This window comes from Aegilops tauschii, chromosome 1, assembly GCF_002575655.3.
Source record: "Aegilops tauschii subsp. strangulata cultivar AL8/78 chromosome 1, Aet v6.0, whole genome shotgun sequence".
In the NCBI taxonomy this organism is placed as follows: Eukaryota; Viridiplantae; Streptophyta; class Magnoliopsida; order Poales; family Poaceae; genus Aegilops; species Aegilops tauschii.
This window is the reverse complement of record NC_053035.3, coordinates 459,730,072-459,874,250: the sequence shown is the minus strand read 5'-3', so window position 1 is coordinate 459,874,250 and position 144,179 is coordinate 459,730,072. Positions and strand designations below refer to the sequence as shown.

General features: G+C 46.8%; 1 pseudogene; it reads right to left on the bottom strand.

Moving 5' to 3' along the window:
• Nucleotides 1-46,767: 46,767 nt before the first annotated feature.
• On the bottom strand, nt 46,768-93,654 carry LOC109746203 (probable cytokinin riboside 5'-monophosphate phosphoribohydrolase LOGL7; annotated as a pseudogene).
• Between the last annotated feature and the right edge of the window lie 50,525 nt (nt 93,655-144,179).

The window sequence follows — 144,179 nt, the reverse complement described above, 5'->3', positions numbered from 1 at the left end:
CATACTTTGATTCGGCGGTATTGTTGGATGAAGCGGCCCAGACCGACATTACGCGTGCGCTTACGCGAGACTGGTTCTACCGACGTGCTTCACACACAGGTGGCTGGCGGGTGTCAGTTTCTCCAACTTTAGTTGAATTGAGTGTGGCTATGCCTGGTCCTTGTTGAAGGTTAAAACATCACATACTTGACGAAAAATCGTTGTGGTTTTGATGCGTAGGTAAGAACGGTTCTTGCTCAGCCCGTAGCAGCCACGTAAAACTTGCAACAACAAAGTAGAGGACGTCTAACTTGTTTTTGCAGGGCATGTTGTGATGTGATATGGTCAAGACGTGATGAGATATAAATTTTTGTATGAGATGATCATGTTTTGTTAAAGTTATCGGCAACTGGCAGGAGCCTTATGATTTTCTCTTTATTGCCTAAGATGCAAGTGCCATGTAATTGCTTTACTTTATCGCTATGTGATAGCAATAGTTGCAAAAGCAATAGCTGGTGAGACGACCATGTGACGAGACGTTGATAAAAGATCAAGATGATGAAGATCATGGTGTCATGCCGGTAACAATGGAGATCATGACAGTACTTTGGAGATGGAGATCAAAAGCACAAGATGATGATGGCCATATCATGTCACATATTTTGATTGCATGTGATGTTTATCTTTTATACATCTTATTTTGCTTAGTTAGGCGGCAGCTTTATAAGATGATCCCTCACTAAATTTCAAAGTATAAGTGTTCTCCCTAAGTATGCACCGTTGCGACAGTTCTTCGTGCCGAGACACCACGTGATGATCGGGTGTCGTAAGCTCTACGTTCACATACAACGGGTGCAAGCCAGTTTTGCACACGCAGAATACTCGGGTTAAACTTGACGAGCCTAGCATATGCAGACATGGCCTTGGAACACTGAGACCGAAAGGTCGAGCGTGAATCATATAGTAGATATGATCAACATAGTGATGTTCACCATTGCAAACTACTCCATCTCACGTGATGATCGGACATGGTTTAGTTAATTTGGATCACGTGATCACTTAGATGATTAGAGGGATGTCTATCTAAGTGGGAGTTCTTAAGTAATATGCTTAATTGAACTTCAATTTATCATGAACTTAGTCCTGGTAGTATTAGCATATCTATGTTCAATAGCTCGCGATGTAGCTCCCTGTTTTATTTTTGATATGCTCCTAGAGAAAACTAAGTTGAAAGATGATAGTAGCAATGTTACGGACTTGGTCCATGATATGAGGATTTTCCTCATTGCAACATAGAAGAATTATGTCCTTGATGCACCGCTAGGTGACTGACCTATTGAAGGAGCAGATGGAGACGTTATGAACGTTTTGACAAAGCTCGGTATGATGACTACTTAATAGTTTAGTGCACCATGCTTTACGGCTTAGAACCGGGACTTCAAAAACGTTTTGAACGCCACGGAGCATATGAGATGTTCCAAGAGCTGAAATTGGTATTTCAGACTGATGCCCGTGTTAAGAGGTATGAGACCTCTGACAAGTACTTTGCCTACAAGATGGAGGAGAATAGCTCAACCAGTGAGCATGTGCTCAGATTGTCTGGGTACTACAATTGCTTGAATCAAGTGGGAGTTAATCTTCCAGATAAGATAGTAATTGACGAAGTTCTCTAGTCATTATCACCAAGTTACTATAACTTCGTGATGAACTATAATATGCACGGGATGACGAAAACAATTCCCAAGCTCTTCATGATGCTAAAATCGGCGAAGGTAGAAATCAAGAAAAACATCAAGTGTTCATGGTTGACAAGATCACTAGTTTCAAAAAAAGGGCAAAGGGAAGAAGGGGAACTTCAAGAAGAACGGCAAGCAAGTTGCTGCTCAAGTGAAGAAGCCCAAGTCTGGACCTAAACCTAAGACTGAGTGCTTCTACTGCAAAGGAAATGGTCACTGGAAGTGGAACTACCCTAGATACTTGGTGGATAAGAAGGATGGCAAAGTGAACAAAGCTATATTTGATATACATGTTATTGATGTGTACTTTACTAGTGTTTATAGCAACCCCTCTGTATTTGATACTGGTTCAGTTGCTAAGAGTAGTATCTCGAAACAGGAGTTACAGAATGAACTAAGACTAGTTAAGGCCGAAGTGACGATGTGTGTTGGAAGTGGTTCCAAGATTGATATGATCATCATCGCATACTCCCTATACTTTCGGGATTAGTGTTGAAACCTAAATAAATGTTATTTGGTGTTTGCGTTGAGCATAAATATGATTTGATCATGTTTATTGCAATACAGTTATTCATTTAAAGTAAGAGAATAATTTTTGTTCTGTTTACATGAATAAAACCTTCGATGGTCATACACCCAATGAAAATGGTTTGTTGGATCTCGATCGTAGTGATACACATGTTCATAATATTGAAGCCAAAATATGCAAAGTTAATAATGATAGTGCAACTTATTTGTGGCACTGCTGTTTAGGTCATATTGGTGTAAAGCGCATGAAGAAACTCCATGCTGATGGGCTTTTGGAATCACTTGATTATGAATCATTTGATGCTTGTGAACCATGCCTCATGGGCAAGATGACTAAAACTCCCTTCTCCGGATCAAAGGAGCAAGCTACTAACTTATTGGAAATAATACATACTGATGTATGCAGTCCAATGAGTGTTAAGGCTCGCGGCAAGTATCGTTATTTTCTTACCTTCACATATGATTTGAGCAGATATGGTTATCTACTTGATGAAACACAAGTCTGAAACATTTGAAAAGTTCAAAGAATTTCAGAGTGAAGTGGAGAATCATGTAACAAGAAAATAAAAGTTTCTACGATATGATCGCAGAGGTAAAATATTTGAGTTACGAGTTTGGTCTTCATTTGAAACAATGCAGAATAGTTTCGCAACTCACGCCACCCGGAACACCACAGCGTAATGGTGTGTCCGAACGTCGTAACCGTACTTTATTAGATATGGTGCGATCTATGATGTCTCTTACCGATCTACCACTATCATTTTGGGGTTATGCATTAGAGACAGCTACATTCACATTAAATAGGGCACCATCTAAATCTGTGGAGATGACATCGTATGAACTGTGTTTTGGCGAGAAACCTAGGCTGTCGTTTCTTAAAGTTTGGGACTGCGATGCTTATGTGAAAAAGTTTCAACATGATAAGCTCGAACCCAAATAGGAGAAGTAAATCTTCATAGGATACCCAAAAAGAAACTATTGGGCACACCTTCTATCACAGATCCAAAGGCAAGACATTTGTTGCTAAAGTATGGATCCTTTCTAGAGAAGGAGTTTCTCTCGAAAGAAGTGAGTGGGAGGAAAGTAGAACTTGATGAGGTAATTGTACCTTCTCCCGAATTGGAAAATAGTTCATCACAGAAATCAGTTCCAGTGATGCCTACACCAATTAGTGAGGAAGATTAATGATGATGATCATGAAACTTCAGATCAAGTTACTACCGAACCTCGTAGTGTTGGGGAATGTAGTAATTTCAACAAAATTCCTACGCACACACAGGATCATGGTGATGCATAGCAAAGAGAGGGGAGAGTGTGTCCACATACCTCGTAGACCGAAAGTGGAAGCGTTAGCACAACGCGGTTGTTGTAGTCGCACGTCTTCACGATCCGACCGATCAAGTACCGAACGCACGGCACCTCCGAGTTCAGCACACGTTCAACTCGATGACGTCCCTCGAACTCCGATCCAGCCGAGCTTTGAGGGAGAGTTTCGTCAGCACGACGTTGTGGTGACGATGATGATTTTCTACCGACGCAGGGCTTCGCCTAAGCACCGCTACGATATTATCGAGGTGGATTATGGTGGAGGGGGGCACCGCACACGGCTAAGAGATCCAAGAGATCAATTGTTGTGTCTATGGGGTGCCCCTAGCCACGTATATAAAGGAGTGGAGGAGGGGAGGGGCCGACCCTCTCTATGGCGCGCCCTAGGGGAGTCCTACTCCCACCGGGAGTAGGATTCCCCCTTTTCCTAGTAGAACTAGGAGCCCTTCCAAGTAGTAGGAGTAGGAGATAAGGAAAAGGAAAAGAGAAGAGAAGGAACGAGGGGGCGCCGCCCCTCCCCCTAGTCCAATTCGGACTAAGCCTTGGGGGGCGCGCAGCTCCTCTCTCTCTTTCCCCTAAAGCCCAATAAGGCCCATATACTCCCCGGCGAATTCCCCTAACTCTCCGGTACTCCGAAAAATACCCGAATCACTCAGAACCTTTTCGATGTCCGAATATAGTCGTCCAATATATCGATATTTACGTCTCGACCATTTCGAGACTCCTCGTCATGTCTCCGATCTCATCCAGGACTCCGAACTACCTTCGGTACATCAAAACACAAAACTCATAATACCGATCGTCACCGAACTTTAAGCGTGCGGACCCTACGGGTTCGAGAACTATGTAGACATGACCGAGACACGTCTCCGTTCAATAACCAATAGCGGAACCTGGATGCTCATATTGGCTCCCACATATTCTACGAAGATCTTTATCGGTCAAATCGCATAACAACATACGTTGTTCCCTTTGTCATCGGTATGTTACTTGCCCGAGATTCGATCGTTGGTATCTCAATACCTAGTTCAATCTCGTTACTGGAAAGTCTCTTTACTCGTTCCGTAATACATCATCCCGTAACTAACTCATTAGTTACAATGCTTGCAAGACTTATAGTGATGTGCATTACCGAGTGGGCCCAGAGACACGTCTCCAACAATCGGAGTGACAAATCCTAATCTCGAAATACGCCAACCCAACAAGTACCTTCGGAAACACTTGTAGAGCACCTTTATAATCACCCAGTTACGTTGTGACGTTTGGTAGTGTTGGGGAACGTAGTAATTTCAAAAAAATTCCTACGCACACGCAAGATCATGGTGATGCATAGCAACGAGAGGGGAGAGTGTTGTCCACGTACCCTCGTAGACCGACATCGGAAGCGTTATCACAACGCGGTTGATGTAGTCGTACGTCTTCACGATCCGACCGATCAAGTACCGAACGTACGGCACCTCCGAGTTCTACACACATTCAGCTCGATGACGTCCCTCGAACTCCGATCCAGCCGAGTGTTGAGGGAGAGTTTCGTCAGCACGACGGCGTGGTGACGATGATGATGTTCCACCGACGCAGGGCTTCGCCTAAGCTCCGCAACGGTATTATCGAGGTGTAATATGGTGGAGGGGGGCACCGCACACGGCTAAGAGATCTCAAGGATCAATTGTTGTGTCTCTGGGGTGCCCCCCTGCCCCTGTATATAAAGGAGCAAGGGGGAGGCAGCCGGCCAAGGGGAGAGGCGCGCCATAGGAGGGAGTCCTAGGACTCCTCCTTTCCTTGTGGGAGTAGGAGAAGGGAAGGGGGAAGGAGAAAGAAGGAAGGGTGCGCCCCCCTTCCCTAGTCCAATTCGGACCAGACCATGGGGAGGGGTGCGGCCACCTTTTGAGGCCTTTCTCTCCTTTCCCGTATGGCCCATTAAGGCCCAATACGAATTCCCGTAACTCTCCGGTACTCCGAAAAATACCCGAATCACTCGGAACCTTTCCGAAGTCCGAATATAGTCGTCCAATATATCGATCTTTACGTCTCGTCCATTTCGAGACTCCTCGTCATATCCCCGATCTCATCCGGGACTCCGAACTCCTTCGGTACATCAAAACTCAATAAAACTGTCATCGTAACGTTAAGCGTGCGGACCCTACGGGTTCGAGAACTATGTAGACATGACCGAGACACATCTCCGGTCAATAACCAATAGCGGGACCTGGATGCCCATATTGGCTCCCACATATTCTACGAAGATCTTTATCGGTCAGATCGCATAACAACATACATTGTTCCCTTTGTCACCGGTATGTTACTTGCCCGAGATTTGATCGTCGGTATCTCGATACCTAGTTCAATCTCGTTACCGGCAAGTCTCTTTACTCGTTCCGTAACACATCATCCCACAACTAACTCATTAGTCACAATGCTTGCAAGGTTTATAGTGATGTGCATTACCGAGTGGGCCCAGAGATACCTCTCCGACAATTGGAGTGACAAATCCTAATCTCGAAATACGCCAACCCAACAAGTACCTTTGGAGACACCTGTAGAGCACCTTTATAATCACCCATTTACGTTGTGACGTTTGGTAGCACACAAAGTGTTCCTCCGGTAAACGGGAGTTGCATAATCTCATAGTCATAGGAACATGTATAAGTCATGAAGAAAGCAATAGCAACATACTAAACGATCGGATGCTAAGCTAACGGAATGGGTCAAGTCAATCACGTCATTCTCCTAATGAGGTGATCCCGTTAATCAAATGACAACTCATGTCTATGGCTAGGAAACATAACCATCTTTGATTAACGAGCTAGTCAAGTAGAGGCATACTAGTGACACTCTGTTTGTCTATGTATTCACACATGTATTATGTTTCCGGTTAATACAATTCTAGCATGAATAATAAACATTTATCTTGATATAAGGAAATATATAATACTTTTATTATTGCCTCTAGGGCATATTTCCTTCAGGTAGCACACAAAGTGTTCCTCTGGTAAACGGGAGTTGCATAATCTCATAGTCATAGGAACATGTATAAGTCATGAAGAAAGTAATAGCAACATACTAAACGATCAAGTGCTAAGCTAACGGAATGGGTCAAGTCAATCACATCATTCTCCTAATGATGTGAACTCGTTAATCAAATGACAACTCATGTCTATGGCTAGGAAACATAACCATCTTTGATCAACGAGCTAGTCAAGTAGAGGCATACTAGTGACACTCCGTTTGTCTATGTATTCACACATGTATCATGTTTCCGGTTAATACAATTCTAGCATGAATAATAAACATTTATCATGATATGAGGAAATAAATAATAACTTTATTATTGCCTATAGGGCATATTTCCTTCACGTAGGTCAAGCAGAGTACGGTCCGCACCAGACTGGTACGGTAATCCTGTTCTGGAGGTCATGTTACTTGACCATGACGAACCTACGATCTATGAGGAAGCGATGATGAGCCCAGATTCCGCGAGATGTCTTGAGGCCATGAAATCTGAGATAGGATCCATGTATGAAAGCAAAGTATGGACTTTGGTGAAATTGCCCGATGATCGGCAAGCCATTGAGAATAAATGGATCTTCAAGAGGAAGATGGACGCTGATGCTAGTGTTACTATCTACAAAGCTCGACTTGTCGCGAAACGTTTTCGACAAGTTCAAGGTGTTGACTACAATGAGATTTTCTCACTCGTAGCGATGCTTAAGTCTGTCCAAATTATGTTAGCAATTGCCGCATTTTATGAAATCTGGCAAATGGATAACAAAACTGCATTTTTAATGGATCTATTAAAGAAGAGTTGTATATGATGCAACCAGAAGGTTTTGTCAATCCTAAAGGTGCTAACAAAATGTGCAAGCTCCAGCGATCCATCTATGGACTGGTGCAAGCATCTCGGAGTTGGAATATACGCTTTGATAAGTTGATTAAAGCATATAGTTTTATACATACTTGCGGTGAAGCCTGTATTTACAAGAAAGTGAGTGGGAGCACTACAGCCTTTCTGATAAGTATATGTGTGTGATATATTGTTCCTCGAAAATGATGTAGAATTTTCTGAAAATCATAAAGGAGTGTTTGAAAGGAGTTTTTCAAAGAAAGACCTCGGTGAAGCTGCTTACATATTGAGCATCAAGATCTATAGAGATAGATCAAGACGCTTGATAAGTTTTTCCAATGTGTACATACCTTGACAAGTTTTTGAAGTAGTTCAAAATGGAACAGTCAAAGAAGGAGTTCTTGCCTGTGTTGCTAGGTGTGAAATTGAGTAAAGACTCAAAACCCGACCACGACAGAAAATAGAAAGAGAATGAAAAGTCATTTCATATGCCTCAGTCATAGGTTCTATAAAGTATGCCATGCTATATACCAGACCTATTGTATACCCTGCCCTGATTTTGGCAAGGGAGTACAATTCTGATCTAGGAGTAGATCACTAGACAGCGGTCAAAATTATCCTTAGAGGACTAAGGAAATATTTCTCGGTTACGAAGGTGATAAAGAGTTCATCATAAAGAGTTACGTCGATGCAAGTTTTGACACTGATCTAGATGACTCTGAGTCTCGATCTGGATACATGTTGAAAGTGGGAGCATTTAGCTAGAGTAGCTCCATCCAGAGCATTGTAGACATAGAATATTTGCAAAATACATACGGCTCTGAATGTGGCAGACCCGTTGACTAAACTTCTCTCACAAGCAAAACATGATCACACCTTAGTACTCTATGGGTGTTAATCACATAGCGATGTGAACTAGATTATTAACTCTGGTAAACCCTTTGGGTATTGGTCACATGACGATGTGAACTATGGGTGTTAATCACATGGTGATGTGAACTATTGGTGTTAAATCACATGGCGATGTGAACTAGATTATTGACTCTAGTGCAAGTGGGAGACTGAAGGAAATATGCCCTAGAGGCAATAATAAAGTTATTATTTATTTCCTTATTTCATGATAAATGTTTATTATTCATGCTAGAATTGTATTAACCGGAAACTTAATACATGTGTGAATACATAGACAAACAGAGTGTCACTAGTATGCCTCTACTTGACTAGCTCGTTGATCAAAGATGGTTAAGTTTCCTAGCCATGGACATGAGTTGTCATTTGATGAACGGGATCACATCATTAGAAAATGATGTGATTGACATGACCCATCCGTTAGCTTAGCACTATGATCGTTTAGTTTGTTGCTATTGCTTGCTTCATAACTTATACATGTTCCTATGACTATGAGATTCTGCAACTTCTGAATACGGGAGGAACACTTTGTGTGCTACCAAATGTCACAACGTAATTGGGTGATCATAAAGGTGCTCTACAGGTGTCTCCGATGGTACTTGTTGAGTTGGCGTATTTCGAGATTAGGATTTGTCACTCTGATTGTCAGAGAGGTATCTCTGGGCCCTCTCGGTAATGCACATCACTATAAGCCTTGCAAGCAATGTGACTAATGTGTTAGTTGCGGGATGATGTACTACAGAACGAGTAAAAAGACTTGCCGGTAACGAGATTGAACTAGGTATTGAGATACCGACGATCGAATCGCGGGCAAGTAACATACCGATGACAAAGCGAACAGCGTATGTTGTTATGCGGTTTGACCGATAAAGATCTTTGTAGAATATGTGGGAGCCAATATGAGCATCCAGGTTCCGCTATTGGTTATTGACTCGAGATGTGTCTCGGTCATGTCTACATAGTTCTCGAACCCGTAGGGTCCACACGCTTAATGTTTGATGACGATTTGTATTAAAGAGTTATGTGATTTGATGACCGAAGATAGTTCGGAGTCCCGGATGAGATCATGGACATGACAAGGAGTCTCAAAATGGTCGAAACGTAAAGATCGATATATTGGAAGGCTATATTCGGACATCAGAAAGGTTCCGAGTGATTCGGGTATTTCTCGGAGTACCGGAGAGTTACGGGAATTCGCCGGCAGAAGTATTGGGCCTTATTGGGCCATACAGGAATAGAGGAGGCATGCCAAAGGGAATGAGGCGCCCCCCATGGGTCCGAATTGGACTAGGGGAAAGGGGGCGGCGCCAACCTTGCCCTTTCCTACTCCCTCTCTCTTTCCCTCTTTCTTCTCTCCTACTCCGGAAAGGAAAAGGGGAATCCTACTAGGACTTGGGAGTCCTAGTAGGACTACCCACACTTGGCGCGCCCCCTCTAGGGCCGGCCTCCTCCTCCTCCCTCCTTTATATACGTGGGCAAGGGACACCCCAAAGGCACAACAAAGTTGATTTCTTAGCTGTGTGCGGTACCCCCCTCCACAGTTACACATCTCGGTCATATCGTTGCAGTGCTTAGGCGAAGCCCTGCGTCGGTAACTTCATCATCACCGTCACCACGCCCTCAACTGGATCAAGAGTACGAGGGACGTCATCGAGCTAAACGTGTGCTGAACACGGAGGTGCCGTGCGTTCGGTACTTGGATCGGTCGGATCGTGAAGACGTACGACTACATTAACCGCGTTGTCATAACGCTTCCACTTACGGTCTACGAGGGTACGTGGACAACACTCTCCCGCTCGTTGCTATGCATCACCATGATCTTGCGTGTGCGTAGGATTTTTTTTGAAATTACTATGTTCCCCAACAACAGGTTCCAAACTCTCTGCCGATGGTGATCCTTTCTCTGATCCTTCTCTTTATCGTAGTCTTACCGGTGCACTTCAGTATCTTACTGTCACTCGTCCTGAAATTTATTTTGCTGTCCAACAAGCTTGTTTATACATGCATGATCCTCGTATTCCACACTACAATCATGTCAAACATATTCTTCAGTATCTCAAAGGCACACTAGACTTAGGTCTTCATATCAACAAATCCTCTCCCACCTCCTTGACAGCTTACTCTGATGCAGACTGGGCTGGTTGTCAAGATACTCGTAGGTCCACATCCGAATTTTGTGTTTTTGTTGGTAACAACTTGGTTTCTTGGTCTTCAAAAAGGCAGGTTACGATCTCCCGCTCGTCTGCTGAAGCTGAGTACCGCGTTGTGGCTCATGCGGTTGCTGATACGGTTTGGTTACGCCAGTTGCTGTCGGAGTTGCACCGTCCTATTGATCAAGCTACCATTGTTTACTGTGATAATATTTCAGTTGTCTACATGTCAGGGAATCCGGTTCAACATCGTCGCACCAAGCATATTGAGATCGACATTCATTTTGTTCGAGAGAAGGTGGCTCTCGGTCAAGTTCGCGTTCTCCACGTGCCTACTTCTGCTCAGTTTGCTGATATCTTTACTAAAGGCCTGGCGACTACTCTGTTTCAAGACATTCGTTTCAGTCTCAACGTCGTCGAGCCTACCGTTGACACTGCGGGGGGATGTCAGAATACAACTTGTATTAGGATTGAGACTCCTACTCGGTTTGTAATAAGGCTAGGTCAGGTGCGGCTTAACTCTTATATATACTTGTTGTACCGGCACAATATTGTATCAACAATTATTCAATACAATTCTACACATGGCACTTGCTTTTGTAACTGCTTTTGTTTCCTCGTTGGCAGTCTGCAAGCAAAGGCACACTAGACTACTATGAGAATAAATATGTGAGCATAACACCATAAGAAGCAGAAACAGAAATGAGAAAATTATGGAAAATGTCTAACAGCTCCAGGTGCCCCTACACCCTCATGAACAGTAAATTGATATAAAATTGAAAAAAAAATCCGAAACTTTCAGGGATCAAAGATTATCAAAGGGTTGATGTTCCTGCAAAGTTTCAGCAACAAATAACCTTCATGGAGCCCTCACAAAAAAAACAAAATCACTGCTCAAAAATGTACATAAACTTTGAACAATGATTTTTTTTTTGAGTGTTCTTTGAATGTTATTTTTAGCTAAAACTTTGTAAGATCATCAAAAGTTTCATGATGTTCGATGTCCCAAAGTTTCAGACTTCTTTGAATTTGTTTAGAATTTACTATTCATAGAGGGTGTAGGGGCACCCGGGTGCTGAACATCCTATCTCGAAAATTATACCTGGAGTTTAGTCAAGAGACTCGTCACCTTAGCAATTAGGATCTCAATTCCATCAACCTGTGTATGCATGAAAGCATAATGTCTGTCATTAATCTGAAGTGCAAGAATTAATGGAGAAATAACATCAGAAACTAGTAGAGAGTTTCCTAGCTAAACAGCATGCACCTTCTTCAAGAAGCCTTTTAAAGTTATCAGAGGCGTCGGGCTGATGCATTCCCATTTCAACATCCCCCTCATCTCTTGAGGAATCCCGTCGGGGAAGCTCAAAGGAATCCTGCAAAATCGGAATGTTTAGAAGAACATATAACCTGCAGGAAGGCTAGCTTGATTGTTATGAATTTGACCTGACAAACCAATAAGTGTGCTGCTTTTATCAGTTAAAAAGACTAAACTGATAGGATTGGTGCTGAAGTAAAGCATTGACATTGTAACTACTAGTACCAAAGAGCACTAAGCAGCATATATATTGCTAGCAGAAGAGATAAACTGCCAAAAAAGAGTATTTTGAGCTGTCACTTTCAAAGTCAAAGCACTTGCGTCCCAGTTTTGTAACGCAGCCACCATGTAATGTAATGCTAAAAGAAGATTCTTAAGTCCTGCAGAACAGGAATTCCCAACCCGCTAATTTGACTGTTCAAACAACTGATTATCATTATTTGTTTTAAACCTAACAGTCAATGGCATTTTTAGCATGATTTACTCCAGTGCTTGATAATAAGCACAAAGCTGGGACAGAATCAGGACAAGGGTTGCTTCACTAGGAGGGAGCGAGGGAGCTCGAAGTCGGCTCCTAGCTGCCAAAAGAGGAATTGAAGCCCAGATCTGGAGCTTGTGTGCTGGGCGTCGGCAAAGCAATTGAGGGTTCACAGATGAAAGGAGGAACATCAGTTGCAGCCGCCGTGAGAACCGTCCGCGCTCCGTGGGTAACAGAGTTTTTCTTAGTCTCTACTGTAGTGGTAATTTTGTTTAAAAGTAGAAACCCATGCAACAGACATGGTTTCATGACTGTGATAACAAGTAATGGATAAATGAAGTCTACTGCTTCATCGGTCTTGCCAAATAAAATTTATCTTTCGCTCAATCTGCAGCGGAAGCTATACATTCTGCTTGCCCAATTTTTTTTTCTCTATCTAGTACGAGCACAGTAGGGAAAATAATAATATGAACATGGTTCATATCAGCCGGACTTCACAGTTTCAGATTCCAAAATTGAGGTTGATGATGATAGGATATAAGGGTCTGTTGGAGCAGCCCAAAGATAATGTTTGATTTGCCCAAAGATCAACACACACATATATAGTGGAGAAGAAGAACACACAGAGGCTTTTCTGGCACCGCACACTTGTGCCCTTTTCTCTTGTTCAACTTAACACAATGAACTGGATTACAACGGCTTAAGTAGCCGGACTCGCACATCCCTACCACACAGCCGCTAACTAACTGACTAGAATGCACACACGCACTAACAGCCCTGACCCATTCCTATGACATGCCACACGACTCGGCCACTCGACCCATCCGGCCGGCCAGATGCATGCAGTGCCACAAGAGGAGTCCACTAACTCAACGTTCGTCCACCTTCTCTTAACAAACTCGCTCACACCTAGAGCTAGTCTCACTCTGGACATATGCACGTTCTTATCAATTTTATCCTCACGTCTAGCTAGTTACGTGCACTTATTCCTAGCTGAACCAAACTATAAGCTTGCATGTACACACATGGCCGCTTCTCTACACGTGCATATTGCAACAGCTTCCGGTGCTTGACTCAACTACATGAAAGAATCTAAACCTAGCACTAATAACAAGATTAGTTCGAAGAGGGTCTATATGGACCTGGATGTGGATCTGAAGGTTCCTCGACCATCTAGAACCTGATACCTCTCCATGAGTGTTACACTGTGTGAAGGTGCAATTCCTGATGCTTCCAATCCCCTAGTATGCCCTAGCTCACTTTGTATTATCACGGACATGGATAACCAGAGTGTCAAAAACAAGTGGGAGTCCCCTCGCATAATGAGCAAGCGTAACATGTCATCTATATTCTTCGGCTGGCTTATATAACCATCTCGTGTAAGATTGGTGTGTGAAAGTTTAATTTACTACCCACCTTTTGGTCCATGCTTTTATTGTTGTACCGTGTGTACTAGGACTTCAGTTGTGGCAATAATTTACATTTCACTCGGTTCATTACAAAGGTCAGTTATTATGTGATGACCAATGCCATTACTAGCCGCATGAAAGTTGCACGATAGACATCTTTAATCTTCTTTAATTACCTCAAAAGCAATCCTATACTGAAAGAAATAGTATTGATAATTGACGGTTCTATATATATATGCTGCTTCTTCATCTACCCTCTGTTCATATTCTCCCTTTTTGAGCAAGAACCCTCTATTTCCATCATTCTATGAGATGACTAAACTACAGCCAAAAAGGCTGCAAGTGAATAAAAATAGTAGCTTTATGTGTCTAATTCATCTTGCTCCGTATCATAGTTCAATTCACAATAAGTGGATTTGTTTACTTAAGTATACGCAGCAGCAGCGCAAACATGCGTTGGTCCACGCGGTGGACGGAGTAACCGGACATACATTTAGTAATGTTCCTCTACAGCTCAACAATCTGACGTTACTCCATGTTCGCCACGCGTGATGCTTATGTGCACCACCGTGCACTTGTCCTAGCAGGCCGTTCTGGGAGATTCAGGAGGAGTGAACACAAAGAGAATGTAAATTAATTAGTTCACCTGTTGGAGGCGTGATTTTGCTTCATTGCGAACAGTGCAACCACCTCCTTCCCTTTTTTTGAGCTAAAGAGCAGAGAACTTCTCGTGACAGCTTGTTTATATAAGTATGTACCACTTCGTCCATTGGTCCAATGGCGACATCGTCGACGCAAATCCTAAGCAGAGCCATTGACACAGAATGAGGAGTCATTGTCTGCTGAACAAGATTGCCAAGGCGTTCAGACCTTGACCCATCCCATATAGATAGACATGTCTTCATCACGTTCAGACCTCGATCCCTCCCCAAGTCCTCTCATGGCTACATCTAGCATCACGCTCAGACCTTGATCCATCCCCAAGTCCTCTCATAGATAGACCTTGATCGAGATAGATAGACCTAGATGGCCGAACCCCATGACCTGATGAACTTAACGTTCAGACAAGGACGTGGCTAGACATCAGTTAGCTGAGTAGACAACGTACCCCCTCGCGTCGCTCCCGCGAGCGACCGAAGAGGCGAACCCTAGCCGCCGGGGCTAGTCCTCCTCCTCCAGCTCCATATAGAGTGAGGGAGGGTCACACGTGACCACGGTGGAAGTATCATTCCTGATGCTGGCTTTGCATGTATTAACAGGCAAAAGAACACACTTACAAGCTGGATATCAACCATGATCAAGCAACAAAAGAAAGAAACAAAGAGGGACACAGACAAAAAAGGCCAGACAGTGGCCAAGAAAATAGGAGCTATCGGTTTGTAAATGGGGGTTGCATGCATTTCGCGTCGGCAAAGGCACCATTGCTCAGTTCCTAATTAGGGGTGCAGAGCGGTGTTCCGCGAAGTCCCGTAAAAGTGCCCAGCTAGTACAAATTACTCTATACGCAGTCTGATCCAGCTAAAAAACCGATTTTTCTCGTTTTGAACTGGAAGCGGAGCGGGTCGGGCGCCGCCCTGCATCCCTACCCGAATGCTTGAAACCATCGCCCCTAAAGGCATGCCGGCTGAAGAGCTCACCGGAGTTTATGTAAATGGCAGTGCCGAGCCCAGGCATGTGACCTAGGCGCAGGTTTGGTAGATTCGCTCTAGCTATGGAAGTGCCATTCCTTATGCCTCTAAATCCTAGCATGCCATTTTATTGGTATGTGCATTGAGATGCATATAACAACAAAATGGTGTTGTACAAAGTAGTTGGAAGTCCTCTCGTATTGAGCATAGCGTGAGATCGATGCTTCTTCGGCCTGCTTATATTACCTTTTATTTAGAGAGAACGAGTGCCAATTTAATATGCCACCTATTTTTTGATTATTTGCATTTATTATTGTACTACGTATGAATTTAGCTGTGGAAACACCATGCCTTGTTGTGTGGTTCGTGTGCATGCAGTCGTGGAATTCATGGGCACCGTGCGCTAGGGCGATGCCGTGCGGTCGGGAGCCCATAGAAACGACCTATCAATAGAGAACATGGAGATCAATTTTGCAATTGCCATAGCTGCTGACCTTTGTTGATGAACTATGGCTAATTGGCAGTCTCTTTGCTGATCTGCCGCAATGAAGGAGTGCAGCCCACTTTGGTGACTTCCGGTTCCAAAAGAAAATCTACCTACTTCCCAGAAATACTAGATGAGTCGAAGCAAGGATGAATACCAAAATCACATCGCTCACAGTGTCATTGTTTCCCTAACCAAAAAAGAGAAGCTTCAAATTTTTTTAGAAAAGAAGGAGGACCCCCGGCCTCTGCATCTGGACGATGCATACGGCCACTTTATTAATTATACTCACAAGACCTTACAAAGTCATACAACAGTAAGACTAAAGCCACCGTCTAAGCAACAACTGTCGCTACTCCTATCCAATTGATGAAGGGGCGCTGATAGTCTGGGCCTAATACCAAACAGACATCGCAACCAAACCTAAACATCTAAGACCTGAGGTCCCAACCAGGACGCCTGCCGGGTATGGGGCACCTACCAGTCCGGCGCACTCCTCAACCAGGACGCCTGCCGGGTATGAGGCCGCCGTAGCCACCTGCCATCAATCCATCTTCAGTGCTGTACTGCTGCACCACCTTGCCCGGCCTCTCTACCATCGACGCCACCACGACGCCTGATAACGTCACCCTCCTGCGCGAGTCCCTCGCCACACATCGGGCGCCGAGTCTCCACTGCGCCGCGCCGCCGAGAAACGCCATCATTAATGTGCAGGATGAATCACCGCTCCAGCAATTATTTTGTCCACTGGTCCCTCGAGCCCGTGTACACCTCCAAGAATGATGCCACAAGAGGGAAACAACACAATAATGCCGCCGTCATCCGATCCACTGATCTAGGGTTTCCCCCGGAGGTAGCAGATAGTGGCCTGGAACTTCTCAACAGCGATGCCTTCAACAAGGGAACGACACCGAATAGTGCCGCCATCGCCGGCCTCGGCAGCAGCCGCGAGCAGGTCTTCACCCAGATCTGTTCCAATGGCCTCCATCAAGCGTCTTGTGCACGGATCGTCCACCACCGGCCGCCGCGTCACCCGTCGCGAGTCCACAGCCGCCGACACATCCTCCACCGTCTGAGGCCGTCGCCCCGGGATCCAGCCCTCACTGGCCGCCGGAACGAAGCCACCGATCCCCATCGAGGGCGGCCAACGGGGGCGGAGAAGCTAGATCCGGCCAAGCCCGGCCAGGATCCGGCCTCTCCCCGCGCTGAAACCACTCCCGTGGCCCTGCATCTCGCCCGCGCCCGAGGCGACGCAAGCAGCGCATGCGCGCGCAACGCCGCGGAGAGGGGAAACGCCTCGCCGCCACCTTCCATGGGGCGCGCGCGGACTTCGCCGGCGGTCCCTCCAGCGGCGGCGAAGCGAGGGAGGGGGCGAGGGGGACCTGGCGGCGGCGGTGCTAGGGTTCCCCCGTATCGCCCGGGGGCGACCAGGTGTTTATCCTCCAAGAGAAGTTTCAAATGAGTACATATCACATCAGCAGTGACTCATTAGTCACATGTGACACGCCCCTGCTACTACTACTTTTATGCGTGCAGCCCTGTCAAATTACACCTTACACTACAAAAGAAATCCCACAATTTTGTCTATGGAATTCGTATTTGAAAAATGTAGAAGAAAAAAATTCAAAAAAGTGCAGGTGGACATGACAAGCACATCGATAATTGAGCGCATTGAAAAATCATCTCTCAATTGTGAAGTTGAACTTTGTTTGCACTTATGAACACGGAAGAATACACGAGAATTCATTGATCATAACTTCATGAGTAAAACACATTGGTTTTGGGAGACAGATGCATGCTTCTCTTAATCCATTCGCCAGTGTTGCTCTTGCGTACCCATGTATCTGAGATCTGGCAACTCGTCACCGGGGGTTCCTCCTAGTGTGGCTGGGTGTATTTGCTAGACACACATACACACACACAAACAAACAAACAAACAAACAAACAAACAAACAAGAGCACATGAAATCTAATTTGGAAATGCCACGAGAATTTTAAGATGGGTTTTGTCGCAGAGTTATCTAATCACATCCATCTTTGTAAGAAATCCAGTGTTGGCCGACGCGAAATGATTAGCTTGCAACAGTCCATATTTAGACACGCCTTGGAAGCAGAACTTGGTGCGTGCATGGAAGGACTTTCCTTAGCCTTCTCATGTACTAAGATGGATTCTTCGGTAGCAATCAAGATGATTCAAGCTCGTGACATTGATAGATCACTCTTCTCGTCCTTGGTGAAGAAGATCAAGTACCTCATGGTCTTCGTAGGATAGTATTACTCACATTAGTCGTTTTCAGAAGAGAGTTACCGACTCTTTGGCGAACTTTGCTCGTGTAGAGGATAGAACCAGGACCTGGTTGATGTTTGGTCCGCCTGAAGCTATTGTGTTAAACAACACTGATTGTAATCTTGTGTGATGTGAGTAATACAAGTTTTACCCACAAAATAAACAGTCCAGATTTAGGAATCTGTCTGTCACGCTAACAACAGACTGTAGTAACCATCTGGGCACCTGTTGTGGCTAGTCAGGGCAGGGAGGAAGGTTTTGGTGGTGGGGACATGGGAAGGAAGATGAGGGTGAGGCATGTGGAGTATAGTCTGCGTTTTCTTGTGTATTGTCAGCTTATGCTTCATTTCATCCAAGTTGTATGGGCGCATATGGATGCAAAGCTTACTGGAGCATCTCAACTGTGATGGATCTCAGTGAAGGTATCATTCTCGATGCCTCTAAATCCTAGTGCTGCCTAGCTCCCTTGGTATGTGCATGTGGACATGTGAGTCCTCTCGCATAGTGGCCATAACATGAGAGACATGTCCTTCAAGTGGCTTATATTAAGTTCTATTGTGAGAGTTGTGTGTCACACTATACTTTGGTACATACCTTTTGATTCTACATTTGTTGTTGCACCATGTACAACTTTAGCTGTCATGATAAATTTTTATTTTACTGACTCGTACAAAGTTTAGGTGTTTTATGATGGCTCATGCAAATGCCTTCCTTAGGCAAAATGCATATAAACTTCTTGAATTTTCTTTATTATTACAAAGTGATATAAAAATGATATATTATAGAAACATTACTTTCTCGACCAAGTGCATGATATTAGTTAGTTTGGTAAATGTCAGGATAATGGAGTAATCATTTTTTTTACAGTGAATTCCATTTTTCATCCCCTGGTTTGCATTTGTGACAACAACAACAACAACATTATTTATGAGAATTTATCCGAGTAACCTAATTAGCAGGAATTTCTACATTTAACCACATTCAAGTTTTGCGCCCTCCACCTTAGGCACACATCTTAGGTAGTTGTAGTGTGGCACCTGGCTTGCTAAGTGACATTCTGCCATGGTTATTAAATGACCACCCATAGTGGCAGAGAAATGTAGGCCTGCACGGTCTAACTGCGGCCACATGGTGTTGATTGATCAATGGACGAGGGGATGATATTGAGCGGGACGAGTCAAGCGACATGGCTTATGGATTCAAGGCTACGTTCTTGATCTACCTTAGCCTTCTTTGGAGGACAACCAAGACGAGTCGGTTTTAGGGGATGTGGAGGCATTGGACTATGAGGACCACTATGTTGTTATTTGGTCATGTTCATGCGAATGGTGTCAATGCATGGTTGTTGGTGTCTAAACTTAGGATTGTTTCCTATGCCACCGGAATACGCACGCCTAGCTTTGTCATTTTGTCTAATGTATGTGATCCATGATTATTCTTGAACTCATGAGAGAATACATGAGAAAGAAACACAAATTGGAAAGAAATTAGCATATAGCTACACCATGTCTTAGGTTCATCGTCAGTTCACCACATGTCAGCGACATCCCGAGACTGTTGTCGTGGGTCAGATAATCGTTGGCCCAAGCTATATCTCCCAGAAACAACAAGGAGCTCCAGGAGACATGGCTGAGCCTAGTATTACCAGAGAGTCTGGCCTCTAATGTTGGAACCACACACATAGGCACATTTTATAGGATGTTCGTTGAGCTGAATGGCATGATACTCACAGTACAACAGTCAATCCCTTCCAATCCTCTACCCCAATTTACACCCAATGGTCATGCCATGTGTCAATGACATAAAGATATTTTTATTACGAATTATTTTGGCGTAGAAGAGTCTAAACTCATTCTATTATCCAAAACCCTAAATTAGAGGCTTGAACCAAAAGTATTTATTTTTACAAAACAGTAGTTCATTAAAATTATTACCGAGGTATAATATATATACATATATGTATATAAGACCTCTATTTCCATCAAAATATAATAAATAAATTAAAAGTATTTATGCCATCTTTAAAATACTTTAAGTAAATGCCAGAAATGTTATTTAATTAAGGAAAATGTTTTATTACTTCTAAAATCAAGAGAAAATTAGGAGAGATTTGTTTGGTCATTATGATCAATATATGTGAGTCTCACAACATGGTCATGAGCTAGCCCATCTTACCCAAAAAAGCATCAAACACCTCCTGAACATTTGTGGTATACAACGGTTGGCCAACAAAGCATACGAATGTCATCATGGAGGTTGCTTCATAAGAGTTCTCCATTTGCTTTAAACTACTCCACAATAGCTTTCATTGTATTGTGGGGTCAGTCGTGGCCAATTCGATGTGGCATGTCATGGCTGCCAACATGTGATCTCGAGCTATCATAGTGGGTCCAAAACTTATATACGATAAAATGTAGATATATTTTTACTAAATGAGTAATTTGGTAGAATTCTCATAAAATGACAATAGCTTTCAGATGGCCAACTAAGAAATAAAAAGTGAAATACACTCGCTATATTTTTTTTGACTATTTACTGTAGAGCAACAGCCCCACAGTCCTTTTATTCCAGAAATTTTTGCCCAGGCTTGTTTAAATCCGCTCTCACCGGGAGTCGAACCCAGGACCTGGGGTGCTACTAAGGTCGTTGCAACCACTAGGCTACATGCCTGTTAACACTAGATAATAGGTCATGTCTTCTCAGTTATTGAAAACTATGAAACTATCCCACTACTAGAGAAAACCTTATACACAGAACCTTAGCAGTAGCGCTGGATAAAATGACGTGGTACTGCTGCTTAGTAGTAGCACGTGGCAGGAAAAGGCGCTACGGCTATCCTCATAGCAATAGCGCATGTTAGCAAAACACGTTACTGCTAAGTTTGAACTAGGCGCACATGGCGAGCCCCACTTAGCAGCAGCGCGGACCGATATCCAACGCTATTGCTATGCTCCGTAATATTAGGGCTTGTCCCCAACCCGTGCTGCTACTAACCCTAGCTTATCGTCTTCCCCGCGCGACCGACCCTTTCACTCTCCCTCTCATCCGCTCTTCTCACTCTCCCTCTCCACTCTCTCGTCGCCGACGCATTGCCGCCGCCGTCCTCCTCCTCGGTATGCCCCCTCCTCCTTCCACCGCCCTCCTATCTCCTCCTCCGGCCGCGCCCTCCTCACTCCTTCCTCCACCTCTGGTCGCCCTCCTCCCTTCTCCCACTTCCCTCCTCCTCTCTCCTCTCTCCCCCCTCTTCCCACTGGCCCTCACTCCTCCCTCCTCCTCCTCCTCCTCACTCCTCCTTCCTCCCACCTCCCTCTGTATAGAAATTTTGAGTAAAAAAATAGGTATACAAAGTTTTAGTAATAAAAATTAGTTAGAATTTGATTGTAGAATAGGTAGGTAGTATTTTACTATTTTTTTTCATATATATGAACCCTGGGTGTTCATATATATGAGCCCATTTCATCATTAGAGCACTAAACTAGTTATATGTAATTAACCTTAGGTGTTCATATATATGGGTGGATGATTTTTTTGTAATGCTTGGATAGATAGATGGATAGACAGATGGATTAAACTAGTTTTTCTAGTAATGCTTTGGACAGATACATGGATGGATGGATAGTTGTTAGGGTTAGAACTAGGTTTTACAATTTTTTAGTAAATGTAGGTCTTTTGAATCAGCATAATAATGTTTAGTTCATATCTTACAGGGTTTCACTAAGTACTAAAATGAGGATAATAATGTTTTTGTTTATATTTTGTTTTTGTAGAAATCAAGGAGTGTTGCATCATCCCCGCCGTCGTCCCCATCACCGACCCCCTCCGACCTCGAGGTGAGACCAGCCAAATCCCGATGTTGATGATGATGTAGATGTTTTCATAGAATAGAAAATTTTCAATGTAGGTCTTCCAAATATGATGGAGATTTAGACATGTGATATGTAGTATTGTGTAGTACTAGTGCTTGCCCAAGTGGCCTATGTTTGCAGGGAACACGTCATAGTGGCCTATGTTTTGCCGGAGTGTTGATTAATTTCCATTCCGGCAAATTTCAGGCACTCGATATATGTCCTTTTTAGAAAAGGTCATGCCGGATTTTTCCATGGATTTTGGCATGACTTGTGCTAGATGTTGGGGAACGTAGCGTGCAATTTTAAAAAATTTCCTACGCTCGCGCAAGATCTATCTAGGAGATGTATAGCAACGAGAGGGGGAGAGTGTGTCTACGTACCCTCTCGTAGACCGAAAGCGGAAGCATTTGACAACACGATTGATGTAGTTGAACTTCTTCTCGTTCCGACCGAACGTACGACACCTCCGAGTTCTACACACGTTCAGCTCGATGACGTCCCTCGAACTCTTGATCCAACAAAGTGTCAAGGAAGTAGATGAGTTCCGTCAGTACGACAGCGTGGTGACGGTGATGCTGAAGTGATCCACGCAGGGCTTCGCCTAAGCACTACGAGAATATGACCAGGGGTGTAATCTGTGGAGGGAGGCGCCGCACATGGCTAATAGATGTTGGTGTGTGTTCTAGGCGCCTCCCCCTCACTCATATATATAGGTGGGAGGGAGAGGGAGCAGCCAAGGGGGGCGCCCCAAGTAGGAGGAATCCTACTTGGCGGCCTCCTCCAATTCGCCCCCCCTTCCGTATTAACCGGAGGGGAAAGGAAAGAGAGAGGGGGAGGGAAGGAAGGGGAGGCCGAATCCTCCCCTTTCCTTCTCCCTTCTCCCCTTTCCTTCTCCTCCTATTTCGTCTGATATGGGGCTAACCAGCCCCTTGTGGGCTGGTCTGTCCCTCTCTTGGCCCATAAGGCCCATATCTTTGCCGGGGGTGCCCGGTACCCCTTCCGGTGACCCGATATGTACCCGATACCCTCTGGAACACTTCCGGTGTCCGAATACTATTGTCCTATATATCAATCTTTACCTCTCGGCCATTTCGAGACTCCTCGTCATGTCCTTGATCTCATCCGGCACTCCAAACAACATTCGGTCACCAAATCACATAACTCATATAATACAAAATTGTCATCGAACGTTAAGCGTGCAGACCCTACGGGTTCGAGAACTATATAGACATGACCGAGACACCTCTCCGGTCAATAACCAATACCGGAACCTGGATGATTGGCTCCTACATATTCTACGAAGATCTTTATCGGTCGAACCGTTATGACAACATACGTTATTCCCTTTGTCATCGGTATGTTACTTGACTGAGATTCAATCGTCAGTATCTTCATACCTAGTTCAATCTCGTTACCGGCAAGTCTTTTTACTCGTTCCGTAATACAACATCCTGCAACTAACTCATTAGTTACTTTTCTTGCAAGGCTTCTTATGATGTGCATTACCGAGAGGGCCCAGAGATACCTCTCCGTTACTCGGAGTGACAAGTCCTAATATCGATCTATGCCAACCCAACAAACACCTTCGGAGATACCTGTAGAGCATATTTATAATCACCCAGTTACATTGTGACATTCGATAGCACACGAGGTATTCCACCGATATTCGGGAGTTGCATAATCTCATAGTCGAAGTAATATATATTTGACATGAAGAAAGCAATAGCAATAAAACTGAACGTTCAATATGCTAAGCTAATGGATGAGTCTTGTCCATCACATCATTCTCCTAATGATGTGATCTCGTTCATCAAATGACAACACATGTCTATGGTTAGGAAACTTAACCATCTTTGATTAACGAGCTAGTCTAGTAGAGGCTTACTAGGGACACGGTGTTTTGTCTATGTATCCACACATGTATCAAGTTTCCGGTTTATACAACTCTAACATGAATAATAAACATTTACCATGATATAAGGAAATATAAAATAACAACTTTATTATTGCCTCTAGGGCATATTTCCTTCAGTCTCCCACTTGGACTAGAGTCAATAATCTAGTTCACAATGCCATGTGATTTAACAGCAATAGTTCACATCGCTATGTGACCAACACCCGAAGGGTTTACTAGAGTCAATAATCTAGTTCACAACGCCATGTTATTAACACCCAGAGAGTACTAAGGTGTGATCATGTTTTTCTTCTGAGAGAGGTTTACTCAATGGGTCTGCCACATTCAGATCCGTATGTATTTTGCAAATTTCTATGTCCGCAATGCTCTGCATGGAGCTACTCTAACTAATTGCTCCCACTTTCAATATGTATCACTATTGTACCCCTTGCTAAACTCATGGCAAGGTACACAATAGGTCTGGTACACAACATGGCATACTTTATAGAACCTATGGCTGAGGCATAGGGAATGACTTTCATTCTCTCTATATCTTCTGCCTTGGTCGGGTCTTGAGTCTTACTCAACTTCACACCTTGCAACACAGGCAAGAACCCTTTCTTTGATTGATCCATTTTGAACTTCTTCAAAATCTTGTCAAGGTATGTGCTTTGTGAAAGTCCTATTAAGCGTCTCGATCCATCCCTATAGATCTTGATGCCCAATATTTAAGTAGCTTCACTGAGGTCTTTCACTGAAAAATTCTTATTCAATTATCCTTTTTATGCTATTCATAAATTCTATATCATTTCCAATCAATAATATGCCATCCACATATAATATCAGAAATGCTACAGAGCTCCCACTCACTTTCTTGTAAATACAGGCTTCACCATAAGTCTGTATAAAACCATATGCTTTGATCACCTTATCAAAGCATATATTCCAACTCCGAGATGCTTGCACCAGTCTATAGATGGATCGTTGGAGTTTGCAGACTTTGTTAGCACCATTGTTCAAGAATTCACCCGATTAATCAGTTAATTGGTCAGTAAATTGCTACTCATAGCATGGCCGAATCGAATAGCGCCTATTCACCGCGTTAACTTGTTAGGCCGATTAATTGGCCAATTAGACCGATTAATCTGTTGTCAGGCCGATTAATCCCTGGTGGCCCATTAACGGGTGGGCAAACAAAGCCCAAATTTTTGGCTTGTAACCCCTTCCAGCCCCATCCCGCTCCCTAATAGTTAGGATTAATAATTTTACCTCCTCTCTATGCTTTTTATATGTGTACGATAATATGTTTTGTTATATTACATAGCCGGGAGCATGAGAGTATGTTATAATATATATATATATATATATATATAAACTAAATATATATTGGCAGGTTCCTATTCAATCTACCGATTAATGGTCGACTGATTAATCCAGCTAATAGGCCGATTCACCGATTAATCGTTGCTCCTAAACCGACCGAGTAGCTACCAGTTAACGATTTCTTGAACATTGGTTAGCACCTTTAGGATCGACAAAACCTTTTGGTTGCATCATATACAACTCTTCTTTAAGAAATTCATTAAGGAATGCAGTTTTGACATCTATTTGCCAGATTTCATAAAATGCGGCAATTACTAACATCATTTGGACAGACTAAAGCGCATTGCTATGAGTGAGAAAATGTCATCGTAGTCCACACTTTGAACTTGTCGAAAATCTTTCACGACAAGTCGAGCTTTGTAGATAGTAACACTACCATCAGTGTCCGTCTTCCTCTTGAAGATCCATTTATTCTCAATGGCTTGTCGATCATCGGGCAAGTCCACCAAAGTCCACACTTTGTTCTCATACATGGTTCCTATCTCAGATTTCATGGCCTCAAGCCATCTGTCGGAATCTGGGCTCATCATAGCTTCATAGTTCACATGTTCGCCATGGTCTAATAACATGACTTCCAAGACAGGATTACCGTACCACTCTGGTGCGGAACGTGCTCTGTTCGACCTACGAGGTTCGGTACTAACTTGATCTAAAGTTTCATGATCATTATCATTAGCTTCCTCTCTAGTTGGTGTAGGCATCACGGGAACGGTTTTCTGTGATGAGCTACTTTCCAATTCGAGAGAAGATACAATTATCTCATCAAGTTCTACTTTCCTCCCACTCACTTCTTTCGAAAGAAACTCCTTCTCTATAAAGGATCCATTATTAGCAACAAAGATCTTGCCTTCGGATCTGTGGTAGAAGGTGTACCCAACAGTTTCTTTTGGGTATCCTATGAAGAGGCACTTCTCCGATTTGGGTTCGAGCTTATCAGGCTGAAGCTTTTTCACATAAGCATCGCAACCCCAAACTTTAAGAAACGATAGCTTAGGTTTCTTGACAAACCATAGTTCATACGGTGTCGTCTCAACGGATTTAGACGGTGCCCTATTTAACGTGAATGCAACTGTCTCTAATGCATAACCCCAAAACGATAGTGGTAAATCGGTAAGAGACATCATAAAGTGCACCATATCTAATAAAGTATGGTTACGATGTTCGGACACACCATTATGCTGTGGTGTTCCAGGTGGCATGAGTTGTGAAACTATTCCACATTGTTTTAAATGAAGGCCAAACTCGTAATTCAAATATTCGTCTCCGCGATCAGATCATAGAAACTTTATTTTCTTGTTACGATGATTCTTCACTTCACTCTGGAATTCTTTAAACTTTTCAAATGTTTCAGACTTGTGTTTCATTAAGTAGATATACCCATATCTGCTCAAATAATTTGTGAAGGTCAGAAAATGACGATACCCGCCGCGAGCCTCAACACTCATCGGACCGCATACATCGGTATGTATTATTTCCAGTAAGTCATTAGCTTGTCCATTGTTCTGGAAAACAGAGTTTTAGTCATCTTGCCCATGAGGCATGGTTCGCAAGTATCAAATGATTCATAATGAAGTGATTCCGAAAGTCCATCTGCATGGAGTTTCTTTATGCGCTTTACACCAATATGACCTAAACGGCAGTGCCACAAATATGTTGCACTATCATTATCAACTTTGCATCTTTTGGCATTAATATTATGAATATGTGTATCACTATGATCGAGATTCAATAAATCGTTCACCTTGGGTGTATGACCACATAAGGTTTTATTCATGTAAACAGAACAACCATTATTCTCTGACTTAAATGAATAACCATATTGCAATAAACATGATCTAATCATATTCATGCTTAACGCAAACACCAAATAACATTTGTTTTAGGTTCAACACTAATCAAAGGTAGAGGGAGTGTGCGATGGTGATCGTATCAACCTTGGAATCACTTTCAACACACATCGTCACCTCACCCTCAACTAGTCTCTGTTCATTTTGCAAGTCCTGTTTTGAGTTACTAATCTTAGCAACTGAACCGGTATCAAATACCCTGATGTTACTATGAACACTAGTAAAGTACACATCAATAACATGTATATCAAATATACCTTTGTTCACTTTGCCATCCTTCTTATCCGCCAAGTATTTGGGGTAGTTTCGCTTCTAGTGACCCTTCCCTTTGCAGTGAAGCACTCAATTTCAGGCTTAGGTCTAGCTTTGGGCTTGTTCACGGGAGTGGCAACTTGCTTGTCATTCTTCTTGAAGTTCCCTTTATTTTCCTTTGCCCTTTTTCTTGAAACTAGTGTCTTGTTTATCATCAACACTTTCATGCTCTTTCTTGATTTCTACCTTCGCTGATTTCAGCATCGCGAAGAACTCGGGAATATTTTCCGTTATCCCTTGCACATTACAGTTCATCACAAAGTTATAGTAGCTTGGTGATAGTGACTAGAGAACCCTCTCAATCACTATCTTATCTAGAAGATTAACTCCCACTTGATTCAAGTGATTGTAGTACCCAGATATTCTGAGCACATGCTCACTGGTTGAGCTATTCTCCTCCATCTTGTAGGCAAAGTACTTGTCAGAGGTCTCATACCTTTCCACACGGGCACGAGTCTGAAATACCAATCTCAGCTCTTGCAACATCTCATATGCTTCGTGGCGTTCAAAACGTTTTTGAAGTCCCGGTTCTAAGCCGTAAAGCATGGCGCACTAAACTATCAAGTAGTCATCATATCGAGCTTGCAAAACGTTCATAACGTCTGTATCTGCTCCTGCAACAGGTTTGTCACCTAGCGGTGCATCAAGAACATAATTCTTCTGTGCAGCAATGAGGATAATCCTCAGATCATGGACCCAGTCCGCATCATTGCTACTATCATCTTTCCACTGAGTTTTCTCTAGGAACATATCAAAAAAAATAAGGGAGCTAAATCGCGAGCTATTGATCTACAACATAGATATGCAAATACTATCAGGACTAAGTTCATGATAAATTAAGTTCAATTCATCAAATTACTTAAGAACTCCCACTTAGATAGACATCCCTCAAGTCATCTAAATGATACGTGATCCAAATCAACTAAACCATGTCCGATCATCACGTGAGATGGAGTAGTCATCAATGGTGAACATCTCTATGTTGATCATACCTACTATATGATTCACGTTAGACCTTTCGATATCCGGTGTTCCCAGGCCATGTTTGTAGATGACAGGCTCATCATGTTTAACCCAAGTATTCCGCGTGTGCAACACTGTCTTGCACCCATTGTATGTGAACGTAGAGCCTATCACACCGATCATCACGTGGTGTCTCAGCACGACGAACTGTTGCAACGGTGCATACTCAGTGAGAACACTTATACCTTGAAATTTAGTTAAGGGATCATCTTATAATGCTACCGCCGTACTAAGCAAAATAAGATGCATAAAAGATAAACATCGCATGAAATCAAAATATGTGACATGATATGGCCATCATCATCTTGTGCCTTTGATCTCCATCTCCAAAGCACCATCACGATCTCCATCGTCACTGGCTTGACACCTTGATCTCCATCGTAGCCTCGTGGTCGTCTTACCAACTATTGATTCCACAACTATCGCTAACTCATACTGATAAACTAAAGCAATTACATGGTGTTTGCATTTCATACAATAAAGAGACAACCATAAGGCTCCTACCGGTTGCCAGTAACTTTTACAAAACATGATCATCTCATACAATAACGTATATCACATCATGTCTTGACCATATCACATCACAACATGCCCTGCAAAAACAAGTTAGATGTCCTCTACTTTATTGTTGCAAGTTTTATGTGGCTGCTACGGGCTTCTAGCAAGAACTGTTCTTACCTACGCATCAAAACTGAAGGAAATATGCCCTAGAGGCAATAATAAAGTTATTATTTATTTCCTCATATCATGATAAATGTTTATTATTCATGCTAGAATTGTATTAACCGGAAACATGATACATGTGTGAATACATAGACAAACAGTGTGTCACTAGTATGCCTCTACTTGACTAGCTCGTTAATCAAAGATGGTTATGTTTCCTAGCCATAGACATGAGTTGTCATTTGATTAACGGGATCACATCATTAGGAGAATGATGTGATTGACTTGACCCATTCCGTTAGCTTAGCACTCGATCGTTTAATATGTTGCTATTGCTTTCTTCATGACTTATACATGTTCCTATGACTATGAGATTATGCAACTCCCGTTTACCGGAGGAACACTTTGTGTGCTACCAAACGTCACAACGTAACTGGGTGATTATAAAGGTGCTCTACAGGTGTCTCCGAAGGTACTTGTTGGGTTGGCGTATTTCGAGATTAGGATTTGTCACTCCGATTGTCGGAGAGGTATCTCTGGGCCCTCTCGGTAATGCACATCACTTAACCCTTGCAAGCATTGCAACTAATGAGTTTGTTGCGAGATGATGTATTACAGAACGAGTAAAGAGACTTGCCGGTAACGAGATTGAACTAGGTATTAAGATACCGACGATCGAATCTCGGGCAAGTAACATACCGATGACAAAGGGAACAACGTATGTTGTTATGCGGTCTGACCGATAAAGATCTTCGTAGAATATGTGGGAGCCAATATGAGCATCCAGGTTCCGCTATTGGTTATTGACCGGAGACGTGTCTCGGTCATGTCTACATAGTTCTCGAACCCGTAGGGTCCGCACGCTTAACATTACGATGACAGTTATATTATGAGTTTATATGTTTTGATGTACCGAAGGTTTTTTCGGAGTCCCGGATGTGATCACGGACATGACGAGGAGTCTCGAAATGGTCGAGACATAAAGATTGATATATTGGACGACTATATTCGGACACCGGAAATGTTCCGGGTGATTTCGGAGAAAACCGGAGTGCCGGAGGGTTACCGGAACCCCCCGGGAGAAGTAATGGGCCTTATGGGCCTTAGTGGAGAGAGAGAGGGGCAGCCAGGAGGGGCCGCACGCCCTCTCCCCCTCTGGTCCGAATTGGACTAGGAGAGGGGCGGCGCCCCCCTTTCCTTCTCCCTCTCCCCCTTCCTCTCCCCCTCCTAGTAGGAGTAGGAAAGAGGGTGTCCTACTCCTACTAGGAGGAGGACTCCTCCTCCTGGCGTGCCAACAAGGGCCGGCCGGCCTCCCCCTTGCTCCTTTATATACGGGGGCAGGGGGCACCTCAGAGACACAACAATTGATCTATTGATCTCTTAGCCGTGTGCGGTGCCCCCCTCCACCATATTACACCTCGATAATATCGTAGCGGTGCTTAGGCGAAGCCCTGCATCGGTAGAACATCATCATCGTCACCGCGCCGTCGTGCTGACGAAACTCTCCCTCAACACTCGGCTGGATCGGAGGTCGAGGGACGTCATCGAGCTGAACGTGTGCTGAACTCGGAGGTGCCGTACGTTCGGTACTTGATCGGTCGGATCGTGAAGACGTATGACTACATCAACCGCGTTGTGTTAACGCTTCCGCTTTCAGTCTACGAGGGTACGTGGACAACACTCTCCCCTCTCGTTGCTATGCATCACCATGATCTTGCGTGTGCGTAGGAAATTTTTTAAAATTACTACGTTACCCAACAAAAACCACAACGGTGATTTATCAAGTTTGTTGTTTTAACCTTCAACAAGGACCGGCCGCAGTCAAATTCAATTCAACTAAAGTTGGAGAAACAGACACCTGCCAGCCACCTTTATGTAGAACTAGTTGCATGTCTGTCGGTGGAACCGGTCTCATGAACGGGGTCATGTAAGGTTGGTCCGGGCCGCTTCATCCAACAATACCGCCGAATCAAAATAAGACATTGGTGGCAAGCAGTATGATGATCACCACCCACAACTCTTTGTGTTCTACTCGTGCATATCCTCTACGCATAGACCTGGCTCTGATGCCACTGTTGGGGAACGTAGCATGCAATTTTAAAAAAATTCCTACGCTCGCGCAAGATCTATCTAGGAGATGTATAGCAACGAGAGGGGGAGAGTGTGTCTACGTACCCTGGTAGACCGAAAGCGGAAGCGTTTGACAACAGGGTTGATGTAGTCGAACTTCTTCTCGTTCCGACGGATCAAGCGCCGAAAGTACGACACCTCCGAGTTCTGCACATGTTCAGCTCGATGACGTCCCTCGAACTCTTGATCCAACAAAGTGTCGAGAAAGTAGATGAGTTCCGTCAGCACGACGGTGTGGTGATGGTGATGGTGAAGTGATCTGCGCAGGGCTTCGCCTAAGCACTACGAGAATATGACCGGGGGTGTAATCTGTGGAGGGAGGCGCCGCACACGGCTAACAAATGTTGGTGTGTGTTCTAGGCGCCTCCCCCCTCATATATAATAGGTGGGAGGGAGATAGCAGCCAAGGGGCGCCCCAAGTAGGAGGAATCCTACTTGGGGGCCTCCTCCAATTCGCCCCCCCTTCCTTATTAACTGGAGGGGAAAGGAAAGAGAGAGAGGGGGAGGGAAGGAAGGGGGAGGCCGAATCCTCCCCATTCCTTCTCCCTTCCCCTCTTTCCTTCTCCTCCTATTTCGGCCTATATGGAGTGCACCAGCCCCTTGTGGGCTGGTCTGTCCCTCTCTTGGCCCCATAAGGCCCATATTGCGGGGGGTGCCCGGAATCCCTTCCGGTGACCCGATATGTACTCGATACCCTCCGGAACACTTCCGGTGTCCGAATACTGTCGTCCTATATATCAATCTTTACCTCTCGACCATTTCGAGACTCCTCGTCATGTCCGTGATCTCATCCAGGACTCCGAACAACATTCGGTCACCAAATCACATAACGCATATAATACAAAATCGTCATTGAACGTTAAGCGTGCGGACCTTACGGGTTCGAGAACTATGTAGACATGACCGAGACACCTCTCCGGTCAATAACCAATACCGGAACCTGGATGATTGGCTCCTACATATTCTACGAAGATCTTTATCGGTCGAACCGTTATGACAACATATGTTATTCCCTTTGTCATCGGTACGTTACTTGTCCGAGATTCGATCGTCTGTATCTTCATACCTAGTTCAATCTCATTACCGGCAAGTCTCTTTACTCATTCCGTAATACAACATCAACTAACTCATTAGTTACTTTGCGTGCAAGGCTTCTTATGATGTGCATTACCGAGAGGGCCCGGAGATACCTCTCCGATACTCGGAGTGACAAATCCTAATCTCGATCTATGCCAACCCAACAAACACCTTCGGAGATACCTGTAGAGCATCTTTATAATCATCCAGTTACGTTGTGATGTTTGATAGCACACATGGTATTCCTCTGATATTCGGGAGTTGCATAATCTCATAGTCGGAGGAATATGTATTTGACATGAAGAAAGCAATAGCAATAAAACTGAAAGATCAATATGCTAAGCTAACGGATGGGTCTTGTCCATCACATAATTCTCCTAATGATGTGATCTCATTCATCAAATGACAACACATGTCTATGGTTAGGAAACTTAACCATTTTGATTAACGAGCTAGTCTAGTAGAGGCTTATTAGGGACACTGTTTTGTCTATGTATCCACACATGTATCAAGTTTCCGGTTAATACAATTCTAGCATGAATAATAAACATTTATCATGATATAAGGAAATATAAAATAACAACTTTATTATTGCCTCTAGGGCATATTTCCTTCACTAGAATATATAGGAAATATCGAGTGGACCGGATTTGATAGAAAGATAATTAAATGACATTTCATGTTGACTTTAAGTCTGTGGGGACTCCACCATATATATGAGAGGACGAAGAATCCCAGCTGTTGTCATGTGGGTACCATCTTCTTCATTCCAAGGTGCTAGACATTTTGGTGTAATGCACTTTGGAATGACAGGAGTGGCTACCATCACCGACGGTCGAATATATACACCACGTGAGCTGAGAGTTTTCAAGAAAAGACTCGACAGACCGATAGTAAGCCCGTGATGAATAATAATGATATAATTTAATTTAATATTTGAATTATGAACATAGGAAATGTCTGACGACGACGATAGGCTCCCGGAGTGTGACTGGTGCGGCGACGAATGGGGTCTGCGCGACAGGCCTCACCTGGTAGACGGTTGGCGCTTCAGTATTAAGCTCCACGAGACCTTCGATGTTGAAACGGTATGCAACAACGACAAGTGTTCTTTCGTAATTAAGCATGACTTCTGCGTCTTCAACGTGTAATTTCCATCTTTTATAATTCGACTAGCTTATCCCATGCCATGCAAGATGCTATGTCTTGGAGAAGCTGGATTTTCAAGATCATGAAAATATGGAGACAAAGATAGTTCACCTAAGGACCCATCATGGTTATGATTTTGCTGTAAATCTATACAATTCTGAGAGCGTGTCCCATTTTGGTTGCCCGAATTAGGAAGCACTTTGCAAGGCGTATGATTTTCATGAGGGTATGCTTGTCACCTCGATCTTGGTGATCCTGACATCGATGAAGAGAATATGGACATTTGGGTCCTTGTTGATACGCTTCCACTTCTACCGCTATGTGAGTTTCTCTAACATATTTATTAAGTAATTTATATTGTTTATTTCAAAATAGTTGACAGCTTATTTTCATTCTTCAAAAAATGTACGGAAGATGGTAGACAGAACCTACTACACCGATGGCGCAGTATTAACTTATCATGAGAAGATCATCTTATCTCATTTATTATTGATGTTGAGAATTACAATATCAATCATGAAACTCCTACACATTATGGTCAATACGTAACACTAGTGCACGTGTTGAACTACGATAACATCCATCGAGATGGCATTATAAGATTTTTTTACTATTACGACATCCGTGCATCTTTTGCATAAATTCTTCTAAAGCTAAACTACATTGCTAACTACGATGTTATTATTATGTTTTTCAAGAAAAAATCCCGAAGGATTGTGTGCCTGATCTGATGTTTCCGAAAGGTCGCCTTGATGTTATTAGCTTATGGCCAGGTCATCCTAGGCTTCACCACTATTCATACCGGATTTCTAAAACCGGTGAAGACATGACAATCAAAGAATGAAAAAAATGTATGGACAATCATAGAGAGCTACTTGGAAGCAAAATTGTGTGAAGCGCAAGAATTTGAGACAGGATAGTCTCCATTCTCTATAATGGAGCGTCAGGGCCTATCTTTTTTTATGATATTTTACCTTAGAGAGGGTAGTATGTCCTACGAGAGAGGAGTAAGTCATAGGTACAATGTGTTATTATGTGCTACAATGTGTTAGAGTTAAGATGATGAGGAGGAGGAGTTGTGATTATGACTAGTGACCAAGTTGTTATATGATGTCTCATGGACGAAAATGGTGGTCATGAGGAGTTGTTATATGACAATGATGTATTATGATGATAAGTTGTTAATGATATGATGATGATGAGTTATTATATCATTGGGTGAAAAAATTGCGGATTAGTTTCAAGTGGATGGATCATCCATCCACTTGAAACTAATCCGCAATTTTTTCACCCAGTGGTGTAATAATTCATTATGATGTAAAAACAATCTCTAAATTGCTACTGTATGAAAACTTGTATAATGGTGTATGAATATGACATAAAATAAAAAAGAAATAGAATACTAATAATAATAGTAGCGCGGGCAGAGAGACGCGCTACCAGTAACTACCAGTAGCGCTTTCTGCAGGAAGCGCTGCTACTAAGTAGGTATAGCAGTAGCGCGGGTGAACCAACGCTACTGCTAGCCTTTGGTTGTAGCGCTGTAACAGTAGCACGGTTTCCCGTGCTACTGCTAGCCCAAAAACCATCGCTACTGCTAGGCTTTTCCCTAATAGTGTCCCTCTACAGAAGGTATAAAAACATATCTATGTAAATGTGAGTATGAAGATATGACCACTACGGAGTTGTGCACAAGATCACAAGATGGATTTTCGCCAGTCAATTACTTAATTTATAATAGCTACTTTGACTTATTTACAGATTTTGCTTTTAGGGGTAAGACACCCATTACATTTCCATTGTCACATATGTTAATTACAAGCAATATTCGGCAATCGATTAGGCACATATCTGAGTGTGATATGATCTCCAAACATTCTTGCATGTGCTACAAGCCCATGTGCCGCAGACCCAATGGGTAGCCGCTGCTGAGTCGCATCAGACAGGGCTACGGTCTTTTGCAATGGTTGTCAATTGTAAAAAAAAAGGTATACGTCACCTATAATATGTCTCAGCTGCTTCTACGTGTACAACCATGACTGGATCGGATTCACCGTAGACAACAAGAAGAACAAACATGCACTTCGCAATGCAATTCAAACTTGAAATCATACATTGCAATGATAAGCACGCCGTACAGGTAAACACAAGAGAAAATAATATCACAATCGTGATGTTGAATTTCTTTTGGCACATAGAAAAACATCAAAGAAAACAGCAAGCATCGGCACCCCTCATATGTAGCCCAAATATGGGGCGGATACGGGGGCGCCCGGGCGCGTCCGCACGTCGGACCTGACAGCCCGACCCCGCCGTAAATTGCACCAAATCCACCCCCCCCGGCCCTACCGGATCCATTTGCTCTTTCCTATCTTCTTCCTCCTCCATGACATCCGTCTCACAGCTCTGCCACCGCGCATGCTCCGCAGTTGTTCCAAGCGTCTGCGCTGCCAGCACCGACACATCACTCTTGTCTCCCATCCTCGCTGTCGGGGACGTTGTCGCTCGCCCGGACGCCACCGCGGTACGTCCGGCAACTCCGAGCTCCCCCTTGCATTCTATGTGTTCGGTACATTGTCCGACCTAGTTTTTTTTTTTTACGGAAAATGATGAATTTCGATGCTTCGTCGGATGAGGAGTATGGACCAATGGAGCTTGATCAAATGATTCAAGACGAGTTCTTTGATTCCTCGGCTTTGGACGAAGAAGTAGATATGATCATGCTCATGAGCATGCAAGAGGAAATGGACCGGCAAGTGGAGCATATTCTTATCTTCAAGGGCTCAATCAAAGGGAGAAGAGTGATCAATCGGGATAGGGTGTTCGGAGCACGGCTACTACAGAAGGACTACTTTACTCCGAACCCAACTTTCCCAAGTGATTCATGGTTTTGTCGGGGTTTTCGCATGCGGAAACCCACTATTTTTGTACATTGTGGAGGGAGTGGAGGCACACGATGATTACTTCAAGCTCACAAGGAATTGTTGCGGTCAACTTTATTTCTGTGCTAAGCAGAAGTGCACGGCTGCTGTGAGGATGCTTCACTTGGTACTGCCGCAGATGCCATCGGTGAGATGGTCAGGATGGGGGAGAGCACATGCCTCAAGACTACTGTCAAGTTTGCCCGCGCCATGGTGCAGGTGTTTGGAGCAGAGTATTTGAGAGAACCAAATGCGTAGGACACGGAGAAGTTGTTGGCAATTGAAGAGGCTAGAGGGTTTCTTGGAATGCTCAGATCAATTGATTGCATGGATTGATAATGGAAGAACTGTCCCAAGGTTACGCCGGGAATGTATCAAGGTCACACCAAAGAGGCCACCGTCATACTAGAAGCGATGGCATCACATGACTTATGGATTTGACATGCTTTCTTTGGAATGCTGGATTCTCACAACGATATCGTCGTGCTTCAACGATCTCCGGTGTTCAGGATGCTTTGCAATGGGGAATCATTGCCGTGCAACTACACCGTCAACGACTGTGATTACAACATAGGATACTATCTTGCCGATGGCATCTATCCTCAGTGCTCAGCATTGGTGAAGACCATATCCGAACCATAGGGCAGGAAACAAAGCCACTTTGAAACAATGCAGGCAACAGTTAGGAAGGATGTGGAGAGGGCATTCGGAGTGCTTCAAGCTCGTTGGGGAATTGTTCGTGAGACCGCAATGATGTGAGAATCAGAAACTTTGTGGCAGTTCATGACATGTTCTGTTATTTTGCACAGTATGATTATCGAGGATGAGGGTGTGATGTTGCCCAAACCAATGATTTGAAGCGCCTGGAGAACAAGTTCAAATCCCTAAAGATCAAAATGAAGCTCAGCTTATGACTTTCTACGTGTAGAGAATGATTTCGTGCATCGATAATTGATTGATCGTGCACTAGGCACATATATATAGGTACAAGGGGTGCGACCGGTGTCTTGTCTCCCAAGATACAAGTAAATACAGAGGGAGAGAGACACTACAGGTGCGGCATACAAAACCCAGACCTACGTACATGTACACATGTTCAACACCCCCCGCAGTCCAAGCGTCGCCGTGACGCAGAGACTGGACCGAAAGCCCTCAAACGTCGAGGTGGGTAGTCCCTTCGTCATGACATCGGCGAACTGCTGATCGGCAGGCACATGGAGAACTCGAACACGACCAAGTGCGACGTGCTCCCTGACGAAGTGAATGTCGAGATCAATATGCTTCGTCCGTCAGTGATGGACAGGGTTGGCGGCGAGATACACCGCAGAGACGTTGTCGCAGGAAACAAGTGTCGCCTTGGTAACCTCGCATAGCAACTCCTGAAGTAGCTGTCGTAGCCAAGAGCACTCCGCAATGGCGTTGGCCACGGCCCTGTACTCAGCCTCGGTACTCGATCGTGAGACCGTGGGTTGTCGTTTAGACGACCACGAAATCAGAGAGGGCCCAAGGTAGACGCAGTAGCCGGAAGTGGAGCGTCGAGTGTCGGGACACCCAGCCCAGTCGGCGTCGGAGTAGGCGACAAGGCTGGTGTTAGGTGATGCCGTCATGGTGAGACCCATAGCTGTGGTGCCACGTATGTACCGAAGGATTCGTTTCACCAGAGCCCAATGAGTATCACGAGGGGCATGCATATGAAGGCACACCTGCTGGACATCGTACTGAATGTCCGGACGCGTCAGTGTGAGGTACTGAAGCGCACCGACGATGGAGCAGTAGAAGGGAGCGTCGGACACCGGAGATCCCTTGACGGCAGACACCTTAGCCTTCGTGTCGACATGCATAGGAGCAAGCTTGCAGTTAAGCATGCCCGCTCGCTCCAGATGCTCGTAGGCGTACTTCTGCTGATGCAAGAAGAAGCCAGTAGCCCGGCGCACAACCTCGATGCCGAGGAAGTAGTGGAGAGCCCCCAAATCCTTGAGGGCGAACTCAGTGCCGAGGCGAGCGGTGATCTGCTGAAGGAGCGCTGGCGAGGAGGCAGTCAGGATGATGCATGTCGTCAACGTACAGGAGGAGGTACGTGGTGGCGGGACCCTGGTGATAAACAAACAGGGAGGCATCGGACCGTGTGGACCGGAACCCCTGCTGCTGAAGGAAGGCCGCGATCCGCTGGTACCAGGCCCGAGGCGCCTGCTTCAACCCGTAGAGAGAACGGGAGAGCAAGCACACGTGGTCTGGATAGTCGGTGTCGACGAAACCAGTAGGCTACTGACAAAACACCTGCTCGTCGAGATGGCCATGCAAAAAAGCATTAGACACATCGAGCTGGTGAACTGGCCAGGCACGAGAAATAGCAAGCTGGAGGACAGCGAGAATCGTGCCCGGTTTGACAACCGGGGCGAAGGTGTCGGTGAAGTCCACGCCGGCACGCTAGCGAAAGACGCGCACCACCCAACACGCCTTGTAGCGCTCGAGAGAGCCGTCGGGGCGAGTCTTGTGGCGGAAGACTGATACGTCTTCAACGTATCTATAATTTATGAAGTATTCATGCTGTTATATTATCTATCCTGGATGTTTAATGGGCTTTATTATACACTTTTATATGATTTTTGGGACTAACCTATTAACCTAGAGCCCAGTGCCAGTTTCTATTTTCTCCTTGTTTTAGAGTATCGCAGGAAAGGAAAACCAAACAGAGTCCAATTGGCGTGCAACTTGATGGAGATCATTTTTGGACCAGAAAAAGCCCACGGAGTACCGGAAGTAGGCCAGAAGAGTCCCGGGCTGCCCACGAGGGTCGGGGCGCGCCCCCTGCCTCGTGGACAGCCCGAAAACCCCCCCTTGACGTGAAATCAATGCCAACACCTCTCATATGTACCCAAACTTCCAGAAAGAAACCTAGATCAGAAGTTCCGCCGTCGCAAGCCTCTGTAGCCACGGGGAATCAATCTAGGCCCTCTCCGGCAGCCTGCCGGAGGGGGCCATCATCACCGGTGGCCATGGAGGAGTATCCCGGAGAGGCCATCATCGCCATGAAGGCCAAGGACCAGAGGGAGAACCTTTCCCCATCTAGGGGGGAGGCCATGGAGGAGGAAGCACAAGGGGGAGAACCTCTCCTCCTCTCTTCCGGTGGCGCCGGAGTGCCATCGGGAGGGGAATCATCGCCACGGTGATCGTCTTCATCACCATCCTCATTTCTTTTACGCGGTCCACTCTCCCGCACCCCGCTGTAATCCCTACTTAAACATGGTGCTTTATGCTACATATTATGATCCAATGATGTGTTGCCATCCGATGATGTTTTGAGTAGATATCTTTTGTCCTTGGGTTGATTGATGATATAGATTGGTACGAGTTGTATGTTTTATTTTGGTGGTGTCCTATGGTGCCCTCCGTGTCGCGCAAGCGTGAGGGATTCCCGCTGTAGGGTGTTGCAATACGTTCATGATTCGCTTATAGTGGGTTGGTGAGTGACTGAAACACAACCCCGAGTAAGAGGGATTGTTGCGTATGGGAATAAAGAGGACTTGATGCTTTAATGTTATGGTTGGGTTTTACCTTAATGATCTTTAGTAGTTGCGGATGCTTGCTAGAGTTCCAATCATAAGTGCATATGATCCAAGTAGAGAAAGTATGTTAGCTTATGCCTCTCCCTCATATGAAATTGCAATGACGACTACCGGTCTTGTTAATAATTGCCTAGGACAATTCCGCATACCGATCCACCATTGTTCCACACTCGCTATTTATAATATTTAGTAATATATTCTAACTTTATGATAACAGCACCTACTTTTATATTTTAGCTCTCCGATATCATACAAAGTTATCCTCTTCATACCCACAACATAGTTTTATTTCTCGTTGCTAGTTGGAAGCAAACGTTCGGTGTATGTAGAGTCGTATCAGTGGCAGATAGGGCTTGAGAGAATATTGATCTTACCTTTAGCTCCTTGTGGGTTCGACACTCCATACTTATCACTTACACCTTTGGAAATTTCTACCATGATTCCTTGCACTTGGGGATTATCAAAGACCCACTTGCCAGTGATCACATTGGCACGGGGAGGCCGCGGGACAAGCTACCACGTACGGTTGCGCTACAGGGCGTCAAACTCCTCACGCATCGCAGCAAGCCAGTTCGGATCCCGAAAAGTTGTGGGAGCGGAGGTGGGGAGTGGAGACGGTGCCGAGGTAGATGCAGCACACGCGTACTCGTCAGACGTGTAGCGCGTGCTAGGACGAAGTGTCCCAATCCGAGCCCGAGTGACCACACTGGTGAGAGGTGCAGCCACGACGACGGGGGCGGCCGAGGGGGCCCCGGCGAGGGCCGCCGAGGGGGCCGCGGTGGGGGCAGCCAAGGGAGCCACGGCTACAGGGGCGGCCGAGGAGGCCGTGGCGACGGGGCCTGCCGAGGGGGCCACCGAGGGGGCCGCGACGATGGGGGCCGTCGAGGGTGCCGCGGCGACAGGGGCCACGGTGGGGGTCGCGGCGACAGGGGCCGCCAGCGCGGGGAGCGCGGGCAAGGCCGAGCCAAGTGCGCGGCTGGTCGGTTAGCCAGAGGAGGAGGCAGGGGCGAACCGCACTGCGGGAGACGCCGAGGGTGACGGTACCTGCTGAAACGGGAACACCAGCTCATCAAAGTACACATGCTGCGAAGTGAAAACGTGGTGGGACACTGGATCATAGCACCGGTAACCTTTGGTGTTGGGAGGATAACCAAGGAAGATGCATGGAAGCGACCGGGGAGCGAGCTTGTGAGGAGCAGTGGACACAGTGCTAGGATAACAGAGACACCCAAAAATGCGAAGACCGTCATAAGATGGAACCGCACCGAAGAGGAGCTGGTGAGGACTGTAGTTCCAGCGCGAACGAAACGGGCGAATGTTAATGAGAAGGCTGGCGGTCGCGAGCGCGTCTAGCCAGAACCGAGGAGGCACGTAGGAGTAGAAGAGCAATGTGCGGACACAGTCATTAAGGGTGCGAATGACGCGCTCGGCGCGACCATTCTGTTGTGACGTGTAGGGACAAGTGAGGCGAAAATGGTGCCGTGCGACGCAAGAAGATTGCGGACGGCGATGTTGTCAAACTCCTTGCCGTTGTCAGTTTGCAAGGCGAGAATGGGACGACCGAACTGTGTGGTGACATATAAATAAAAAGCGGTGAGTGTGGCAAGAGCGTCGGACTTGCGACAAAGAGGAAATGTCCACACATAATGGGTAAAATCATCCAATATCACCAAATAGTATAGATAGCCCGTGTTGCTCGCAACCGGGGACGTCCAAACATCACTATGCAATAACTGAAACGGAAAAGTGAAAATGTTTGTAGACTCGCTAAAGAGGAGACGAACGTGCTTGCCAAGACGGCAAGCCTCACAAGTGTGGTCGTCAACCTTATTACATGAGAAAGAAAAACTCTGAAGAATCTGACGCATAACGGTGGAGTTGGGGTGACCGAGGCGGGCGTGCCAAAGATCGTCACTAGCGGTGAAGGCGGTGGGACAACGGGTGGTGGTGGCGCCGGACGGATGCACCGGGTAAAGCTCGTCCGGGCTGTCACATTGGTGGAGTACCATCCGTGTACGGGCGTCCTTCACAGAAAAGCCGATATCGTCAAATTCCACAGTTATAGGATTCTCACGAGCAAGACGACGAACAGAAACTAGATTAGTGACTAAGTTGGGAGACACAAGAACATTAGACATGTTAACAGGAGTACAAGTAGAAGGAAACGACATATGATCGACATGTGTAATGGGTAGAGAGGAACTGTTACCAACGGTGATGCGAGTGGGAGTATGAACAGGAGTTGCAGACGTGAGGTTATCGGGATGAGCAGTCATGTGAGCGGTGGCGCCCGAGTCCATGTACCAGTCACCACCGCCACCGTAGGAACTCGGTGACGGGGCGGAGTGCAGGGCAGCGAGAAGGTCCGGGTCCCACGGCGGCGGCACCTGAGGAGGGTAAAACCCTCCGTAGGCCGGCGCGGGGGCAGCGCCGTAAGCTGACGCGGGGGCGGCGCCGAAGGCTGGCGCGGCGGCGGCGCCGTAGGCGGGCGCGGCCCCGGAGGCGGGCGCGGGCTAAGGCTCGGCACCATAGCCGCTGTAGGGAGCGACGTTCTGCGCGGCGAAGAGGGCCTGATGGCTCGCTGGACGAGGCCCAAGGATGCCCGGAGTGGGAGCCCGAGGGACCGGCATCGAGTACGCGTGGACAACGCCGGTCCACGGGTTGGTGCCGTACGTCTACGGAGGGTTGACCTGCTGCTGTTGCTGACGAGCCCCCCCCCCCCGGCGCCTGTTGCTGCTTGCGGCCGCCCCCGCAGCGGTTGCCGCGGCGCCCACCACCGGGCTGCTAGGGGGCAGCGGGAGGGGCGGGGGGCGTGGGCAGCAGGGGGAAGTACCCCGGAGGCGCGGGGGTGGCGGCTGCTGGCGCGGCGCTGGTGGGGCGCCACGGGAGGTGCCGGCAGCGAGGGCATGATGCTGCACGCGCTTCTTGACCCCCTTCATCCAGCACTCCTCCAACCGCAAGTACACCACAAACTTGGGGAAGGAGGGCTCCGGCATCAAGGTGAGGTTGGAGGCGCCGTTGCCGAAGTCCTCGATGAGGCCAGCGGTGAGCGTGCTGAGGAGGAGGTCGTCATCAACCTTGGCGCCAATGTCGCGGAGCTCATCTGCTAACGTCTTCAGGCGGTGGCAGTAGTCATCAATTGACTGTTCATCCTGGTGACGGTCAAAAAATTCCTGCTGCAAAAAAACGCGGCGCTGAAGCTTGTTGTCGGTGAAGAGGCCGTTCAGCTTGACCCACAAGGTGCGGGCGTCGTCGCCGGCGCTCACGACTGTGTGGAACAGGTCCTTGGAGATGATGGTGAAGAACCACTGGATGATGGTGGCGTCGATCGCGGTCCACTCAGCGTCATCCACCATGGCGCGGGAGTCAACGGTGCCATCCGCGTGATCCACGAGGTTGTTCTCGCGGAAGAGCAGCGTGAAGTACGTCTTCCACGCGAAGTACGTGGAGTTGGAGGCGTCGAGGACGACGGGAACGCGTGCATGGACGTTGATGTTGCGGATTTTCGCAAGGTCGACGGCGAAGCGGTTGGAGTAGGTGGAGGCGTTGGACGACATGGCAACGAAGAGGTGGGAAGGGGGCGGCGCGGCGGGGTGGATCGGGCGGTGCGGCGGGAGGGCGCGCGCGGCGGGGTGGAGAAGGCGGGGAGGTGGGTAGCGGCGGCGGCGTGGGGCGGCGGCGGCGGCAAATTGCGGCGGCCCGAGGCGGCGGCGGCTAGGGCCAGGGTTAGCGGAAGCGGGGAGATCGACTTGCGATAGATATCATGTAGAGAATGATTTGGTGCATCGATAATTGATTGATCGTGCACTAGGCACATATATATAGGTACAAGGGGTGCGACCGGTGTCTTGTCTTCCAAGATACAAGTAAATGCAGAGGGAGAGAGATACTACAGGTGCGGCATACAAAACCTAGGCCTACGTACATGTACACATGTTCAACACTACGGATGCATTAGAATCTTTCAGATCATCATCTGCACGCACAGCTACTCAACGATCTTGTGAAGCATATGTGGATCCACAGTGGAAACCAAAGAGCTGAAGTTTGAGTTGTGCATTTAAAATAAAATTTATGTAAACACTATTAATTTTCAATACCAACATTTGTTACTTAGGTGTGACATTAATGTGTATGATCGACATGCATAGATTTGCATAAATTTGAGAGTCTGGATTTAAGATATGAAGATGCCAGGAGCGAGATACAAGGGCTCGTCCGGATGCGTCCACAAGCTTGTCTGGACTAGTCCGCGGTTGTATAGAGGGCCGGATTTGTCGAGTCCGGATTTAGATGCTCTTAGTCTGATGGACTGGACATAAACAATGCTACGTAGAGCATGAGAGCCCTGAAAATCACCCTGCCAAGAGATCGAACGAAGAAACAGTCGGTGCATGTGTTAGACGGGCAGAGCAGAGCACTCTGCAAGAAGCAGAGGAAAACTTGTACATGATGAGCAGAGCAGAGCACTCTGCGGAGTAGTGCAGAGGAAGCGTTGTACACTCGACGACAACGCGGCCGCTGTCGAGCACTGTCCGCGCGATGAGGCCTATGATGAGGCCGATGCTGCCGCCGCCGTAGACCAGGTCGACGTCCCTCCGCACCTGGAAATGCAAAAAAAAAAAAAGGAACGACCAGTTCAATGTCCAAATCCATTTATACACAGATGATACTAGTTGTACTATGTTTAGTTTCTAAGCAGGTCGAATACTAAATGACATAATTCGGAGGTATACCAGCTCAATGATTTGATGGGTTAGTACGTGATATTAGAATCCCTCGACATGAGAGCTTTTCTTTCCCCTCTCACAAGGCGACTAGGAAAAGCCTTCTTCTCCATAATCTCCACCGACGAGCCCGTGGATTTCCCCCCTCCCGCTTTCGCCCGCTGCTCCGACGGCCGGTGGCGGGCAGGGGATTTTTGGTGCCTCGGATCCAACTAGCAAATAGGTAGGGTTTTAGTCCTCGCAGGGGCGGTATTTGCACGGACGGCGACGCTTCTTCTTCGAGTCAATCTTTCGGGCTCTGATCCTCCTCAAATTCGTCCGTTGGGACGGATTAGACGAAGCTCCGGCGTAGATTCCTGCCAGCGCTTCGAGGCGGCGAGGTTAGGGTTTCTCGTCGTGCTACGCAACAACGATATTTGGTGTCAGATTCTTCAGATCGATTCAAGGATTCGACAGCCACGACTGCGGCTCCGGGGCGCTGGTCCTTACGGGCTCGTGCATGAAAACTTCCCGGCTATCATTGACAAGGTCAAACCTGCTCTGATATGAGAGCGGAGCTGCACGTCGGCGGCTTGCTCTGGCGGCAGCAGTGGTCGCTCGGTGGTTCATAGATGTGGATGTAATTTTTATTATGTTTGAAGTGTTTTGTACTTCTAATGAATCTTTATAATAGATCTTATCTTTTTCGTAAAAAGACATTACGTGATATTTTCTTTCTTTTTGCCAGATAATGTGGATTTTATTCCTCAGAAAGAATTGCAGTCAGCTGCTTCAAAATGAGTAACATTGTCTGGCACTCAGCGCAACCAACAAGCGGTACTACCACCAGATCAGTTAATACTAGCTACACTGTGAGCAACTCTATTTTACTAATGCTCAATTTTCAATGGAATAAGCATGATTAGAAAATTGGGTCATAAGCAGACCGGCAACACGAGCAGGATAATAATAGACACACACGTACAGGGACAGAAGTTCTGGATAGTAAATTCAGATTATAGTAGACACGTGGAGCATACAGTGTCTGAGATTTCCGTGGAAGTGTCACTCCTAATGCCTCTAAATCCTAGCATGCCTTTGTTTTTTTTTTTTTTTGCTATGTACATGGAGACGTAGATAACAACAAAATGGTTTTGAAAAAGTATAGTTGGAAATCCTCTAGTATTGAGCATAGCATGGGATCGATGCTTCTTCGGCTGACTTATATTACCTTCTCTTGGGAGAGAACGAGTGAGAATTTGATATGGCACCTACATTTTGATTAATTGCATTTGTTACTGTATACTATGTACGGCTTTAGTCGAGGCAACAACATCCACTCTGCTGTATTGTGGGGGCAGTCGTGGCCTATTCGATGTGGCATGTCATGGCTGCCAACATGCGATCTCGAGCTGTCATAGTGGGTACAGAATTTATATATGATAAAATGTAGATATATTTCAACTAAATGAGTAATTTGGTAGAATTCTCATGAAATGGGATAATAGCTTTCAGATGGCCAACTAAGAACTAAAAAGTGGAATACACTCGTTATATTGGTTAAACTCTAGATAATAGATCACGTTTTCTCAGTTATTGAAAACTATGAAACTATCCCTCTAGAGAAGGTATACAAACATATTTATGTAAATGTGGGTACGAAAATATGACCACAATGGAGTTGTCCACAAGATCACAAGATGGATTTTGGCCAGTCAATTACTTAATTTATAATAGCTACTTTGACTTATTTACGATTTTGTTTTTAGGGGTAAGACACCCATTACATTTCCATTGTCACATGTTCATTACAAGCAATATTCCGCAATCGGCTAGGCACATCTCTAAGTGTGATATGATCTCCAAACATTCTTGCATGTGCTGCGAGCCCATGTGCCGCAGACTCGATGGGTAGACGCCGCCGAGTCGCACCAGACAGGGCTAGGTTTTTTTGCAATGCTTGTAAATTGTGAAAAAAAAGGTATACATCACGTATAATATGTCTCAGCTGCTTCTATATGTACACCTATGACTGGATCGAGTTCACCGTAGACAGCAAGAAGAACAAACATACACTTCGCAATGCAATTCAAACTTGAAACCATACATTGCAATGACAAGCACAACGTACAGTTAAACACAAGACAAAAATAATATCCCAATCGTGATGTTGAATTTCTTTTGGCACATAGGAAAAATATCAAAGAAAAAAAAAAGTGCATCATCATATCAGTGGAATGAATGGTAAAGTTCATCCATTTGTCAGTGGTGCTTTTGTGTAACCAAGCTCTGAGATCTCCCAACTCTTCGCTGGGGAAACCTCCTGGTGCGACCAAGTGTATTACTGGACACACAGAGAAGAAAAAAGGACATGTAAACACATTTGAGAACGTAGTACAGGAATATAAAGATAGATGTCACAACAAAATTATCAAATCACCTCCATCTTTGTCAACAATTCAGTGGCGGTTGGCGCCGAGACAAGTATGTCTGTACAATCTGGGTTGGTGAAGCCCTCTCCGGCGCCTTTGTCAAACAATGCAAGCAGGGGATCATACTAACCATCATCATTTAGCAGGCAGTCCTATATTGATATGATTTTTATAAGCGAAGGAAATCTCGGTTCATTTAGGTTTGGCGTAAGGCAAATTTTAGCATGGTCCCTCTTACCCCCCCCCCCCCCCCCCCCCACCTCTTCACATGAGAGGTAAAAGTACATAATATATCTGAGTCATTACAAGTTTTAGAGTGGTTGGGCTTTTTTTAGAACCGTTCGTTGATGTCGATCTAACGGCAGACAAATACGAAGTACTGGGTAGTACTCCGATGAAAGTACGCGAAAGTACTAAAACGAGTGGGGCCGGTACTCGTGACAAGGTGGGGACGCGTTTTAATATAGGGGCAGTTTAGTCCTAGGAAAATTTGCACGCGCCGCCCCTCTCGTCGAATGCAAAACCGCTGCCATGGTGCTACACCTTCCACAATTACTCATCGACGGCCATCTCCGCCCTCTCCTCCAAGTCCACCGCAGTCATCTCCTCCTTCTCGCCGCTACAACTTCTCTCCACTCAGGCAAACCCCCCCCCCCCACCCACCCCCACCCCCTCTTCCATCGAAGCAAGAATCGGTAGATCGAGCTGATGGCCGGCGGCGAGAACACCGACTTCATGCAGATTGCCGGCGGCGACCAGGTCAAGTTGGCCAGGTTGAGGGAGATCCGTTCTTGGTTTGACAACACAAGGCAGATGAGCTGGACGGCAATGGCCACTCTCAAGAATTTGACGAAGAAGGAGAGGGCAAAGCTTTGCCCCCCGCCCGCACAACCGATTCACAAGATCGAGATCCTCCTCTGGGCGATGGAGTAGGCCAATTCGTCCAGCAAGTGGACCAGGTGGAGGTGGTGGGCGTTCAGATCCAGGGTAGAGCATCCACTGGATCAGGAACCCACCGTGCACGAGGTGCCGTTGCAGATTGTGCAGCCTCCAACCGAGTCATCGGAGACTCCGAAGCACAAGATGAGGAGGACAGTGGTCGCGACCTTGCTTCCCCGCCGTTCTCCACGCTTCCCTCGCTGCTCTCCTCGTCTGAACGGCGGCAGTAGCTATGTTTAGAGTAAGCTTCCCCACTCCTCATCTTCCTACTGCTCGTGCTTACATCGTGGTGATACTGATCGTCATAGCTCAGAGAGGGAATACTATATGGCATTTTAATCTCAATGAATTGCATGAATATTTGAGTACATGGATTTGGAGGATGATTATGATGTATGTGAACCCTAGGCATCATATGAACCCTAGGAAAAATTAGTAATGTTCTAGTGGTAGACACTGAAATATTTCGGTACACACCGGTAGGCACTGAAATATTTCGGTACTGCCCTAGGCCAAATTTGTAATGTTGTAGTGGTGGACACTGAAATATTTTGGTACACACCGGTAGGCACTGAAATATTTCGGTACTGCCCTAGGCAAAATTTGTAATGTTGTAGTGGTGGACACTGAAATATTTTGGTACACACCGGTAGGCACTGAAATATTTCGGTACTGCCCTAGGCAAAATTTGTAATGTTGTAGTGGTAGACACTAAAATATTTCGGTACACACCGGTAGGCAATAAAATATTTCGTTACTACAATTTCAGTACACACCGATGCACACTGAATTATTTCAGTACTGCAGTTTCAGTACACACCGGTACACACTGAAATATTTCAGTACTGCAAATTCTATACGAAGTTGGCATTTTGTCATGTATTTGTGAATTAATCCATGCATCATATGTCCTAACTTTGTACATGAGTTTGGGTCAATTTCATGTCTATTTATTGTTAAAATTATTGTCATGCCATGAAACACAAGACAAGTCACTGACCCAAGCTTGCAAAGATGCCATATCAATGTTGCTGATATGAATATGCATGTTTTCACCAAGTGTTGTGTCTGAATTAGAACTGAGCATTTTTTCTTGATGGTATCCATGGATCTAGAACTCCTATGAATTTGCTCATGTTGGATGTTTTGTTCTCCATCATTTGTACTAGCATTCCGTGCGATTAGATGCCATGACAAGACCCCTGGCAAATTTATTTTCTTGCCTCCAACATCCCATGTGTGTTTTGCAGGAAAAAACCTGGAGTTCACCAGGCTGGCTGAAGTTGTGAGGCTGGGAGGCTGATGGTGCTGCTACTGGTTGATCCTTCTTCTTTCAGCTTTTGTTCGTCCTTTCTCAAGCCGTTGGACCAGGGCTACTTCCCTATGTGCTGTTAATGTATTAAGTAGTTCCTTCGAATTTGAAGTATTAGTTAGTTTGAATGTGGAAGTACCTTAATTTTTAGGAACGAAATGTTGCTTTGTATGACCAAGGGTTTGATACCTTAATCTTTGGATAATTAATTATGTGAACTGTTGGATGTGGCGCACAATGAAACGCCTCTACCATTGATACTAGTTCAACATGTCGGTCCAATTAGAGACCAACCACTACCATATAGAACAGTTAGCATTTCATACTACAACCTGGCACGTACAAAACATCACACAGTGGAATAATCCCAGCGAGTAGACCACTAAATACCGAAAACATCACAACATGTCAGAAGTGTTTTAAGCATTTTATCGTTGCAAAAACCTTATAAAATCCATACAAATGCCGACAACCTTAGCAAACTAGTCATGATTGCTTTTCATGTTGATACAAAGATGTAGAAAAATATTGGGTCCGTTTACAACCTTAGCAAACTTGCTTCTCATGATTACATCACGGCCACCGGGTGAAGGAGGAGAAAAGCCCACCTACCTAACATGAGTTTTCTCACACACCACGGCCTGCATACGACTACAAACCCAGTGATATGGGCCACGATGCAGGCCCGTGGGTGGTTACAGAATGGAAGACGAAAAACACGAGCCCCACGACCCCCACGATCACGATAACGACGAGCGCCTCCCTCACGCGACGAACCGCCTCCCCCAGAACTCAAAAAGGCACCTTCTCCTCCATTCCTCCCTCATTATGCGAACCACGTCCATCTACTCCACAAACTGCAACCACCGTCTCTGTCTCAAAACGGCCGTCGCTGGAGAAGGGCAATGGCGGAGGAGCCGTCTACCAAGCGTCACTGTGGCGAGACGTCCAACCAGAGCATCAAGGAAGAGCAGAGCATCAAGGAAGACGACGTTCAGGTCCCCGGTGAGAAGCGCGACTACACCACCAAATTTGACAAGGTGGAACTCCACGGCAAAGAGACGCTGGAGGTCGTCTGCACCAGCAATCCAGACACTGCCGACGAAATGCTCACGAGGCTCTTCATGAAAGCCGTCGGCAGGTATCCTAGATTCGTCGGCGTTGATGTGGAGTATACCAGGGATGACGAACCTCCGCAGTACGCAGCAGTTCTGCAGTTATGCGTGGATGAACTCTGCCTGGTCTACCACATCGCTGCGGCCACAAAATGGTGAGCCATCCTACTCATATACCCTAGTTTCTCAACTACATGTACTAGTGTAGATTGTGAAGTGGACGCACTAGTGTGGTTTCTCAAGTACATGCACTGGCATAGATTTTTACCCTGATGCACTGGATTAGTATCTTAAAATCTTGCACCAGATTAATCACCAAACTTGATATACTAGTGTAGTTTCTGATCTTGATGCATTAGTGTTGTGTCTACCGCTGTGGATGCATTAGTGTTATTTTCTGAAGTTGATGCACTGGACTAGATGTATTAATGTTGTGTCTACTAGTGTAGTTTCTGATATACTAGTGTAGTTTCTGATATTGATGCATTAGTGTTGTGTCTACCGGTGTGGATGCACTGGACTAGATGTATTAAAAGTTGTTTCTGAAGTTGATGTAGTGAAGTAGTTTGCTGTAGTGTTATTTTCAACTGTATGATCCAAAAAGAGAAATAACATCATGTACTTCATGCATTCATCACTCGTATTGTTTGGTTATAGCACTAGCATTGTCACACTCTGCCACAATTTTTTGCCAAGTTTGCCTAAGGTTAGTTCATCAAAATGAGGGCCACAAGTTGGCAAGCCTAAGGGAATCTTGCCACACTTTTTGTGTGTATGCCATGTGGGACCCAAGTGTGGCTTGCCTAAGGTGTGGCTTGAACCAAACACACACCTAAGTTGGTCAAACTTGCCTAACCTTAGGTGTGGCAATCTTTGGCAAACTTAGTCACAAACCAAACAACTCCTAAATCTTCAAAATTACTACTAATCTTCAATATGTCTCTCCCCTTGAAGGCCCAAGCGCCTCAAGAGCTTCCTCCAGGAGAAGAAGTTGTTCACCTTTGCCGGTTTCAGCATTCATAATGACAAAGAGATGCTGAAGATGTCTGGTTTGGAGATCAACCCCGAAAAGTACATCGACATTCAGAAAAACTATAGAGTTCCATATGCCGGCAGAAAGAAGCAGTACGACTCCTTGGGTGATGTTGCAGCCAGCGTCATCCACCCATTTTACCAAAACATGAAGAAGAAGATCAACAGGACCGAAGACCATAAACTGTGGGGGATCAGCCCGCTGCTAGACTACCTCATCGAGTACGCAGCGAAGGATGCGTACGCCATCTACAAGGCTTGGAAGATAATAGACAACATCACTTCAGGTGTGGAAATTTCAGAAGCACAAGAGGCTGACCCCTACTACCACTGCCACTACGCGGCATGAAGAGAGATCAAAGTCTGCCTTCAAGTTGCTAGCGCAGTGTCCTTTTATGATATCTATGTTTCTTTGTTGTTCGGTGTGTCTGAACTTATGTCCTATGGTGTGTCTGAACTTATGATGTGCGGTGGTTGATCTGCCGTTTATCTTAAGAGTTTGCTGGTACTCTGGTTTAGTGTTCCAAGTTGTTAATACTATTTTGGTGATGCATGATAAGCCTTGTACAATGCTTGATGCGTACGGTGGTGCTTAGAAAAATAAACAGGGTTTTTCTGAAGCACTGGTGCCTATTTCTACAGGAGAGACGCCTAGTTAAGCGTCTACCCTGTACAAATAAGCACCTGTGCTTAAGAAAAGCTTCGTATTTTGTTTATGCATTATTTCAAATTCATAGTAGCTTGTGAATGGAACTTTGTGGCAGCCAGCCTCTACCATTGATACTAGTTCAACATGTCGGTCCAATTAGGCCTTGTACAATGCAGGGTGCTTAGGAGAGGTGCTTAGAGAAATAAACCAGGTTTTCCTTAAGCACCGGTGCTTATTTGTACAAGGTAGACGCTTAACTAGGCATCTCTCTTGTAGAAATAGGCACTGGTGCTTCAGAAAAAACCGCTTTATTTTTCTAAGCACATCCCTAAGCACCTTGCATTGTACAAGGTCTTAGAGACCAGCCTCTACCATATATAACAGTTACCATGTCACACTACAGTCAATAAAACATCACACAGTGGAATAATCATAGCTAGTAGAGCATTAGTTACCAGTTAATAATAGTTGCAATCCATCACAAGCAATAGTACCTAGATATGAGTAGATATAGGTACGGTAATACACGACAAGTACTCGCAAACAAGAGCTAACATAACAAGTTCTAAATGAGGTGGATGGTGATCATCATCCTCAAGTCATGGCGATTGGTGTTCGCAACAGTGAGTAGGATGGCCTGTCCTACCCAAAGATTCTTGCCACGAAGGAACTTCTTCCAGCCTGCCCTTCTCAAGACAGTGCGACCGTCCGTGTCCACTGCATAGGCACAGCTGGTGATGGAGCCCGTTCTGGTAAGGCGTAGTCCAGCAGCCATGCCTTCTTCGTCCGGGTCGATGCCACAACTATCAAGTAACCTCTTAGGTAATTTCTGAAAACAGTTGACATGATATATGATCATGTCACGTGCAATTATCAACAAAGCATACACTTCAAGACACATATATCATTGGATTCAACACTGAGCATATATATCATCACATCACTACACTATACGCCAAGCATCAAATTACTACAGTAATTAGGCATATCATTAGATTACTGCGTACACTAAGCATATCATCGCATATTACTACACTACATGCATGTCATAAAATTCTTCATTAAATGAATTCTAAACTAGGCCTCTCATCACAGTACTACAACATGCATATCATATGAACTACTACACTAACTAAGCATGCATATCATGTAATTACCACACTAAGTAACATACCATGATATGCCGTTTAACATTCGTCCTTGTGAGGCGGGTCACGAATGGCTTCCCTAGGTAGTCTTCACGTAGCGGAAGCATGTCCCAGAGGTTGCCGATTTCCTCGTTGCCCAGTCTGAGTCCGTGGGCATACAGGTATTCAACAAGTGGGTTCTCATCATCATCTGAATCGTCATCATCTGAATCAGCACCATCTTCCTCCTCATGAACTTCATCCTCACTATACGGAATCAAATTTAGATAGATAACAGAAATCCTGGGCCTATCTCTTATGAAGGAGAAGCGGATCAATTCACCCCCACTAAGACGCATGCGGGCGATGAGACGATCCCAATCATCTCCTCCTATCTGGGTCATCTTTCGCCCCTTCTCGACCTGCATAGTGTATGGGCCCCCAAGAGCGTCGAAGGTCACGGTGTCTCCGATGAGCTCATTGAATGGCAATCTCACATTGCATGGTACGACCTGTGTAAGATAAAAACAAATAACAGACACAATACATTAGTGGAAATAGCAAAAAAAAGAATGTACTGTCAGAAGGTTCATATAAATTGTTACCACTGCAACAACAAAAGAAGGCTGGAAGTAGATGCCGAACAGCGTGGCAGTAGAAAGGCTGGTCCGGCACCGTGAGTTGCAGCGTCCACATGGTGCTTCCTCCATTCTACACAGAACATGTTGAACTCTAAGTTGAATTGTACATAGTACAATACAAAGATCATACATATAATAAATCATAGTGATAACCTATACTGGCAATGGCCAATCAATCTATTTACTATCATCTACGTAATAAAGCAATGACAATGACAATGGCAATGCCCGTCTCATCTAAATCTGGGAATAGTTCGGCATCCAAACTAAAACGAGTCCAATCCACGGCACACATCAAAACCAAACCAATCCAGATATTTTCATTTAGAATCTAGACCAAACCGAACTATACATGCTCGTCATCCAACCCAGTCCAAACCGTTTTCAACTTTTGGATCTAGATCAGACATGACATCGAGAGATCCGACGAGCTCCGGCCGGCAACAGCCAATCGGCTCAGATCCGCCTCCGTAGGGAGACGCGGTTGGGGAAGGGAAGAAGAGGGGAGATCTCACGTACTTGCCGGAGTTGGCGGCGGCCGCGCACCGGCAGCGAAGAGAGGGGTCGTCGGGAGATGGCGGCGGCGGCGCTGGTCGAGAAGGGGAGAAAGAAAGATGTGGAGTGGTCGAGACGGGGAGAAAGAAAAATGTGGTACATGTGGTGGCGTGGTTGTGTGGATGACAAGGGGACCCACTTGTGAGACCGATAGCAATTGATGGCAAACCGCAGGAGGTGCACGACCACGTGCACGACCGCCACGTCCCCACGTGGAATGGGGACGGCCGGGTGGGTGTGTCAAGTCAAATCGGCACCCGCGGCTTCTCGGTAACTCCAACAGGCAGGAGCAGTGCATTTCTTCCCCAAATCGGGTAGAAAACCCTCGTCCTCTCCCGAACCTAACCACCCTCTCTTCCTTCCTCACCACCTCACCACCCTCTCCTCCTTCCTCACCACCCTCCTCCCTTCCTACGCCTCCCTCCTCCTGTCTTCGACCGACGATGAAACGCGGGCGTGAAGATGCGGCGGACGAGCCGGAGGCAACCATCGGAGCAGAGCAGTCTGCTGCCGTGGCTGCAGCCGTGGGTGGAGCGGCTGAGTCCGCCGTAGCGGTGAAAGCTGGCGGTGCAGCGACCGTTGTGCCTGCTCCTACTGCCATCGCAGCCGTGAGGCACCCGTCGACGAGCAGAAGGTCGGGGAAGATCTGGAGGAGGAGGAGATGAGAAGGCTTAAGCGCAAGGTGCATGACGAAATCGAAGAGCTCTACGAGGAGAACGCCATAAAGGAGTTCGACGTAGATTGCAGGAAGGGCAGCGACTTCGACGAGGATGCCATCGACGAGCTATCTGTGGTAGTACTCTGTTTTTTGCTCTGTTTTTTTCATGACATTGGGGTTTTTCTTGTTAACTAGATGAGCATCAATTTCACTTGGGCGTGCTAGTTGTACATATGTAGGATTGTAGGGATTTAGCGTAGATCTGCATGTTGGATCTGGATTTTTAAATCTGATTCCAGCAGATACTCTGGTTTTTTTCATGGCATTGAGGTTTTTCTTGTTAACTAGATGAGCATCAAATTCATTAGGGCGTGCTAGTTGTACGTATGTAGGATTGTAGGGATGTAGCATAGTTCTTCATGTTGGATGTGGAATTTTAAATCTGATTCACATTCCGATTCCAGCAGATACTCTATTTTTTTTCATGGCATTGGGGTTTGTCTTGTTAACTAGATGAGCATAAGTTTCACAAGGGATACATTAATGAAAGAAGTGGGGTAATGAACCCAAATACAAGAAAATGTTCATGGCAGGGATACATTAATGAAAAAAGTGGGTTAAACAATGGATATATGGCAGGATTCTCCATTGGCTTCCCCAGGACAGTGACAAAATGTTGCAGTTCCTGATTCATTTTAGTTTATGTAGATGAATTAATTTGCACACATGTTCATAGATGATCAGTTTGCACACATGTTCATAGATGATCCATTTGCAAATTCTGTACAGATTTCCATTTTGCAAAGGAAGTGATTGCTCCCTTAATAATTATGGGCTGACACAAAATCAAAACATTTCATGTAGCCAATTTTCCCCAGTATATTATCTAGATGATCACAGCCACATATCTCATCAATATGAGCAGTGAGACACCCCATAGCTCCTTTACCAATTTCCTTCTGAAACTTATCAGGGTCTAACAATGTTGGAGAAGCAGTATTGCCGCTGTCAGAAAGAATAATGGTTTCTTCATTCCAGTAGATAGAACAAACCCCCCTTGTGTGAAACACGGAGGAGTATAATGAAGCCATTTTTCTGATTCCAATCAGAATTACACCTGTAACAAGTATCAAATATCATTAAACCAAGCCAGTTCATGAAGTCTTTCATGTGTTAATTATGTACTACTTGTGCACTAATCTATAAATGCAACTATTCCACCGTCCATATTTATGCATGTCAATTTCTTTGGCTCAATTATGTATGTGCACATACGCCTTATTTCTAGCAAATAGATAGTTTCCATGTTACACATGTGTACTTTTAAATATTGTAATTAAGGCAATGTACCATAATAGATTAGCTGAGTTCTTCTATGTGTACTAATTCACTAATTCACAGGAGGATGACGACGACGTGGACTACGGCATGGGCAGCAGGCACAGCAAGAGCCGCTACACACTGAGGCATCTGATTGCTGGCAAGATCAAGTACCGTTTCTTTGGCAAGATTGGGTGCCCTTTCTGTTGCAAGGTGATCTGTGGCGGCATAGATGGCATGATCCAGCATGCCTTCAGCACTGGCAATGGACATGGTAAGAACCATAAGGCCAGTACTCTGGCTAAACATGCGGCCTACGCACGCTTCCTCGAGATTGTCAAAGTCAATGAGCCCTACAACCTCCATTGAAGAAGGGAGAGAAGTGATGTGCTGCTAGAGTGCTGCTGCTGCCCCAGGACCGTCGTGTCCTCTTATGTTATCTATGTTTCTTTGTTGTTCGACTCTAAAACTGATGTCCTATGGTGTGTCTGAACCTATGCCGTTTATCTTAAGAGTTCGCTGCTACTCTGGTTTAGTGTTCCAAGTTGTTAATACAATTTTGGTGATGCATGTTAAGCCTTGTACAATGCTAGATGCTTAGGGTGGTGCTTAGAAAAATAAATAGGGTTTTTCTGAAGCACCGGTGCCTATTTCTACAGGAGAGACGCCTAGTTATGCATCTACCCTGTACAAATAAGCACCTGTGCTTAAGAAAAGCCTGGTTTATGACTATGGTAGTTATAGCTTGGCATGATTATGTTTAGTGTATAACTCAGCATGATTATAGCTTCACAAAATTAAAGCATGCGAATGATTGCCGATTCCACCTATTGCCAAATCAAGCTTTGTACTGATGATGCATTAGATATTGCTATAAGTAGAGGATGCTCATGATTGCCAAAAGTACCTATTTCCACTTTCTGATAAGAACTAAACGTGTATGAAATGATGCTAAAAGTAGAGCATGAGCATGGGCATTTATCAATTGATGCTACCTATTTGTGTTTGAATGGGCTCAATAAAGCTGGTGCTGGTTTATGCTCTCTGCGTGACCGTGATGGTAACGAAGACACTTGGTTGGCTATGGTCTTGCTGTCAAATTTAAGTTTTAGTTCGTTAAGACTCTTTGTTTTTGCTGCTTCCTCGGGATTGACTAGCTTTCTCGGGCGTCCACGTGCTCTCTTCCTTTTTGGGGAGTTGGGTGCACCACTTTTGGGGGAGTTGGGTGCACCGGTATCCTTCTGGGAGTTGGATGTGTCGAGTTCGTTGAAGGATTGTTGACTAATTGTACGTCGTCTTCTGAACCATCAGGTAGAACTGCTTGCTGGGCATCGTACACCTCCTTCTGTATAAGAGAGAGTGCTGCGTTAGTTCTAATCATGAGACTTATGAAATAAATGATATATTCTTGATGTAGCACTAACCATTATGGGGAACTTATATGATTCGAGACGAAGCGCGTTGCAATTTTAATGCAGTAAGGTTGTACATATTTTCCACCTGAAAATATCTATCCTTGCCTATATTTGATAACCGACACTTACGTCAGCACAGCTTTCAAGCTAAAAAAGTACAAATGTAAATTAGGCATTCAATTACCTGGTTGAAAATATCGGTCATTTCATCCCCGTTCCATGACAACATGTACTGCAGTGTCCAAACCGCACAGGAAGTCCTGCGATGTTTAGTTAAAGATCAGTAATCTTTTTCGTGTAGGCAAATAATAATTTATGAGGCCATGCGTACCCATCGGTCTGTTGTGGTATGTTCTCATAGCGTTTTTTGGTCCATTCGGCAAAATTGATGTTCTTAGCTGGTGATATCAACCCATTCTTGACAGCTTCGTCGATGCAGAACTGAATCGAGTCCACCTAGGGTACGACGAGTTATACATAGGGTTACAGTACTTTGGGAGCTCATGTGCCATGCGGATCAAAAGAGGCAGCAAGAGAACACTTACAAGAGAATCTTCCTTGATCTTCTCGCAATGATAATTCATGGAGTTCAGAGTCTGAATTTCTTTTTTGTCAAAATTAAACATCATTAGCATCCAATGGTTTTGGTGTACATTCAGTGCGACATGCACCTGCAGTAAAATTTGGGTTGGGTTGAGAACCGAAATTTGTCGTGTACAGTGTGTACATAAACTATGAATGTGAGGAAAACATGTACCTTTCGGCGCCCTACAAATTTTTCTGCTACACGAGCTAACCATGAGGCTGCACGTCCAACAGGAACCACCCCCTTCATTTGTAACAGCTTTTCGGTTTCTTCAGGGGATATGATTGAGGTAGTATTATTCTCAATTCGGCTAATGTGAGCATATGCCATAATAACCTGCCAAATTTTCAATCATACAATAATAAGAAAGTTGTTGAAGTAATGATGTAGACTAGAGTATAATGGGCTTACATCACCATAAATGTATTTGTCGTCCAAATTTCGCTCCAGTTTTTCTGCTGTGAGGGTAATGTCTCTGATTCTAGCTATTTCAATAGGGTCGTATGTTCCGCGGATGTAAACGGCTGTCTCTATGTCCTCATCCGTGAACTTGTAATCATTACCAAAGACAGGCTTCATCGGAGTTAATTGTGGTTTCTCATTGTTTTCCGTCACATGTCTTGCACTTGGTGTAGTCGAAGTCCCTGCCGTGAATTGGCTAGCCCTAGGAGTCCCTGTCAGTGATGAATTGCACACATTGACTTGATCCTACAAAGAACAAAGGTAGTTCATCATTAGTTTGTTACTTTTAGATATTAACGTGTTGGGCCATAAATATCACCTGCACGCCTCCTTTCTGTGACACTGATTGTCGGTTGCTTGTAAATTCGTATTTTAATTCCTGTAACAATGCAAACAATAATGAACATGAAGGAACATATTCATACAAAATACAAAATGCACAGTATGACATACATGTAGTTCCCTCCTTAAGTCTTTAATTTCGTCCTCGGCCTTCGACAACCTAGGATTAGTGCCAGTTTTAGTCTTCATGTCGATCAAGTCTTCACCTAGCGTCTGGTATTTGACATCAAATCTATGCTCAATTTCCATTAACTTCCTGCCTACCTTCTTTTCATGATCAGCTAAGCATGCATTCATGGCTTCAACTACCATGTCAATCTGTGTAAACAAAATAAAACCCCGTTGATAACAATAGCTAAATGAATGAGGTTCCATGACACCTATTTGTGATATTGCAAAAACAAATAGTCTTTGGAGTACATACTTGCTGGCTACTAAATTGCTGTCCTTGTGATGGTGCTCGATACGAATCATGTTGATGCACATGTTCATCATTTTTTCTTGGAAAATTATTGGAATTCTCAGACGGTCGTTGAGGAGCACAAATTTCCATGACAACCTTTTTTTATAAAATATAATGAACCATTAGTACCAAATAAAAAATCGGATATAGAAAGTTCAATTGTAGATAGATACCAGCCCGTTATGAAGACCTCCTTTGTCGTAAGCATCGCTTCTTAAAGTAGCCATCATTTCGTCACATCGTGCGATCAATGGAGGGGGTCTAGAAGCATACATCAATCGGCCACTACGCACGTGCTCCCAGTACCAATACTACACAATAAATTAGTGCATCACCATACAGATATGCAATAGAACAATAATTAAAGGACATTAAGTAGTAATCTAGCACTAACCTGGAGCAGAATTAGATTTCCTTGTAGATTTACGTGATCTCGATTTCTAAACTTGTGAACGGACTTGAAGAAGTGATTGAGTGTGAAACATCCCCAGTTAAATTTCCGAAGGTTTTGAAGATTTGTAACAAGGTTGAGAAATTTCGAGTCCACATAATGTTGTGCTGTTGGTGCTAGAACAGTACCAATTGCGTACAGAATGAACCGTCTCAGGAAATCGCCGTCTGGGGCTTTGGAAGCTCGGATCGCCGTTTCAAGGTCAGAAATCAAAATTTGCCCATTGTTTGCATAGGCGGTAAACAATTCTGTGTCGGTTTGCATTTCCAGATGTGGCTCTATATCCTCCCCTTCTATCGGAATGCCAAATATACACTGCACGTCCTCTTTTGTTATAGGAATTGGCGTTTTTCCGATGGTAATGGATTGGGTGTCCATATCTATGCTCTTGGCTAGTCTAACCAACATTATGGGCCGTAGAGTCACTTCATGCATCTGGGTTAGACCGCCAAGACTGGTTTCTGATATGATGTACTTTTTGTGGTCTGGTGACAACAGTTTCATGGTTTTTCCGAACCTTGTCTGTGAGCATACTAACTTCATATGACCATGCTTTTCGTCGAGTTCCTGTTACATGCCATTAAATTATACTGAGTACACATGAATTATGTGTACGAAACGATTGTACACAAACAGTCAATTACTTACCGCATCGGTAATTTCGGAGATGGGCTTTTCTCCATTATGAAGGTTCGTATCTGAAACTGACATTGCTGGCTCATATGCAATGATAAAATCCGGCTCAATTAATCTGAACAAAATTGGAAAATGTATAACAAAATTAGCAGCGAATTAATTTTAACAAAATTAACTGGGTCATTTAACATATGATCCACTTATGGGTTTAAGCACAGAACCTATTTGGGTGCAAAACCTATGAGGGTTCAACTACTAAAGGAGCGGCCGACAACGATTATAAAGAGTTACGATCAGGTAATACCTTCTCTCGGAGACGGTGCCGCCGAGTAGATGGCGGCGGTTAGTGCGTCGCAAACTATAAGTCCCCGTATAGCGCGGTCGACGGCGCAAAGGAAAAACGGCGCGTTCACGCGAGGAGGAGGCGGCGAGAAGAACACTGACGTCCGACCCCTCAGATCACGTTGGCGGTGGGCGGCGAGTGGTGGCCGCCGACTCCTGTATTCCATGGGCGACCGGCGTCTCCGATCTGATCTTGCAGCGGTCGTGGGAGGTGCGGACGGCCCGGGTGGTTAGAATGCGGAGCTGTAATCGCGGGATTCAGGGAGGGGTGGGCCGCGTGAGTTATGTGAGATTTGGATAAATGATATAAAAAAATAAGAAAATCTTGTCAACTCGTTTAGGGGTTTAGGGGTTTAGGGTTATTAGGGTTTAGGGGTTTAGGGGTTCAGGGTTTAGGGTTTAGTGGGGGGGTTAGGGTTATCAGGGTTCAGGGTTTAGGGTTTAGTGGGGGGGGTAGGGTTATCAGGGTATAGGGTTTAGTGTTGACATGCAAGCCCGGAAATGCGCGTGTCAGAGATCGTACTTGCGTGTACATGTACTAATGATCCCAAACTTTCTTAATGGCATCCCATGACCACATACAGAATGCATGCATAATGGTTTCCATGTGGGGCAAATTTTTTAATGTTTTTACGGTTTAGTGGGGGGGGGGGGGTTAGGGTTATCAGGGTTTAGGGTTTAAGTGTTTTAGGGTCGACGGAACTATGTTTGTCTTACAGTGGACGTAGCACACACACCGGGCATTGGTGGAGCGTTGGTCTACAATGGATTCCCTCCGGTAGCATCGATCCGGTCCGTTGACTGGCTCGGCCGACAAACTTCGTCCCACATAGAGCATGCATCCATCCACTGGACCGGATTGATGTTGGGTTGGTTTCATACAGGTGAGGAACCCAGCTAGTGCTTTAGGGGTGTTGACATGCTAGGCCGGAAATGCGCGTGTAAGAGATCGTACTTGCGTGTATAATCCCAAACTTTCTTCATGGCATCCCATGACCCCATAGAGAATGCATGCATAATGGTTTCCATGTGGGGCAAAATTTTGAATGTTTTTACGGTTTAGTGGGGGGGTTAGGGTTATCAGTGTTTACGATTTTAGGGTTGACGGAACTATGTTTGTCTTACAGTGGACCTATCACACACACCGGACATAGGTCGAGCGTTGGTCTACAATGGAATCCCTCCGGTAGCATCGATCTGGTCCGTCGACTGGCTCGACCGACATACTTCGTGCCACATAGAGCATGCATCCATCCACTGAACCGGATCGATGTTGGGTTGGTTTACATGTACATGTACAGGGACCGGAAATGCGCGTGTCAGAGATCGTACTTGCGTGTACATGTACTAATGATCCCAAACTTTCTTCATGGCATCCCATGACCCCATGATCCCAAATTTTGAATGTTTTTACGGTTTTGTGTGGGGGGGGGGGGGGGTTAGGGTTATCAGGGTTTAGGGTTCAGGGTTTTTTTGTTTTTTGGGTTTAGGGTTTAGGGTTGGTTTACAATGGATTCCATCCGGTACCATCGATCCGGTCCATCCACTGGCTCGGCGGACAACCTTCGTGCCACATTGTTCACATTGTCCAATTAACACTTTGTATAGATTTTTTGGGTAAAAAATGAACGAAATAATGCAACTAATCTGAACATAACGTTTGGCATGTATCAAACCAAGTAGCCACTATTCCTCAAAAAAAAACCAGTTAGCCACTAATTGCGCCAAACATATCACGTAATTACCAAAGAAAATGGGTTGACAATTATTTCTGGAAATTCTTGGAAGGAATTTATTGCTCTTCCTTTTTTAGAGAACAATAAGTTACAAATTTTATTTTGGAAACAAGAAATCAGTTTTCAATTTTATTTGTCCTTTCCAATTTTGAAATAATTTGTCTGGTCATACAAGGCATTAAGCACACATGACATTGCTTATACAGAAGCTGACTGAAATAATTTGTTAACAACTACTAACGACTGATGATCAACAAGTAAACAAATCCCAATACAATTATTGAAAAATAAAATCCCGCGGCCGTCAGATTTGCTTGCTTCTTCAGATCGATCAACTGCCTTAAGTTCTTGTTGATCTTCTTCAATTCCACCTTGAGTTCCGCATCCGCCACCATCGGAGGAACATTGGCATAGCCCTTATTATCCACCGCCGATGGCAGATCTACCTCTAGGGTTGCCCCGTGCCTCAAATCAATTAAGCCATCCGTTTGAAGCCTCTCAACGTATTCATCCAGCCACTCAAAATGCTTGCATGTTTTCAGCTTCTGAAAAAGGGAAGGGAAACCCTAAATACCAATTCCGAGGAAATATAAATAAATCTGGGGTCAGAATTCATAGCAAAAAGACACAACAGAACATAGATTTAACCTTCCCCGCTTCTGGTTTGCTCTCGCATTTCACAAATTCCCTCCCATGGTTTCCATTCTTCTCCGATATGGTTGTCAAACGCTTTAGTGGCGCGATGCGTGGGCAGTCGGGGCATCTCGTCATCGGTAGTGAACCATACCGCAGCCATGATGACGGAGAGGCCGAACTAGACATGGACATCTCTCGTCTCTCACCGTCCGCCGGCGATGGCAGGCTTCGTCGACGAAGAAGAATAACAATTTGGTGGGGCAAGGGAAAGGGAGGCAATGGTGGGCCGTGGGTTGGCACGGGCACGACGATGGCTCGGGCTTCCGTGATATGTGGTTGGACCCGCGGTCAGTGCACATGTTTTGGAAGCCCCCAAAAGATCGTGCTCGTTAAAAAAAAACTTGCATCGAAGCGCATTACTTCAAAATAACTAATTAACCCTACAACCACGGATATATACCTTCCCATTCTACCGCATATCAACCCTATCCTAACCACCCCCATCTACCTTGTTTCTCCTCACATAGCCATCGCCGGAATCGCGCCATCGCTTCTCAAGCGACCACGCCGACGCCGGATTAAAAAGGTCTCCTCCACGGCTCCTCCCATCTTTGATTGCAGTGCTGATTATTTTTTCCATTGATTCGACCAAGAAGTCATTTCCGAAGAGATTAGAAAATACAGCCTTTGCCATAGTTGAGTAGTTCTGGTGTAATTGGAGTACAGGATGTCATGCAAGAGCTTTTTGATTGATAGTTTGTAGTAGTTGTTCGTACGAACTGGTTATGAATATATTTTCTCGGTGGTATTGTTAGGAATTAGTTGGATGAGGTTGTGGATACAGTTTTCATACTATGGGTATATGTGTTGTTGTAGGGACCATGGTCTCAGAGGCGCATAACAACCGTGCGGAGTACGACAAGTCTTTGCATGAAGCGCGCCGGGAGATCGACTTGAAGGTGCAAAAGGATCGCGCTGAGGTAGATAAGAAACTCAAAAAAAGAACGTTCATACGTGGACAGGATGATAAAGGAGGAGCGTGAGGAGTTTTCCCGTAAGATGGCGAAGATGCGTCTTGAGATTGAAGAAAAGTACAAGCGGGACTGTGAGGACATGGAAAAAAAGTTTTTCCTTGGCTACAAGGAAATGCATCAAACGTTGCAGAAGGACCGGAAGCTTGTGGACAGTATTATACGGACAGAGCGAGTCAGGATGGATGCCTATGTGTTGCAAGCACGTTCGGATATGGACAGCAAGCAGCTACAGGAGCGGTCGGACATGGATTATAAGGCCATGCTGGAGAAGGTATGTTTGGAAGGACATATGTTAGAAGCCCGTGCGATCTCACGGCCACCCCGACAACATGTCTTCAATTTTTCTCCCCCTGTAAGTATCTCGCACCGATTGTATATATTAAGGACCTACGTATTCTATGATACAAACATCTTCAATTTGTGGCAACCTTATGTCGGCGATTGTATGTAGGCTAAGCATCATGAGACGGCACAGTCGCCATCCACTCGAGACACTGCAATAGAGTCACCCGTTCAATGCCACATCACTCCACCCCAACAACATATCTTCAATTCTCCCCTTGTAAGTACCTCGCAACGATGCCATACCCAAGATATGGTATGACCTTTTAAAATTTGTGTGTAAACCCACTGTCGACGTTTCATACGCAGGATAAGAAACGTGTGATGGCAGAGTCCCCAGTCACACCACATGAAGGATACATTCCACATAACAAGGTGAGAAGGTTTGAGATGGCACAATCCCCAGTCACTCCACATGAAGGATACATTCCACAAAAGCAGGTAACAACACCGCAATGTTGCTATGCACATAAAAAATTATGTTTGCCCCTTTACTCATTGAATGTATTAACTCTGATGTGAGATACTAGGTGCTGGTCATGGAATTTTTTGTTAGTAGGGATGATGAGATGTCACATGTCCCGAGAGCATACTTTGATGAACACCCGGCGGAAGTCAGAATTTTTTGAACCCGCCAAAGTGACCTACGATCTCATTATGAGTGAAATGAGAGATACTTTTGGTTGCAAACTGGGAGCAGAACTGTACTACTTCTTAACCGAGTTTGCGTGGAAGCTGCCAGAAAGAATGTTCTTGATTGCAGGACCAGATGATGTAGAAAAAATGCTTTCTGATCTGAATGGCAGCAAGACATGTCACCTGTACATTGTGTACAATAGAACTACGGGTTGTTTTCCCGAGGATGAAATTGATCCAGAGGTTCAAATTTTACATGTTACATGCATCTAGTTTATGGCTACGTCATTTTTAAGTTCTTCCTAATACAATTCCTATGGTTTTCTACAGGAAGTGAGAATCCAAGAAATGGAGGGTCTTGCTAGAGAGTTGGCGGAGAAAGAACAAGAACAACTTTAGTTGTATGGTTACATTGATGTTAAAGAGAAAAAGATTGAAGCACATGGGTCGTCGCCAAGCCCGACGCAATCTCCAACGTCGCAACGCAAGAGGTCACTGGATTTTGGCAGTGCAGAAGACCATATGGAGTAGGCTCAATTGTTTTTCAACCAGTTTAAGCTTCAAACCAGGATTATTTTGTTGCAAACAAACATTTTTTTTCTGTTTCACACTATGTTCGCAATTATGGTACAATTTATTCATGAGACAGTTCTTTGAACAACAATGCATGTGTTTTATGATCAATCATACAGTTGTTTCTGAGTTGTTTGTGAGATGGCATTGCATCTAAAGAAGTTTCCATCTATAAAACTTGTAAAAAATCATTTATGTTGTCTTTGCTGAAACTGTTTTTTCGTGCCTTTCATCTACACGTGTAATCATTATAGCCTACAAAACCATACAACGTCGCAAAACAATTTCCAGTTGGCATGGATGCTTGTCATGTTGGTACAAGGGTTTCAAAAAAAAATTGGGTCCATTTCAAGCATGCCGAAAAAATCCGTCTTCCCAGACGGAACATCCCCTGCTACCCGAACGGCTAAGTTGAATGACACCAATTTTTTCCATCAAGCGCGCAAGCACACCCCCGTGGGCCGCGTGAAATCTGAGCTAACCCCAAAACTTGCTGGTTTTGACGTCAAATAAGATAGAAATATCAAGGGAAGAAGATAGAAATAGCAAGCAAAACATAGATAACCAACAACATATCAAATAGACGGGTAGAAATCATAACATAGTTCGGATAGATAAATTTCACGGTAGAACCAACAACATGATTTAATAGAAATATTTAAAAGATAAAAAACTTGCCCTAACACGCTAGGGCAAGACAAGCTGACGAGACCGGGCCTTCACCACCATCTTCACTGCGCCTCCTCTCCAGTGCTCCTCTCCATCCCGTCCTCGCCGATGTAGTAGGGGAGGGTGTGCATACCGTCGCGGGTGGGGAAGACGCAGTCGAAGTTTGTGAAGATGTTGTGGGTTGTGAATGCGATGAATTCGCATCCACACCAAAACACCTTGCCGAGGAGGTAGTACGCATCAAATCTGTTGGTGAAGGTGACGGTGAGCCCTATCGGCGGAGACCAGGAGTTTGGACGCACTTCATCCAGTCGGAACATCACCGGCGAGCCCGCCGGGAGGTGGGCGAAGCCCGCACGGAGGAACCACTAGGCAAAGCCCCTTGCACCCCTCCAGCGTGAGAACGCCCACACGCGAAGCGTGCTCTCCACGACGACGCCGGCCGGATACTGTCTCTCCGGCACGGTCGGTGGGAGCCGGTAGGTGGGGCCGTTGTACTGCATCCTCGCGGCTTGCTCAGAGATTGCTCTGGGTTTGGGGAAGAAGAGAAGGGCGGCGCAAATGGATGTGTGCAGAAGGTGAGGGCTGGTGGTTTAAATAGGGAAAGGGGAAGGGAAGGGAACCGACCGCACTTACGTTCAAACTAGCCGCGTCGAACGATCCATATGCCACTTTAATTGCCACATTGAATAGATGCGGGTGGATCAAAAAAGTGTGAAACCAAGGCTTTAATTGCCACGTTGAATACATGCGGGTGTATCAAAAAAGTGTGAAACCAAGGTTTTAATTGCCACGTTGAATCGAAAAGTGTGAAAACAAGGTTTTAATCGCCTCGCTCGCAAGCATGCACCCCCGCCACCCGCGCATGCAAACCCACGTCGCCGCCCTTCCCATGCATGCAGGCCTCAGGCGCAGACAACGAGATGGCCCAACAGTCCATCCAGCGACCCCGCAGGTGTGGCTGGCGTGGGACGGCCCACCCGAATTAGGCCCAAGCGAGCTTCGCGCCGGGCATATCCCAGTGGTGCAGGGAGTTTAGTCCCACCTCGCCGCGCGAGGGGAGCTAGCACCGGTTTATATAGCGGGCTGAGCTTTCCCTCTCAAGTTCCTTTCTAAAGCGGGCAGCACATTGCCTAACCGTCTCCGTCCCTGCCCTGTGGGGCCTACTTGCTACCTGTTTTCACAATCTGGCGGGCCTCTGCATCCTGCCCAATAAATGATTGGGTTACTAGTCGTATGCAGGCCGTTGAATTGTGAAAGCGGGCAAGTAGGCGGGCTTTTTTTGTCTATTTCATTTTTTTCATTTGTCACCATTATTTCCATTGCAGCCTGTCCATCATGCTGCATTTTGGCAAGAACAAGCTAGAGTTGTACACACCCTGATTTAATGCTCAAAACGTCAGTCTATACCTCAAGGGGACATTGTAAAATAATTGTTTTCAAAAATTTCTTTCATAGACATGTTGCACACATGATCTCTTCCACAAACAAAACTAGGTTTCCAAGTTTTTGTATTTTTTTGAATTTTTTTGAATTTATAATGCCCTCTAGACTGACTGCTGAAAACATCGGTCTAAGCCTCAAGGGGGCATTGTAAAATAATTTTTTTAAAAAATTTCTTTCATAGACATGTTTGTCACATGTGTGTCACCATGTACAAGAAAATTTGGGTGATTTGGAGGCGGTGGAAAAATTCACCTTTTTTCAAAAACTGGCTTAAGTTAGACCAAATGGTCCCTCCGGAATGCGGGCATTTTTCCGACCACCTCCAAATCACCTCAATTTTGGCGCACATTATCTCTTGCACAAACAATGCTAGGTTTCCAAGTTTTTGTATTTTTTTGAATTTTTTTGAATTTATAATGCCCTCTAGACTGACTGCTGAAAACATCGGTCTATGCCTCAAGGGGCATTGTAAAATAAATTTTTTCAAAAATTTCCTTCATAGACATGTGTGTCACCATGTACAAGAAAATTTGGGTGATTTGGAGGCGGTGGAAAAATTCACCTTTTTTCAAAAACTGGCTTAAGTTAGACCAAATGGTCCCTCCGGAATGCGGGCATTTTTCCGACCACCTCCAAATCACCTCAATTTTGGCGCACATTATCTCTTGCACAAACAATGCTAGGTTTCCAAGTTTTTGTATTTTTTTGAATTTTTTTGAATTTATAATGCCCTCTAGACTGACTGCTGAAAACATCGGTCTATGCCTCAAGGGGGCATTGTAAAATAAATTTTTTCAAAAATTTCCTTCATAGACATGTGTGTCACCATGTACAAGAAAATTTGGGTGATTTGGAGGCGGTGGAAAAATTCACCTTTTTTCAAAAACTGGCTTAAGTTAAGACCAAATGGTCCCTTCGGAATGCGGGCATTTTTTCGACCACCTCCAAATCACCTCAATTTTGGCACACATGATCTCTTGCACAAACAATGCTAGGTTTCCAAGTTTTTGTATTTTTTTGAATTTATAATGCCCTCTAGACTGACTGCTGAAAACATCGGTCTATACCTCAAGGGGGCATTGTAAAATAATTTTTTTCAAAAATTTCTTTCAAAGACATGTTTGGCACATGTGTGTCACCATGTACAAGAAAATTTGGGTGATTTGGAGGCGGTGGAAAAATTCACCTTTTTTCAAAAACTGGCTTAAGTTGGACCAAATGGTCCCTCCGGAATGCGGGCATTTTTTCGACCACCTCCAAATCACCTCAATTTTGGCACACATGATCTCTAGCACAAACAATGCTAGGTTTCCAAGTTTTTGTATTTTTTTGAATTTTTTTGAATTTATAATGCCCTCTAGACTGACTGCTGAAAACATCGGTCTATGCCTCAAGGGGGCATTGTAAAATAATTTTTTTCAAAAATTTCTTTCATAGACATGTTTGGCACATGTGTGTCACCATGTACAAGAAAATTTGGCTGATTTGGAGGCGGTGGAAAAATTCACCTTTTTTCAAAAACTGGCTTAAGTTAGACCAAATGGTCCCTCCGGAATGCGGGCATTTTTCCGACCACCTCCAAATCACCTAAATTTTGGCGCACATTATCTCTTGCACAAACAATGCTAGGTTTCCAAGTTTTTGTATTTTTTTGAATTTTTTTGAATTTATAATGCCCTCTAGACTGACTGCTGAAAACATCGTTCTATGCCTCAAGGGGCATTGTAAAATAATTTTTTTCAAAAATTTCCTTCATAGACATGTGTGTCACCATGTACAAGAAAATTTGGGTGATTTGGAGGCGGTGGAAAAATTCAGCTTTTTTCAAAAACTGGCTTAAGCTAGACCAAATGGTCCCTCCGGAATGCGGGCATTTTTCCGACCACCTCCAAATCACCTCAATTTTGGCGCACATTATCTCTTGCACAAACAACGCTAGGTTTCCAAGTTTTTGTATTTTTTTGAATTTATAATGCCCTCTAGACTGACTGCTGAAAACATCGGTCTATGCCTCAAGGGGGCATTGTAAAATAATTTTTTTCAAAAATTTCCTTCATAGACATGTGTGTCACCATGTACAAGAAAATTTGGGTGATTTGGAGGCGGTGGAAAAATTCACCTTTTTTCAAAAACTGGCTTAAGTTTTGACCAAATGGTCCCTCCGGAATGCGGGCATTTTTCCGACCACCTCCAAATCACCTCAATTTTGGCGCACATTGTCTCTTGCACAAACAATGCTAGGTTTCCAAGTTTTTGTATTTTTTTGAATTTTTTTGAATTTATAATGCCCTCTAGACTGACTGCTGAAAACATCGGTCTATGCCTCAAGGGGGCATTGTAAAATATTTTTTTTCAAAAATTTCTTTCATAGACATGTTTGGCACATGTGTGTCACCATGTACAAGAAAATTTGGGTGATTTGGAGGCGGTGGAAAAATTCACCTTTTTTCAAAAACCGGCTTAAGTTGGACCAAATGGTCCCTCCGGAATGCGGGCATTTTTTTGACCACCTCCAAATCACCTCAATTTTGGCACACATGATCTCTAGCACAAACAATGCTAGGTTTCCAAGTTTTTGTATTTTTTTGAATTTTTTTGAATTTATAATGCCCTCTAGACTGACTGCTGAAAACATCGGTCTATGCCTCAAGGGGGCATTGTGAAATAATTTTTTTCAAAAATTTCTTTCATAGACATGTTTGGCACATGTGTGTCACCATGTACAAGAAAATTTGGGTGATTTGGAGGCGGTGGAAAAATTCACCTTTTTTCAAAAACTCGCTTAGGTTGGACCAAATGGTCCCTCCGGAATGCGGGCATTTTTCCGACCACCTCCAAATCACCTCAATTTTGGCACACATGATCTCTAGCACAAACAATGCTAGGTTTCCAAGTTTTTGTATTTTTTTGAATTTTTTTGAATTTATAATGCCCTCTAGACTGACTGTTGAAAACATCGGTCTATGCCTCAAGGGGGCATTGTAAAATAATTTTTTTTCAAAAATTTCTTTCATAGACATGTTTGGCACATGTGTGTCACCATGTACAAGAAAATTTGGGTCATTTGGAGGCGGTGGAAAAATTCACCTTTTTTCAAAAACTGGCTTAAGTTGGACCAAATGGTCCCTCCGGAATGCGGGCATTTTTTCGACCTCCTCCAAATCACCTCAATTTTGGCACACATGATCTCTAGCACAAACAATGCTAGGTTTCCAAGTTTTTGTATTTTTTTGAATTTATAATGCCCTCTAGACTGACTGCTGAAAACATCGGTCTATGCCTCAAGGGGGCATTGTAAAATAATTTTTTTCAAAAATTTCTTTCATAGACATGTTTGGCACATGTGTGTCACCATGTACAAGAAAATTTGGCTGATTTGGAGGCGGTGGAAAAATTCACCTTTTTTCAAAAACTGGCTTAAGTTTGACCAAATGGTCCCTCCGGAATGCGGGCATTTTTTCGACCACCTCCAAATCACCTTAATTTTGGCACACATGATCTCTAGCACAAACAGTGCTAGGTTTCCAAGGTTTTGTATTTTTTTGAATTTTTTATGCCCTGGGCAATGTCAGTTCGAAACACTCTAGAGATACTTCCTCAACCAATGATGCGACCCAAGGACCTTCATGCAAAAACCAGGCACCTGCATGCAAGAGTCGGGGACCTGCATGTGAATAGTGATTCATTAAGGCCTTGACAGCTGCTGGCACAGCGGCTGCCGCCCGATTTGCATGCAGCAAAGATGAACGTGCATGGAGGTTTCTCAAATATTTCCAAGCACACCCCACTGGGTCCCGCTTATTTAAAAAATACGTCAGTCATTAATGATCTCTAAATGAAGAATATGCATGATGATTATGAATATGCATGACAACCATAGTAAGGGTGAAGAATCATTTTCATCCTACAATGAGGACCAACGCTTGCTAAAATCACCTCGATGAAGGTATTTAAGTAGGTAAAGGAGCTGGTCGAGGGGCGAGGTGGGACTATTTTTAGTTACACGAGAACACCGCGCGAGATCGTATGTGACGTGGGCCGTCCGGAGCTGCAACCTCGGATGGGCCGGTGTTTGGGTCTACGTAGGAAAACGGCCTGCCATGCATGAGCCATGCAGACCGTGGGATCGCGCGGGAGATCCGTCTGGCGGCCGTGCGTGCGTGCAGAAATACATCACAAAAATTATTCTACTCGACAATAACAAGTGCTCCATGCTAGCCATTATTCCTGTTCGAAATACATAATCATTCTTAAAGTTGGACATCAAATGATACACACGGAAAATGGAAACGAAAGATGTCAAACTAATACAGTAACATTGCAGTACAACCGCACTTCACTAAATTACTGTCACGATGAAATAGAATGTAAAGACCACGTCACACAAAGCTGAATGGCACATGACTTTCTCTGGCTCATCGTCGGTTCATGCTGTATGTAGACATCACAGTTCAGCCTCGAGATCCTACACAGAAGAATAGAATAAATAACATGGACATCAATTATGAGTAAAACACATGCAAAAAATAAATATGAACATATTTCGTACCTCTAGCAATTTAGCGCATTTACGTCGATTGTGACCAGGATTCTTGCAATAGCCACAGATATTCTGTGATCTTGACTTCTTTGTCTTTGCCTGCAGCCTTTTCTTCGGTGCACCTTGGCCTGGCACATGCACGGGATCCAGAACCTTATCAACTTTCTCCGAGTGCGGCATCAACGGGCCAAACCTAATGTTGTTATGCTGAGCATTAGTTGACTCCTTGCTGTCAGCTTGTTCAAAACTTGATTGCTTGCCATGATGTTGTGCTTGCAAAAGCATAATTAGACGGTGATAGTCCTCATCAGAGTGGCATGCCTTGAAACTTGCGGCGTGACTACAATTCCGCAACTCGCGGTACCTCTGCAGGCTTACCGAATAGTCATACATCTGGTTTTTTCTGGTAGGTGCGTATGCACATTTTGCATTCATAGTCCACCTAGTGGGAACGCAACAACTGGGCAGAATTGTTTGATTTAAAATCCCCAATATGTAAAAAATGTGGGAACATGTTGTGCCTGCGCATTCCAGCTTACGGCAAGAACAACTCACCCTGTGCAAAAGACCTCCTTGCTCTTCAATGCGCACTCCAAACTTTTTATCCATTCTTTCCTGCTTGGACACAACATAAGTGGAATCTTCTGATCCATCTAGTATCCCTCTGATCTGACATTTGCTGACAGCATCTATGCTCCATAAGACCATCTTAAAGACACTAGGTGTGAAAACTGTTGCGGCGTGTTTCTCAAGCGGCGAAGCATTTTCCTCTGTAAGTGGAACGGACTTCAAGGCTTTGACGTCATGGAGAGCTTCGTTAATCCGTCGCGACGCAAGGCAACGCTCATAGTGCTCTAGCATTTCAAACAACGACATCTTACCGTCAAGATGCGTATGTAGCACAGAGTTCAAGCTCTCACTCCTCTGATTGCTGCTCAATCCTAGGAAACAACGCCCCTCAAGATATGGAGCACACCACAACTTTCTCATTTGATACATCTGATGTAGCCAAGACTCCTCACTGGTTACTTTATTCCGTTGTAAGAAGTATATCCATTCTATCTCATGCTCTTCAATGGAAGAAGTATCATAAATGAAAGATCTAAATTCCTCCTTTACGTCGTCATCATGCAGATGGTGTACAATGTTCTGCTAAATGTGCCATATACATAGTCTATGGTTTGAGTCTGGCCAGACCACCCTTATTGCTCTCTGCATTGCAAGGTCCCCATCTGTGATCACAGATATCAGATGCTTCTGTGCCATGCAATCAGAAAAGGTCCGCAACATCCACTCGTATGCCTGGCTTGTTTCATGAGAAATTATACCACAGCCAAAAATGACAGTGCTCCGGTGGTGATTCAACCCGACAAACGGCACGAATGGCAGATTGTATTTGTTGGTTCTGTATGTGCTATCGAAAACAATGACGTCTCCGAAAGCCTCGTAGTCAAGTCGCGATTGACTATCAGCCCAGAACAGTCCCTTCAGATGGCCATGCTCGTCTACCAAGTACTTGAAGAAAAAATCCACATCTCGCTCTCGCCTCGCCATCATGTGCATGATCACCGTATTAGCATCACCGGCACTGATTGTCTCCTGCTTATTAGCATGGCAGAAATTATAAATGTCCCTCTTTATGCATCCAACCTTACCAAATCCACTGTATTGAAAGCACAAAATATCCATAATACGATATTTGCGGATCCCACATTTTTCCATGTCCGCAATGTCCGCTTTCTGCTCATCGCTAATTCGTCTGTGCGAACGCAGCAAACAAGAAAGATCCCGTGGGGCTAGAGGATGGCTGTGCTCATCGATGAAATCCTTGACAAACCACCGACCGGTTTCCTCCTGTCTCGTAATGACCAATTTAGCATTACACCCAACACGAGTTAAACTTCGTGGCCTCCTCTTTCTATCTTCCATCTTTCTTTTCATGTGCTTCTCTTCGCGAAACCCTTGACGACTACACACAATTTTCCTTAAAATTATGTATTTGTTGGATCCATCCCACTCAACGTAGCTTTTCCTCACACTAAAACCTTTTTCAAGAGCATATTTGTTGTAGAATTCATAGCCTTCAGCCTCACTATCAAACATCTTGCTGACAACATTTAGATACTCGAACATACTCGCATCACCTGCATACGCCATGTCTTCCTGCATATGACATGTGAGGGAAACCAATCATCAACATCTTTCTGTTTATCAATGTTGCAGGTGTAAAATAGCTCATAGGCAAAGACAAGTGCATGGAAAAGACTTTGCTCGTTTGACATGTGAGGGAAACCAATCATCAACGCCCAACAAGTACTATCCTAGCATGGATGATGACTCTAATAAACTGGATTCATACCTGGTACGCGCGAAGAGATGGGATCGTCCGCCGCCGTCACCGCCGATTCAGCCGGCGCAGATCCGGCCTTCTTCTTCTTCGGTGACGGTGTAGGGGGGCTGGGGTTGGTTGGGTGGAGGACGAGGACGATGAATTTATTCCTCTCACCGGGCAGGTCAAGGACGGAGAAGGTCAGGAGCGGCGACGAATAGATCGGAGGAGGATTCTGATCTGGATCGAGTAGACATGGATCTGGTCCTCAGGTGATCGGTTCAAGAAAAGATATTTCCCCCTGGACCATTATGCCCTTATCGCAATTAACATATTAAATTTAATCAAGTTTAATTCCCCGCAAGATCGGACGGCTAATAAAAATCAAACGTGATCAGAGATGTAAGTACTGCTAAGTACTCCGAGTACTAACCCAATCACCGTAAAACAGCTCCTGAGTCATTGATTTGGTTAAGTAGTGATCTGATTAACTCTTTTTTTTACATCCCATGTGAAAAAGGAGGGTAAGAAGGAGCATGTTGAAGTTACTCTTGGCGTAAAAACAGTGCCAAATTTTCCATGAAGTACAATCTATCTATTATGCTCGGTTGCTTACAGGTTTCTTGTGAATTCTGAGTTGGGACCATGTCATCATCTCCATGGTTCCGTACCCCCTGATGAACAGAAAATTGTAAGCAAGCTCTACTAACTTATGAACGCGATCGATTGATAATGATATAATGATTAGAAAGATCGCTAAGCCCGTGGCACCTGGAAGAGCGATGAATGCTTCAGATCTTTGGGCCATCTCTGCTTTCCTCCCAAGCATGTCAGATACAACCTTCACTTCTCCCACACTCTCACCTAAGAGCATCTCCAGCCGTTCGGCCCCCAGGGCACTGAAAAAGAGCGGCCTGGGGCAAACCGGCACTAGATTGGCCCCTCGGAGCGACCTAACTCCTAGCCACGCCCCCAGGCGCCGCCCCCCCCCCCCAAGCCGGGGCAAATTCAAACATAGTCATTCCCGCTCACAAAATAACGCCACAAGTCCGGTGATCACAGCGGCCCAGTTCGGCGATCATCACCTCGCCATAGTTCGGCGTACAAAAAAGAAAGGACGAGCGTGCAACACATCACACGGCGGGGTCGGCCTCCGGCGTCGGCGGAGTCGGCGTGTGCGGGCTTGGTGGTGTCGGAGCTTCTTCTGTGTTGGGCGGTGTCGGCGCGGCTTCTATGCTACTGGGCGTCGTGGAGGCATCATCGCTCGGGCTTGGCGGCGTCATCGGCGTGGGCGTGGGAGTTGGCGGCGCCGTCGAGGGCAGGTGGTTCAGGATGAGGCCGCGCTCCGTCATGTACCACGCCTTGACCTGCTCGTCGTTGCTCTGAAGCATGTCCGCCCCGCCCAGCAGTAAAGCCAGGTCGGTGGTCCTCTTCTTTGCGGCGACGTTGGTCCGGAGTAGGTCGAGCTTGACGGCGCTGCTCGTCATCAACACCGACCACCGCGCCTCGGTCTTCTCTTCAAGCAGGGCAGCCCGGGCCTGTGCGTCGGCGAGGCAATGCTCGATGGACTCCTGCACGCGCGCGGTAGCCGAGTCGGCGTATTTCCCCTTCTTGACCCCTTTGTTGCCTTCGGGGAGCCCGTCGCCCGCGCCCGGCATCGGCGCGTCCGGCTTGTACGTCTTCTTGGCCTTGGCGAGGGTGCGCCGGACATCCGCCCACTTCTCGCACTTCTCGATCCGCTTGAAGACATGGAGATACTTAAATTCTTGGTCACTGCTGTCCTGGCGATACATGGCGAACATCCGCAGCAGCTGCGCCGAGAAACAAACAGTTGGCGAGTGCGCGCGATGAAAAGGAGAGGGAGACTGGCGCGCCATACCTAATCCTTAATGCTAGCGCCGCTCTCCGGGCGAGCCGCGATCTCCTCGAAGATCCCATGCCATTTGTTGCACGCCGACTGGATGAGCCCCTAATGGTTCGCCATTGCCTTCGACCTGCGCTGCATGTACACACCTCTGAAGTAGGGGTCGATGAGCTTGCGCACGTCGAACTCGGCCTTGATGCGCTCCCAATACGTCTCAATGCTCTGGTTTGTGCCGGTGATCGGGTTGAGGTAGACGACTTTCCACGCTTCGGCGAGACATTCCTGCTCCTTGGACGCCCACTTGATGCGCGGCTCGCCGGTCTTGGCCGCCCCCTTCTTCTTCTTCTTGCGTCTCCTCGCCGGAACTGGCGCCGGCTCCTCCTCCTCCTCCTCCCCGTCCTCCTCCTCCTCCTGCTCGTCCGGCTCCTCCTCGCCGTACTCGAGCTCGCCGTCCATGTCGTCGTCGAGGTCCACCGTCTCTTCCTGGGTAGCAAACCCGGGGGACACGGCGGCGGCGGCCGAGCCTGCCGTGATGATGGCGTCCATGTCGGCTTCGCTCGCGTCGGTGTCGCCGAGGTGCGACGTGGATGCTTGTGAGAAGGGCAGCGCGCCACGGCGGAGAGGGGGCATCGGGGAGGACCCGTAGGTTGGCGGTGAGTAGTTGTATGGCGGGTACTGCACGCCGGCGAAGGCGGACGAGGGCGTGCGCTGGGCCGGCTGACCATGGGGGAAGGTGATGTTGGGGTTGAACCCACCGTGTGCATCCCCGTCGGCGTAGCCCGGCGAAGGCGCGCATCCCCAGGGTTGCGGCGACGATGAGAGGCCGGCCAGTGAACCGACACTTTGCTGGCTCCAGGGCGCGTACTGGGCGTGGCCGCCGGGTGGATTCATCATCCCCACGCGGGCCGCCTCGGCTTGTTCGGCCGAGCGCTCCGCTTGATCCGCCGCAGCCGCAGCCGCGAGCGCCGCGCTATCCCGGGCCTTCTTGGCGTTGGCCCTGTTCTGCCGGTCGGTGGTGACAGCCTCCCGACGTTGAACTTCCGCCCTCCAGTCGGCGTTGGACATGCCTGGTGGCTTGGACGGCGGCGCCCTCGGCTTCCTCTGCTTCGGCTGGGCGACGGCGGCGGTCGAAGCCGTAGCGGCACGGGGGAGCACGTACTTCTTCGGCGGCATGGCGGCCGGCTGGGAGGGGAGGAGGAGGGAGATTGGCGGGAGGAATGGAGCGAATGAGAGGGAATCCGGGGGGAAAAGCGGGAATAAACGGCGGGAAAAGGCTCTCAACTCGCCGACAGAGCGGCCCCACGCCCCTTTTCGATTGTGCCAGCGCCCCCCAGCGCGCCGGGTTCGGCTCGGGTGCGCCGGCTGTTATTTCGACCCAACCCGGCGAAAAACGGACTCATGGGGGCGCGACTGGGCCAATTTTCGCCCGCCGGCGGTAAAAAAATGCCTGAGGAGGGGGGCTCTTTGGGGCACAGCTGGAGATGCTCTAATGTCTGTGAGTACAAATTGAAGTGAAACTTTCAGAGAAACAGCGGCTGGATATAATGTTGGACGTACAAAATCAGACATGCGTCAATCCCTCATGCGCCAAGTGACTTTTCAGGTGTACGGCTGAATTCAGATGACAAAACAAAACAAAAGCTTGATCAAATTCATCTAAATTATCTTTTTATTACTATTATTGCAGGAAAGTTGCCAGAACTTGTATGACTAGAGAAGTAGACAGGATGGCTTCTTTTGCAGTGCAATTTCCGTATGAATCAGAATATGGGAGCAGAACTTTTCTTACTCTGCTAGACTGGACATACACAATGCTACGTGCAGCATACCTCGATAGGCATGAGAGCCATGAGAATCACCCTGCCAAGAGATCGAACGAAGAAACAGTCAGTGCATGTGTTAGACGGGCAGAGCAGAGCACTCTGCAAGAAGCAAGAGGAAAACTTGTAGTGCAGAGGAAGCGTTGTATACCCGATGACAAGGCGGCCGCCGTCGAGCACCGTCCGCGCGAGGCAAAATTTCGTGTTTTGACCCTTTTATGGTATAAAATCGAGATCTGATCCCTGTTTAATTTTTTTTGTTATTTGACCCTTTCTCCTACCGCCACGAGGCCCGGCGGTAGGATCCTATCAGTGGCGGAGCCAGCTCAAGCTTAGAGCCTGGGCAAGTTCTAACTATTGCCAGTTTAATTAGCTTTTGCCCAAACAAACTGCTAATCAAACCATTATTTTATACTAGAGCTCCATGCACATGGAACATGGGAGCCCGGGCAGCCGCCCCGGCTCGCCGGGTGCTGGCTCCGCCACTGGATCCTATAGCCTACCGCCAGCAACTGCGCCGGTAGCAAACTTATCCACGTCAGCAGCGATAACGGTCTCTGTGCCCCATCCGTCACACCCTACCGCCACTCCGCCTGGCGGTAGGATGTCTGAACCTACCGCCGAGGTCTCTGGCGGTAGGGTGTGGACATATATAAACCGCGGGCCGGCCGCCCCCACCCCCTTCTCCCCCTCACCCAGCCCCCCACCCCCACCACCACGAAGAATAGAGCAGTTCCTCCAACTTGCCCTCTCTCATCCCCTCCACTCCCCCCCCCCTCTAATCTTCATCGTTTGTTCACCGTTTTTGCGGATCGAGATGGCCCCGAAGAAAGAAAAGTAAGCTCTTTCGATCCCTCCAATTAGTTTTAATCAAACACCATTCGAGTCGTCGCATTATTCGATTCAAATCACTCCTTCTATGAACTAGATTGAATATTTTTTTAACCCTAGAATTCATTTAGGTTGATTCTAGATGTTATATTGTGTTAGATATGAACTCTATTCACTAGTTGGTATGGTTGTGTTAAGATGAACCCTAGTTCATATTTGATTTGAATGTTTTTTTATATGATGCATGTTGGAGGCATTTGTTGTGATAGATGATGCATGTTCCTATGCTATGATGCAAGTAGTGGATGTAGTGTATGATGAATATTGGAGATGAATGTTGGAGATATTTGTTATATGTAGTGTGTGAATCCTCAAGATGAACCTAGCTCATATTTTTTTGTTATCAAAAAAATTATTATATGATGAATATTGGAGATATTTGTTGCATGTAGTGTATGTTAGATGATGCAAATACTGGATTTTGTCAGGGTAAAAATGGTGAACCCCTCAAGATGAACCCTAGTTCATGTTTTTTGTTTTTTAAGAAAATATGAGATGATGCATGTTGGATGTTGTTGGAGAAATATGTTACGATATGATGCATTTGAACCTTGATGAGCCTTTGTTATGCATCTATATGTCCCCTAGTTCATGTTAAAAATTATTTTGATATGCTTATGCTTATGTTTATGCAATTTTTTTAGGAGGCCACCTCTTGCGGATGCCATTGGCATCAAGTATACTATGCTTGACCCTACGTTCGACAAGGGCCATCGTGCCCGTTTTATTGAGAACGGAGTGGTAAGTAACTTTCTAAAAACAAATATTTCGAATTGATGAAAAAAAGTTACTAATTGTTTGTGTCTTCCTTTCGACAGATGCTCCCACCACTATGGACGAGGGGTCATGGGACGACCGTGAAGATGGAGTACGACGAGCGGTACGCGCCGTTCTACAGGAGAGCCCGACTGCTGGGTTTCGTCCTACAATCCATCGACGCTCGTCCACTCAGCTCTCATGGCCTTGATCGATCGGTGGCGGCCAGAGACGCACAGCTTGCATCTTCCATGTGGGGAGACGACGGTTACACTCGAGGATTGGGGGATGATTACGGGCCTACCGCTCGAGGGTCATGCTCTGACAGGACGAGTGGAGAGGAAGAACTGGCACGACAGGGTTGTCGCCCTCATCGGCGACTGCCCCCAGATAAGAAGAACCGGACTTCCAGCGTCCCGCTGCCCTGTCTCCTGAAGTACCGGAGCAAGTGTCCGGAAGGGGCCGAACCCCGGGTGGTGGAGCAGTACGCCAGGGCCTACCTGTGGTATATTCTCACGAAGGTAGTGTTTCCAAACTGCTCTGGGGACACTGCCCTCTGGATGTATCTCGACTTCCTGGCGGACTGGGATGCGGGGTACAGCTGGGGGGCCGCCGGCCTCGCCTACCTATACCGTTCGGTAAGTGAATATCACATCATTGTTTCAAATATCATGGACGTGCGCTGCTTTGGATTTTGGCATCTTATCATCTACACTTGTTTTGTAGCTTGACGATGTAACCCGGAGGACGGAAGCTATGTCTGGTATGTGTGGGTGTGTATGGGGCCTCTCCATTTGGATGTGGGTGCGAATCCCGGTGGGGCATTCGGAGAAGCTTAGAGCGCGTGCATGGACTGACTATGGCGATGATGGCGACGATGCTTGATACCCGACCGCCGCATACGCTTGGAACGTGTTGGGTACAATCTCGGGTGAATCCAAGGCCTTGTACAAGATCTTCATCAACGAGCTTGATGCTCGGACGCCTCTCTAGGTATAAGACCTAGATTTCGAATGTGGTTGACAACACTTTCACTTGAGCTTACCACTCTTGGTGCCAGGTTAACTGGCGGCCGTATACTGACGACCGAGAGTGGGGGTTCAAGCTGAACATGATGTGCAAGCAGGACCGGCTTCTCTGGCGGTGTATCGTGCCCATGATTTGTGTCTATGTCGTCGAGTACCACTTGCCACAGCGCATTGCCGCGCAATTTGGTAAGGCGCAATGTACACCACCAGCCGGCATCGTCAAAGATATCGGTGGCTACGACCTGCACTTGTGAGTACCACCACCCATTCTCATCATTACCAACTTTCGTTTTGATGTTTCATTTTCTTCCTGATTGTGTTTTACAATCTTTCTTGTGCTTTGCAGGCTGAGCAGGAAGAAGAATCAGTCTATCACCGATTGGGGAGCGCAACATGCCAAATACGTGACTGAATGGAACCAGTGGAAAACTCGCAAAGATACCGAGAGAAGAGTGTTTGACTGGGAGGAGTACTCGGATCACCTGCTGTGGTTCGACGATGGCATCAAGCATCGTCTACGCCTAAGGCCACAGTGGACGACAATAGACACTGAGAGTCTATACAACGACGACTCCGAGAATGAAGCCTACAATGACAGCGTCAAAGAGCTACAGGGCGGATTTAGGGAGTACGGACCCATCATGAACAGAGTGGTAAGTTGTTTTTATCTGTTTTCACCCGACGTTTGGATGGAATCAACTTTAGTGCTACTGACTCTTCTTATTTCATTGCAGTCTTCGGAGCTGAACAAAAGCATTTTTGATGCCTCTGGTGTGCTTAGTTCTATCCCCGGGACTCGAGCTAGTGAGAACGAGTTGAGGAGAACGGTGAAGGTAACATGGAGTTCATTTGCTTATGTTCATCATGAAGTTGATCCATATTGTGCTTATTGTTTCGTTCTCATTGCAGAAGTTCGTCAAAAATTGTCGCAAGCTTGTGGGCCTACTTGGGTGTGCCACCTCCTCCGCTGATGTGATTGCTCCTGCAGCACCGATGCGTAGCCTCGCTTCATCGAGCCAGGCCGCCTCATCGTCTATGGCGGTTCAAGATGACGAGGAGGAGGGTGAGGACGATGATTATGAAGAGGAAGATGAAGAAGAAGGCGAGGAAGAGGGAGCAGAAGAAGAACATGGTGAATAAGAGGAAGAGGACGATAAGGAGGAGGAGTACGATGATCCCGACGGACCTCCACCAACTCAGGCAACCCAGCTTGAGAAGAGAAATGTGCCTAAGAAGGATTGGAAGAGTCCATCCCCGTTTCAGAAAGCGCGTCCTACTCATCGCAAGATGCCGGCCGAGAAGCGATCAAAGAACAACGAGGACCGGACCGCGAAGAGGGGAAGGAACAAATGAAGTTGCTGCCATGTCATTGAACTAAAAACTTTCATGTTTGCTTCGTGAACCATATGGATTTGCTCGTGAAACTGTTTCGTTAATTTGTTATGTATAACTTGGTGAAAACCTTTGTGGATGTCTGTTTGCTATGTATCCAACCTATCTTATTTATGGATTTGTGGATGTGTGCTTGATATATCATACATATGCTTCATGTTTACAAGTGTTTAATTGTTGTGTGCCAAAAATTTAAGACAAAAGAACTTAGGAGGTGCAAAAAATGCACAATGGGCCACCCTACCGCCAGACCCTAAGGTGGTAGGACTGTACAGCCTACCGCCATGCCACCCGGCGGTAGGCTGCCTCCCTTCCCCCCCCCCCACACGCCCCCCTCCTGTGACCAAAACAGCCAGCGGCTCGGCAGGAGGGTTGCACAACCTAACACACATGCTCCGACCCTACCGCCGTGCCCTATGGCTGTTGGGGAACGTAGTAATTTCAAAAAAATTCTACGCACACGCAAGATCATGGTGATGCATAGCAACGAGAGGGGAGAGTGTTGTCCACGTACCCTCGTAGACCGAAAGCGGAAGCGTTAGCACAACGCGGTTGATGTAGCCATACGTCTTCACGATCCGACCGATCAAGTACCGAACACACGGCACCTCCGAGTTCAGCACACGTTCAGCTCGATGACGTCCCTCGAACTCCGATCCAGCCGACCTTTGAGGGAGAGTTCCGTCAGCACGACGGCGTGGTGACGATGATGATGTTCTACCGACGCAGGGCTTCGCCTAAGCACCGCTATGATATTATCGAGGTGGATTATGGTGGAGGGGGGCACCGCACACGGCTAAGAGATCAAGAGATCAATTGTTGTGTCTTTGGGGTGCCCCCTGCCCCCGTATATAAAGGAGCAAGGGGCGAGGCGGCCGGCCTAGGAGGAGGGCGCGCCAAGGGGGGAGTCCTACTCCCACCGGGAGTAGGACTCCTCCTTTCCTTGTTGGAGTAGGAGAAGGGAAGGGAGAAGGAGAAGGAAAGAAGGGGGCGCCCCCCTCCCTAGTCCAATTCGGACTAGTCCATGGGGAGGGGTGCGGCCACCCTTTGTGGCATTTCTCTCCTTTCCCGTATGGCCCATTAAGGCCCAATACGAATTCCCGTAACTCTCCGGTACTCCGATAAATACCCGAATCACTCGGAACCTTTCCGATGTCCGAATATAGTCATCCAATATATCGATCTTTACGTCTCAACCATTTCGATACTCCTCGTCATGTCCCTGATCTCATCCGGGACTCCGAACTCCTTCGGTACATCAAAACACATAAACTCATAATATAACCGTCATCTAACTTTAAGCGTGCGGACCCTACGGGTTCGAGAACTATGTAGACATGGCCGAGACACGTCTCCGGTCAATAACCAATAGCGGAACCTGGATGCTCATATTGGCTCCCACATATTCTACGAAGATCTTTATCGGTCAAACCGCATAACAACATACGTTGTTCCCTTTGTCATCGGTATGTTACTTGCCCGAGATTCGATCGTCGGTATCTCAATACCTAGTTCAATCTCGTTACCGGCAAGTCTCTTTACTCGTTCCGTAATACATCATCCCGCAACTAACCCATTAGTTACAATGCTTGCAAGGCTTATAGTGATGTGCATTACCGAGTGGGCCCAGAGATACCTCTCCGACAATCGGAGTGACAAATCCTAATCTCGAAATACGCCAACCCAACAAGTACCTTCGGAGACACCTGTAGAGCACCTTTATAATCACCCAGTTACGTTGTGACGTTTGGTAGCACACAAAGTGTTCCTCCGGTAAACGGGAGTTGCATAATCTCATAGTCATAGGAACATGTATAAGTCATGAAGAAAGCAATAGCAACATACTAAACGATCGAGTGCTAAGCTAACGGAATGGGTCAAGTCAATCACATCATTCTCCTAATGATGTGATCCCGTTAATCAAATGACAGCTCATGTCTATGGCTAGGAAACATAACCATCTTTGATCAACGAGCTAGTCAAGTAGAGGCATACTAGTGACACTCTGTTTGTCTATGTATTCACACATGTATCAAGTTTCCGGTTAATACAATTCTAGCATGAATAATAAACATTTATCATGATATAAGGAAATAAATAATAAATTTATTATTGCCTCTAGGGCATATTTCCTTCAGTCTCCCACTTGCACTAGAGTCAATAATCTAGTTCACATCGCCATGTGATTTAACATCAATAGTTCACATCACCATGTGATTAACACCCATAGTTCACATCGTCATGTGACCAACACCCAAAGGGTTTACTAGAGTCAATAATATAATTCACATCGCTATGTGATTAACACCCAAAGAGTACTAAGGTGTGATCATGTTTTGCTTGTGAGATAATTTTAGTCAACGGGTCTGTCACATTCAGATCCGTAAGTATTTTTGCAAATTTCTATGTCTACAATGCTCTGCACGGAGCTACTCTAGCTAATTGCTCCCACTTTCAATATGTATCTAGACCGAGACTTAGAGTCATCTAGATTAGTGTCAAAACTTTCATCGACGTAACCCTTTACGACCATCCTTTTGTCACTTCCATAATCGAGAAACATGTCCTTATTCCACTAAGGATAATTTTGCCGCTGTCCAGTGATCTACTCCTAGATCACTATTGTACTCCCTTGCCAAAAATCAGTGTAGGGTATACAATAGATCTGGTACACAGCATGGCATACTTTATAGAACCTATGGCCGAGGCATAGGGAATGACTTTCATTCTTTTTCTATCTTCTGCCGTGGTCGGGCTTTGAGTCTTACTCAATTTCACACCTTGTAACAGAGGCAAGAAACTCTTTCTTTAACTGTTCCATTTTGAACCACTTCAAAATCTTGTTAAGGTATGTACTCATTGAAAAAACGTATCAAGCGTCTTGATCTATCTCTATAGATCTTGATGCTCAATATGTAAGCAGCTTCACCGAGGTCTTTCTTTGAAAAACTCATTTCAAACACTCCTTTATGCTTTGCAGAATAATTCTACATTATTTCCGATCAACAATATGTCATTCACATATACTTATCAGAAATGTTGTAGTGCTCCCACTCACTTTCTTGTAAATACAGGCTTCACCGCAAGTCTGTATAAAACTATATGCTTTGATCAACTCATCAGATCGTATATTCCAACTCCGAGATGCTTGCACCAGTCCATAGATGGATCGTTGGAGCTTGCATATTTTGTTAGCACCTTTAAGATTGACAAAACCTTTTGGTTGCATCATATACAACTCTTCTTTAAGAAATCCATTAAGGAATGTAGTTTCGACATCCATTTGCCAGATTTCATAAAATGTGGCAATTTGCTAACATGATTCGGACAGACTTAAGCATCGCTACGAGTGAGAAAATCTCATCGTAGTCAACACCTTGAACTTTGTCAAAAACCTTTTTCCGACAAGTCTAGCTTTGTAGATAGTAACACTACTATCAGCGTCCGTCTTCCTCTTGAAGATCCATTTATTTTCTATGGCTTGGCGATCACCGGGCAAGTAACCCAAAGTCCACACTTTGTTCTCATACATGGATCCCATCTCAGATTTCATGGCCTCAAGCCATTTCGCGGAATCTGGGCTCATCATCGCTTCCTCATAGTTCGTTGGTTCGTCATAGTCAAGTAACATGACCTCCAGAGCTGGATTACCGTACCACTCTGGTGCGTATTTCATTCTGGTTGACCTACGAGGTTCGGTAGTAACATTGATCTGAAGTTTCATGATCATCATCATTAGCTTCCTCACTAATTGGTGTAGGAGTCACAGGAACAAATTTCTGTGATGAACTACTTTCCAATAAAGGAGCAGGTACAATTACCTCATCAAGTTCTACTTTCCTCCCACTCACTTCTTTCGAGAGAAACTCCTTCTCTAGAAAGGATCAAAATTTAGCAATGAATATCTTGCCTTCGGATCTGTGATAGAAGGTGTACCCAACTGTCTCCTTTGGGTATCCTATGAAGAAACATTTCTCCGGTTTGGGTTTGAGCTTATCAGGATGAAACTTTTTCTTATAAGCATTGCAACCTCAAACTTTAAGAAACGATAGCTTAGGTTTCTTGCCAAACCATAGTTCATACGGTGTCATCTCAACGGATTTAGATGGTGCCCTATTTAACATGAATGCAGCTGTCTCTAATGCATAACCCCAAAACGATAGTGGTAGATTGGTAGGAAACATCATAGATCGCACCATATCTAATAAAGTACGGTTATGACGTCCGGACACACCATTACACTGTGGTGTTCCAGGTGACGTGAGTTGCGAAATTATTCCGCATTGTTTCAAATGAAGACCAAACTCGTAACTCAAATATTCTCCTCCACGATCAGATCGTAGAAACTTTATTTTCTTGTTACGATGATTTTCTACTTCACTCTAAAATTATATGAACTTTTCAAATGTTTCAGAGTTTATGTTTCATCAAGTAGATATACCCATATCTGCTCAAATCATCTGTGAAGGTCTGAAAATAACGATACTTGCCGCGAGCCTCAATATTCATCGGACCATATACATCAGTATGTATGATTTCCAACAAATCTGTTGCTCGCTCCATTGTTCCGGAGAACGGCGTTTTAGTCCTCTTGCCCAAGAGGCATGGTTCGCAAGCATCAAGTGATTCGTAAACAAGTGATTCCAAAAAGCCCATCAGCATGGAGTTTCTTCATGCGCTTTACACCAATATGACCTAAACGGCAGTGCCACAAATAAGTTGCACTATCATTATTAACTTTGCATCTTTTGGCTTCAATATTATGAATATGTGTATCACTATGACCGAGATCCAACGAACCATTTTCATTGGGTGTGTAACCATATAAGGTTTTATTCATGTAAACAGAACAACAATTATTCTCTAACTTAAATGAATAACCGTATTGCAATAAACATGATCAAATCATATTCATGCTCAACGCAAACACCAAATAACACTTATTTAGGTTCAACACTAATCCCGAAAGTATAGGGAGTGTGCGATGATGGTCATATCAATCTTGGAACTACTTCCAACACACATCGTCACTTCACCCTTAACTAGTTTCTGTTCATTCTACAATTCCCGTTTCGAGTTACTACTCTTAGCAACTAAACCAGTATCAAATATCGAGGGGTTGCTACGAACACTAGTAAAATACACATCAATAATGTATATCAAATATAGCTTGTTCACTTTGCCATCCTTCTTATCCGCCAAATACTTGGGGTGGTTCCGCTTCTAGTGACCAGTCCCTTTGCAATAGAAGCACTTAGTCTCAGGCTTAGGTCCAGACTTGGGCTTCTTCACTTGAGCAGCAACTTGCTTGCCGTTCTTCTTGAAGTTCCCCTTCTTCCCTTTGTCCTTTCTCTTGAAACTAGTGGTCTTGTCAACCATCAACACTTGATGTTTTTCATGATTTCTACCTTCGCCGATTTTAGCATCGTGAAGAGCTTGGAAATTGTTTTCGTCATCCCTTGCATATTATAGTTCATCACAAATTCTACTAACTTGGTGATGGTGACTAGAGAATTCTGTCAATCACTATTTTATCTGGAAGATTAACTTCCACTTGATTCAAGCGATTGTAGTACCCAGACAATCTGAGCACATGCTCACTGTTTGAGCTATTCTCCTCCATCTTTTAGCTATAGAACTTGTTGGAGACTTCATATCTCTCAACTCGGGTATTTGCTTGAAATATTAACTTCAACTCCTGGAACATCTCATATGGTCCATGACGTTCAAAATGTCTTTGAATTCCCGATTCTAAGCCGTTAAGCATGGTGCACTAAACTATCAAGTAATCATCATATTGAGCTAGCCAAACGTTCATAACGCCTGCATCTGCTCCTGCAATAGGTCTGTCACCTAGCGGTGCATCAAGGACATAATTCTTCTGTGCAGCAATGAGGATAATCCTCAGATCACGGACCCAGTCCGCATCATTGCTACTATCATCTTTCAACTTAGTTTTCTCTAGGAATATACATAAAATATAGGGAAGCAAGAACGCAAGCTATTGATCTACAACATAGACATGCTAATACTACCAGGACTAAGTTCATGATAAATTAAAGTTCAATTAATCATATTACTTAAGAACTCCCACTTAGATAGACATCCCTTTAATCCTCTAAGTGATCACGTGATCCATATCAACTAAACCATGTCCGATCATCACGTGAGTAGGAGTAGTTTCAACGGTGAACATCACTATTTTGATCATATCTACTATATGATTCACGCTCGACCTTTCGATCTCCGTGTTCCGAGGCCATATCTGTTATATGCTAGGCTCGTCAAGCTTAACCTGAGTATTCCGCGTGTGCAACTGTTTTGCACCCGTTGTATTTGAACGTAGAGCCTATCACACCGGATCATCACGTGGTGTCTCAGCATGAAGAACTTTCGCAACGGTGCATACTCAGGGAGAACACTTATACTTTGATAATTTAGTGAGGGATCATCTTATAGTGCTACCGTCAATCAAAGCAAGATAAGATGCATAAAAGATAAACATCACATGCAATCAATATAAGTGATATGATATGGCCATCATCATCTTGTGCTTGTGATCTCCATCTCCGAAGCACCGTCATGATCACCATCGTCACCGGCGCGACACCTTGATCTCCATCGTAGCATCGTTGTTGTCTCGCCAATCTTATGCTTCTACGACTATCGCTACCGCTTAGTGATAAAGTAAAGCATTACAGGGCGATTGCATTGCATACAATAAAGCGGCAACCATATGTCTCCTGCCAGTTGCCGATAACTCGGTTACAAAACATGATCATCTCAAACAATAAAATTTAGCATCATGCCTTGACCATATCACATCACAACATGCCCTGCAAAAACAAGTTAGACGTCCTCTATTTTGTTGTTGCAAATTTTACGTGGCTGCTACGGGCTTAGCAAGAACCGTTCTTACCTACGCATCAAAACCACAACGATAGTTTGTCAAGTTGGTGCTGTTTTAACCTTCGGAAGGACCGGGCGTAGCCACACTCGGTTCAACTAAAGTTGGAGAAACTGACACCCGCCAGCCACCTCTGTGCAAAGCACGTCGGAAGAACCAGTCTCGCGTAAGCGTACGCGTAATGTCGGTCCGGGCCGCTTCATCCAACAATACCGTCGAACCAAAGTATAACATGCTGGTAAGCAGTATGACTTATATCGCCCACAACTCACTTGTGTTCTACTCGTGCATATAACATCAACGCATAAAACCAGGCTCGGATGCCACTGTTGGGGAACGTAGTAATTTCAAAAAAAATTCTACGCACACGCAAGATCATGGTGATGCATAGCAACGAGAGGGGAGAGTGTTGTCCACGTACCCTCGTAGGCCGAAAGCGGAAGCGTTAGCACAACACAGTTGATGTAGTCGTACGTCTTCACGACCCGACCGATCAAGTACCGAACGCACGGCACGTCCGAGTTCAGCACACGTTCAGCTCGATGACGTCCCTCAAACTCCGATCCAGCCGAGCTTTGAGGGCGAGTTCCGTCAGCACGACGGCGTGGTGACGATGATGATGTTCTACCGACGCAGGGCTTCGCCTAAGCACCGCTACGATATTATCAAGGTGGATTATGGTGGAGGGGGGCACTGCACACGGCTAAGAGATCAAGAGATCAATTGTTGTGTCTTTGGGGTGCCCCCTGCCCCTGTATATAAAGGAGCAAGGGGGGAGGCGGCCGGCCTAGGAGGAGGGCGCGCCAAGGGGGGAGTCCTACTCCCACCGGGAGTAGGACTCCTCCTTTCCTTGTTGGAGTAGGAGAAGGGAAGGGAGAAGGAGAAGGAAGGAAGGGGACGCCCCCCCCCCCTCCCTAGTCCAATTCGGACTAGTCCATGGGGAGGGGTGCGGCCACCCTTTGTGGCCTTTCTCTCCTTTCCCGTATGACCCATTAAGGCCCAATACGAATTTCCATAACTCTCCGGTACTCCGAAAAATAGCCGAATCACTCGGAACCTTTCCGATGTCCGAATATAGTCGTCCAATATATCGATCTTTACATCTCGACCATTTCGAGACTCCTCGTCATGTCCCTGATCTCATCCAGGACTCCGAACTCCTTCGGTACATCAAAACACATAAACTCATAATATAACCGTCATCTAACTTTAAGCGTGCGGACCCTACGGGTTCGAGAACTATGTAGACATGACCGAGACATGTCTCCGGTCAATAACCAATGGCGGAACCTGGATGCTCATATTGGCTCCCACATATTCTACGAAGATCTTTATCGGTCAAACCGCATAACAACATACGTTGTTCCCTTTGTCATCGGTATGTTACTTGCCCGAGATTCGATCGTCGGTATCTCAATACCTAGTTCAATCTCGTTACCGGCAAGTCTCTTTACTCGTTCCGTAATACATCATCCCGCAACTAACCCATTAGTTACAATGCTTGCAAGGCTTATAGTGATGTGCATTACCGAGAGGGCCCAGAGATACCTCTCCGACAATCGGAGTGACAAATCTAATCTCGAAATACGCCAACCCAACAAGTACCTTTGGAGACACCTGTAGAGCACTTTTATAATCACCCAGTTACATTGTGACGTTTGGTAGCACACAAAGTGTTCCTCCGGTAAACGGGAGTTGCATAATCTCATAGTCATAGGAACATGTATAAGTCATGAAGAAAGCATTAGCAACATACTAAACGATCGTGTGCTAAGCTAACGGAATGGGTCAAGTCAATCACATCATTCTCCTAATGATGTGATCTCGTTAATCAAATGACAACTCATGTTTATGGCGAGGAAACATAACCATCTTTGATCAACGAGCTAGTCAAGTAGAGGCATACTAGTGACACTCCGTTTGTCTATGTATTCACACATGTATCATGTTTCCAGTTAATACAATTCTAGCATGAATAATAAACATTTATGATGATATAAGGAAATAAATAATAACTTTATTGTTGCCTCTAGGGCATATTTCCTTCAATGGCGGTACGTTGTCTATCCCTACCGTCGACGTCCTTGGCGGTAGGGTTTGGGCATTTAGGAACCCAGCCGCCCCGCCCAACCCACCCCACCCCCTTATCCCCACCCACCCAGCCGCCTTCTTCTTCCTCTCGTCCCTTTTCTCATCTCCTCCCCTTACCCCCTCCGATCTTGTTCGTTTCTTCACGGATTTTGCGGATCGAGATGGCTCCGGAAAGAGGAAATTAAGCTCCTCCGATTCCCCAATTACTTTGAGTCAAATCAATCCGCTTTTTTGTAGCCTAAAAAAGGTGCATTCATGTTCATGTTCATGTTCAAAATCATGATTAACCCTAGTTGATATGATGAACCCTAGTTAATATGATGAACCTAGGTGAGTGCATCATGATGAACCTAGTTGATGAACCCTAGGTTTAGTTTTTTTGACCATATGATGAAACCTCCCTAGGTTTAGATTTTTTTTGACCATATTTTTTGAACACATGATGAACCCTAATACAAGCTAGGTTTTTTTGAAGGTGATGAACCCTAATTTACAAGTTAATAGGTTTAGAATTTTTGACTATATGATGAACCCTAGGTTTAGAATTTTTTTTGGAGATGATGAACCCTAATGTGTGATGCATCCATATTTTTAGGTCTGCAACTGTGGTGCAAGCATCGCCCATTCATCTCCAACACGACCCGTCAGATTTGCCTCTCTCGTACGTGTACGAGGCCTTCCCCGAGATGCTGCAGCCGGTGGGATCTGTCTCAGACGAGGTCCTAGAGGCGACGAGGGCAGAGCGGTGGCAAGAGAGGGCAGAGCGGATCTTTGACGATGTAAAGTGTTGGTCACAGAGTGTGAAGGAGTGGAAGAGAGTGATTGCAGAGATGTAGGTAGATCCAACTATCTCCACAGTCCGTCGGGAAGGGACCATTGAAGCTGCCAAGCAGCACTCCAACTGGGAGTTGCGCAATTTAGGCCAGAGAATCTACTTCGAGAGCAATGCCGAGGAGAGAGCCAGGATGCCGCCCCCAAGTGCATCGGCGTTCGATATCATCAGCTGGGGAAGGGCGGAGGCGAAAACTCCAGCGGGCAAGGCAAGGTGGGTGTGCTTGAACGGTCGGATGCCGACTATCCACCTCCGCCTGAACCGGTGGATCCGCTACCGTATATGTCTCCACGGCCAGGCCTAACATACGAGGAGCGCTGAAGATGTCTCCCCGCTCTCTAAACTTGTCTTAAGAACTTGTTGCACCGGTTGTTGGCTTTGCTTTTGCGAAACTACTTGCGTTAGTTGGGGTTGTCAAATTATGTGGACAAGTTTGCTATTTGCTACTTGTGAAACTATTTGATATTTGCTATGTGGAACACCTTCATTAATATGTGAGCTCATATTTTGCTATTTGTGAAACTATGTTAAAAAACCTTTGACATTAACTGTGATAAAACTTTAAAAAACAATCGTTAAAACTTGTAAAAACCCAAAACCACAGGACCCTACCGCCAAGCATCCTGGCGGTAATGTCAGGCAACCTACCGCCAATGCCTGCAGCGGTAGGGTGTTGCGCTGGCCGTTAGGTAACGGTAGGGTGCCGTCCATGCCACCGCCAGAACCTCTGGCGGTAGGTTGCGTGACCCTACCGCCGACCCCTTCGGCGGTAGCAAAAGGATCAGATCACGAAAAAAATTCAACCGGGGTCAGATCTCGATTTTATACCACAAAAGGGTCAAAACACGAAATTTTGCCTCCACGTGATGAGGCCTATGAGGCCGATGCTGCCGCCGACATAGGCCAGGTCGACGTCCCTACTCACCTGTAAATGCAAAAAAGAAACGAAGATAGGAACGACCAATTCAATGTCCAAATCCATTTATACATAGTACATGATACTAGTTGTACTATGTTTAGATAAAATTTATGTTTCTAAGCAAATCGAATACTAAATGACATAATTCAGAGGTATACCAGCTCAACGATTTGATGGGCTAGTATGTGATATTAGAATCCCTCGATAGGACAGCTTTTTTTTCCGCGATCTCCACAGGCGAGCACGAGGACCCCCCCCCCTCCCCCTCCAGCCGCCTGTGGCGGGGAGGGGATTTCTGGTGCCTCGGATCCGGCTAGTAGACAGGTATTGTTTCAGTCCACGCAGGGGCGGCGTCTGGACGGATGACGGTGCTTCTTATTCAAGACAGTCTTTCGGGCTCCGATCCTCCTCAAGTTTGTCCATTGGGATGGATTAGACAGAGCTCTGGCGTAGACTCGCCAGCTTCTCGAGGCGGTGATGTTAGGGTTTCTCGTCGTGCAACGCAACGGTGATATTTGGTGTGAGGTTCTTCAGCTCGATTCAAAATTCAGCGGCGATGACTGCGGCTCCGGAGCGTTGGTCCTTACAGGTTCGTGCACAAAGACTTCCCATGTGTCACCGACAAGGTCATGCCGCCTCCGGTCTGGGAGCGGCGACAACGGCTCATCGGCGGCTCGTTCTGGCAGCGGCAGTGGTTGTTCGGTGTTCCATGGATCTCGATGTAATTTTTATTATCTTTGCGGTGTTTTGTGCTTCCGGTGAATCTTTATAATAGATCTGGTCCTTTTCGTAAAAAAAGTACGTGATATTTTTCTATTTTGCGGGATAACGTGGGTTTTATTCCTCAGATACAGACTTACAGTCAGCTACTATGAAATGAGTAACACTCTCTGTCACTCAGCGCAACCAACGAGCGATACTACCATCAGATCTATCAATACTAGCTCAACTATGAACAACTCTATTTTGATGACGCTCAATTTTCAGTGAGATGAGCATGATTAGAAAATTGGGTCATAAGCAGACCGGCAACACGAACAGGACGATAATAGACACATACACGTACACAGACACAAGTTATGGATCGTAAGTTCAGATTGTAGTAGACACGTGGTATGATATGAGAAGGCTGCTGGTACGATATGAGAAGGTTGTTGGAGATGTGGAGCATATAGAGTGTCTCGAGATTCCCGTGGAAGTGTCATTCCTAATCCTAATGCCTCTAAATCCTAGTATGCCTTGGGTTTTTTTTTTTGGAATGTGCATTGAGACGTAGATAATAACAAAATGGTGTTGAAAAAATATAGTTGGAAATCCTATGGTATTGAGCATACATGAAATCGATGCGTCTTCGGCCGACTTATATTACCATCTCTTGGGAGAGAACGAGTCAGAATTTAATATGGCACCTACATTTTGATTAATTGCATTTGTTATTGTATACTACCTACGACTTTAGTTGAGGCAACAACATCCACTCTGTTGTGTGGCTTGTGTGTGCGTAGCCGCGGAATTTGTGGGCGCCGTGCGCCAGAGGGACATTGTGTGGCTGGGAGCCCAAAGGACAGTGACCTATCCAGTGGCATAATAAACAGAGAACGTGGATATCAATTTTACAATTGTCATAGTTGTTGACCTTTGTTGATGAACTATAGCTAATTTACAGTTTCTTGGGCGATCTGCTACAATAAAAAAGTGTAGCTCACTTTGAGTTCTTCCAGTTTCAAAAGAAGCTATAGCTACTTCTCGAAAATATGCTCGGAAGCGAAATATGACTGTCACTCTACATGAGGCGGAGCAAGGATGAATACCAGTCATATCACTCAAGTCGCCATTGTTTCCTTAACGAAGGAAAAAGCAGCTACAAATGAGTACGGATCCCATTAGCGGCGACTCAGTAGACACATGTGACATGCGCCAGCTCCTCCTATGCATGCAACCCTCGCCAAATCGTACATAAACACTCGAAACAAACTCGCACACTTTTGGCAATGCAATTCAACTTTAAAATTGTAGATGGACATAACAAGCACGTTTTGTGATTAAATTGCTGCTAACGATCTCATCCTATCCACCGCGTTCACAGTTGACGGGAGAGCAGACCTCCGAAACCCCGTCTCTTGAGATCTTGTATGGGAGAGCGACGTTTAGGTTTTTGGGGAGCGTCTCCTACGTGACTGCTCGCCTCTGTTCATCTGCATCCACTATGTCGTCTACAGCCGCGTCGATTTCATCATCACCATGTCCACCGAAGACGAGAGACTTGCTGCCGAGAAGGCTTCTACTGACAAGAAGACGGCCGAGAAGACTGCCGCCGCCGCCGCTGCTACTGCCAACTGACCTATTTGAGGTATAACACATTTACCTTGCTCCTATTTATTTCCATGTGTGCAGTACTAGCGATTTGTATAGATGTTTCTATTATTTGTCTAGTACATGATAATATGTTCAAGTATCAGTATCTGCTTAGTATTATTTACGTCATGCTCCTGATTTTTCCTGGATTAAATTAATTGAAAAATTACTAATATACTCAACAAAAGTAAACATCCACATGTAGTATTCCTGGATTAAATTAATCAAAAAATTTCAAATATACTCAACAAAAGTAACCGTGCACATTTAGTATCCCAGCCTATATTGATATGATTTTTGTTAGCGAAGGGAACCTCGGTTCATTTGGGTTTGGCGTAAAAACTGCGACCAAATTTTCCATGAAGTGCAATCTGTATGTTATGATTGATTGCTTATAGGTTTATTGTGAATTCCGAGTTGGGACCACGTTATCATCTCCAACAGCTCCTCCATGGTTCCATGGCTCCAAGTATGTCTGTACAATCTGGGTTGAGGAAGCCCTCTCTGGCGCCTTTGTCAAACAATGCAAGCAGGGGATCATACTAACCATCATCATTTAGCAGGCAGTCCTATATTGATATGATTTTTATAAGCGAAGGAAATCTCGGTTCATTTAGGTTTGGCGTAAGGCAAATTTTAGCATGGTCCCTCTTACCCCCCACCCCCCCTTCACATGAGAGGTAAAAGTACATAATATATCTGAGTCATTGATTTGATAAAGTAGTGGTCTGATTAACTCTTATTTTTTTACATCCCATGTGAAAAGGGAGGGTGTCGTGGTGGGCGCACGGCAGATGCCATGGGATGGCTAAAGATAGGAGGAGGCTCGAGGGCACTGGTGGGCTCCATAGGCGAGGTCGGCATGAGCGAGCGCAGGACGCAAGACATACCCAGGTTCGGGGCTCTCCGGAGAGATAACACCCCTAGTCCTGCCGAGTGAGGTTTATATGTAACAGTACAGAGTTGCTCCTAGAGTTGTATGGAGGAAGAAGGAAGGCAGGCCAGGGCTTAGGCTGCTCCCTCTCCTTGGGTGTGGCTTGCTACGTGTGTGTGTGTGAAGGAGTTGCCCGTATGCATGAGGGCTCCTGGGGGGTTTTATAGGTCAACCCCCCAGGGGTACAAGTGTAATGGTACAAGGCCGTAGGGCCGGGTTGTCAGTGTCCAGGAACCCGGTGCTGGGACCCGCCGGGTGCTAGGGCTCGCCGGGTTCCCCGGGCGCAGGCCCCATGCGCCTAGGGGGCACTGTGTGCCGTCTTGTCGGTCGTCAGGGCGAGGCCGAGTCGAGTCGGCTACAGTGGCGCTCCCTCAGGTCGCTGCTTGCTGGCGTCATGGGTGACGTCGGATGCATTGTTGCCACGCCAACCCTGGTCAGCGCCTCAGCGGGTAGGTGGGACGCACTGTTCCCTCGTCCGGCTGACCAGAGGCATGGGCGGGGCACTGTGGCTTCGGTCATCAGTTGGTGGAGACTCGCCCCATCGTACGGCTGGGATGGGACGGCCGCTGACCCTTGGCCGGGTTTGGAGAACACGCCAAGGGCGGTGCTGGGTTGTTGGGGAAGTCTTGAGCTTGGTTGTTGGGGCCGAGTTGAGGAGTCCGGCCGGGTTGGAGAGCTTTGGCCGGGTCGCGGGGCTTGGCCGGTTTGAGCGACCCGGCCGAGTGCGAGCCGGATCGAGGGGTGACGCTGGCCCCGTTGTTTTTGAAAAGGATCCGGGTTCCATTGCCTGCCTGGGGTTCATCCCCCCGACAGTAGTCCCCGAAGCTGTGAAGGTCCACCGTCTTCGGATGGGAGGGCCTTCGCAGTTTCCCCCCTTCTAGAGGCAGATTTTGGTGACCGCCGGGTCCGGCAACAGCCACTGTGTGCCGGCTTCCGGAAGCCGGATCGCGGCATCCCACTCGTGGCAGGAAACCGAGGAGTTTGATGAATCTTGGGCAATCTTTTGGGCTTCGCGCGACCGTCACGTGGCGCCCGGGAGCCGGAGAGGCCTGACAGGCCACGCGCGTGACGGGACGGGGCGACGGCTTGGGGCCCGCCGCCGCGCACCCTCGGCCCATGCGCGCGGATTTATTGCGGCGTCCTCGGGTCGGTTGCCATTCTCCAGGTAGTTACTGCATGCACGCGTGCGCACTTATTGCGGGGAAGGGGGAGGGGCGATCGCAAACGATCATGCTTCCCCACGTTTCGAATCATGGCCTATAAATTGGGGGCGAAGGGAGCGGCGGAGATCACTCACGCTCGCGCTCCCCTGCCTCTTCGTCCTCCCTCTGCTTCTGACGATCGCCGCTAGCTGCAACGCCCGCTGTCTTGGGCGGAGCTCTCTTGCCATCTTCTTCCTTCTTTCTTCCTGCTTTCTTCCGTTCTCGGGGTGATGGTGCTGCCGTCAGGATCGTGGATGGGCTCGACCGTCACTCTTGACGACGTCGCCTACCTCCACGACACCAGGAGCCTGCCGAGGGCGGAGGAGGTCGAGGTGCGTCTCCCGCAAGGCGAGCGGGAGCCGCGGCCCGAGGGCTCGGAGCGGGTGGTCTTCCTGCCGCACTTCAAGTGCGGTTTTGGGCTGCCCGCGAGCGGCTTCTTCCGTGACTCTCTAGAGTTCTTCGGGCTCCAGCCCCACCATCTTGGCGCCGGCGCGATCGTGCAGCTGTCCGGCTTCGTCACCCTCTGCGAGCGGTACCTGGGGGTCAAGCCTTCGATCGACCTCTGGGTGCGCTTCTTCTTCCTAAAGCAGCAGGGGCCGAAGGCCGGGGAGATGTCCGAGTGCGGGGAGGCCGTCGTCACCAAGCAGTCGGGCGCCGACTGCCCGAGGATGCCGCTGGAGGATTCTGCCAAGAAATGGTAGAACTCCTTCTTCTACGTCCACAACCTCGGCGAGGACCGCATCAATCTTCCACCGTTCATCAACTCGCCACCGTGGGGGAAGCAGAACTGGGGGTACTACCCCAAGCACCCGTCGCAGGAGGTGCTCAACCTGAGCGAGCGGGTGTCGGTGATGAAGGCGCGGGAGAAGCTCACCGGCACCAACCTCATCACCGCCTTCATTGTCCGGCGGGTGCTGCCGCTGCAGCAGCACAGCCATCTCATCAGACAGATGACCGGCCTCCAGGACCCCAACCGCATGGCGAACACACGGCTGGCGGTGGACCAGGTCGTGTGCCGGGTCAATGACATCTCCAAGGCCAACTTGGGGGTTGACTGGGAGTTCGGGAAGGCCCCGTACAGCCACGTGAACCCGGCACCGTTGGTGAGTCCCTGGTCTCCGTACTTCGCTGCTGCTTATCTTCTTGTCCATCCCGACGCGACGTGAGAGGTGCTTCTGAACGCCGTCCGGCATCCTTACGACCGGGCGCGGGCGCACGTGGTGCGGGTTGCCTCGGAGGAGCCCGAGGCCCATGGCGGAGCGGAGGCGGCGGCCACCGACACGGGCGTAGGGCGCCGAGTAGGTGAGTCTTGTTTTTATTTCTTGAATCGCCGGTTGCGTGACGGCTTTGGGGGTGCTGACGCGAGCTGCTGATGTAGCGGCGCCGGGCGGAGGAGGCGGCGGCACGGCCGGAGCCGGATCGTCTCGGGGGGCGGCGGCGGCGAGGCGGCCGCAAGGGAAGGATAACGTCGCGCCGCGGGCCCTGACCGCGAAGTGCGCGGCGGACCCGGCTGGAGGTGCGAAGCTGCCCGCCAAGAGGAGGCGCGGCGCCCCTCGGGAGAGGGCGGCGAGGCCCGCCGTTCCGGTGGTGCCGGGGTAAGTGGATCTTTTTGCTTGGGCCGAGTTGCTGAGCGGCTCCGCTCGACTCGGCGTAATCATTTTGGTCTTGTGCTTCAGGTCGGCAATCTCACTGGCGCTGGCGGCGGCAGACGCCGCGTCCGCTGAGGGCGCCGCATTCTGGAGGAGCCGGTCCGGCATCGTTGACCGAGACGGGGGGGAGGCGCCGATGGATCCGGACCTCGGTCTGGACCTGGCCGACGCCGACGGCCTGGCCTGGCGAAGAGCCGGCGTGGCCGGAGATGCCCACGGGGACGGCGGTGGCGGCGATGGTCTTCGTGCCGGCGTCGGAGGGGAGCACGGCCAGGGCGCCTGTGCGTCCGTGATGGATCTCGACCAGGAGGTCATGGTTGTCGAGGTCGGCACCCCGTCGCGGACCGACGTGGTCGAGCGGAAGGGGGCCGATGGAGGCGGCGGCGACGCCGTCTTGGAGGAGGCGGCGCCGGAGGGGGCGTCCCAAGCGCCAGCGAGCGAGGCGCCGCCGGTTGTGGAGCCTCAAGTCGCTCCGCCCACCGAGCCGGCGTCGGGGCCGGAGAGGGTGCCGAAGAAGGCGCCGGCAGGGAGGCAGCCGGTGGAGAGCACGCCCTGGTGCTCAGGTCCGGAGGGCGCCGGGTTGCCAAGCCGCGGCCGTCGCGGAGCGGGACCAGCGAGGTCCCCTTCGGACCTCCGACCCAGGAGGAGGCGGCGATGGCTGCCGTAACCCATCGCCTGCGAGGGCGGATGGACCGGACTCAGGCCTTCGCCCAGGCCGAGGTCGAGGCGACGCAGGAGCTGGAGCGCGCCGTCTTTGTAAGTTTTTGTTTGCGTTCTGCTTCTCTTTTCCATCGTTTCTTTTCCTTTATGGGGGTGCGCCAGCGCACCCACTGGGTGTAGCCCCCAAGATTCGGGCCAACTGTGTAGCAGTTCGGTCGAATCTTATCTTGCTGTCTTGCGCTGATTGTTGTCTTTCGCAACAACTGAACTCCTACCGGGTCACTGTTTTCAACGGGCTCCCTGAGACGCACCGGCGTCTCAAGGAGAGGCTCGCCGCCAAGGAGAAGGAGCTCCGCGTCGCGGTAGGTACTTATTTTTCATGCTCTTTTCTAGTGGGGGCACGCTAGCGCACCCAGTGGGTGTAGCCCCCGAGATTCGGGCTAACTGCGTAGCAGTTGGGTCAAATCTTAAAATAGTACTTTGTTGCTGAGTTTTTCTTCTGCAGCCGAGGTGCTGTCTTGGAGGACCCGGCTGATTCGGGCTGGTTTTCACTATGACTGGCTTGTCGCAGACGTCGACCGGCTTGGGGCCGAGGCGGAGAAGGCGAAGGCGGCGGCGACGGGATCCCGGCAGGCGCTCGACAAAGCCAGCCGGCTGCAGGAGCAGCTGGCGGGCGACAAGAGCAGCCTCGAGGCCGAGGTGGAGCGCCTCAAGGCGGAGGCCGCCAAGGTCGTGGAGGCGCAGCAGGCCCTTGCCGAGGCGGACCAGCAACGCGGCAAGCTGGCCGATGACAAGGGGCAGCTCCAGGCCGAGGTGGAGCGCCTGAAGGCGCTGGTGGCCGCGGTGGAGGAGACCCGGCTCCACGAGGAGGCCGTGAAGGCGGCTGAGGACAAGGACGCTGAGCTGAAGGCGGCCCTGGCCAAGGTCGCTGATATGTCTCCAACGTATCTATAATTTTTGATTGTTCCATACTATTATATTATCCGTTTTGGATGTTTATGGGCTTTATTTTACACTTCTATATTATTTTTGGGACTAACCTATTAACCCAGAGCCCAATGCCGGTTCCTGTTTTTTCCCTTGTTTCAGTGTTTCGAAGGAAAGGAATATCAACCGGAGTCCAAACGGAATGAAACCTTCGGAAGAGTTATTTTTGGAACGGAAGCAATCCAGGAGACTTGGAGTGTACGTCAGGGAAGCAACGAGGTGGCCACGAGGCAGGGAGGCGCGCCTGCCCCCCTGGGCGCGCCCCCACCCTCGTGGGCCCCTCGTGGCTCCCCTGACCGACTTCTTTCGCCTATATATGTCCATATACCCTAAAAATATCAGGGAGCAGAATAGATCGGGAGTTCCGCCGCCGCAAGCCTCTGTAGCCACCAAAAACCAATCGGGACCCTGTTCCGGCACCCTGCCGGAGGGGGGATCCCTCACCGGTGGCCATCTTCATCATCCCGGCGCTCTCCATGACGAGGAGGGAGTAGTTCACCCTCAGGGCTGAGGGTATGTACCAGTAGCTATGTGTTTGATCTCTCTCTCTCTCTCTCTCGTGTTCTTGAGGTGGTACGATCTTGATGTATCGCGAGCTTTGCTATTATAGTTGGATCTTATGATGTTTCTCCCCCTCTACTCTCTTGTAATGGATTGAGTTTTCCCTTTGAAGTTATCTTATCGGATTGAGTCTTTAAGGATTTGAGAACACTTGATATATGTCTTGCCGTGCTTATCTGTGGTGACAATGGGATATCACGTGATCCACTTGATGTATGTTTTGGTGATCAACTTGCGGGTTCCGCCCATGAACCTATGCATAGGGGTTGGCACACGTTTTCGTCTTGACTCTCCGGTAGAAACTTTGGGGCACTCTTTGAAGTACTTTGTGTTGGTTTGAATAGATGAATCTGAGATTGTGTGATGCATATCGTATAATCATACCCACGGATACTTGAGGTGACATTGGAGTATCTAGGTGACATTAGGGTTTTGGTTGATTTGTGTCTTAAGGTGTTATTCTAGTACGAACTCTATGATAGATCGAACGGAAAGAATAGCTTCGTGTTATTTTACTATGGACTCTTGAATAGATTGATCAAAAAGAATAACTTTGAGGTGGTTTTGTACCCTAAAATAATCTCTTCGTTTGTTCTCCTCTATTAGTGACTTTGGAGTGACTCTTTGTTGCATGTTGAGGGATAGTTATATGATCCGATTATGTTATTATTGTTGAGAGAACTTGCATTAGTGAAAGTATGAACCATAGGCCTTGTTTCCTGGCATTGCAATACCATTTACGCTCACTTTTATCATTAGTTAACTTGTTGTTTTCATATTTTCAGATTACAAAAACCTATATCTACTATCCATATTGCACTTGTATCACCATCTCTTCGCCGAACTAGTGCACCTATACAATTTACCATTGTATCGGGTGTGTTGGGGACACAAGAGACTCTTTTGTTATTTGGTTGCAGGGTTATTTGAGAGAGACCATCTTCAACCTACGCCTCCCACGGATTGATAAACCTTAGGTCATCCACTTGAGGAAAATTTGCTACTGTCCTACAAACCTCTGCACTTGGAGGCCCAACAACGTCTACAAGAAGAAGGTTGTGTAGTAGATATCAAGATCTTTTCTGGCGCCGTTGCCGGGGAGGTGAGTGCTTGAAGTTATATCTTTAGATCTTGCAATTGAATCTTTTTGTTTCTTGTTTTATCACTAGTTTAGTCTATAGAAGAAAACTACAAAAAAATGGAATTGAGCTTGTCTCATACGATTCATCTTTTTAATATCTTTCGTGAGAATGATGGGAAGGAAAAATGTGTTCAAGTGCTAGAAGAAGAAGTATATAAAATGTTTGGCACTAAATCTTTGAATGATGAGCATGATTGCAATGTTGTTAGTATTAATTCCTTGAATACCCATGATGCTAATGATAAGCAAAGCCACAAGCTTGGGGATGCTATGTTTGATGAAGATGATATGTTTAGTCCCCCAAGTTTTGATGAGCAAATTTATTATGATGAAAGCATGCCTCCTATCTATGATGATTATTGTGATGACACGTATGCTATAAAGAATAATGATAACCATGAAACTTGTCATCTTGATCTTAATTTTCAATCACATGATAGTTTTTGTTGAGTTTGCTCCCACTACTATTGATGAGAATAAATTTGCTTACGTGGAGAGTAGGAAATTTTCTATGCAAGTAGATCATGAAAAGAATGCTTTAGGTGCTGGTTATATTGTTGAATTCATTCATGATGCTACTGAAAATTATTATGAGGGAGGAATATATTCCTGTAGGAATTGCAACAATATCAAGTTTCCTCTCTATGTGCTTAAAGTTTTAAACTTATGCTTGTTTTGTCGTACTATGCTAGTTGATTATTGTTCCCATAAGTTGTTTGCTCACAAAGTCCCTATGCATAGGAAGTGGGTTAGACTTAAATGTGCTAGTCATATTCTTCATGATGCTCTCTTTATGTTTAATTCTTATCTTTTATGCGAGCATCATTGAAATCATCATGCCTAGCTAGGGGCGTTAAACATTAGCGCTTGTTGGGAGGCAACCCAATTTTGTTTTTGTTCCTTGCTTTTTGTTCCTGTTTAGTAATAAATAAATCATCTAGCCTCTAGTTAGAAGTGGTTTTATGATTTAATTAGTGTTTGTGCCAAGTAAGACCTATAGGATCTTCTTGGATGATAGTTATTTGATCTTGCTAAAAAATCCAGAAATTTTCTGTTCACGAAAACAATTGTTAAAAATCACCAGAAAGTGATAAAATACTGATTCCAATTGCAGTAGATCACTAATAAAATTATCTAGGTCGTCCTATTTTATCAGAATTCTTGGAGTTCCAGAAGTATACGTTTGATACAGATTACTACAGACCGTTCTGTTTTTGACAGATACTGTTTTCTATGTGTTGTTTGCTTATTTTGATGAATCTATGAGTAGTATCAGAGGGTACGAACCATAGAGAAGTTGGAATACAGTAGATATTACACCAATATGAATTTAGAATTAGTTCACAACAGTACCTAAGTGGTGATTTATCTTCTTATACTAACAGAGCTTACGAGTTTTCTGTTGAGTTTTGTGTTGTGAAGTTTTCAAGTTTTGGGTAAAGATTCGATGGACTATGCAATAAGGAGTGGAAAGAGCCTAAGCTTGGGGATGCCCAAGGCACCCCAAGGTAATATTCAAGGACAACCAAAAGCCTAAGCTTGGGGATGCCCCGGAAGGCATCCCTCTTTCGTCTTCGTTCATCGGTAACTTTACTTGGAGCTATATTTTTATTCACCACATGATATGTGTTTTGCTTGGAGCGTCATTTTATTTTCTTTTGTTTTGCTTGCTGTTTGAATAAAATACCAATATCTGAAATTCTTAAATGTTAAAGAGTCTTCACATAGTTACATAATTATTCAACTACTCTTTGATCTTCACTTATATCTTTCGGAGTAGTTTGTCATTTGCTCTAGTGCTTCACTTACATCCTTTTAGAGCACGGCGGTGGTTTCATTTTGAAGAAATAGATGAACTCTCGTGCTTCACTTATATTATTTTGAGAGTCCTAAACAGCATGGTAATTTGCTTTGGTTATGAATTTAGTCCTAATATGATGGGCATCCAAGATGGGTATAATAAAAACTTTCATATAAAGTGCATTGAATACTATGAGAAGTTTGATACTTGATGATTGTTTTGAGATATGAAGATGGTGATATTAGAGTCATGCTAGTGGAGTAGTTGTGAATTTGAGAAATACTTGTGTTAAAGTTTGTGATTCCCGTAGCATGCACGTATGGTGAACCGTTATGTGATGAAGTCGGAGCATGATTTATTTATTGATTGTCTTCCTTATGAGTGGCGGTCGGGGACGAGTGATGGTCTTTTCCTACCAATCTATCCCCCTAGGAGCATGCGCGTAGTACTTTGTTTTGATAACTAATAGATTTTTGCAATAAGTATGTGAGTTCTTTATGACTAATGTTGAGTCCATGGATTATACGCACTCTCATCCTTCCACCATTGCTAGCCTCTCTAATACCGCGCACATTTCGCCAGTATCATACACCCACCATATACCTTCCTCAAAACAGCCACCATACCTACCTATCATGGCATTTCCATAGCCATTCCGAGATATATTGCCATGCAACTTTCCACCGTTCCGTTTATTATGACACACTCCATCATTGTCATATTGCTTTGCATGATCATGTAGTTGACATCGTATTTGTGGTAAAGCCACCTTTCATAATTCTTTCATACATGTCACTCTTGATTCATTGCACATCCCGGTACACCGCCGGAGGCATTCATATAGAGTCATATCTTGTTCTAAGTATTGAGTTGTAATACTTGAGTTGTAAGTAAATAAAAGTGTGATGATCATCATTATTAGAGCATTGTCCCAAGTGAGGAAAGGATGATGGAGACTATGATTCCCCCACAAGTCGGGATGAGACTCCGGACTAAAAAATAAAAAAATAAAAAAAGAGGCCAAAAAATGAGAAGGCCCAAAAAAAAGAGAAAGGCCAAAAAAAAGAGAAGGCCCAAAAAACAAAAACAAATGAGAGAAAAAGAGAGAAGGGACAATGCTACTATCCTTTTTCCACACTTGTACTTCAAAGTAGCACCATGATCTTCATGATAGAGAGTCTCCTATGTTGTCACTTTCATATACTAGTGGGAATTTTACATTATAGAACTTGGCTTGTATATTCCAATGATGGGCTTCCTCAAAATGCCCTAGGTCTTCGTGAGCAAGCGAGTTGGATGCAAACCCACTTAGTTTCTTTTGTTGAGCTTTCATACACTTATAGCTCTAGTGCATCCGTTGCAAGGAAATCCCTACTCACTCACATTGATATCTATTGATGGGCATCTCCATAGCCCGTTGATACGCCTAGTTGATGTGACACTGTCTTCTCCTTTTCGTCTTCTCCACAACCACCATTCTATTCCACCTATAGTGCTATGTCCATGGCTCACGCTCATGTATTGCGTGAAGATTGAAAAAGTTTGAGAACATCAAAAGTATGAGACAATTGCTTGGCTTGTCATCGAGGTTGTGCATGATTTAAATATTTCGTGTGGTGAAGATAGAGCATAGCCAGACTATATGATTTTGTAGGGATAGCTTTCTTTGGCCATGTTATTTTGAGAAGACATGATTTCTTTGTTAGTATGCTTGAAGTATTATTGTTTTCATGTCAATATTAAACTTTTGTCTTGAATCTTATGGACCTGAATATTCTTGCCACAATAAAGAAAATTACATTGAGAATTATGTTAGGTAGCATTCCACATCAAAAATTCTGTTTTTATCATTTGCCTACTCAAGGACGAGCAGGAATTAAGCTTGGGGATGCTGATACGTCTCCAACGTATCTATAATTTTTTCTTGTTCCATGCTATTATATTATCTGTTTTGGATGTTTATGGGCTTTATTTTACACTTTTATATTATTTTTGGGACTAACCTATTAACCCAGAGCCCAGTGCCAGTTCCTGTTTTTCCCTTGTTTCAGTGTTTCGAAGATTCCAGGAGACTTGAAGTGTACGTTAGGGAAGCAACGAGGTAGCCACGAGGCAGGGAGGCGCGCCTGCCCCCCAGGGCGCGCCCCCACCCTCGTGGGCCCCTCGTGGCTCCCCTGACCGACTTCTTTCGCCTATATATGTCCATATACCCTAAAAACATCAGGGAGCAGAATAGATCGGGAGTTCCGCCGCCGCAAGCCTTTGTAGCCACCAGAAACCAATCGGGACCCTGTTCCGGCACCCTGCCGGAGGGGGGATCCCTCATCGGTGGCCATCTTCATCATCTCGGCGCTCTCCATGACGAGGAGGGAGTAGTTCACCCTCGGGCTGAGGGTATGTACCAGTAGCTATGTGTTTGATCTCTCTCTCTCTCTCTCGTGTTCTTGAGGTGGTACGATCTTGATGTACCGTGAGCTTTGCTATTATAGTTGGATCTTATGATGTTTCTCCCCCTCGTCTCTCTTGTAATGGATTGAGTTTTCCCTTTGAAGTTATCTTATCGGATTGAGTCTTTAAGGATTTGAGAACACTTGATGTATGTCTTGTCGTGCTTATCTGTGGTGACAATGGGATATCACGTGATCCACTTGATGTATGTTTTGGTGATCAACTTGCGGGTTCCGCCCATGAACCTATGCATAGGGGTTGGCACACATTTTCGTCTTGACTCTCCGGTAGAAACTTTATGGCACTCTTTGAAGTACTTTGTGTTGGTTTGAATAGATGAATCTGAGATTGTGTGATGCATATCGTATAATCATACCCACGGATACTTGAGGTGACATTAGGGTTTTGGTTGATTTGTGTCTTAAGGTGTTATTCTAGTACGAACTCTATGATAGATCGAACGGAAAGAATAGCTTCGTGTTATTTTACTACGGACTCTCGAATAGATTGATCAGAAAGAATAACTTTGAGGTTGTTTTGTACCCTACAATAATCTCTTTGTTTGTTCTCCTCTATTAGTGACTTTGGAGTGACTCTTTGTTGCATGTTGAGGGATAGTTATATGACCCGATTATGTTATTATTGATGAGAGAACTTGCATTAGTGAAAGTATGAACCCTAGGCCTTGTTTCCTAGCATTGCAATACCGTTTACGCTCACTTTTATCATTAGTTACCTTGCTAATTTTATATTTTCAGATTACAAAAACCTATATCTACTATCCATATTGCACTTGTATCACCATCTCTTCGCCGAACTAGTGCACCTATACAATTTACCATTGTATTGGGTGTGTTGGGGACACGAGAGACTCTTTTGTTATTTGGTTGCAGGGTTGTTTGAGAAAGACCATCTTCAACCTACACCTCCCACGGATTGATAAACCTTAGGTCATCCACTTGAGGGAAATTTGCTACTATCCTACAAACCTCTGCACTTGGAGGCCCAACAATGTATCATCTCTCTCGGTTCCGTCGCGCCGAGCAGCTTCACGCGGCTGGCGCGCTGACTGGTGGCGGGTCCGGAGCGGCTTCATGACTGGCGAGTCTCCGCGCCCGTGCTGGCGCCGGGATGGCGCTCATGTTCGCGATGTCTTGGCATCCAGACTTGTCGCTGGACGCGCTGATGGGCCAGCGAGCCGGCTCGGCGAGCCAGCTGCAGGCAGAAGTCGGCCGGATTTCTGCTCGGGCCAGCTATATCGTTGGGTTCGCCTTCCACGACGAGTTCCGGCCGGAGTGGGCAGAAGACGGAGGAGTCGTTCCTGCTGACGACTACGGCTTGTTTCTGGATGACCCGGAGGGCACTTCTGAGGAGACGGGCATCTACCGCGACGCGGACGCCAGGGAGGAAGATACCGGCACCTCAGCGGACCCGGGAGCTGCGCGATCCGGCGATGGGGATGCCTGAAATTTTAACTTATAAAAGATTTCTGTTAGGTAGCAGGTCCACCCACCCACTGGGGGTTGACTGGGTGTAATGAACTCTGGCCTTGGGCCTATTTGAATTTATGATGTATGAGCTGTGTGGATGTCTGCGCCTTTGCTTTTCGTTTTTGGAGCCGTTTTCTTGCAACCTTCCCCCTTTGGGTGTCCTCCCCGCGAGTCTGACGGCCGAGGCTCCGGTCCGTGACAAGGGGTTCGACCTTCGAGAGGAGCGTACAGTACTTAGGCTTTTGAAACATTGAGCGTGAGCGAAACACCCACTGGGCCGGCTGGCGGCAATCCGGCGGGGCCGGGTTGGCGAGCAGCCAGCCGTGCTGCAACTTAAAGTGGCGGGGCTGGGTCGAGCGATCCGGCGGTATGCAGAAACTTCGCAGATGCCTGCGCTTTTTGCTTTTCGTCTTTAGAGCCATTTTCTTGCAACTCTCCCCCTTTGGGCTCCCCCCTGCGAGTCTGACGGCCAAGGATCTAGTCTGTGACAAGGGGTTCGACCTTTGAGAGGAGCGTTCAATACTTGGTCTTTCAAAATGTTGAGCGTGAGCAAAACACCCACTGGGTCGGTTGGCGGCAATCCGGCGGGGTCGGGTTGGCGAGCAGCCGGTCGTGAGGCAACTTAAAGTGGTGAGGTCGGGTTGGGCGACCCGGCGGTTCTTGACTTAGTGTTCGTGGCGCGCTGGTGCTTTGGGTCTTATGTGCTTGCCGGCCGACAGCCGAAGCCGGATCTGCGGCTTAGGGCAAAGCGAGACTATGGCGACCCAACGCGTTTGAAAACCGCTAAGAAAAATGACGGGTGGCCAAGCCGGCCAGCCCCCGAGCCCCCGGGTCGAGCGAGTCGACCCGGCGGCCGAGTTTGGCTTAAGAGTAAAGCAGTGCACAAATGTAGGAGACACAATAGCTTGGTCGCAAAAGGGGCAGCCCCCAAGCGTCATTCGGGGACCCCATAGTTTTAGATGGTTTACAAAAGGCAGTGATACATACGTGCACTCGGCTAACTGTAAAACGGGTAGAGGAGCTCTGCATTCAATGGTCGGGTTGTTTCTTCGTCGGAGTGTCCCTCTTGCGCTTGTTTGTCTTGCGGGCGTCGATGAGGTAGTACGCGTTGCGGTCGCACAAGGCCTTGCTGACGATGAAGGGGCCCTCCCATGGGGTGGACAACTTGTGTTGGCCCGTCTGTTCTTGGACGAGTCGGAGGACGAGGTCTCCCTCTCGGAAAGCGAGGGGCTTGATCTTCTTGCTATGGTAATGCCTCAGACCTTGCTGGTAGATGGCTGAGCGACTGAGCGCTAGGAGACGTGCTTCTTCGAGCAGGTCGACGCCGTCTTCGCGGGCTTCCTTTGCTTCGGCTTCCGTGTACATTGTGATGCGCGGTGAGTCGAACTCGACGTCGGTCGGGATGACGGCTTCTGCTCCGTAGACGAGGAAGAAAGGGGTGAACCCGGTCGACCTCTTTGGCATGGTGCGGAGACTCCAGAGGACGGCCGGCAACTCGTCAAGCCAACTACCGGGTGAACGAACAAGCGGCTCGACGAGTCGCGGTTTGATGCCGGATAGGATGAGGCCGTTGGCCCGTTCGACCTGGCCATTGGACTGCGGATGTGCAACGAAAGCCAGGTCGAGGCGGATGCCGAAGACGGAGCAGTATTGCGCAAGCGCGCCCTTGGCGAAGTTGGTGCTGTTGTCCGTGATGATGTTGTTTGGCATGCCGTAGCGCACCGCGATGTCCTTGATAAATCGAACGGCCGTTGGGCCGTCCAGCTTCTTGATTGGCCTTGCTTCGATCCACTTGGTGAACTTGTCCACCGCCACCAGCAAATGCGTCATGCCGCCTCGAGCGGTCTTGAAGGGTCCCACCATGTTGAGTCCCCAGACCGCGAAGGGCCAGGCGATCGGGATGGTCCGGAGTGCCGACGCCGTCTGGTGGCTGCGCTTGCTGAAGCGTTGGCATCCCTCACACTTGAGGATGAGCGACTCTGCGTCTTCGAGGGCTGTGGGCCAGTAGAAACCATGGCGGAAAGCCTTGGCCACCAGGGACCGCAAGGCGGCGTGGTGCCCGCACTTGCCCTGGTGTATGTCGAGGAGGATCTCAATGCCCTTGTCCTGCTCGACGCAGCGTTGGAACACGCCGGTGGGGCTGCGTTTGACGAGCTCGTTGTTGATGATGTTGTAGGCGGACACTCGACACTATACTTGCCGGGCTTCTGTCTCGTCCATGGGAAGGACCCCGTTTTCCAGGAATTCCGAGATGGGCAGGGCCCAGGATGGTGCCGCGACCCCGGCGAGGATAGCCATCACGACGGGTTCCGGGGTGGCAGCCCCCGAGCCGGGTTCAGCGGCCCCAGGGCTGGGTTGGGGTGTGGTCGGGCTGGCTGGAGCAGTCCTCGGGCCGGGTTGAGGCACGGCCGAGTCGGCTGGAGCAGTCCCCGGGCTGGGTTGAGGCACGGCCGGGTCGGCTGGAACATGGATGGACACGGAGTCCGGAGACGGCTTGATGGACGGCTTGTGTAGATGCTCGAGGGAGACGCCGGACGGAATGGACTGCCGGGACGAGGCGATCTTGGCGAGCGTGTCGGCCGCTTCATTCTTTGCGCGCGGGACGTGGTGGAACTCGCAGCCCGCAAAGAATCCGGATAGCTTCTGGACAAGGAAGCGGTAGCTCGCCATGTTGGAGTCTTGGGCGTCCCACTCACCGGAGCTCTGCTGCACCACCAGGTCCGAGTCGCCGTAGCACAGGATGCGCCGGATGCCGAGTTCCTTGGCAAGCCGGAGGCCGTGCACAAGGGCCTCATACTCGGCGACGTTGTTGGAGGTGGCGAAGTGGATCTGCAGCGCGTACTTGAGCCGGTCGCTCTTGGGGGAGGATAGCACGATGCCGGCCCCTAGGCCGAGTCGCATCTTCGAGCCGTCGAAGTGCATGCGCCAGTGCGTCACGTCCGGCGGCGGCGGCAGGTACTGGGTCTCGGTCCAGTCGACGAGGAAGTCGGCCAGAGCCTGAGACTTGATCGTGGTGCGGGGCTCGTAGAGGATGGTGTGGCCGGCTAGCTCGAGCGCCCACTTGGCGACCCGGCCAGAGGCGTCCCGGCACCCGATGATTTCGCCAAGAGGGACCGTGCTGACCACGGTGATGACATGCTCTTGGAAGTATTGCTTCAGCTTCTTGGCGGTGAAGTACACACCGTAACACATCTTCTGGTAGTGCGGGTAGTTCTGCTTCGAGGCAGAGAGCACCTCGCTCAGGTAGTAGACGGGACACTGGATGGCTTGGACCTTGTCCTTCTCTGGTCGCTCGACTACCATCACCGTGCTGACTGACCGCGAGGTCGCGGCGATATAGAGCAACAGCGGCTCCTTCTCGGCCAGTGCGGCCAAGACTGATGTGGTGGAGAGCATGCGCTTGAGATCCCAGAAAGCTTCATCCGCCTGGTTGTTCCATTCGAACGGCGTCGTCTTCTTCATCAGCTAATACAGGGGCAAGGCCCTCTCGCCCAGCCGGCTGAGAAACCGGCTGACCGAGGCCAAGCAGCCGATCAACTTCTGGACATCGCGCAGTCGAGCCGGCTTGCGCATGCGCTCGATGGCCTTGATCTTCTCCGGGTTTGCCTCAATGCCGCGCTCCGAGACAAGGAAGCTGAGTAGCTTTCCGGCCGGGACGCCGAAAACGCATTTCCCCGCGTTGAGCTTGACCTTGTACTCGTGCAAGTTGGCGAAGGTTTCCTTCAAATCGTCGAGGAGCGTGAGGTGCTGCTTGGTCTTCACCATGATGTCGTCCACGTAGACGTAGATGTTGTGGCCGAGTTGCGGCAGCAAGCATTTTTGCATGCAGCGCTGGAAAGTGGCGCCGGCGTTCTTCAAGCCGAACGACATGGTGATGTAGCAATACGCCCCGAAGGGCGTGATGAAGGATGTCTTCAGGGCGTCGGCCGGGTCCAGCTTGATCTGATGATAGCCGGATTAAGCATCCAGGAAGGATAGGAGCTCACACCCGGCAGTGGAGTCGATGACTTGGTCGATCCGCGGGAGAGCGAACGGGTCTTTGGGGCAGGCCTTGTTCATGCTGGTGTAGTCGATACACATGTGCCAGGTCTTGTTCTTCTTCAGGACGAGGACTGGGTTGGCCAGCCACTCGGGGTGAAACACTTCCATGATGAAGCCGGCCGCCAAGAGCTTGGCGACCTCTTCACTGATGGTCTTTCTCTTCTCTTCGAAAAAACATCGTAGGGGTTGACGGACAGGCTTGGCGTCCTTGCGGACGTGGAGTTTGTGCTCGGCGTACTTCCTCGGGATACCCGGCATGTCCTTGGGGGTCCATGCAAAGATATCCCGATTCTCACAGAGGAAGTCGACGAGCTCGCCTTCCTATTTGCTGTCGAGGCGGGCGCCCACGACGACGTACTTGCTGCAGCTGGGGTCTTCCGGGTTCAGCTTCACCTTCTTGGTCTCCTTGGAGGACTTGAACGCGGCCTCGTCAGCTGGCTCCTTAGCCGGGACCTGTGCGGCCGACGCTTCCTGGGCCAGGGCGACGATTCGATCGAGCTGGTGTCGCTCCTCAGCTATGACCAGCGACTCGACTAGCTTGGTGTCGTCTCGGGCGCAGTCCAGGGACTTGCGGTAGTTGCCGGTGATGGTGATGAGGCCCTTTGGACCCGGCAGCTTCATCTTCAGGTAGGCATAGTGGGGGACCGCCATGAATTTGGCGAGCGCGGGCCGGCCCAGCAGTGCGTGGTACGCGCTGGACAGGTCCACCACCTCAAACCAGATCGGCTCGCGTCGGAAGTGGCTACCGTCGCCGAATAGGACGTCAAGCCGGATCCGGCCGATCAGGGAGCAGGAGAGGCCGGGAACGATGTCGTGGAAGATCGTCTGAGTTGGCTCCAGGTCCTTGGCCTCGAAGCCGAGCTTGGTCATGGTGTGGCGGTAGAGGATGTTGATGCTGCTGCCGCCGTCGACGAGAACCCGGGAGAACTTGCACGTGCACCGGGGCGCAACGATCATGGGGTCGAGGACGAGGGCGTAACCACTCGGGTTCGGCATGACGGCTGGGTGGTCCTCCCGGGTCCAGGTGACCGGGCATTTCGACCAATGCATGTATTCCGTCTTGGCCGGGATGACGGTGTTCACCTCCTGCCGAAGCAGGCGCTCGCTGCGCTTGTCGTCACCGAGGCTGGTGAAGACGACGTAGGTCGCGTTCTGGGCCGGGTAGGGGTCGCGCATCGCGCCGCCGACTAGAGGCAGTGGTGGAGGCGGAGACGGCTGCCCTGCTCCCGGAGCCGGAGCCGGAGGCACTACTAGAAAAAGGGCTATAGATGGGATTGACACTAATGGCGCACCAGACAAGTGGTGCGCCATTAGTATATACTAATGGCGCACCACCTCCAGATACGCCATTAGAGTTGAAACTACTAATGGCGCACCTGGCCCAGGGTGCGCCATTAGTATCCTAAAAAAAAATTTTAACTAGTGCGCCTGTCCAAACATACTAATGGCGCATCTAGACGCAGTGCGCCATTAGTAGTTGAAACTACTAATGGCGCACCTGGCCTAGGGTGCGTCATTAGTATCAAAAAAAAAATTTAACTAGTGCGCCTGTCCAAACATACTAATGGCGCATCTAGATGCAGTGCGCCATTAGTAGTTGAAACTACTAATGGCGCACCTGGCCTAGGGTGCGCCATTAGTATCAAATTTTTTTTTAACTAGTGCGCCTGTCCAAACATACTAATGGCGCATCCGGACACAGTGCGCCATTAGTAGTTGAAACTACTAATGGCGCACCTTGCCCAGGGTGCGCCATTAGTATCAAAAAAAAAATTTAACTAGTGCGCCTGTCCAAACATACTAATGGCGCATCCGGACAGAGTGCGCCATTAGTGGTTGCAACTAGTAATGGCGCACCTGTGCAAGGGTGCGCCATTAGTATCAAATTTTTTTTAACTAGTGCGCCTGTCCAAACATACTAATGGCGCACCACCAGCAGGTGCGCCATTAGTAACCTGGATTACTAATGGCGCATTTAGAGTTGGTGCGCCATTAGTAAGTGGGCAGCAACAAGATATTTTGGACAGCCTCTCCTACCCACACTCACTTTCTCCCCACTTCATTCTCTTCTCCTCCTCCTTGTCTCGGGTGCCTCCTCTTTTTGACCTCATTTCCACCATAGATTCATTCAATTTAAGTGGTTAAATTACCTTGTTTTGATAGGTAAGTAAGGGGGGAAGCTATATTTATGTTGTTCTCCCTACAACAATGTGCACATGCACTTTTTATGGCCTAGCTAGATCTATGTATGTTCGTGGTGTTGCATATGTTTGTGGTGTTGCATATGTGTTTGTGTTTGGAGGTGTACCGGTATTTGAAATGCGATAGTTGCCAATATTTTGCCGGAATGTTGATTCATTTCCGTTTCGGCGAGAATTTTGGCATTAAGCATTCTTTTTGGTCCTATTTTTAGGGAAAGTCATGCCAATATCGTTTTGCTCTACCCCGCAGGCGACCATGGTCCGCATGATGACCGAAGGCATCGTGAATAGGTTTTTGAGGTCCGCGAAGGCCGAGATGCTTGAAAAGAACGAGACGAAGATAAGATGTCCGTGTCGAAGATGCAAGCTGAAGAGCCTTATTGCGGACCCGGAATCCTGGCAGGTGCGGGACCACCTGCTCTTGCGTGGTTTCATGGATGGCTATCGGTGGCAAGGTGATGAAGATGACTACGAAGTCGTCCATGGGGGGCGGGCAAGAAATGAGGAAGGGCGGCAAAACAACCACCGCGGCTCGGGCGGGCGAGAAGACGAAGAATCCCCAGGAGATGATCACGACGGTGATGCTGTACACAGTCATCATGTAGAAGATGCAGGACATGATGATGAGGAAGATGCCGGAGCAGACGACGGGCATGATCATGAAGATGATGATGCCGGCGGAGCAGACGACGCTGGACCATCGATGGGCTGGGTGCAGGACCCTCATATTCAAGAGCTGCTTCTCAAGCAGACGGATAACGCAAGAGCTGCCGCCCGAGAGAAAGCCAAGCTGGATCAACTGGAGATAGACGCGATTACTCCATTGTATGAAGGATGCAGGCCCGAGGATACCCGCCTGAAAGTAACGCTCATGGCTCTGGAGATGAAGGTAAAGCACAAAATGACCGACGCATGCTTCGACGAGAACATGTCATTCTGGCACGAACGTCTTCCCAAGGGGAACAAGTGCCCGACCAGTTTCGAGGAGGCGAAGAAACTGGTCGTGTGTCCTCTGGATTTACCGCACGTGAAATACCATGTGTGCATGAACAATTGCATCATTTATCGGGACGAGCACGCGGAGTCTACCATATGTCCGGTGTGCGGCGTCACTCGATACAAGAAGAGGAAGAAAGCTCCTCGAAAAGTGGTGTGGTACTTTCCGATCACTCCTCGTCTGCAGCGGTATTTCGCGGACCCTAAGGTAGCAAAGCTCCTGCGTTGGCACGCGGATAGGGAGGAGAAGAAGCGAGAAGATGACGCAAATGATCCGGAGATAGATAAAAAAGACAAGATGCTGAGTCACCCTAAGGATGCGAGCCAGTGGCAAGCGTTGAACTTCGAAGACCTAGAATTTGGGAACGATCCAAGGAACATCGTGCTGGGCGCGAGCACCGATGGAGTCAATCCGTTTGGCAGCCAGAGAAGCACACATAGCACCTGGCCTGTGTTTGTGTGGATGTACAACCTTCCCCCCTGGTTGTGCATGAAGAGGAAGTACATTCACATGAGTATGCTAATCGAAGGACCGAAACAACCAGGGAACGACATCAATCTATATCTGGGGCTGCTAAAAGAGGAGCTAGACACGCTGTGGAAAATGCCAGCCAATACGTGGGACGCCGCAGAGAAAGAATATTTCCCTATGAGAGTCGCGCTGCTCACGACGGTGCACGACTATCTCGGTTACGGATATCTCGCAGGGCAGGTGGTCCACGGATTTTCTGGATGCGTCAGGTGCATGGATGACACAACGTATCGCCAGCTAGATAGAGATCCCGGGTCTTCGAAAACCGTGTTCATGGGACATCGAAGGTGGCTTCGCGACGATGACCCGTGGAGAAAACGCAAGGATCTATTCGATGGTGAAACCGAACCCCGAGGACGCCCGCGTACGAGGAGCGGCGAGGAAATAGACGAGCTGTTGAAAAATTGGAAAGACTGCCCACTGCCGGGAAAGAAGCAAAAGGCGCCAGAGCCGGGAAAGAAGCGAAAGGCGCCAGAGCCGCTGCTGAAGGTATGGAAAACGAGGTCTGTTTTCTGGGACTTGCCGTACTGGAAGATCCACCGTGTGCCTCACAGCCTTGATGTCATGCATATCACGAAGAACGTGTGCGAGAGTCTGCTTGGTACCCTGCTCAACATGCCAGAGAGGACCAAAGATGGGCCGAAAGCAAGGGCAGACTTGAAATCAATGGGCATCAGGCAGGAGCTTCACGCTATATATGATGATGATGATGATGATGATGAGGCGAAGCAGGACACGGAAAGTCGTCGCAAAGGCAAAAAGGCCAAGAAGACCGGAAATGACTACCCTCCCGCATGCTTCACTCTAAGTCAGGAGGAGATCGAGCAGTTTTTCACCTGCCTCGTAGGAGTAAAACTTCCTTATGGTTACGCGGGGAAGATAAGCAGATACCTAGACCTAGCGAAGCTGAAGTTCAGCGGGATGAAGTCTCACGACTGTCACGTGCTGATGACGCAGATACTTCCAGTTGCAATCCGTGGGATCATGGACGCACACGTCCGTGAAACGCTATTTGGCCTATGCAACTTTTTCGACGTCATCTCTCGGAAGTCTGTTGGCGTGAGGCAACTCAGAAGGCTACAGGAAGAGATCGTGGTGATACTATGCGAGCTTGAGATGTACTTCCCGCCCGCATTCTTCGACGTTATGGTGCATCTGCTGGTCCATATCGTGGACAATATCATCCAACTCGGGCCGACGTTCCTGCACAGCATGATGCCGTTCGAAAGGATGAATGGTGTCATCAAAGGATACGTTCGCAACATGTCACGTCCAGAGGGAAGCATAGCCAGGGGCTTTCTGACCGAAGAGTGCATATCCTACTGCACGAATTATCTAGGCATCGAGAACCCCGTTGGTCTGCCCGTCAACAGGCACCTCGGCAGGCTCGCTGGATGGGGTCACCGTGAGGGTCGCCGCGAAATGCATGTCGACTTCGAGGGTCGACTCGCCGACTTTGAAAGAGCAAACCTAGTCGCACTACAACACATAGACGTGGTCGATCCTTGGGTGGTAGAGCACAAAACCTTTATTAAGAAGACGTACAATGACCGAGGCCAACAGAGGACGGACGGAGATATACTCAAAGAGCACAACTCATGTTTCACGCGTTGGTTCAAGCAGAAGCTTCTGTCGTACCCTTTACATGAGGATTCTTCCGCGGAAGAACAACTCATATTCGCCTTGTCACAGGGCGCCGAGCACAACCTGATGACCTATGAGGCGTACGATATCAACGGCTACACATTCTACACCGAGGCCAAGGACATGAAGAGCGATGGTTATCAGAACTCCGGGGTAACGATGGAATCCTACACCGGTAACGACAAGGACAGATACTACGGAAGGATCGAGGAGATCTGGGAGCTGAGCTACGCTGGAGAGAAGGTCCCGATGTTCCGTGTCAGATGGGCCAAGAGCGTCCTAAAAGAAGACCGGTATTTCACCACCATGGTTATACCCGAAGCCAAATCCAAGACCGCAGGCGCAAACGTCACCGCGAAAAATGAGCCATGGGTACTGGCTTCCCAAGTGGACCAATGCTTCTTCATTACCGACCCGTCAAAGCCCAGTCGTGTTGTCGTGAGGAGAGGCAAAAGGAAGATCATCGGAATGGATGGAGTAGCCAATGAGCAAGACTTCGACAAGTACGGCGACCCGAGAATCGAACATGACGACGATGATGAAGTACCAGCATACACCACAAGAAGAAGCAGGACCACCCTACCTAAAGGACGTCCGTTCCACAGAAGAACTCCATTTGCGAAAAAGAAGGGCAAGAAGATTGTGAACAGATAGCTAGCTAAGAGATCGATTGTATTTAAATCGTAGCCTTCATTTCTCGATTGTATTTCATGGGCACTTTTTGAACTATCATGAATATTTTTAAATTTCATGGACACTCGATATCGATCCCCCTCCATCTCGATCGCTAGCTATCCCACCTCGCCAGATCCGGTCCCCCTCGCCGCCGAGCACCCCCCGGTCCACCGGCCCCCCGCACCCCGCGCACCCTCCCCCGCTCCACCGGCATTACTGTTTGATGATATTTTTAAAAAAATTATTATTGTCTTATAAAAAAATTATTACTGTCTTATAAAAAAATTATTACTGTCTTATAAAAAAATTATTATTGTCTTATAAAAAAATTGTGGAGCCTGGGAATCGAACCCAGGACCTCCCTGGTGTGAGAACTGGCTGCTGACCAGTCGAGCTAGTAGAGGGGACTTGGTGTGGATCAGGTAAGGTGGAAGATAACCTGTTGGCTCGAGCAGAAATAAATAAAAAATACTAATGGCGCACCAGGGTGAGGTGCGCCATTAGTATGGATGTACTTATGGCGCACCGAGGGGTGGTGCGCCATTAGTATTGTGCCCTCGCCCTCGCCTATCCCCGGCCCAAACCGGCCTCTCTCTCCCTCGCCCTCACCCTCGATCCCCTTCCCCTCTCCTCTCCCAACGCCGCTGCCCCGCCGCCTCGACGCCGCCCCGTCGTCCTCGTCTCCGCCCCGACGCCGCGACGCCGCTGCCCCTTCCCCTCTCCGCCCCGTCGTCCTCGTCTCCGCCCCGACGCCCCGACGCCTCGACGCCGCCCCGTCGTCCTCGTCCTCGCCCTCCTCCTCCAGTGACTGCAGCGCCGCCGCCGTTGAGTTCTCAAATCCTGCTAGGTTCTCTTCTCCCCCTCCCTCTCTCTCATGCGTTTTTCTTCTTCAACCCTAACCCTAACCTGAACCCATTGTACAGCGGCGTCGTTCAGGTTCTTGCTTGCTTGTGTATTTCGCTAGACTTGTTTATTAGTGGTCAGTAATGTAGAATTTTTATTTCTATGATTGTTTTGCTGGACTGTTGATATTGCGGTCGTAACTACTTCATGCCGGCCATTTCACTGCATTATAACTCGCGCTGTTTTACAGGCTAGTTTGTGCTTTAGGATGCTGTACATTGCCTGTTGAGTAGTCTTGTATTTAGTTCGCTGTGTGTACTTGTACTTTGTATTTAACTTTGTTGGCTTACAATGCTAGTGCATCAGTGGTATCACTGTAACAGCGTTGAAACAATGTTTGCAATTGAAGCACACTGATATATTACAATATGTAGAACAAGTATATGGGATGCTAAGGTCCAAATAAAGAAAACTATTGTTGGAAAAATAGGTGGAAGCTTGTGAATTTCTTGTCTACTTTGTTTAAACGCTGAGGTCAAAATAAACAAATTATATGACTAATTGTTGGAAAAACAGGTCAAAGCTTTTGAATCTCTTGTTTGTTTAATTAATTTGATACTTGCTTAGAAGACTTAGCTTAACTTGTATAGTGAACCAAGCATGGTATCACTTGTTAGCGCTGTGGCTTCATATTGGGAACTTTATTGAAATTTAGTTTAGCGTCACACCAGCAGTCAGTGTATATGTCACTGTTCTGTAAAAGATTAGTTATGTGTTGTCTTTGATTGGTCTTTATGTGCCTCTTTTTAATATTTTGTCATATTGTCTCGTGGTGAATATATATGTGTTGTTTTTATCAGTCCTAACTTGGTATGTTAGCTTTACCAACTTCAGGCTATATGTCGCTAACTGGAGTAATATGCCACTTATCATATTGGCCAAATTTCAAGGAGTCATGTTACTTTATTTCAGATTTGTGATGTCAGATTTTCAAATAGGTCATGCTAAAATACTGTGTAACATTAGATGTTACTCTAGTGGCAAAAGCGAGATGTCAAAATCTAGAGTGGCAAAAGCGAACTGTCAGCTCCATTCACTAGCAGCAGCCAACACTTCTGAATCTAATCTTTCTTGGGCAAGCTCGGCTACTTGTTGTTAGTCATTCACTAAAAGATCCTCAATAGACTGCATGCATCTAGTATTAAATTTCTTGGACGGATCATCTCTTTTAGCAAAGGACTGTAATAATTAACTAACTGAAAATTTGACATTCTGGACTATGCTTGGCTCTGGTTTTGTGAAATCTCATCTCTTTTCTACTGCCATGACTAGTCGTGAATTTTATTTTACTTTCCCCACTTTATAACATTCAGAAATTATTTACTAGCTCAAGCTTCTCCTTTGCACTTTATCACTTCAATCTGCTGCTACCTCAAGCTTCTCGTTTAGACTTGTGCCAAGTAACATTTTTTCCTTGTATAATTATATGGTGCTTGACTGAGCTGCTACCTTTTCCTTGTAGAAGATCGCAGGTCGAGTGGGAGGGATCCAGTTGCGACGACACCGAATCACCAGCAAGGCAGCTGCCTAGAATAATAGGTTGACTCACCTATATATACTACTATCTTGCATCTCTCTCGTTTCTACTTCTACTACAATACAAAGAGAGTCATTTCAGTTACTTGTCTTAGTGTGTGGTGTGGCTGTTTATTGTTCAACACCAGCAGCTAGCTCTATTTAGGTCCAGTAGAAATGACATGGCTCTCCAATTTTTACGTAATCTTGCATATGACTTGGTTTAAAACTGTAACCAGCACACATGGCTCTATTTAGGTGCATTTTCTTTGTGTAACTTGGTTTAAAACTGTGATTTGGTCTTTTGTGGCATTTGGATGCCTAAATCCCATTTTCTTAATCATATTGCTTGGAAACTTTTGGTTATCTCCTCTCAGTGATGAAATAATTTATATGTACTGCACTTCTTTCATAATTAGGTAATAACGTTGGTTACAGTTTTGGTAGTTCAAACGGGATGTATCTCATTTTGTAGACAGATTATTTTCTGGAATATCATATATTCAAATTTGTTATGAATGATGGCTTCTACCTGAATTAGTATACTCTGTGGCGTTAGTTTGTTCTAAATACAGTAACATAATTTTAACAACTGTAGAACATGTTGAGACTAGCAACTTTTTTGTGACATCAACCAACAGTTTGGTCAAAACATCCATTAACCTAACAGAATGGCAATTGTGATAATTGTCACAAACTAAGAGTGGCAAAAGCGAGATGTCAAAATCTAGAGTGGCATAAGAAAATTTGACAAAATCTAGTGGCAAAAACAAAATTTTCCCATATAAAATAATACAAAGCATGTTGTAAATATAGCAGCTCTGTTCCTTTTGTTGTAATGCCTAATGCCTTCATATTCTACTTGTATCACTGTATCATTGTAGCAAAAGTACAAGGATCAGATCACTTGGGCATGAAATGGTTCCAGAAACCAAATTTTTTTTGCTCAATTTGCTGCTGTCCAGTACATCTTGTTAAAATTGCTGCTGACCAGTACATCTTTGCAATATATGGTGATGTGTACCATTCTTGATAGGATGTATCAATTGTAGTAGATGGTCAAGAAGATGTATAGAAAAGAAAAATGATGGTATACTTGTCCACCCGAGAGGCCCTTGTCCACCCGAGAGGCCCTTGAGTTTGCCGGAATGTCGATTAACTTCCGTTCCGGCAAATTCGGGTACTCCATATGTCCTATTTTCAGCAAAGGTCATGCTGAAATTTTCCGTGAATTTTAGCATGACTTTGCTAAAAATAGGACATATGGGGTACTTGTGACTAATGCATGGGCCGGGGTATCTTAGTAGTTAATTAAGTAGGATCAAGTGCCCCGGCGTACTTGTGACTAATGCTTGGCTTTTAGGGTGCCTCGGTGTCGATAAAAACCGAAATGATGAAAGCTTAGGCTTTTAGGGTGCCTCGGCGTCGAAAAACCCTCAATGATAAAAGCTTAGCTTTTAGGATGCCTCGATGTCGACAAACCCTAAATGATGAGACCATGATCTTGTTCCTTGACAATAACCAACTTTTTGACCAAACTTTGTTCCTATTTAGAGAGAAACATGGCCAACAACGATGAGGCCGGGGGTTCGAGCGTCAAGCCATTCTGGATGCTGTCCCAGGAGATGGAGGAACAACCTCACTTGTATGAGGACGCCGCCTTCCCCACCGATCCTGAGACCACTGATGCTACCGCCGAGGATGACCCCACTGATGCCACCACTGATGGTGCCGCCGAGGATGCCACCACTGATGGTGCCGCCGAGGATGCCACCACTGATGATGGCGGCGCACGCACAGATGGCAGCCAACCGAAGAGGCAACGGAAGGACCGGCGCCCGACCGTGCTCCGCACCCTCAAGGAGGAAGTTACTGAAGTGGACTCCGACGGGAATCCAACGGCGCCCGAACGAATAGTCAAGGGGTACTCGCTTCAGCTCGGGTGCATTCTCCGGAGCACCGTCTCGATCAACACCGAGAACCTGAGGCATCCTGACCGAGGGAATTTGTGCAACCTCCTCTTCACGAAGCTGCACGAACGATACAAGTTCCCCACTGAATTTGAAAACACAAGCCTCAAAGGGAATAAAGTGAACAATGCTGCCCTCACGAAGATGAGCAAGGCCCTGTCTACTTGGAAAAGCAATGTGAAGAGAATGGTCGAGAAAGGTGAGAGTTATGAGAAGATCAAGGAGAAAAATCCTTCGATCACCGAAGATGACTACAATGACTTCAAGATCAATTGCTCGAGCACCGCAAACTCCGAATCAAGTAAGTGGGGGAAAGAAATGCGGGAGCTGAACTTAGGGGAACACACACTCGGTCCCGGCGGTTACAGAGTGGCGGAGCCTATATGGGACAAGGAGGAGGCGGACCGTGCCGAGTAAGGCCTACCGCCCCTCTTCGATAAATACGGTGACAAGCAGACCAGGAACTTTGTCAGGGCCCGGTACAAGAAGGACCCGAAAACAAAGGAGCTTACCACGGATCCGAAGACCAGGGCGCTTGAGCTTGTTCTGGTAAGGAATACACCCCCTCGTAATTAGCTCCATATGGTTGCATTCTAATTAATGAAGCCAAATTTCTAAATGGTTCACATTCCTTCCGCAGGCGACTGAAAGCAGTAGCGCGGGGTCGACTAAGAGCAACCCTTGGGACACCACTCTAAATAGGGCGTTGAATGTAATGAAGAACAAGGATAAGCTCAGTAAGCCGACGTCAGCTGGTCGTGTGGCCGGCAAAGGCTTGTCGACAAAATGGTCGTCATACTATGACACTGCTGGGCGAAAGGAGAAAAAGACCAGCTCGGAAAGCCAGGCGCGCGAGGTTCAAGAACTCAGGGCACAGGTGGCGCGGATTCCGGAGATTGTCCAAGAGCAAGTGCAACAACAACTCGGAGCGACGATCACCGCCATTGTGCCTACCTTGATCCAGGGGATTAGTGCGTGGATTGCGGGCGGCCAACAGGGGCCGCCCCCGATTCCTAGCTTCACGGCCAGCAACTCGCAGAACGCGATGGCGGGGCCATTGGTGTCTCCGGCGGAGCCGGCATTGGTGTCTCCGACGCCGGCACGGGAGCTTAATGCACCCGGGTGTACGCCGGCCGGCACCTCTGCAGCAAGCGGCCCCTCCGTCAACTGCACGCCCGCCGTTGGCGGTGCCTCGACATTAGCCGATCTCGACGCCATCATCACGGTAACTAATTAAGCCTCTCTCGGCCGAGGACTTCATCTCCTTGCCTTTGACTGGGCATCCCTAACGCCCTACATGTTTTCGCAGGGCGCCGCCGACGTTCCGTGCACTCTCCTGCACTTCGTGAACAACGAGTTGGTCGATGTCGCCAAGGGCAAAATCGTTCAACCGGGCAACCCCTTGTTCCACGGTACCCAGATGCCACCCAACTTGTTTAGGGTTCAACTGGTTCGGGTGCTGCCAGGCTGCGACGAGGTGTTACCTCCGATTCGACCAATGGGGGCCGACGATGATGACGTGATGAACCTCAGCGCCTGCCTGAGCTGGCCCCTGCTTTGGCCGAAGAGCCAGATTCGTTTGGGGGCGGGGGACACCACCCCAAAGACAACACCGCCAGTCGTGCCGGCGCCAAGTCGGCCCCATGGCAAGACCGCCGCAACGGTGCCGGACATCCCTATGCCACTGGATCCAAACATGCATATGGCACAGGATCAGAACGACGACGACGACGATACATTTGCCAACGTCGATCAGTACTTTGCCGATCATGGGGATGGTGGCGACTTCATGGGGCCTCCTTCTCAAGAACCCAACCCAACAAAAGACGTGTGCGATCTAGCTGGTACCGCGGAGAAGCCAAGTTGCAACAGGCGTCGTCTGCAGTTCAGCTCTCAGGAGACGCCTCCAGCTGCCGACTTCACCGAGCCTCAAATAGGCCAGGTGCCAAATATGATCAGCCCCAACACACTCAAGAAGGCGGTCTGTGAGCAGAACTCGGTCCCATTACAGGAGATCAAGAAGAAGGCACGCAAAAGAAAGACTAACAAGGGTGCGGGCCAGCCGGCACCGAGTACGATCCGTGCTCAGGACGGGCCACCTTCAACTGCGGATATCTCGAGGAGGGTGCATGTGGCGGGTAGGCCGATGCTACCGAGAAATATGCTCGATACTGCAACCGGTGCTATGCGGAGTCTGCATGACAGTGTGCTTTCTTTGGAGAAGCGGCGTCTCCGAGAGAAGGATGTGGCATACCAGGTTTTCGCGGCCAAGGTGCCAGAGGGCAAGGGCTTTGTGGATAACTCCATCGGGGGTACGATCGTCCTGCGGTTTGATGACATCCACGCTATGTTGAACCTTCATCCGCTGCACTACACCTTCGTTCGGCTATTTTCGCTGAGTATGGAGATGCGGATCATTCGCGACAAGACCCCGGACATCGTGATAGTCGACCCCTTCTACATGTGTGCCAAGATCTTGGGCAGCGCTAGGGACCGGCAAGTCGCGAGTTCTTACCTCGAAGGCGTCATTCTGGCAAACCAAGATAAGGACAACTTCCTCGTGCCTTACTTTCCCGAGTAAGTCCTCCCCTCAACCGCCCCGTAACATATGAATTCTTAGATTTCGATCGTTTTTCTTTTAACATTCCGTGTTTTCTGCAGTGACACACATTGCACGCTCATCCTCCTAAGCCCCAAATATTCCATGGCCACGTATTTCGACCCGGACCGTCAGTCGAACGTAGACTACACAAATGTCAAGAAGGTTCTTGATGATGTTCTCCCCGGCTACGTCAAATCTGGAGGCACCTTCACCAGGCCTATTCGTAAGTACGGCAAGCACGTGTTCTCCCACAACACGATGTTCTGCTGCGTCAAGCAGCCGCCTGGCGGTCAGAAGGGTGCCTACTACGCCATCCATCACATGCGGGCGATCGTACGGGACCATCATCAACTACTGCTACCGAGTAGACTCAAAGATTGGGCCGCGAGCGTGTCGGCAATCCAGGACGCAGACATCAGACAAGAATTCTTTCGCATCCAGTCGGAGTTTGCGGAAATCATCCATCAAGATGTCCTTCGTACCTCGGGGCAGTTCTACCTCAGAAATCAACCGTCCAACAGTGACATCGACACAATCCTACAAATGCAGGCTGACAATGCCCGTGGTTTCATGACTCCCACGATAGACGGCGGCTTCATCCACGCTCCCGTCCCTTGAGTCGAGTCGAAAGCAGTGATGCTGTGTCTAGTTCTGAAACATCGATTGGCTCATGTTGTAATTAAACTTTAATGAACTTGTAGTATGTCTCTTTGGTTTCGAGAGTCCTTCAACTTAGATGTAATCGATGCTATTAATGTCTTGCTTTTCTCTTCCGATCGTTCTGTTGCATACTTATATATTGCTGATGTATTGTCTGTGAATTGGTACTAACGTTTCGTTTGGCTACTGCATAGCGATGTCGTGGTATGTCGTGTACAAGGGTAAGGTTCCCGGAGTCTACGACGACTGGGAGGAGTGTCGGAGACAGGTTCACCGATTCAGCGGTAACAGTTACAAAGGGTACGCCACTAGGGTCGAGGCCGAATCTAGATACGCCCGCTATCTAGCGGGAGAGGGGAGGGAGCGTTGGAGGAACCGGATGAAGACGAGTTTCATCGTGACGATGCTCATCGTGATGACCGCAGCTCTCTTCTATGTGATGGTAGTTTAGATGATCGATATCGACTTGTAATGTGAAGACAAACTCGCGGTCTCGAGACTTGTAATATAATGATTCATACTTATACATTTTGTTCGGTCTTTTCAATTCGGAGACTAATATGATGAATTGTATTCGGAGACTAAAATGATGAATTGTATTCAGAGACTAATCTTTTATTGTATTCGATGAATCTGTTGTTGATGTGTGCTGTCTATATTTTGTCCAATTATACATTTTGTAACCTGTGCAAAAAACAGAAAATTAAAAAATAAAAATAAAACTAATATTCATACTAATGGCGCATCACATCATAGTGTGCCATTAGTATGCCAAAGGATACTAATGGCGCATCACTAAACAGTGCGCCATTAGTATGCCGAAGTTACTAATGGCGCATCCATCTGTAGTGCGCCATTAGTATGCCAAAGCACCTGGGTATACATGGCCCCTGGGAGGCATACTAATGGCGCACTGTTGTATATACTAATGGCGCATCAGGGATGCGCCATTAGTATACCAGATACTAATGGCGCACCAGTGGTGTGCCATTAGTAAAATATACTAATGGCGTGCTACTAATGGCGCACCACTGATGCGCCATTAATGGCCAGATTAGGTGCGCCATTAGTAGCCCTTTTTCTAGTAGTGAGGCGGTGGGATGTCGCCCCTCGCGATGCGCTTGGTGATGGCACACTGTTGGAGTGTGTGCGTGGACGGCCTCGCGCCGCTGTGGTGCTTGCAGGGAGCGTCAAGCATCTCCTCAAAGCTCATGGCGGGCTGCCATGTCGTTTTGCCGGTGTTCCGGCGTTTGGCGGCCGAGTCGGCCGCAGGTGCCTACTTGGCGGCCGCGACGAGCCAGCTGTCGTAGCGCTGAGCCGGTTGATTGGCTTTGCGCTTGTTGTTCTGCTGGTTGTGATACTGCCGGCTTCCCTCGCCGGCTGGCTTTGGAGGCGGCACCGGCTTGGCCTTGCCGGCCTCATCCAGTGCCACCTGGATCTTCATGGCAGAGTCAGCGTTGGCGTACTTGTCCGCTGTCACCATGAGCGCGGCCATGGTGGCCGGCTCGGAGCGCAAGAGCTTGTGCTTGAGGAGGGTGCCATCTCGGCACCCGTTGACGAAGTACTGGATTGCTTGGACTTCATGGACGCCCTCGCAGCTGTTCCGGAGCTCGGTCCAGCGTGCGAGGTACTCGCGACTGGTTTCCGCCGGCCCCTGCACGCACATGGCAAGCTGACTGGGGCGGCCGGGTCACTTGTAGGTGCCGATGAAGTTGCGCACGAATGCTTGCTTGAAGTCGACCCACGCGTTGATGCTGCCAGCCGACAGACTGTTCAACCAGGTGCGGGCCGACCCCTGGAGCATGAGGGGCGTGTAGCGCACGGCGAGACGGTGGTTACCGCCGGCGATGCCGATGGCGGTGGTGTAGTCGGTGAGCCAGTCCTCCGGCTTCACGGTGCCGTTGTACTTGGGGGTGTCGTGGGGGAGCGTGAACCCCTTGGTGAAGGGCTCGCCTCGGATGCGTGGCCCGAAGCAAGCCGGCCCGACTGGGCCGGTTTCCTCCAGCTCCTCGGAGAAAGCGAGTCGGTCGAGGCGGTGACGGGCGTATGTGTCGTCGATGGCACGTGTGCCGAGACGGTCGGTGACCATGCCGCGGGGGGCCGGGTCGATCGTAGTCGGACGTCGGCCGGGTTGGAGCAGGGGGGCGAGGCGGCGCCGGGCCTCTAAGGCCGGCTCGTCCGCCAAGCCGCCAGCAGCCGTTGGGGCGATGTGGTGCCGGGTCCGGGTGCGGCCGGAGTGCGCCTCGCTGGGTGGTGAAGACGCCGTGTGATGGTTGTTGCCGGGTCCCGCGACTCGGACGGAGCCGGATCCGGCCGGCTTGGTGAGCTGGTTGAGGCGGTCCTGCTGCGCGTTGGCCGCGACGAGGAGGTCGTTCATCCTCCTGAGGCGATCCTGCAGCTCTTCGCCCGTGAGCTGATCCAGGCCGACCGCGGCCACCTGGGCAGCACGCATGTTCTTCTCGGGAGTCTCGTAGACGGGAGGGAGGGCGCCGAAGGCGCGCCCGATCGTGCCACCCCGGGCTCGCACGTCGGCGACCCGACTGGGCTCAGGCGCCGTAGGCGTGAAGCCGTAGGCGGTGTCGCGCTCCAGCTGGGCGGAGTCGAGGCGACGTTGCGTGGCGGCGAGCGTCTCGGTGAGGTCCAGCAGGCGCTGGCGATCCTCGTCAAGACGAGGCCGGACCTCGGCGATGTTGGAGGCGTCGACGTAGGTGCCGATGGGAACGTGGAGGCTCTGCATCGTGGCGCGCAGCGGGTTGGGCGAGCCGGCCCTATCCGCCGCGGCCTTAGCTTCGGCAGCCTTCCTTGCCGCGCTCGACTTGGAGAAGGCGCCGGTGTCGGTGACGAAAACCTCCACGCAGAGGTCCATCGCTCCGGCTGGAGCGTCATCGTTGACGGAGAGCGGAGAGTCGGAAAAGCTAAGTACCTCGCGGGGGTACTCGTCGTCCGTAGGCGCGTCGGAGATGCGCAGCATGGCGAAGGAGGCGGCGAGCACGTCGATGACATCGTCCACCAGTGTGACGGGCTCGTCGGAGTATGAGAAGATCCCCGTCTGAAGCATACTCCCGGCCAGGACCTCAAGCTGCCCCACGGTGGGCGCCAACTGTCATGGTGGGCGCACGGCAGATGCCATGGGATGGCTAAAGATAGGAGGAGGCTCGAGGGCACTGGTGGGCTCCAGAGGCGAGGTCGGCATGAGCGAGCGCGGGACGCAAGACATACCCAGGTTCGGGGCTCTCTGGAGAGATAACACCCCTAGTCCTGCCAAGTGTGGTTTATATGTAACAGTACAGAGTTGCTCCTAGAGCTGTATGGAGGAAGAAGGAAGGCAGGCCAGGGCTTAGGCTGCTCCCTCTTCTTGGGTATGGATTGCTATGTGTGTGTGTGTGTGTGTGAAGGAGTTTCCTGTATGCATGAGGGCTCCGGGGGGTTTTATAGGTCAAACCCCCAGGGGTACAAGGGTAATGTTACAAGGCCGTAGGTCGCCGCTTGCTGGCGTCATGGGTGACGTCGGATGCACTGTTGCCACGCCAGCCCTGGTCAGCGGGTAGGTGGGACGCACTATTGCCTCGTCCGGCTGACCAGAGGCATGGGCGGGGCACTGTGGCTTCGGTCGTCAGTTGGTGGAGACTCGTCCCATCGTACGGCTGGGATGGGACGGCCACTGACCTTTGGCCGGGTTTGGAGAACACGCCAATGGCGGTGCTGACTTGTTGGGGAAGTCTTGAGCTTGGTTGTTTGGGCCGAGTTGAGAAGTCTGGCCGGGTTGGAGAGCTTTGGCCGGGTCGTGGGGCTTGGCCGGGTTGAGCAATCCGGCCGAGTGTGAGCCGGATCGAGGAATGACGCTGGTCCCGTTGTTTTTAAAAAGGATCCGGGTTTCGTTGCCTGCCTGGGGTTCATCCCCAGACAGAGGGTAAGAAGGAGAATGTTGAAGTTACTCTTGGCGTAAAAACTGCGGCCAAATTTTCCATGAAGTACAATCTATCTATTATGCTCGGTTACTTACAGGTTTGTTGTGAATTTTGAGTTGGGACCATGTCATCATCTCCAACAGCTCCTCCATGGTTCCGTACCCCCTGATGAACAGAAAATTGTAAGCAAGCTCTGCTAACTTATGAACGCGGTCGATTGATAATGATAGAATGATTAGGAAGGTTGTTAAACATGTGATATCTGGTAGAGTGACGAATGCTTCGGATCTTCGAGTCATCTCTGCTTTCCTATCATGCATGCTAGATACAACATTTACTTCTCCCACACTCTCACCTACTATCTACTTGTACAAATTCAGCTAAGATAACCTCATGTGCCAAGTGAATTTTCTGGTGTACGGCTTAATTCAGATGACAAAACAAAACAAAACCTTGAATTTACGTAAATTATCTTTTTTTCCTTTTGAAGTGAAATTGCCAGAACTTTTAGGCCTAGAGAAGTAGACATGGTGAATTATTTCACAGTTCTGTTTCCGTATGAATCAGAACATGCCTAATTCCATACACCAATACACATCACGTGACTTTTCTAGAATATACATGAGGGTGTGTATCATATATTAAAGAAGAAATGGGGGAAAGAACCCCATCCACGATGTTCTTACAAGATGATTACATGCTAGAAGTCCACATCCACACGGCCAAAAACGCTAACTGAACCGGGCAGTATATTTTTTACTCTAGGAAACTAGACATACACAATGCTACAGATGTAGAGTACATAGATAATACACCAAGGGGAATTTTTGACCATAAACTAATATTCAGATTGTAGGACGCTGCTGGTAGGACACGCATCTGCATGAGGAGGTTAGTAGAGCATATAGAGTGCCATGGAGCGACTCTCAGACAGGCCGTGGAGGTCTCATTCTCGATGCCTCTAAATCCTAGCACGCCTAGTTTTCTTTGGCATGTGCATTGAGACGTAGATAGTAACAAACTAGTTGGAGGTCCTCTCATACTGAGCATTGCATGAGATCGATGCTTCTTCGGCCCACTTATATTACCTTTTCTTCCTAGAGAATGAGTGACAATTTAATATTACACCTACTTTGATTATTTGCATTAGTTATTGTACTATGTAGGAACTTCAGCTGTGGCAACACCATGCAAGCTCTGGTGCGTGGTGCATGTGGACGCAGCTGCGGAACTCTTGTGCGCCATGCTCCAGAGCAACGTCGTGCGGCTGGGAGCCCAAAGAACAACGACCTGTCCATTGGCATCAAAGAAACATAGAACAAGGAGATGAATTTGGCAATTGCCACAGTTGTTGACCTCTATTCATGAACTATTGCTAATTAGCAGTCTCTTTGGCGATCTCCTTCGATGGAAAATTGTAGTTATTCCGGTTCCAAAAGAAATCACCTATACTTCCCAAAAATGTGCTTTGGAAGCACGTCACTCTACATGAGGCGAAGCAAGGATGAGTACCAATCACATCACTTAAATCACCATTGTTTCCTTAACAAACAAAAAAAAGAGAAGCTTCAAATGAGTAAAATTTGCCATTACCAGCTACTCACTAGTCACCTGTGATATGCCCCCAGGTACTCCTATGCGTGCGGCCCTGGCGGAATCACGCTAAACACTGCAATGCAAATGATAACAAGAACACAACTATTTTTTTTTACTTTGGTTACTGAACAACCCCCTCCATCTCGATGAGCCACTCTTCCAGCTCACAAGGCGATCTAGGCACCAACACATTCATTCCCCACTCCGTCCGTCCTCTCCCCGTCACCACCGCCGGCTGCGGTGGCAGGATCTCCCGCCTCCTCCTCCTCTGATCCTGCCCTATCCTCTTTGTTATACTTTAACATCCCACGCAGACATAACATCCATGACGCTTCGACTGTTTGACTGTGGGAGGATGTCAGTCCTTCGGCTTACAAACTTTGGCTTGTTCTTCAGTTTCACTGTCTGCGTCGCTACCGTTCTGATTGCGGGAATGTTAGAGTATATTTGGTATGTGTATATTTGGTAGTATAGGATTCATATCCATCTCCTTCCTTATCTCTACGGGGGCTTCATGTCCTCCAAGACATGTATACAATATATACTCGCCCATAGGTCTCAGCAATACAACAAGCGAGTCCCGCAATTCTCCCCTCTAATCCTCTTACACTGTCCCGTTGCCTCCAATTGCAAGTTGCCCGCGTCCGGCCCATGGTGTTGTGTGTACCATGGTCGTAGGGCCATTCGAGAATCCAAATCCGGCCGGGAGTGCCCATCTGGTGGGGGAGTTGTGAATGTGGTGTGCCCTTCTAGCCGCCATCCGCCCAAAACATGGGATGCTCACCACAGATCCATGTCCGATCTGGCGTAGCACTCAGTTTTCACGCGTGGGGTACTGGCAGTTGGCAGGAGAAAGATGGGGGCAGGAGGCTGCAACGGAGCTCTGTTGCAGTGGCTAGGGAGGCTAGTCTCACGCGAGGTGTCCCATTGTTCTTCAAGGGATGGGTGAGGTTGGTTCTCTTCGGACGTCGGGGTGATTCATTTTTCTTTGCTTGTCTGTGTATGGTTTTGATTTTTTATGAATGAGCCCTTGGTAATGCTTTTATCTCTATTCTATGTCGCAGGCACCTATTCAGTCTATAAACAAATACTAATGAGAAAATAAAAACTACTAAACTAAAGATAGCATAGGATAGAGATCCTAAATTCTAAAAAAGGCATATTAGGGCTATACAGATTTGAACCGTAGACCTTCTTTGTAAAACAAATCACCTTGGTAGGTGGGTGTGCATTTGCTCCTATCTGTTGGTGGTTCGATGCCCTCGAGCATGGGCAAGAGGGTATAGGTTTTCTCTCTTCACTTACAATGGCGTGCTAGTGGTAAAGAGTTTCTGGTGCCTCATCTACTACTACTTTGCTCCGTCGGTGGTGTGGTCACCTTTGTGTCGGGCTTCTTGTGTGATGAGATTTTCAGCTTTGTCTTGTTGTGTGGGCAGTTCCTTGGTCGGCTATGGGATCGTGGAGTGCTCCGCGAACCTGGTACCCGTTCTGGTCTTCTTCCTTGGTAGCCAGGTCTATGTTGTTCTTTCGTACTCTACAGTGAGCTATCTGCTAGTTGATAGTACGACACCCTACGACATAGGGAGAGAGGGCAGAGGCCCTCTTCACTGGCGCCACTATCAGATGGCATGGTATACTTGTCTTATCCTTCTAGAAGCGGGCAAATAAGTGTTCTTCATAGGTGATGTCCCTCTTGTGATCCTCGCCTTCCTCGTGTGTTGGCTATTGTTGAAAACGTTGGAATCAGTGCTTCAGGTTGTCTTTCTTTTCTTCTTATGTTTGTCTAGTAGGCCAGTTGGCGGATAGGCATGTAGGAGATATGCCCTAGAGGCAATAATAAATGATATTATTTATCTCCATGTTCATAATTATGTTTATGTTCCATGCTATAACTGCTATGGTTCTCGAGTCTGCAATAACACGAGGCTCGGAGGAAGACTCATATGCACGTGTGGAATAATAAATGGTAAGAAGTATTCCTAGTCTGGCCTCTAAGACTAGCTCAAGTGTTGCGTGATGGTTCTGTTTTCCTGATCATGGGCATGTCTATGCCAGCAACTTTGAGGGCACAATGTTAAGAGAACGACCCGGATTGATGTTATACTATGAGATTCATTCGTCACAAGTTAATGGTACATAACACAGAGATGGTTAACGTTTGGATGATTCCTTAGACCATGAGAGTATCGAGTTTCTTCATGCTTGCTTCATGAAATTTGGGGTTTGTTAAACGTCATCCGTAAATGGGTGGCTATTACGGCGGCTTACAGGTTCAAGGAAAAGTATGTCAAGTAACTTGATAGCTAAAGATTGGGATTTGCTCCTCCGACGATGGAGAGATATTCTCGGGCCCTCTCGGTGTTACGGTATCCATCATCGTCTGGCCAAACACAGTGTGATTTGATCACAGGTATGCCGGAACACGAAAACGAGAAAAGAGAACAAAACCAGTAACGAGGTAACTAGCATAGTGGACAAGTTGTTGATCCACGAGGTGCAAGTAAATCTCACCTCGGGTCTTTGTAACATATCGCGAAGCAACAGGAATAGCACACGGCAACTGGAGGTTCACTCGAATATTCATTCGTGTGGGTATAGGGGTCAATATGGGTGTCCACGGCTCCGATGTTGATCATTGATCGGAAAGTGTTCCGGTCATGTCTATGCTTCACCGAACCTATAGGGTCACACGCTTAAGGGTCATCTATCTGCTGAATACTAGACAGGGAGTCTGAGGGAAATTTGCCGAAAAAGTTTCGGAGACAATGGAAGAGTTCCGGAGAGAGAATTGCGAAATAGTTTCGTAACACCGAAAAGTTGTTTAGGGATATACCATTAAGTCAAATTGGTTTCGGGACACGCCTGATAATTCTTGGAGGGTGCCAGAATTATTCTGGAAACTTCTGGGAATTTTTGGCGATAAAAACCGAAAATGTTTCGGAGCTGCCGGTACCAGTTTGGTTGTTTTTCGCACATGAAATTCACTAATCTGAAATTGTTTCAGAATGAATCCAAAATCATTTTAGTGGGTACTGGAATTATTCTAAGACCCACAGAAATATTTTCGGATTTAATGGACGCGAAAAATTGTCTTCATGAATAGTGAAAACGCATTCTTGTTTGCTTTTCGCAGATGAAAATCACTAAACCGAAATTGTTTCGAAACGTGTTGAAAATTGTTTTAGTGGGTACTGGAAATGTTCTGAGCCCACATGAATATTTTCAGTTCGAACGGACGCTGAAAAATGTCGTCATGAATAGTGAAAGTGCTTTTTTCTTGGCTTCTTGGAGAAGCCACCTTGAGGGCCTTTTGGTATTATCCCCTTGGCTTCTTGGAGAAGCCACCCTTGGGCTTGGCCTATAAATAGGGGTGGAGGGGGCTGCCTAAATACACACTCTTTCTCACATAGAAGTGTCATGCATGATCTGGCTTCTCTCTCCCTCCCAGCGAAATAGTTTCGTAGAGCCGAAAGGCTGTCTGGGTTCCGGTGGGAACTAGTTCTGGACGGCGAAGCCCTGCCAGATAGATGACACCGTATGTGTGCAACCCCGTAGAGAGGTCATAGTTTTGATCCTTTTGCCTGAGGGGTTTTGAGAGTGCCTCCCGAAGGGCTGTCCAAGTGACGGTCCGAGTTCTGTGAGTCCTCCCGAAGGGCTGTCCGAGTGACCGTCCGAGTTTTGAGGGTCCTCCCGAAGGGCTGTCCGCGACACCGTCCGAGGGACTGTCCGACTGCCTCCCGGAGGGCTGTCCGTGGGGCGGATGAGGGTATACATCCTCGCGGTTGGGAGGTTGTAAATCCTAGCTGCGGGGATCTGCACCGCCGTTCATCATCGACTCTACTTCCACTGCGCTAGGAGTCGGTAACAAAAAAGATCAAACCATGTATGCAGTCTCCATAGTGGTCCTGGGCTGGTGCGTAGGTCGGAAAATTTTTGTTTTCTGCTGCGTTACCCAACAGTGGCATCATGAGTCGTGCTATGCGTAGATGCAGGTTTCGATCTAGAATACATGGAGATGTATGGGTATTGCATAACATAATTAGGTAGTAGATGAGATCTATTGCTAAAAATTATTTATGCGGGTGACAGATGAAATCTGTTACCCGACGTTCTTGTTGCTTCCCTAGAATTTGCGTTTGCTCAATCTCGAGACAGCATGGTGGAATTTGACAAAGTTCTGGCAATCCGTGATCCTGATTGATCATGGAAGTGCTATCAGTTCTTTGGGTTCTGCCGTAGTCAAAAGAAAGATGAAATTCGCAGATGAAAGGGCATTGCAGATATGATCTGCACGGGGGTCATGCGTATGACGAAGTTTAGTATGGGGCTCGAGATTTAATTATCTCATGTTTCATACACCCCGAGATGTTAATCTAGCAAATTGAATAATCATACTTGATGATAAAACGTTGGTAGCTGCAGTTTAAGTCAAAACCTTAGAAGCCACGTAAAATAAATTTTTTGCATAAACCGATTAGAGGCGTCTAACTTGGTTTTGCAGGATGTGCATGTGATGTGGTATAGCAATGCTCATATTCAAGTTGATTATGTATGAGATGACTATATGATGTAATTAACATGACCTGCGTGTCATGATTCGGCATAATGGCTGGAGCCATATGATTGTCACTTTAATGACCTGCGTGTCAACCTTAAGTAATGCACTTATTTTATTAGCTATAGAGATAGCAATATTATCTGGTGCATCGACAAGGTGGTGGCAATCTTCGTGAAGGTGAACACCGACGCGAATGCCGAAGACGAAGGAATGAAAGACTTCTCCGTCATAGAGGGCTATACCATATCATGCTATTATGAATTGCCTGAGATGTTTATCCCTTTGATGCACCCTTTTTGATTGTGCGGTAGTCGCTTTTTATTAGGGTGATCTCTCACTAAAATATCAAGTAGTTAGTGTTCTCCCAAGTGTAGCACCGTCACGACACCTATCTTTTCGGGGTGCGCCATGGATGCATGGGTACGAACGATTAGAGAAGTGTGAGGCGGGTGAGGTCAGACCTCGCAGCAAGATCACTTGGTTGTCTTGACGTTCATGGCAGGATCGTCCTGAGCTCGGAACACACGCATCGAAAGATGAGCAAGAGTCACATAGGGATGTGATCGGCAAGTTGGCCTACCGATTAAAATTCCCGTTATGAGATGATGATTCTATGGCGATGAATTGAAGTTTGGATCTTGTGTCACTCATAATCAATTTTGAGAGATATTGATTTGAGTGGGAGCGCACTGTTGAATTAACATGTTTAATTCTCAGTGCAATTAATTATGAACACTGTCTAAGTGTTTCTTGCAAAATACTTGTAGAATAATGGCTCGCGTTTCCACCTTCCCTGATAAAATTGAATGGCTGTTAAATATTTGGTTAAAACTTTGCGATTGGTAACATAATGTGAGGATTGTCCTCAAGAGTGTCGAGAAGGACTTTGTCCTATCGCATGCTTTCGGTATCCTCCCACAAATGCTATGGATGATGTGAATCTCGTCCTTCGATCCAAAAGCTAGAATTCCGTTACGGTCAAGTGCAATATGTTTGCTTCCATAAAACCAGAACTTCGAAAGTTTTGGGATAGTTATGTGATACTCATGGAACTAAAAATTAATTTCAGATACAAATAAAGGCTAAAAGATATGAAATATCCAAAGCAATGTTTGTTTGCAAATTATTAGTGAAGTGTTTACTATGCATTAGACTGATAAGAGAGGGATCCAAAAGAACGCCTGTCATATGATGAAAGGTGAATAAAACAACAACTTAAAGAGAAAGGAAGTGTCCAAAGGGTGTTAGTATGACTTACACGCCTAGGAAGTCCGGGGCTAACGCCACTCTTAAGTTGGGTGCTTCTTTTGCGAGTAGGAGAAATACTAAAAGTTAAACTGTTAGAAGTATAAAGGCAGAAAGAAAGATGACTGGAATATCCAGCTCATGTATGAATGTCCTACAAGTTTTTGATGTATAGAAGGCTGGTCAAAGAAATAGTTCTTGGGAATTATGGTTAAACATGTTAATCACTAATTCTTGGGTACTGTGAGTTAATCACAAAGATACCCGCTCGATTGCATTCTGTTGCGAATCAATGTAAGAGCTACTATGTCCTAAAAAGACTAGCCAGGAATGAGGTTTTAATACGTGTTGGGAACATAGTAAAAGTTACTATACCTTCCATCGGTGTATTACCTATGTATTTTCTTTCATAATTCATTTTAGAGTTTCTCACACTCTAGCCCTTTGCATAAGGTATCTTGCAAGAAGGTTGTTCATAAGAGAACTTTTGATGTTCAGTATTATGAATAAACATTAAGGGCCATACTTTCATTATGAATAATGATATTAATATATTACCTCTATGTTTACTTTCATAATTCATTTTAGAGTTTCTTACACTCTAGCCCATTGCACAATGTTTATTGCAAAAGGGTTGTTCATAAAAGAACAATTGTTGTTCAGTATTATGAATAACATGAAGGGCCATGCTTGCATCCAAGATGGGATGTATGTTATGAATATTGATGGTAAAATGATACATCCATAACACTAACGCTAAATGTCGCAAGACTAAAAGAATACCACACAAGTGTGGCACTACATTTGGTCACATTGGAGAAACCCGCATGGAAAATTCCATTATGATGGATTTTGAAGTCTTTTTGATTTCGAATCATCTGACACTTGCAACTTTCCTCCGAAAAGTGAAGTGACTAAAATATCATTCACAGGCCATAAGGAACGAACAACAAACTTATTAGTGATCATACATTTGATGTGTGTAGTCCGATAAGTGTTGTTAGTGGTGGATTTATTTATCTTCAGAAATGACTCAAGTAGATATATGGATATTTACTTGATGAGACGTAAGTCTGCATCTTTTGAAATCATTCGAAAGGTTTTCAAAAATGAAGTAGAAGTTATTGTAACAAGAAAATTATGTTTCTGCAATTTGATTGCACAAAGGAATATTTGAGTTACATGTTTAGCGAATGTCTGATGAGTTGTGAAAGGGGTTTCATAACTTGCACCTCCCGGAACACCACTGCAAGTGAAAAGTCCGTGGAGATGTAATCTAACCATTTATGACATGGTAAGGTCAAAGAAGACATAAATAAATTTGCCATTATCCCTTTTAAAGTGATGCTTTAGAGACTGCGGCTTTTACACTGAAAAGAGCTACATCGGGTCTGTTGAAATGAAGCCATGGTGTGGTACGCCCAACCATGTTATATCTTTTCTTAACATTTGGAATATGGGGCTTGTGTAAAAGGTTACAAACCTATTCCAAATTAGACAAGTGCTACTTTGTAGGTTATACCAAAATGTTGGGTATTCCTCCCTCACTATACCGAGGCAAATAGTTTTGCCGCGAAATGGTGTGCTTTTAAAGAGAATGGTTCTTTCAAAAAGGTGAGTGGGAGAATAGTGCAACTCGACGAGATAAACAGTATCTTCGTCATCAGATCAAAGGAAAGAGACCTTGGAAGTAATTCCAATGTTTCCTACTGCGACTGATACGGAAGTCTCTACAATAAAATTTATGAACTTCGGTCGAACTTGCAGCTGAACCACGTAGGCGAGGCTCATGCAAACCTCTCAGGTGCGCAAACGAGATATTGTTGTTAGACAACATTATACCTACGATACACAAGGAAGCGTTGATGGGCCCTGACTCCGGAATTGGCTAAATGCCAATACAACTCGAGTTAGTTTCCATATAAGTGATTCAAGATTAAAACCTTGATACACCTTTTGGAAGACTTAGAGTCTAACGAATATTTATGGAACTTAAAACTGATACGGATATAAAAAATATCCATAAAGCTCGACTTGTTGAAATAACAAGTTCAAGAGTTGACTACGATGAGGTTATTTTCATCGTAGCGATGCTTAAAGTCGGTTCGGGTTGAACTAGCAATTAATACATATTTCAATCATGAGATATGAAACATGGATGACAATAGGATTTCCATCTGATGGAAATGAAACCAAGGACTTGCATGTGTTACAGTCCAAGGCATTTTGTCTATCCAGAGGATGCTAGTAAGGGTGCAAACTTCAGAGTTCCAGCGATGGACAGAAGAGAGCAAAATGGAGTTTGAATCTTCGTGCTTTGATGAAATGGTCAAAGGGTTCTGACTTCATCAATGGGTAACGAAGATGCTTGTAATTCAAGAAAGTAAGTGGGAGCGTAATAATATTTCTAAAAACCTTGTGTGCTTGACACATTGTTAATTGGAAATAAATTTCTTGACACGAATTAGGACTTCATTTGAAAATAGTTTTCCGATGAAGCGCTTGGGCTAAATAGCCTTGATATTAGGCATAATGATCTATGGAGATAGATTTACCTAATGGGGCTGAGCAAAAATACATATTGACAAGATGCTAAAACCGTTTAGCACTAAGAACGACAAGGAGTGATTCTTGCCGAAGTCACATGGAAAGAGTTTTTGCAAGAATCAGTGTCCCAAAACACTGATGAGCAAAATACATGATGAAGATTCCACACACTCATGTGTTTGGATTAATCATGTATTCCATGGTATGTAAAACAACCAAATATGTCCAATACTCCCAAGCTGTTGCGAGTATAGATACCAAAGTGATCAAAAGTACTGACCATGGGATAATAGTGAAAAAGGGTCATTGAGTACTAAAGTAGCACTTATGACATGTTTCCTCGCAAGTGGAGATCATGAAGAGTTCGTTGTAAAAGGTTACGTCGATACAGCCTTCATCTTTTCTCCATGCGATTTTCGATTTAAATTTAGGGTTTTGTATAACACACAATATGGTGGCGCAGTTAGTTGGAAATTGTTCCAAACAAGTTACTATGGCTAATTCTATAACAGAGGCGAAGTATGTTGCCGCTTTAGAAGCGACAAAGACAAAGATGTTGAATCATATAGTTCACTCATAAACTTAGTATGGTTCCAAGAAGGCTTTGCTCAATGGGACACTATTGCAGATAGTTGGTCCATAACTCAGTCCGAGGAATTAGGTTTCGACCAATGATTCACATATATACAAAGCCAAGTCCACACAAAATATGAATTTTGTGAAAGCGTGAAAACGCGAGGATATGCAGAGATACACACGGAGCTGAAGTTGTCAGATCCGATGGACATCAGGCTATACCACATGCGAAGCATTTTTTTCACCAGTATGCCATAGGTGTAAAGTGCATTAGCATTAACTAGATTATTGACTCTAGTGCAAGTGGAAGTCTGTAGGAGATATGCCCTAGAGGCAATAATAAATGATATTATTTATCTCCATGTTCATAATTATGTTTATGTTCCATGCTATAACTGCTATGGTTCTCGAGTCTGCAATAACACGAGGCTCGGAGGAAGACTCATATGCACGTGTGGAATAATAAACGGTAAGAAGTATTCCTAGTCTGGACTCTAAGACTAGCTCAAGTGTTGCATGATGGTTCGGTTTTCCTGATCATGGGCATGTCTATGCCAGCAACTTTGAGGGCACAATGTTAAGAGAACATTTGTGTTGAATCGACCCGGATTGATGTTATGCTATGAGATTCATTCGTCACAAGTTAATGGTACATAACACAGAGATGGTTAACGTTTGCATGATTCCTTAGACCATGATAGTATCGAGTTTCTTCATGCTTACTTCATGAACTTTGGGGTTTGTTAAACGTCATCCGTAAATGGGTGGCTATTACGACGGCTTACAGGTTCAAGGAAAAGTATGTCAAGTAACTTGATAGCTCAAGATAGGGATTTGCTCCTCCGACGATGGAGAGATATTCTCGGGCCGTCTCGGTGTTACGGTATCCATCATCTTCTGGCCAGACACAGTGTGATTTGATCACAGGTATGCCGGAACACGAAAACAAGAAAAGAGAACAAAACCAGTAATGAGGTAACTAGCATAGTGAACAAGTTGTTGATCCACGGGGTGCAAGTAAATCTCACCTCGGGTCTTTGTAACACATCGCGAAGCAACAGGAATAGCACACGGCAACTGGAGGTTCTCTCGAATATTCATTCGTGTGGGTATAAGGGTCAATATGGGTGTCCACGGCTCCGATGTTGATCATTGATCGGAAAGTGTTCCAGTCATGTCTATGCTTCACCGAACCTATAGGGTCACACGCTTAAGCGTTATCTATCTGCTGAATACTAGACAGGGAGTCTGAGGGAAATTTGCCGAAAAAGTTTCGGAGACAATGGAAGAGTTCCGCAGAGAGAATAGCGAAATAGTTTAGTAACACCGAAAAATTGTTTCGGGATATACCATTAAGTCAAATTGGTTTCGGGACACGCCTGATAATTCTTGGAGGGTGCCAGAATTATTCTGGAAACTTCTGGGAATTTTTGGGGATAAAAACCGAAAATGTTTCGGAGCTGCCGGTACCGGTTTGGTTGTTTTTCGCAGATGAAATTCACTAATCTGAAATTGTTTCAGAACGAATCCAAAATCATTTTAGTGGGTACTGGATTTATTCTAAGACCCACAGAAATATTTTTGGATTTAATGGACGCGAAAAATTGTCTTCATGAATAGTGAAAATGCATTCTTGTTTGCTTTTCGCAGATGAAAATCACTAAACCGAAATTGTTTCGGAACGAGTTGAAAATTGTTTTAGTGGGTACTGGAAATGTTCTGAGCCTACATGAATATTTTCAGTTCGAACGGACGCTGAAAAATGTCGTCATGAATAGTGAAAGTGCTTTTTTCTTGGCTTCTTGGAGAAGCCACCTTGAGGGCCTTTTGGTATTATCCCCTTGGCTTCTTGGAGAAGCCACCCTTGGGCTTGGCCTATAAATAGGGGTGGAGGGGGCTGCCTAAAGACACACTCTTTCTCACATACAAGTGTCATGCATGATCTGGCTTCTCTCTCCCTCCCAGCGAAATAGTTTCGTAGAGCCGAAAGGCTGTCTGGGTTCCGGTGGGAACTAGTTCTGGACGGCGAAGCCCTGCCGGATAGATGACACCGTATGTGTGCAACCCCGTAGAGAGGTTGTAGTTTCGATCCTTTTGCCCGAGGGGCTGTTTTGAGAGTGCCTCCCGAAGGGCTGTCCAAGTGACGGTCCGAGTTCTGTGAGTCCTCCCGAAGGGCTGTCCGAATGACCGTCCGAGTTTTGAGGGTCCTCCCGAAGGGCTGTCCGCGACACCGTCCGAGGGACTGTCCGACTGCCTCCCGGAGGGCTGCCCGTGGGGTGGATGAGGGTATACATCCTCGCGGTTGGGAGGTTGTAAATCCTAGCTGCGGGGATCTGCACCGCCGTTCGTCATCGACTCTACTTCCGCTGCACTACGAGTCGGTAACAAAAAAGATCAAACCATGTATGCAGTCTCCATAGTGGTCCTGGGCTGGTGCGTAGGTCGGAAAATTTTTGTTTTCTGCTGCGTTACCCAACAAGGCATGTGTAAGCACTATATATTTTTTGTCGGCTTGTTTTTTTTGCTTGTTGTATGTCGTTTTGTAATCCTGGTTGGCTGATGGATTTGTTAATTACAAGTCGGACTCTTCTTGAGCCTTCTTTCTAAAGAAACATTGCAAACAAACTCACACACTTTTTTAATTCAAATTTGTAAGCTGTGGATGGACATGACAAACATGTCTTATAGTTAAACCCAATGAAAAATCAACTCCCTGACATGACATTAAAATTTGTTTGCACTTATAAACATGAAAGAAAGCACGAAATTTCTTGGCGATCACTTCATTAGTGGAACACATTGGTTTTGGGACACAGATGCATCCTAGGGTTCGTCCATTAGCCAATGATGCTCTTGTGCATCCAAGCTTCGAGATCTCGCGGCTCATCACCGGGGGAAGCTACTAGCGTAGTCGAGGGTATTGTTGTCGACAAATATGGGTACAAATGATCAAATTTGAAAATGCTACAAGAATTTAGAGATGGATTTCATAAAAAAAATATCAAATCACATATATCTTTGTAACCAGTTCAGGTGTGACCGGCTCAAAAAGAGTATCTATCAGCCGTCCATGTTTATAAATCCATCTGTAGCACAAGTGATGGACCGTGGTATCCATCTGGGCACCTGATGTGGCCTGCCGAGGCAGGGGGAAGGTTGTGGTGGTGGGGAGAAAAATGCAAAAAACCACCACAATTGTGGACGCGATTTCACAATAGCAAACCTGACCGGTTGGGCCCGCTGTCAGGTGCCACGTGGACAGGGGGCGACGG